A 131,079-nucleotide genomic window follows, 5' to 3' on the forward strand; every position below is an offset into this window, starting at 1 on the left:
ATCTCACACTGAGCCTTTCGCCAATCTCCAATATCTATTAGCTATCTATTATCTATTGATCTATTTATCTATTATCTATCTATTAATCTATCTATAATCTATCTACTATTTATCTATTATTTATCTATTATCTATCTATCTATCCTTCTATTTATCTATCTATCATCTATCTATTATTCATCTATCTATCTATTTATCTATATTATCTATCTATCATCTATCTATTCTTTATCTATCTATTATCTATCTATCTTTCTATCTCTCTATTATCTATCTCTCTATTATCTATCTATTATCTATCAATCCTTCTATTATCCATCTATCTATTATCTATCTATCTATTATCTATCTATCTATCTATCTATCTATCTATTCTTTATCTATTATCTATCTATTATCTATCATCTATTATCTATCTATCTATCTATTCTTCTATCTATAATCTATTATCTATCATCTATTATCTATCTATCATCTATTATCTATCTATCTATCTATCTATTCTTCTATCTATAATCTATTATCTATCTATTATCTATCTATCTATTCTTCTATCTATAATCTATTATCTATCTATTATCTATCTATCTGTTATCTATCTATCTATCTATCTATTATCTATCTTTTAATGTTCGTCCATCTTTCTTTCTCTTTCGTTCTTTCTCTCTATCTAAACATCTAGTCAGTTCTTCTGTTTTTTGAACACATCACAAGTGATTCAGATTCTTTCTTCTTCCCCCATCTTGGATCCCTTCTTTTAGTTCAGAATGGAGAACGTACTCCCACTGATCTTGATTTGGCTGCACTTTTCCAAAAGTAGCAGGGACTCCGCTTATAACCTGGACCCCAAAATCCGCATTGTGAATTATGGCCCAATTGGGGATATTCCTGTCATCCCTGGGGGTCCATGACTGACAGCTGCTGTCTACTTTTTCTATGAGGTGAAGTCTACCCATTCCACCCTGAAGACCATATGTGCTGTAGAGGCTCCCCATGATGCAGCCGGTATGAGCCGGGCCCAGGTTGGCCGTATACCTCATTACAATGGGTGGTGATCCCCTCTACCTGCCAACCCGCACCACGTCCTTCTGCCCCATAGGGTTAGGGGGGTGGTAATGGTAACCATCTCAAGGCAGGGGTCCAATTACCCATTTCCTATGGCCCCCTCCTCACCTCCATGTTGACCACAAGTCTCAAGTGACTAAGAAATGAAATCTTTGCGATTCCAAACCCCCCATGAGACCCCGAGCTGCTGTTTGTGTCTCCATAGGTGGTAGCCCCTCTTTATAATCGGCGACCCTGGCAGAGAGCGCCGGCATGGCTTCTGTGTTAGGACTGAATGTGCAAATAGTCTCCGGGCTCTGGAGCAAGATTTAATTCACTCAAGCTGTTTCCGTGTGGAGTTTGTGACTTCAGCTTTGCCCTCACTTGAAATGCGGCCTGGAATTTACTACCCACCGGCCGAGCGGAATCACGTGTGGGACATTTCTGGTGCCACAGACGAGGACCGATGGCAGCGACAATAGCCGTAAGGTTAGGTCAGGAAATATTGACAGAAATACCCAAAAATGTGACGGAAAATATTTCAATCTGTGGAAAATGTAAAGAAGATTTTTATGGAGGAGATTTCTGCTCCTAACGAGGGCTGAGTGATGATATAACAAGATGATCGCTGCTCGTCTAAAAGGCTCTTTTACATGAATGTTTATACTTTTACACAATGGTTCGGTCCCCACACAGTTACACAATTGTTCGGTCCCCATACAGTTACACAATGGTTCGGTCCCCATACATTTACACAATTGTTCAGTCCCCATACATTTACAGAATTGTTCGGTCCCCATACAGTTACACAATTGTTCGGTCCTCATACATTTACACAATTGTTCGGTCCCCATACAGTTACACAATTGTTCAGTCCCCATACATTTACACAATTGTTCAGTCTCCATACATTTACACAATTGTTCGGTCCCCATACAGTTACACAATTGTTCGGTCCCCATAGTTACCCAATTGTTCAGTCCCCATACATTTACACAATTGTTCAGTCCCCATACATTTACACAATTGTTCGGTCCCCATACATTTACACAATTGTTCAGTCCCCACACAGTTACCCAATTGTTCAGTCCCCATACATTTACACAATTGTTCGGTCCCCATACATTTACACAATTGTTCAGTCCCCATACAGTTACACAATTGTTCAGTCCCCATACAGTTACCCAATTGTTCAGTCCCCATACATTTACACAATTGTTCAGTCCCCATACATTTACACAATTGTTCGGTCCCCATACATTTACACAATTGTTCAGTCCCCATACATTTACACAATTGTTCAGTCCCCATACATTTACACAATTGTTCGGTCCTCATACATTTACACAATTGTTCAGTCCCCATACAGTTACCCAATTGTTCAGTCCCCATACATTTACACAATTGTTCGGTCCCCATATATTTACACAATTGTTCAGTCCCCATACAGTTACACAATTGTTCAGTCCCCATACAGTTACCCAATTGTTCAGTCCCCATACATTTACACAATTGTTCAGTCCCCATACATTAACACAATTGTTCGGTCCCCATACATTTACACAATTGTTCAGTCCCCATACAGTTACACAATTGTTCAGTCCCCATACAGTTACACAATTGTTCAGTCCCCATACATTTACACAATTGTTCGGTCCCCATACATTTACACAATTGTTCAGTCCCCATACAGTTACACAATTGTTCAGTCCCCATACAGTTACACAATGGTTCGGTCCCCACACAGTTACACAATTGTTCGGTTCCCATACATTTACACAATTGTTCAGAGTCCATACATTTACACAATTGTTCAGTCCCCATACATTTACCCAATTGTTCAGTCCCCATACAGTTACACAATTGTTCAGTCCCCATACAGTTACACAATTGTTCAGAGTCCATACATTTACACAATTGTTCAGTCCCCATACATTTACCCAATTGTTCAGTCCCCATACAGTTACACAATTGTTCAGTCCCCATACAGTTACACAATTGTTCAGTCCCCACACAGTTACACAATTGTTCAGTCCCCATACAGTTACACAATTGTTCAGTCCCCACACAGTTACACAATTGTTCAGTCCCCATACAGTTACACAATTGTTCAGTCCCCATACAGTTACACAATTGTTCGGTTCCCATACAGTTACACAATTGTTCAGTCCCCATACAGTTACACAATTGTTCGGTTCCCATACAGTTACACAATTGTTCAGTCCCCATACAGTTACACAATTATTCGGTTCCCATACATTTACACAATTGTTCAGTCTCCACACAGTTACACAATTGTTCAGTCCCCATACAGTTACACAATTGTTCGGTTCCCATACATTTACACAATTGTTCAGTCTCCACACAGTTACACAATTGTTCAGTCCCATACAGTTACACAATTGTTCGGTTCCCATACATTTACACAATTGTTCGGTCCCCATACAGTTACACAATTGTTCGGTCCTCATACAGTTACACAATTGTTCGGTCCCCATACAGTTACACAATTGTTCGGTCCCCATACAGTTACACAATTGTTCGGTCCCCATACAGTTACACAATTGTTCGGTCCCCATACAGTTACACAATTGTTCGGTCCCCATACAGTTACACAATTGTTCGGTCCCCATACAGTTACACAATTGTTCGGTCCCCATACTGTTACACAATTGTTCAGTCCCCATACAGTTACACAATTATCAGATCCCCATACAGTTACACAATTGTCGGTCCCCATACAGTTACACAATTGTTCGGTCCCCGTATATTTACACAATTGTTCGGTCCCCATACAGTTACACAATTGTTCGATCCCCATGCAGTTACACAATTGTTCAGTCCTCATACAGTTACACAATTGTTCAGTCCCCATATATTTACACAATTGTTCAGTCCCCATACATTTACACAATTGTTCGGTCCCCATACAGTTACACAATTGTTCAGTCCCCATAGAGTTACACAATTGTCAGATCCCCATACAGTTACACAATTGTTCAGTCCCCATACATTTACAGAATTGTTCAGTCCCCATACAGTTACACAATTGTTCGGTCCCCATACAGTTACGCAATTGTTCAGTCCCCATACAGTTACACAATTGTTCAGTCCCCATATATTTACACAATTGATCAGTCCTCATACATTTACACAATTGTTCGATCCCCATACAGTTACACAATTGTTCGGTCCTCATACATTTACAGAATTGTTCAGTCCCCATACAGTTACACAATTGTTCGGTCCCCATACAGTTACGCAATTGTTCAGTCCCCATACAGTTACACAATTGTTCAGTCCCCATACATTTACACAATTGTTCGGTCCTCATAATTTTACACAACTGTTCGGTCTCCATACATTTACACAATTGTTCAGTCCCCATACATTTACAGAATTGTTCAGTCCCCATACAGTTACACAATTGTTCGGTCCCCATACATTTACACAATTGTTCAGTCCCCATACATTTACAGAATTGTTCTGTCCCCATACAGTTACACAATTGTTCAGTCCCCATACATTTACACAATTGTTCAGTCCCCATACATTTACAGAATTGTTCTGTCCCCATACAGTTACACAATTGTTCAGTCCCCATACATTTACACACACAATTGTTCGGTCCTCATAATTTTACACAACTGTTCGGTCTCCATACATTTACACAATTGTTTGGTCCCCATACATTTACACAATTATTTGGTACCCATAATTTTACACAATTGTTCAGTCCCCATACAGTTACACAATTGATCAGTCCTCATACACTTACACAATTGTTCAGTCCTCATAGTTCCACAATTGATCGGTCCCCATACATTTACATAATTGTTCGGTCCCCAACCTTTTACGCAACTATTCTGTCTCCATACCTTTACACAAGTGTTTGGTCTCCATAGTTTTTCACAATTGTTTGGTCTTCTACATTTACACAATTGTTCAGTCCTCATACTTTAACACCATAGTTCGGTCCCCAGAATTTTACACAATTGTTTAGTACCCATACTATACCACAATTGTTCAGTCTCCATACTTTTACATGATCCTTAGGTCTCCATACTTTTACATGACCGTTCAGTCCCCGTACATTTACACAATCATTTAGTCCTCATACATTTACACAATCATTCAGTCCCCATACTATTACATGATCTTTAAGTCTCCATACTTTTAGATAAGCGTTCAGTCTCCATACTTTTACATGATCGTTCATTCCCCATACTTTTATATGATCCTTCAGTCTCCATACTTTTACATGATCATTCAGTCTCCATACTTTTACATGACCGTTCAGTCCCCATACGTTTACACAATCATTCAGTCCCCATACATTTACACAATCATTTAGTCCTCATACATTTACACAATCATTAAGTCCCCATATTATACCTGATCATTCAGTCTCCATACTTTTAGATGATCCTTCAGTCTCCATACTTTTACATGATCATTCAGTCTCCATTCTTTTACATGATCATTCAGTCTCCATACTTTTACATGATCGTTCAGTCCCCATACTTTTACTGCTCCAAGTCCTGTGTCTTCCATCAATCTCTTGTAATTGTTTATGTCATGTGAGCGCTGCAGCCTATCAGTGTCTCCTGATGGGTTGCAGCGGTTACAGTTTTCTCAGTTCAGGAGGTAAGTATGCTCTTTTTTCTCTTATATTCGGAAGCACACAGGGCCGTACACATATACTATACACTGTATGGGATACAGGACAATGCCTCACACGTAGCTGCTCAGACAAAAACCAGGCTGGAGGGATTTATTGGCTCGGTCCCAGAATGAATCAGCAGTGCTTATAGGTATGAGGGGAGTCAGAGTCATCTGCAAGCGATTAACCAACAGATTTACTCATAGTTATGCAGAAAGGATGTTAACTCTTTGCAAGCTCAGAAACAATTTTATAATACCTAGCAAAGATTCACATTAAAGGGGCTCGATCAGGAACGCAGGAGATTTTTTTTTTTACTTTCCCCAATATTGAGCAGGGAGACACCATAGTTTGGTTGACAGCTTTCAATATCGTATCATAGACACCCTTGTAAATATTCCAGGGTTGGAAGAGTGACAACCTATGTAAATCAGAAATGTGCTCACCACAGTTGTCAATCCACTGACATCCCTCCTGACAGCAGCTTCACGGTATATCAGTCAGCAGGGGGCGACAAGGAGCGCACAGGACCTGTTACTGCTCCATATGTGACTATTTGTATTTACGATTTTTGGTTCCTCCTTATGGTTTTACAGACATGAGACCTTGAGCCTCTACATGAAGTCTCTTAAGGTTTTGCTCCCGAAAAAAGTCACACTTTTATTCTAAACTAGCTGAAGAGCCCGGCGTTGCCTGGGCAAAGTAAATATCTGTGGTTAGTTATAGCACGTCACTTCTCTTATTTTCTCATCACGCCTCTCATTTTTCCCCTCACACCTCTCATTTTCTCTCTCACACCTCTCATTTTCTCCCTCACTCCTCTCATTCCCCCCTAACACTTGTCATTTCGACCTCACATCTGTCATTTTCCGATCACTCCACTATTTTCCCTCACGCCTCTCATTTTGCACTCACACCTTTTCATTTTCACCTCACACCTCTCATTTTCACCTCAGTATATACATGTTTGTCATCTCCCTTATATATAGTATACACCTGTATGTCATCTCCTGTATATAGTATATACCTGTATGTCATCTCCCCTGTATATAGTATATACCTGCTGTGTGTCATCTCCCCTGTATATAGTATATACCTGTATGTCATCTCCTCCTATATATAGTATATACCTGTATGTCATCTCCTCCTATATATAGTATATACCTGTATGTCATCTCCTCCTGTATATAGTATATACCTGTAGGTAATCTGCTCCTGTATATAGTATATACCTGTGTGTCATCTCCTCCTGCATTTAGTATATACCTGTATGTCATCTCCTCCTGTATATAGTATGTACCTGTATGTCATCTCCTCCTCTATATAGTATATACCTGTGTGTTATCTCTCCTGTATATAGTATATATCTGTGTGTCATCTCCCCTGTATATAGTATATACCTGTGTGATCTCCTGTATTAGACCTCGTTAACACGTTATTTGCTCAGTATTTTTACCTCAGTATTTGTAAGATAAATTGGCAGCCTGATATATCCCCAGCCAACAGGAAGCCATTCCCCAGGCAGTATATATTAGCTCACACATACACATAATAGACAGGTCATGTGACTGACAGCTGCCGTATTTCCTATATGGTACATTTGTTGCTCTTGTAGTTTGTCTGCTTATTAATCAGATTTTTATTTTTGAAGGCTAATACCAGACTTGTGTGTGTTTTAGGGCGCGTTTCGTTTGTCAAGTTGTGTGTGTTGAGTTGTGTGTGGCGACATGCATGTAGCGACTTTTGTGAGATGAGTTTTGTGTGGCAACATGCGTGTAGCAACTTTTTGTGTGTCGAGTTGCATGTAACAGGTTAGTGTAGCAAGTTGTGTGCAGCAAGTTTTGCGCATGGCGAGTTTTGCGCGTGGTGAGTTTTATGTCTGGTGCCTTTTGAGTATGTGCAAGTTTTGTGTGAGGCAACTTTTGCATGTGTTGCAAATTTTGTGCATATGGCAATTTTTCCGCGTGTGCAAGTCTTGCGTGTGGCGAGTTTTCCATGAGGTGAGTTTTGCACTTGTGGCGAGTTTTGCGTGAGCCTAGTTTTTGCATGTGGCGAGTTTTGCGCGTGGCGAGTTTTGAGTGGCGACTTTTGTGTTTCGACTTTTATGTGGCGAGGTTGGTGTATGTGTGGTGAAATGTGTGCTGAGGGTAATATGTGTTCAAGCACGTGGTAGTGTGTGGCGCATTTTGTGTGTGTTCATATCCCCGTGTGTGGTGAGTATCCCATGTCGAGGCCCCACCTTAGCAACTGTACGGTATATACTCTTTGGCGCCATCGCTCTCATTCTTTAAGTCCCTTGTTCACATCTGGCAGCTGTCAATTTGCCTCCTACACTTTTCCTTTCATTTTTTCCCATCATGTAGATAGGGGCAAAATTGTTTGGTGAATTGGAAAGCGCGGGGTTAAAATTTCACCTCACAACATAGCCTATGACGCTCTCAGGGTCCAGACGTGTGACTGTGCAAAATTTTGTGGCTGTAGCTGTGACGCCTCCAACACTTTTCATTTCACTTTTTCCCCATTATGTAGATAGGGGCAAAATTGTTTGGTGAATTGGAACGCGCGGGGTTAAAATTTCACCTCACAACGTAGCCTATGACGCTCTCAGGGTCCAGATGTGTGACTGTGCAAAATTTTGTGGCTGTAGCTGCGACGGTGCAGATGCCAATCCCGGACATACACACACACACACACACACACACACACACACACATTCAGCTTTATATAGTAGATTTCTGTGAAATGTGACACCGTAGGTAAAGTCTGGAGAAAACACTGGCAGCTAAGTAATACCATCTGATATATAAAATGGAGGCTTTGAAAGACCCCAACAATTGGAGATTGGTGAAGGCCAATTACAGAGATCCTCATCGATGGGTGGAAAGGAATAAGGGGGTCTTTTGTCATTTTACCAGCAACAGCGCCCCTCTCTTCCATAGGATGTGTTTGGAATTGCAGACAACGATGAGCTGTGACACCAAAAATAAGGATAAAAGTGGTGGCCCTTTATTCTTTCTTGGGATTGGTGGAGGTCCTAGTGGTTGACTCCCACCATGTACACATAGGTGGGAAATTTCCAATAGAATATGTGTGCAATCCAGTGCTTATAGTGATAACCGATCTTATGGGCTATAAATCAGAATAGTAGTCACTTCCCTTTCTACGCACTTTTTTTAGTATTTCCTACAAAGCATACTGGACAGCAGGGGCAACTATGAGCAAATAAGAAAGATCCAACCTGAATAATGGTAGGTACGATGGGAGGAACATCAACCAGGGCATTATTCAACAGCGGTCTAGCTGCAAAGACACTGATATGGATTACCGGAAGTAAGGGAGGGTCTTTATGTCTCTACAGGAAGTGGAGGAGGGTCTTTATATCTCTACAGGAAGTGGGGGAGGGTCTTTATGTCTCTACAGGAAGTGGGGGCGGGTCTTCATGTCTCTACAGGAAGTGGGGGCGGGTCTTCATGTCTCTACAGGAAGTGGGGGCGGGTCTTTATGCTTCTACAGGACGTGGGGGGCGGGCCTTTGTCTACAAGAAGTTAGGCGTGTCTTTCTCTTTCTACAGGAAGTGAGGACGGGTTTTTGTCTCTCTACAGGAAGTGGGGAAAGTCTTTATTTCTCTACAGGAAGTGAGTCTGTATCTCGCTACAGGAAGTGATGACAGGTCCTTGTCTATAAGAAGTGGGGAGGGTCTTTCTCTTTCTACAGGAAGTGAGGATGGGTTTTTGTCTCTACAAGAAGTGAGGACAGGTCTTTATCTCTCTTAAAGGAAGTGAGTACAAGACTTTATCTCACTACAGGTAGTGATGACAGGTCTTTGTCTACAGGAAGTGGGGGACGATCTTTATCTCACTACAGGAAGTGAGGACAAGTCTTTAACTCACTACAGGAAGTGATGACAGGTCTTTGTCTACAGGAAGTGGGGAGGGTCTTTCTCTTTATACAGGAAGAGGGGAAAGGTCTTTATTAGTGATGAGCAAATACAAACTCTTTGTAGATGTTGTCCTGGGTGGGATTAGAGCCCAGGACCCCAGCGCTGCAAGGCTGCTGTGCTAACCACTGCGCCACCGTGCACTGATAAAAAAAGAACAGCCCACTGATATAGCGGGAGAATCAGGACAGTGCCATAGACGTATGGTATGGGCAATAATAGTAGTTTTATCTTGTTGACAGTGGTGAGGGCAGTAAGACCAAGCTTTTCGACAGGTTCTTTTTGTGATAGGAGAGGGATGTTTTAAGTATTCCTCCTATTATTACTGTATTTGTATGATTGTGTGGAGTTGTCCTTTAACCAGTGCCAGGCTTTCTTCTAGGTGGGACAATGCACGAGTTTGCTCCCATAATCCTGGCCAAGACAAAGTGGCTTGGTTAGTGCCCTCCTGGCTATAACCCATCACATGGACACCGTTTAAGGGACAGTAAACTTGTCTTAGGATTATATGATAGTTTATGGCATATCCCCAGCAGCACGACACCCCCCAGATCAGATTCACTCTGCCTTAGGTGACACGACAGCGCTCAGAAGTGATGACTTGGCTGCCAAGTCTCTAAGTCCCACACACTGGCACTTCATAAAGCCCATACAGTACTAAACTTTATACCAGGACACTATTTACCTTGGAATTGAAGAAATGGAAAAAAATCTTTAAAATGTTGTCCATTGAAGAAAACATCGTAAATGTGGCGTATAAATTTTTCAAGTAATTATACGACTGATACTGTAAAATTTTGGCAAAATTTTTTTAAACATTTTTGTATTAGTTTAATGAAATTCTTCTTCCCTCTGCTTATACCACAGTCAACAAAATGAATGCAGGCATGAAGCTGAATACAAATATACAACGTGGGGAAATGCTAGGGTCCATGACAGCCTTCTCCGCGGTTCTCCGCATTGCACAATCTGGCAGCAGCTTGATCCGCAGATACGAGGCGGACGTCTGGTAACACTTAAATGACGAAACCAGACTGTGAGGCCACTTATTGTAAGGCAAAGGATTTCAGACTTCACGGATCTAATCTGGAGGGAATTGTGGAGATAAAATGTCTCCCCCGGGTTATATTTGTCATGTAATAAAATCCTACCAAGAAGAATCATTTCAAAACTTTAACGTCGCCCATAATCTGAACAAATCCATTGAAAGATAAGCTAAAATATTTTCAGATGGAAAAAGAAAAATAAAGAAGTAAAATTATGTGGTTGCATAAATCTGCACACTAATTCCTTTTTGGTAGGAGATCCAGTGCTGAGCTCGGGCTGGACCATTCCAAAACTTTGGTATTCTTCTGATGATTTTTTTTTTGTTGATTTGGAAGTCGTTGTCATGCTGAAAGGTGAAACTCCTCTTCATGTTCAGTTTTTCAGCAGAGGCTTTTGTTGCAAAATTGACCGATATTTGGAACTGTTCCGAATTCCCTCCACATTCACTAAAGCTCTAGTTCCAGTTGGCGAAAATCAGCTCCAAAGTATAATGCTGCTTCCACCATGCTTCACTGTGGGTATAGTGTTCTTTTGGTGATAATCGGTGTTGGCTTTACATTAAACATACTTTTTGGAATTACTGACAAAAAGTTCAACATTGTTCAAACCATACCATGTTTCTCCACATGCTTTTGGCAGAGTTGATGTAGGTTTTGGCAAAACATAGTCGAGCTTTACAAGAGTAAGCTTCCGTCTTGCCACCCTACCCTACAGGCCAGAAAAATGAGGAATATGGGAGATTGTTGTCACATGCAGTAAACAACCAAGACTTGTCAGAAATTCCAGCAGCTCCCTTAATGTTACTGTTGGCCTCTGTGCAGCCTCACAGATATTTGGGACTGTTCCGAATTCCCTCCACATTTACTAAAGCTCTAGCTCCAGCTGCCGAAAAACAGCTCCAAAGCATAATGCTGCTTCCACCATGCTTCACTGTGTGTATTGTGTTCTGTTGGTGATGCTTGTTGTAGGCTTTATGCCAAACATACCTTTTGGAATTACGGCCAAAAAGTTCAACATTGTTCAAACCATACCATGTTTCTCCACATGCTTTTCACAGAGTTGATGTAGGTTTTGGCCAAACATAGTCGAGCTTTACAAGAATAGGCTTCCATCTTGCCACCCTACCCTACAGGCCAGAAAAATGAGGAATATGGGAGATTGTTGTCACATGCAGTAAACAACCAAGACTTGTCAGAAATTCCTGCAGCTCCTTTAATGTTACTGTTGGTCTCTATGCAGCCTCACGGACCATCTTTCTTCTTGTCTTTTCACTAATTTTTGAGGGATATCCAGTTATAAGTAATATCACTCTTGTGCCAAATAGAAGACAATTCTTCATGACCATCTTCAGTGTTTCATGGTATATCTAATGCCCTGGAAATTTTTCTGTACCTTTCTCCTATTTGACAAATTGCAAGAATGAGATCCCTTTGCTGTGTTGTAAGCTGTTTACAGACCATGGCTTTTGCTGTAAAATGCAGCTAAGAAAATGTCAGGAAAATCCTCCTAGAACAGTAAATCTTTATACGAGGTTAATTAGAATCACTGTAAATGATGGCAGCTATGTACTGACTACTATGTAACATGAGGTTAAATGTGATTGGCTAATAATAAACACAACCGCATCCCCAATTATAAGAGGGTGTTCACACTTATGCAACCACAGTATTTTAGTTTTGTTACTTTTATTTTCCCATCAAAATTATTTTAATTTATCAATTGATTTGTAAAGATTATGGGTGACATTAAAGGTGGAAAAGGCTCTTAAATGATTCTTAAATGATTTTTTTTTTACATGACAAAGATGTGTAGACTTTTTATATCCACTGTAAATGTCGATATGTCATTAATTTCCCAGTGTACACCACCGACTCCAGTAATTGAGTTTATTTTTTATGGGCTTTAAGGTTGTATTGACCCACAAGCGGACTAGTAGATGGGCCAAGGGCATACTTGCCAACTCTTCAAGGATTTTTGAGAGGGTCCTAGAAAAAGAGGAGACATCCAAGACTCGGCAAATCTTTTTCTATGCTGGATCTTCTCAAAGACTCTTGGAAAGCAAAACTTTCAAAAGGATTCTCCTGCGGAGGAGGCTCAGAGAGGTTGTGGAAAAAGCTCAAATGGGGCATGGAAAAAGGTTAGAGGGCACATGGAATAGGCTCAGTGGGGGCGATGAAGAGATTCTCATGGGGTCTGGAAGTGATTCAGTGGGGATATGGAAGATCTCTGAATGGCCATAGAAAAGGATCAGAGTGTGGAAGATCTCAGAAGGAGCATGAAATAGGCTCAGCATTAGCATGGAAGAGTCTAATAAAAGGCAAGAAAATGGCCCAGAGGGGGCATGAAACAAGCTCAGAGGGGGATGTGATACAGGCTCATAGGGGGTATGTCTTACGTTTCTGTACCTGACATTACCTCATGGATCTGACCCGGCGGCCTGAATATCCTTCTTGTCAGCTTGCATCACCAACCAGTAGCTGACTCTGTGGCCCTTTCTCAGGGACCCTTGTGTAAGTCCAGATCCCTGTATAGGGGTTTAAGGGTGAAGGCCAGGGCAACCTGTGTGCTCTTGGAATCAGAGTAGTTTGCACTGAAGCCTGTTTGCGGTTGCCTTGGAGCTGCCAGGTGACTCCAAACAGTGTCCGCGTTGTCACGCCGCAGCTATGCAGGTAGATGCACGCTCCACTAGATGGCAGTAGAGTGGAGGGAAGACTGCAACCCTTGCCAGAGCAGACCTGCAGCGCTGCAGCGAGGCCACCACCAGGTGGCAACAGGGAAGTCAAACAAGCCGCGTCAAAACCTGGAGAGTAACGTCGTAAAAAGGGGGAAAATCAACTCAGAGTCAGAGAGGCGCCAGAGGGTCAATACCAGATGGAAGCAGAAGTACCAGGAGCAAAAGAAAGAGTCAGGTCAGAGTCAAAGCCGAGTCAAGTACCAGAGAGTCCAAACACGAAGGGAAAACACGGAGTCGGAATGGGGGAATGAACAGACACGGGAACAGTTAGGAATTCCTCATTCCTTAGGCTACTCATGCCGTAGGCAGAAGCTATAACTGACACCGCCTGCAGGATGCTGCGGAGATAAATAGCAAACCTGAGACCAGACTGAAGCTGAGAAAAGTTAACCCCTGACATGATCAGACCAGGAAAAGGGAAGACAAGACTCAAAACCCGGTCTTGATCATGACACGCGTGATGGGAAGAGAATAATAAGGGGCATGGAAGAGGCTCAGAGAGGGTGTGAAAGATGCTCAGAGAGGCATTGAAGATACTCAGAGAGGGTGTGGAATAGGTTCAGTGGGGGCATGGAAGATGCGAAGTGGGGGCATGGATAGGGGATTAAGCTCAATAGGGGTGTGGTATAGACTCAGTGAGAGCATGGAAGGGGCTCATAAAAGACATGACAGAGACTAAAAGGGGCATGGAAGAGGCTCAGTGAGGGCGTGGAAGAAACTCAGAAGGGGCGTGAAATAGGCTCAATGGAGGTGTGGTATAGACTCAGTGAGAGCATGGAAGAGGCTCATAAAAGGCATGACAGAAACTAAAAGGGGCATGGAAGAGGCTCAGTGGGGGAGTGAAAGGTGGTGTGCAAAGACATGGAAAAGGGTCAGAGGAGAGTGGAAGAGGTTTTTTGTCATCTCCCAGACAGTCTTGCCTCAGAGTTGGCAAGTGTGATCTAGGATTTAAATGATAGCCGGGCCCTGGCATAAAACACCCATGAGGACCTTACAGCAAACAATTCTGGATGTTAAAGGGAGTCATTTATTTAGCAAAAACGATAAGAATATAAAGACATTGCCACACCCCCACAGTGACAGATTGGATGGAGCTGTGTGCACAGTCCAATCAGTGCATCCTATAGAGACACGCCCCTTTTACAAGGAGAATGGTAACACCCAGATGTCAATTTATTCATATATTTCTAATAGGAATAACAGAGAAATTGGACAAAACTGGGGTTACTCGGCACCACGTTAAAGATGAAGATGTTCCTGTAAGCCGATGTCTTTTATTTTGTCAAATTATGTTCCCCTGCACCGGCTGTGGTGTGAAAAGAAAGTTTAGAACAGTTCATTTGTATTTGCTGATAATTTGGATCAGTCTGTGATTTTTTTTTATTCTTCGAGACCTTTCCTTGGCTCAGAACAATCCAGTCTAGCCTCTGTTTACATCCTTCATGAGCCAAGGACTAATCAGATGGAAGAGTCACTTCCAGAAATTGTGTAATCCGTAATCCCAGCTTGAAACGCTCAATGAAATGACACAACCAGAAACTATTGTATGGCAGATAAGATGTAGAAAAACACCAAAATCATTGTCAGTGGTTTCAATGAGAACAGCCTTATACAAGCTTTCTATATACATTCAGTACAGACCAAAAGTTTGGACACACCTTCTCATTAAAAGATTTTTCTGTATTTTCATGACTATGAAAATTGTACATTCACACTGAAGGCATCAACACTATGAATTAACACATGTGGAATTATATACTTAACAAAAAAGTGTGAAACAACTGAAATTATGTCTTATATTCTAGGTTCTTCAAAGTAGCCACCTTTTGCTTTGATGACTGCTTTGCACACTCTTGGCATTCTCTTGATGAGCTTCAGGAGGTAGTCACAGGGAATGGTCTTCCAACAATCTTGAAGGAGTTCCCAGAGATGCTTAGCGCTTGTTGGCCCTTTTGCCTTCACTCTGCGGTCCAGCTCACCCCGAACCATCTGGATTGGGTTCAGGTCTGGTGACTGTGGAGGCCAGGTCATCTGGCGTAGCCCCCCATTACTCTCCTTCTTGGTCAAATAGCCCTTACACAGCCTGGAGGTGTGTTTGGGGTCATTGTCCTGTTGAAAAATAAATGATGGTCCAACTAAACGCAAACCGGATGGAATAGCATGCCGCTGCGAGATGCTGTGGTAGCCATGCTGGTTCAGTATGCCTTCAAGTTTGAATAAATCCCCAACATTGTCACCAGCAAAGCCCCCCCACACCATCACACCTCCTCCTCCATGCTTCACGGTGGGAACCAGGCATGTAGAGTCCATCCGTTCACCTTTTCTGCGTCCCACAAAGACACAGTGGTTGGAACCAAAGACCTCAAATTTGAACTCATCAGACCAAAGCACAGATTTCCACTGGTCTAATGTCCATTCCTTGTGTTCTTTAGCCCAAACAAGTCTCTTCTGCTTGTTGCCTGTCCTTAGCAGTGGTTTCCTAGCAGCTATTTTACCATGAAGGCCTGCTGCACAAAGTCTCCTCTTAACAGTTGTTGTAGAGATGTGTCTGCTGCTAGAACTCTGTGGCATTGACATGGTCTCTAATCTGAGCTGCTGTTAACCTGCGATTTCTGAGGCTGGTGACTCGGATAAACTTATCCTCAGAAGCAGGGGTGACTCTTGGTCTTCCTTTCCTGGGGCGGTCCTCATGTGAGCCAGTTTCTTTGTAGCGCTTGATGGTTGTTGCCAATGCACTTGGGGACACTTTCAAAGTTTTCCCAATTTTTCGGACTGACTGACCTTCATTTCTTAAAGTAATGATGGCCACTCGTTTTTCTTTACTTAGCTGCTTTTTTCTTGCCATAATACAAATTCTAACAGTCTATGCATTAGGACTATCAGCTGTGTATCCACCAGACTTCTGCTCACTACAACTGATGGTCCCAACACCATTTATAAGGCAAGAAATCCCACTTATTAAACCTGACAGGGCACACCTGTTTAGTGAAAACCATTCCCGGCGACTACCTCTTGAAGCTCATCAAGAGAATGCCAAGAGTGTGCAAAGCAGTCATCAAAGCAAAAGGTGGCTACTTTGAAGAACCTAGAATAGAAGACATAATGTCAGTTGTTTCACACTTTTTTGTTAAGTATATAATTCCACATGTGTTAATTCATAGTTTTGATGCCTTCAGTGTAAATGTACAATTTTCATAGTCATGAAAATACAGAAAAATCTTTAAATGAGACGGTGTGTCCAAACTTTTGGTCTGTACTGTAGTTCCAAATCTCCTACAAAAGGCAGTTAAAGGCGTTGTCCGGCTACAAAAAATTACCCCTATAAGATTTTTCCACAAAATTAAAAGTTATCACCTAGCCAAAGGCAGCTTCACTTTTGCCTTGTGCTCATCACAGGTGAGCGTTTTCGTGTTCATTTCAGTTAAACCAAAAGAATGGTGACGAGATCAACTGACATTATTTGATTATTTAATCTATTTGCGTAGTTTTTCCTCCTCTGTTTTGCAAGTTAGCAAACTGGCTGACCTGAACAATGTGTAATCAACATATCAGCAATTATCCTGCATCTCTAGTTATCCAGGATAACAACACAATATCTTACATCAAATGTCAACTTACAAGTCAATATTACAGGCGTACACAAAGAGAGGGGCTGGCTTAGCTATTAAAATGAACCAATCAGCTAGCTTTTTCTTACAAGTCACAGAGATGGGAGGAAGCTCTCTACTGTGTTGAAAAGAAGCTGCAAGTGCTGTTGCTCAAATTTTGAGATTGGTGTTGCTTTTTTAATTATAGTATGTTAGTAAGTGTCAAGAATTTTGCATTAATCACACAAAAAATACTTTTTTTTCCATCTAGAAATCCCTTTTAATGCAGAGGGACTATATTTCTTATGCTAGAACAGATTACTGTCTCAATAGATCAGACATGTCTCTTCTCTCCTTCTCACTGTCCTGCGTATGGCTGTTAGACAACTGGCTGCAGCAGCAGCCTCCACACCTCTTCTCTAAGTGTGGAGACACAGGGGGTCAGCGGGTGCCCTAGTCTGCTTGCCGAAACCGCATGGACCAGGGATCATCCCACCGAACGCCCGCTATCCTTTTACTGTGGGCGTAATACTACTCAGACAACACAGGGTCAGGGTAAAACAGTGTGGCAATACTTTATCGAACCACAGCACAAGTAAATAAAACAGTCCCAGCAAAATACCCAAGATGGTGCAAATTACAGAGTCTCACCCTTCCTCTGACTGGCCGGGATAAGAGCAGCTGTGACTTCACACCTTCCAGGGCTGACTAACCCACCTGCTTAGGCAGCTTGGTACATTAGGAAGCTGACAGTCCATTGAGGTACAAGGCCAGTTGTCCGAAGGGTCACAATCTGGCTTCTCCGAACATGTCCATGGAGCCAGGTGACCGGTGTGTCCTATTTCTGGCTTTCACAAACGTATCTATGGAGCTCAGATACCAAGGGGTTCCAAATCCTGACTACCCCAAATGTATCTATGGTTCAACGATGGTCAATGGAGAAGATCTGTATTCTGTCGGGGCTGTGGTCCCCTAAGCTGGTATCCTGTGTCCCTCATGATGGAGCCATGATGTCTTGAACGCTGTTCTGTAGAGAGTCTCTTCTTTGGATGTCTGGGATAAATATCTGTCTGTTGTTACAGAGGCATATAACCTCTTTTGATAGTTAACAACTGTCCTTCAAGCCAGCATTCACATGTTAAGGGGAAGAATGGTGACAAGATCAACTCACATTATTTGATTTGTAATCAATTTGATAAAGTTTTTCCTCCTTTGTTTTGCATGTCAAACTGGCTGGCCTGGACAATTTGTAATCAACATATCAGCAAACATCACTGTTCAATTATTCTGCATCTCTAGTCATCCAGGATAACAGCACAATATGTTACATCAAATGTCAACTTACAAGTCAATATTACAGGCTTATAAGAACAAAAGTCTGTTTTATTGATCAACCAAAAAGAAACACATAAATTCAAAAATTAACATATAGATAACAGTCTATTTCTCCTGGCTTGCTGAAAATAGACAACTGGTTAATTAAAATAAAATGCTGTGCCATCACAGTAGGACACAAGGATTAAGGCCTGCCTCTAGATATGTCTTTTAATGCAGGGGTATATATTAGTTTGGCTAGATCAGATTAAATCTATGGCCATTGTGCATCCTTCATTAGCTTCTCTTCTGCATGCTGTCTCTAATTTTCAGTTTTCGCCAAGCTGGTGGGTGGAAACTAGCTGCTATGACCGCACACACACAGACATGAACAATTCCTATAATTCAGTCTCGAAATAGAACATGTTCAAAAGCAGCAGCAGCATGGAGGGCATTATACAGCAGCACTGAGCAGAATAGCTGTGAATCCAGCTCTGGGATGAAAGAAACAGTTTTAAAAATATCAGCAGAATGGAAGACACTATACAGTAGCACTGACTAGTAGCTGTGAATCCAGCTCTGGGATGAGGTAAACCCTTTCTAAAAAAACAGCAGCATGGAGGACATTATACAGCAGCACTGAGCAGTGTAGCTGTGAATTCAGCTCTGGGATGAGATAAAACCTTTCAGAAAAGCAGCAGCATGGAGGACAACATATTGCAGCACTCTCTAAAGTAGCTTTGAATCTAGCTCTGGAATGTGATACACCCTTTCTAAAAAGCAGCAGCATGGAGGAATGGAGGACATTATACAGCAGCCCTGGGCAGTGTAGCTGTGAATCTGGCTCTGGGATGAGATACATCCTTTCTAAAAAGCTGCAGCAGTATGGATGACATTATACAGCAGTGTAGATGTGTATCCAGCTCTTGATCGAGATACACTCTTAAAAAAAAAAAAAAGCAGCAGCAGCAGCATGGAGAGCATTACACATCAGCACTGAGAAGTGTAACTGTGAATCCAGATCTGGGAAACGATAAACCTTTTCCAAAAAAACCTGTCTATCCCATTTCCCTCCTTCACCACCTTCACTTCTCCATAGAATTTCATTGGCAGCTTTAATCTGATACCACAGTGAGATGGCAGTCTCTCTTGTTTTGAGGACAGATTTTAGTTCAGAAATAAGAAGTGGCTCATAAGTGGAGAAAGAAGATAGATTACAAAGTTTCTTAAGTTTGATTGTACTACCATTTAAGGGAAGGACTGAGAAATGATAAAATCCTGAGTACTGTCCTCCTCTGGCATGAGCAAGTTCCAAGAAGAAGGGATGTAATAAATAATCACAGACCTTCCGAACCCTCGGTGCTAGCAAGGCTGCGGAGAGCGGAGTGACTTGTCTGGGGATATAGTTTCATGGTCATTCTGTCTGGCCGTAGAACTAAGACAACAATGAATTTCACATCTACGTAGGATCCAGAAATTCGACACGGGTTAAGTCAAGAAACCAGAAGAAGTTTCTTAATTCTTAAGTGTTTTATTAATGATCTGCGGTTACATAATAAAATGACTTGTGCAATAAGACAAGATGTTGTTGAAGTTGGCAAGAGAGTAAAAAAACATGCAAGCTGAGAATTTGGAGACAGGACCGCTATGGCTGCCAGATTATAATGACCCCTAGCACGACACATCGCGGCAGGAAATGAGAGGACAACAAAGTCCCCAAGATGCCAGGTTGGAATCAGCACTAACACATTGTAGCATGTTGGGTCGAAACAGCAAAAGATTACAGAGGATCTCTCACTTGACCTAAATGTGTCACTTTCTACCTGGTGTAAATGCCGCTGTTCTCCTGAATCCGGCAATGTTTTTCTTTTCTTCCTGCGCCTCTCCGTTCCTGAGATATGGTCCTCTCTTTTCTGTATAGAAATCTTGTCTTGCTTACAAATGGGCGTGGTTCTAAAGAGCACGCCCACAAAGAACAGTTAATGGGGCAACACCCACTTGGCTAAAAAAGACCAGATTTATTTATGTAACAGAAGGGGCCATATCTCAGGAACGGAGAGGCGCAGGAAGAAAAGAAAGACATCGCCGGATTCAGGAGAACGGCGGCATTTACGCCAGGTTAAACAATTACAGTTATGACAAGTGACTGGTCCTCCTTAAAGGTAACTTTCTATTGATTTTCTAACCCGTAATCCCCCATCCCGTGCTTCTGCTTCTCTTCGTCCGCTCTCTTCCTGCACATTGTAAAGCAGATTGATAGTGAGGATCTGGCGCTTCTTGTACGTCGGTGGTGACATCCGGAAAGCTTGTAACCTCTACACTTTGCCAAGAATGAGAACACTTTTCTGGGCCGGAGACGGACCGACGTCATGGCCCCAGTTATGGTATCTCCATTTATAGGAGTAAAAATCAGCAATTTCCAAAATTTTTGAAAAAAAAAAAAAAAAAGCCAATTTTCCGACAGAGAACTTTATAGGTTTAGTTGCTTCGTTTCTATGATTTTATCTTTCCTGGAATATCGTTAACTTTTGTCCTTATGTCGTTGTCTTGGTATTTTATGAGTTGTGGGTTTTACTAGGGGGATATATGAAAATGAATGGCAGATGTCAGTGCAGCTCAGATAATACGTTCATAAAAAAAAAATACCCCACCGTTTTGTGTACACAGCTCCAACACAGACCAATGTGTCCCCATAAAATAAAAAATCTCCTACCGTTTTGGGTATACAGCTCCAATACAGACCTACAGTGGGGAAAAAAAGTATTTAGTCAGCCACCAATTGTTCTCCCACTTATAAAGATGAGAGGCCTGTAATTGACATCATAGGCAGACCACAACTATGAGAGACAAAATGAGAAAACAAATCCAGAAAAATTACCTTGTCTGATTTAGGAAGATTTATTTGGCAAATTATGGTGGAAAATAAGTATTTGGTCATTAATAAAAGTTCATCTGAATATTTTGTTCTATATCCTTTGTTGCAATGACGGAGGTCAGACGTTTTCTGTAAGTCTTCACAAGGTTGCCACACACTGTTGTTGGTATGTTGGCCCATTCCTCCATGCCGATTTCTACAGCAGTGATGTTTTGGGCCTGTCGCTGGGAAACACGGACTTTCAACTCCCTCCAAAGGTTCTCTATGGGGCTGAGATCTGGGGACTGGCTAGTCCAGGACCTTTATATCCTTCTTACGAAGCCATCCTTCGTTGCCCTAGCCGTGTGCTTGGGATCATTATCATGCTGAAAGACCAATCCACGTTTCATCTTCAATGCCGTTGCTGATGGAAGGAGGTTTGCACTCAAAATCTCATGATACATGGCCCCATTCATTCTTTCATGTACACGGATCAGTCATTCTGGTCCCTTTGCAGAGAAACAGCCCCAGAGCATGATGTTGCCACCCCCATGCTTCACAGTAGGTATGGTGTTTTTTGGATGCAGCTCAGCATTCTGTCTCATCCAAACACGACGAGTTTTGTTTCTACCAAACAGTTCTACTTTGGTTTCATCAGACCATAGGACATTCTCCCAATACTCTTCTGGATAATCCAAGTGCTCTCTAGCAAACTTCAGAAGGGCCCGGACATGTACTGGCTGAAGCAGGGGGACACGTCTGGCACTGTAGGATGAGTCCCTGGCGGCGTAGTGTGTTACTGATGGCAGCCTTTGTTACGGTGGTCCCAGCTCTATGTAGGTCATTCACTAGGTCCCCCCCCCCCCGTGTGGTTCTGGGATTTTTGCTCACTCTTCTTATGGTCATTTTGACCCCACGAGGTAGGATCTTGCGTGGAGCCCCAGATGGAGGGAGGGAGATTATCAGTGGTCTTGTATGTCTTCCATTTTCTAATTATTGCCCCCACAGTTGATTTCTTCACTCCAAGCTGGTTGGCTATTGCAGATTCAGTCTTCCCAGCCTGGTGCAGGGCTACAATTTTGTTTCTGGTGTCCTTTGACAGCTCTTTGGTCTTCACCATAGTGGAGTTTGGAGTCAGACTGTTTGAGGGTGTGCACAGGTGTCTTTTTATACTGATAACAAGTTTAAACAGGTGCCATTACTACAGGTAATGAGTGGAGGACAGAGGAGCCTCTCAAAGAAGAAGTTACAGGTCTGTGAGAGCCAGAAATCTTGCATGTTTTTAGGTGACCAAATACTTATTTTCCACCATTATTTGCAAAATAAATCTTACCAAATCAGACAAGGTGACTTTCTGGATTTGTTTTCTCATTTTGCCTCTCATAGTTGTGTTCTACCTATGATGTCAATTACAGGCCTCTCATCTTTATAAGTGGGAGAACTTGCACAATTGGTGGCTGACTAAATACTTTTTTCCCCCTCTGTATGTGTCGGTGTGTAATGAAAAATTCCCTTACCATTTTGTGCTTACAGCTCAAATGTAGACCTATGTGTTTCTGTATAATGAAAAGTCCCCTGCCGTTTTCTATACACAGCTCCCATGCAGACCAATGTGTTATCAGTTAACCCCAAAAGAGAAGGACCCTGTACATGAGTTATATGTGACTCTGGTCTATATACATTGTCTGTTGGAGTCTGTGTGAGTCAAAACTGAACTGCTGGCTAATTTTTTTCATGTTGTCAGGGTCTCAGGCTGCTGACAGTTTCCTTACGCCATGCTTTACACTGCATTTTTCAACATAGAATAGGTGATTGCTGGCTAGTCAGCACCTATCCGGATATTTTTGGTGGTGTATTTAGTAAAAAAAAAGGAAACCTGTCTGATTGAACAGGCAGACCTATTTTAAATGTATTCTTATTATGAGTCCAGTGGGCGGTCCTAATCAGAGAGAAGGACCGCCCACTGGACTCCAACAGAGCAGAGAATAAAAATGTGAAATACTGAATCTTTTCCCTTAAACCTGCGCATCATTCTTCTCACGCCGCCCACAGATCGGACTACACGTTCAAAGTGACAGGTTCCCGATAACAGGGAAAAATGAATATAATGTATCAGTGCAGGACCAGAAGGGGCGGGGCATGGAACACCAATGAGAGAAGCCCTGTGAAGAGCTCCGCCCCCAAGTGTCCCGCATTGAATAATAGGACCAAACGGTTTTATTCGGAGTGTTCACTTAATAAACCTTAGTAGAAAGAGTTAAAAGAAATCTGTTTGTCTTAACAGGATAAAAGATATTTACTTACGAGCCGAGTGACCTAGATTCCGACAGTAAAAATGTTTGTGATCTCGGTCTGCATGTAAAAGGATCAAAGCTTCCTTAGTAGAACTCCGACGTCGGCTGATGAGACCCCGCTGATATCTGGCCGCAGACCCGGAGATGACTTATAAAAAGTCAGTGGGATCCTGATCAGAAACCGCAACCCCAAGACACAAAAACAACCCGAGTCGTCTCCAAACCATAAAGTGTGGGGTTACAAAACACAGATTTTTATATTATTTATCATACAGTATATATTTTTACATATTTTATACTTTTATTAATGTATTACAGACTGGACAAAAAAAAAAAGGTTCCGATTTCCCTACAGCACTCCCGCAGGCGGCTTGAAGTATTACATGGCTATAGAAATCAGTGGCTATTACACTGACATGGAGGCATCTTCAGGGCATTAGATTCACAGTGATTGAGAGTCCTAAGAAAGAACCCATTGTCAAGGGAGGAGGATGTGCTCCTGATTGGTTGACGCAGACGTGCCGAAACGCGTGCACTCCAATGGAGGAGGACAGGGGGACTGAAGCTGGCAGGGATTGGGCACTAACAGTGCGCTTCAGCTTAAACTGTGCTTTGTGCCTAGGTGACTAGTCACTGCTGATAGACGGCAGAGGTGGTCGGTAACTAAAGCAACAAGCAGTAAACTATAGAATTAATATATATATATCCGGAGATTTGTAACGCTGCATGTTTTGCAATTTTACCCATTTAAGCTAATGAGACGACACCTTTAAGATTCTCAAAGAGAAGCCAGTAGCTCACTAGACCCCTCCACTGCAAATCAAGGTATTGTTATTTAGAATAAAATCCCCCCCCCCAAAAAAAAACTAAGGACAGTTTTTCATAATCCTAATTAAAATCTCCTATTGATCTGTGTCCACAGCTCCTATGCAGGGTAATACGTCTCCGTGGTAACAGACTACAGAACAAACCCTGCGTAGTCTGATCCTGCAGCCATATTATTTTTTTACTAATGTATGTTAGAAAACATTTTAAGAGGATGGGGGGGGGGGGTAATTTCCAAATTGCTGGGGGTCTGACTGCGCGGATCCAAGAATGGAGCCCACCTCCCGCTCTAGTCAATAAGAAAGTAGAGCGCAGAAGCGCAAATGATCGACCACAAAAAGCCCTCCTTCCCCCCATTTTCTGGGGATCGGTAAGGACCCCGGCGGCGAGACCTCTATCCTACAGGTACGGGATGGTTTCCAAACTTGTAACTTTCCCTTTAAGGAAGAAAGACAGTGAGCGTGGCTGCTAGTTGTTGTGGCATGGGAATGCACAGGAGCTGCATACACGAAACGACAGGGGATTTTTTTCATTACGATTACTTACAAAGTTGCTCAGATGCATTGGAACAATGAGAAAGAAAGGGTTAAAAGAATGTAAAGAGAGATCTGTTACGCTGCTTTCAATCTCCATTTTCATCGGCTGGTGGTGTTGAACTGATCAAAATATTCATCTGTCGGAGTGTTGGAAAAAACATCTTGGTCTATGTAGTTCTTCCTGGAAATGAGAGCGATGAGGGTCATAAGAGATCAAGATCAAAATCTAATTATTAAAGGGGTTGTCCTAGAGAAGGAGGGGTGCTAACGAAGAGCGACCCATCCATCCGATTATGTAATACCACCTTTGCCCTGTAGTGGCCGCTGCAGGAAAATCCAGAGCTTTTCTGCTGATTGCAGCTGATCACTTGGAGATTTTCAAGCTGGACCCGCAGTGATTTATGTGTCCCCCCCCCCCAAGACTAATAATCGAACCCTATGTAGTAATTCCCAGTAAAGGAAACTTCTTTCCATTTTTTACCCCCCAACGTTTTGTTAACAGCCTTCTGGTAGAGTTTGTTTGAAATGTGTCACCATGGAAACACATAGGTCTGTATAAGGGCTGTATACAGAAAATGTATTAGACATTTTTTTTTTAATCCAGCCTTTACGTCAAATTGCTTCAACCTAGGCCAAATAGGACTATGTTTGGTTATAACAGCCGGCCTGGTTTAACCCCCCCCTTTAAAATTTAAAGGGGATGTTATTAAAAAACAAAACATTTGTGCCATGTCCCTCTATAGGCTGTATCTGGTACTGCAGCTCATCTCCATTCACCTGTGACACTATTTTGGGAAAAATATGCACCTTCATTGTGTTGTGGCGCTACTCACTGGGCTTTATGTGCCTGGACCAGCTGCAGGTTGATGTGATCCTGTTCCTTGCGGAGTTCTCGCTCTTGCCGTTTTTGCTGCCGTTCCAGGAGAACCATGGCCCGGGCCTCCTGCACCCTCCTCCTGTCCCACTCCGCTTCTCTCTGCCGCTCTTCCTCCTTTAGTCTCTGTGGAGGGATTCCATTATTAGGACCCCCCCCTGATTGCCCCCAGCGTAGCCCCCCGCACACCTCCGTACCATCTTCTCCTGGATCTGCAGCTGCTGGACACCGGTCACGTCCTTCAGCTGCTCGGGGCTCATTCCCTTCCAGCGATCGGTAGCCACGCGGTGAGGGCCAAAGGCGCTGGTAGCCTGCGCGGGGTCCTCCGAGAGAAGGTCCCCACCAGTACTGTTGGAGATCTCCGCCGAGTTCTCTTCTTCTTCTAGTTGTTTCTGTAGCTTTTTTCTTTCTAAAGACTCTTCAGCCTGAATAACGTGAAAGAATCCATAAATAATGATGTATGTACTGCACGAACGTACATTGTAACATGGTATATATATATATAAGACACAAAAAGAATTTTAGACATCTCTTATATGTGAAGGCGCCTTCTCCCAACAGCAATTTTAAGATCTCTCCACAGGTGATCAATGGGATTTAGATCCAGACGCATTGTTGCCACTTGAAAACTCTCCAGAACTTTGTTTCTAGGGTCTTATTAAAGTATGTTTGGGGGTCATTCACCTGATAGAACACCCATGACCTAGGACGCAAATTCAGCTTTCTAACACTGCGCACTACATTGAGACCTACAATCCTTTGCTAATCTTCAGATTTCATCATACCTTGCACACAGTCAAGCCACCCCGTGCCAGAGGCAGCAAAATGAACCCAGAACATCTATGAACCTCCACCATATTTGACTGTAGGTACTGTGTTCTTTACTGAAAACGGAATGAGGCCTACAAAGTAAACAGTAGAATGACGCACTTTACCAAAAAGATCTTTCTTGGTCTCATATGTCCACAAGATGGACTTTGGCTTACTCACGTGCATTTTGGCAAACTGCGGTGTAGCTTTTTTATGTCTCTGTATCAGCAGCGGGGCGCTGCTGGGTCTTTTGCCATAGCGTTTCATTTCTTTCAAATGTGGACGGATAGTTCACGCTGACACTGATGCACCCTGAGACTGCAGGACAGATTGAATTTCTTTAGACCTTGAATGGGGCTGCTTATTCACCATCCGGACTATCCTGCGTTGCAACCTTTCATCAATTTTTCTCTGCCGTCCATATCCAGGGAGATTAGCTATAGTGCCATGGGTTGTAAACTTCTTGATTATATTGGGCACCGTGGATAACGGAACATCAAGATCTCTGGAGATGGACTTGTAACCTGAGACTGTTGATACTGTTCAAAAGTTTTGGTTCTCAAGTCCTCAGACAGTTCTCTTCTCCTCTTTCTGTTCTCCATGCTTAGTGTGGCACACACAGACACACAATGCAAAGATTGAGTCAACTTCTCTCCTTTTTATCTAGTTTCAGGTGTGATTTTCATATTGCCCTCACTTGTTACTTGCTATAGGCGAGTTTGAACAAGCATCACATGCTTGAAACAAAGTTGTTTACTCACAAGTTTGGAAAGGTGCTGAGTCATTTTCGGGGTTTAGTGTAAAATTATGTCCAATTTATCTTTTTTTTTTGCGCTGTTCCAATACACACAAAGAAAATAGACATGTGTATAACAAAACCTGTGAACTGCTCCCTATCTGCCGGCATCCATGGTGCCTTTTCTGATTACTAGCTTTGTTGTTGTCGCACCAGATCTACCACTCAAAATAGTTGGGAGATACCGGCAAGTAGGACGAGGCCTTCAGGGCTTATGTTCATTGGCCACGGACAACTGACCCGGCAGCTGGACAAGGGTGCTGCCATCTAATCTATCAATCTAAGGACTAGAAACATCAAACTGCTCTGTAGCTGTATACACAAAATGGTAAGAGATTTTTAATGTGACGCCCGTCACCAGGATGCCGGGGATGGAGGGAACAGGTAATGACTGATCGTCTGTAGTCTGATCATAGCTCTGCAGAGAGGCTGTGTACACAATACGGGGTGATGCATGGAATTCTGCCACTTGTGAAGTATTTTTGTACTTTAGATGAGTTAAGATATGATTCTTTCTCCGTAATCGCCGACTTCAAAGTCATCAGATGATTCGCTTGTGTCTACGAGACGTCGATTTCTTGACTCAACGATGGAGTAAACTCTCCGCAGCGGCCCTAAGTGGAAGATCTCCGATCGTTAGCGGGGAGGATGAAGGGCCGGTAATTAGCCGGGAATGTTTCCGTGGAAGTCTCGGATCTTCGGTTAGAGCTCTGCGAGTCGGTAATGAGCATGCGGAAACACTTAAGCTTTACGATGAGCTGGAGGCGCTGGATATAGAGGGAGGGTGCACTGCATGCCGGGAAACGTTAACCACTGTGGACCCAGGAGAAGACGCTTTGTGGGGGGCATGAATGTGTACCACCCCATGCATCCCTATACCAACGATAGCCCCCCAGTGTCAATCACTAGCCCCGGTATGCCCACATAGACCAATATTGGCCGCAGAGCCCCCCGCCGGCGCCTTACCTGAGCTCTGTTGAACTCTTTGGTGAAGATGCACATCTCTCGCTTCACTTGTTCTTCCATCTTCTGCAACTCCGTCGCCTTCTTGTCAAGTTCCAGTCTCGTTTTGTCGTAGAGGCTTTCTATGGGGGGAGGTGAAAATTAGGGATGCGGAATAATCCTATAAGGGGTACAGTGCAGAGGGGGGGCACCCAAACACATCCCACCCATGAGAACTGTGAATAGGCAATGTTCCCCCCCAACCCCCAGCCTGTCTTCTTCTCACCTGCAAACCTCTGGTCCTCCAAGGCTTTGGCCCACACGTGCTGCTGCTGGAGGGACCATTCTCGGAGCTGCTTTTGCTGTTCTTTTTTCCGGATCTTCTCCGTCAGATCCTCTCCCATCAGCCGCTGGACCCCGGATACACCGCAGCGGGGGTCGTCATCAGACACTCGCGGGGGCAGATCTTTCTTTAAGGCCAGTGGGTCGTACAGGTCGTATTCTCGTCGGTCTTCCTTCTTCTGGTACTGGAGTCTGAACTCGTTGATGGCCGCGTTCAGGTTCCGGATGTCGTCCTTTTGCCGCTGGTCCAGTAAGCGGAGAGTTTGGTCGTTTTGCACCATCTGTGCATCTGGAAATTAAAGGGAAAGGACGTGAATGTCGAAAGCTCCCATCGCGCACCACCGTGGGCCAACGGGTCTCGTCACTCCACCCCATAATCGAAGTCCATCCCCCCCATACTTATGGCAGTTTCCCCGACTTCCCTTGTGATAGATACGGACTCTTTTATTTTAAACCGTTTTCATTAAACCCCTCATATTGTACTTGTTGCAACATACTTTATTAACCCCTTCACCTCAGGCCATTTTCCGTTTTTAACTCCTCCTTTTCCCAGAGCCACAACTTTTTTTTAATATTTCCATTAATATGGCCATATGCGGGATTGTTTTATGCGGGACGAGTGGTACTTTTGAATGACACCATTGATTTTACCATATAATGTACTAAACAACTATAAGTGCGGTGAATTTGCAAAAAGAGTCCAATTCCACAACTGTTTTTTGGGTATTTTATTTACCATGTTCACTAAATGATAAATCTGACCTGTCATTATGATTCTCCAGGTCATTGCGAGTTCATAGACACCAAACATGTCTAGGTTATTTTTTTATTTAAGTGGTGAGAACAAAATTCCGAAATTTGTTTGAAAATTTTTTTTGTTCTTGTCGCCATTTTCCGAGTCCGGTAGCGTCTCCATCTTTCGTGATCTGGGGTTGGGTGAGGGCTTATTTTTTTGCGCACCGTGCTGACGTTTTTATTGATACCATTTTGGGGTAGATACGATGTTTTATTGTAATGTTGCAACTGCCAAAAAAAAGGTAATTCTGGAGTTTTTATTTTTTTTTTCGTTACACCCTTTACCGATCGGATTACTTTATTTTATATTTCGACAGACTGGACTTTTCTGAATGCGGCGATAACAAATATGTGTATTTTTTTTATTGTTTTATTTTCAACAGGCAAAAGGACAACGATTTGAACTTTTAATTTTTTTTTTTAATTTTTCCCACGTTTTACTTTATTTAATAGTCCCCTTAGGGGACTTGAAGCAGCGATCGTCCGCTGATGGCATCCGCAGCTCTTCTTCTGATTAGCCGTCCTGGCCATGACGTCCCACCGCAGCGATGATGATGCACCAGGCCGGCTAATCAGAAGAAGAACCACAGATGCCATCAGGTAGGAGGTGGAACCTCAGGGATCTGGTCCACCTGATGCACCAGGTCCGGCGAAACGTCAACGTGTAGATCAGGTGGTGAAACTCTTCACGTACCGAACGCCTCCTGCCGCTTATTTTCAATCTCTTTCTGGATCTTTTTGTCGTGCACTTGAGAGTCCAAGGCCTCCGAATCCACCTGGGAAAATAAAAGCAGCGATATTTCATGAATATAACACCTTACGTCAGGATTTCTCCCACGGTAACACGGACACGGGCGACTTCTAGCCCAAAAAGTTAAAAAACATGTGACATCCTGTGGATCCGCATCATACAGATTTCTGGCGCCCTCTACTGATTATGACAAAATAAAGCGGCCTGCAACTTTCAAGCTTTTAGGAAACTACAACTCTCAGCATACCCTAATAGCTGGATGGGAGTTGTAGATTCGCCAACAACTAGAGAGCCGCGGATTACTGAGCGAATGCCGCCGTCTGCATATTGTGGTCGCAGCGTCGCACACACAGAGGTATTATTAGACCTTTCGGGGGATCCCAGGGTCTCGGGTGGCAACTATGTGGTCTATGACAATATGACAATACAGCAGCAGCCGCCAACGTGTTTACCCAGAACCCCGGAAAGTGTGGGAGACTTCCAGAAAGGGCGCAGGTCTCACAGACTCCCCGAAAATCTCAAGAGCGGTGCCAGGAAGGGATCTGGGAATGAAGAGAGAGGTACACGGATGGGGAGAGGGTAGTAATAGCCGTATGCCAGGGCTGAAGTCTGTAAGTAGGGGTGGGGGAATGGCCTGGGGTCTGTATGAAGGAGGGGGCTGGTATGGGGTCTGCATGAACGAAGGAGTCTGGTATGGAGTTTATATGAAGGAGGGGGCTGGTATGGGGTCTGTATGAAGGCGGAGGCTGGTATGAGGTCTGTATGAAGGCAGAGGCTGGTATGAGGTCTGTATGAAGGAGGGGGCTAGTATGGGGTCTGTATGAAGGAGGGAGGCTTTTATGGGGTCTGTATGAAGGAAGGGGCTGGTATGGGGTCTGTATGAAGGCAGAGGCTGGTATGAGGTCTGTATGAAGGAGGGGGCTAGTATGGGGTCTGTATGAAGGAGGGAGGCTTTTATGGGGTCTGTATGAAGGAGGGGGCTGGTATGGGGTCTGTATGAAGGCGGAGGCTGGTATGGGGTCTGTATGAAGGCGGAGGCTGGTATGAGGTCTGTATGAAGGCGGAGGCTGGTATGAGGTCTGTATGAAGGCAGAGGCTGGTATGAGGTCTGTATGAAGGAGGGGGCTAGTATGGGGTCTGTATGAAGGAGGGAGGCTTTTATGGGGTCTGTATGAAGGAAGGGGCTGGTATTGGATCTGCATGAAGGAGGGGGCTGGTATGGGGTCTGCATGAAGGAAGGAGTCTGGTATGGAGTTTATATGAAGGAGGGGGCTGGTATTGGGTCTTTATGAAGGAGGGGGCTGGTATGGGGTCTGTATGAAGGAGGGGGGTTGGTATGGGTCTGTATAAAGGAGGGGGCTGGTATGGGGTCTATATGAAGGAGGTGGCTCTTATGGGTATGTATGAAGGAGGGGGCTGGTATGGGGTCTATACGAAGGAGGGGGCCCTTATAGGGTCTATATGAAGGAGGGGGCTCTTATGGGTATGTATGAAGGAAGGGGCTCTTATGGGTATGTATGAAGGAGGGGGCTCTTATAGGGTCTATATGAAGGAGGGGGCTGGTATGGGGTCTATATGAAGGAGGGGGCTCTTATAGGGTCTATATGAAGGAGGGGGCTGTTATGGGGTCTATATGAAGGAGGGGGCTGGTATGGGGTCTATATGAAGGAGGGGGCTGGTATGGGGTCTATATGAAGGAGGGGTCTGGTATGGAGTCTATATGAAGGAGGGGGCTGGTATGGGGTCTATATGAAGGAGGGGGCTGGTATGGGGTCTATATGAAGGAGGGGGCTCTTATAGGGTCTATATGAAGGAGGGGGCTGGTATGGGGTCTATATGAAGGAGGGGGCTCTTATAGGGTCTATATGAAGGAGGGGGCTGTTATGGGGTCTATATGAAGGAGGGGGCTGTTATGGGGTCTATATGAAGGAGGGGGCTGGTATGGGGTCTATATGAAGGAGGGGGCTGGTATGGGGTCTATATGAAGGAGGGGGCTGGTATGGAGTCTATATGAAGGAGGGGGCTCTTATAGGGTCTATATGAAGGAGGGGGCTGTTATGGGGTCTGTATGAAGGAGGGGGCTCTTATAGGGTCTATATGAAGGAGGGGGCTCTTATAGGGTCTATATGAAGGAGGGGGCTCTTATAGGGTCTATATGAAGGAGGGGGCTGGTATGGGGTCTGTATGAAGGAGGGGGCTCTTATAGGGTCTATATGAAGGAGGGGGCTGTTATGGGGTCTATATGAAGGAGGGGGCTGTTATGGGGTCTATATGAAGGAGGGGGCTGGTATGGGGTCTATATGAAGGAGGGGGCTGGTATGGGGTCTATATGAAGGAGGGGGCTCTTATAGGGTCTATATGAAGGAGGGGGCTCTTATAGGGTCTATATGAAGGAGGGGGCTCTTATAGGGTCTATATGAAGGAGGGGGCTGGTATGAGGTCTATATGAAGGAGGGGGCTCTTATAGGGTCTATATGAAGGAGGGGGCTCTTATAGGGTCTATATGAAGGAGGGGGCTCTTATAGGGTCTATATGAAGGAGGGGGCTGGTATGGGGTCTATATGAAGGAGGGGGCTCTCCACCCTCCTGTCAAGATCACACCTCACCACCTGCACGCTTGACCCGCTCCCATCCCACCTCATCCCTAACCTTTCCACGGTCTTCATCCCAACCCTAACGCACCTCTTCAACCTCTCACTCACAACAGGTGTCTTTCCCTCATCCTTCAAGCATGCCAAGATCACACCCATCCTCAAAAAGCCCTCCCTCGACCCATCCTCTGTGTCTAGCTATCGCCCAATATCTCTTCTCCCTTATGCCTCCAAATTGCTGGAGCAACACGTCCATCTTGAACTGTCCTCCCACTTCTCCTCCTGCTCCCTCTTTGATCGGTTACAATCAGGCTTCCGTTCCCATCACTCAACTGAAACTGCCCTAACTAAAGTCACCAATGACCTACTAACTGCCAGGAGCAAGCGACACTACTCTGTCCTCCTTCTCCTGGACTTGTCTTCTGCCTTTGACACTGTAGACCACTCCCTTTTGCTACAAATCCTCTCATCCCTTGGCATCACAGACTTGGCCCTTTCCTGGATCTCGTCATATCTGACAGACCGAACATTCAGTGTCTCCCTCCCCCACACCACCTCCTCACTTCGCCCCTTGTCAGTTGGTGTTCCTCAAGGCTCTGTTCTAGGACCCCTACTCTTCTCCATCTACACTTTCGGCCTGGGACAGCTCATAGAATCCCACGGTATGCAGTACCATCTCTACGCTGACGACACGCAGATCTACCTCTCCGGACCTGACCTCTCCTCCTTGCTTACCAAAATCCCGCACTGTCTGTCTGCCATTTCAGCCTTCTTTTCTGCTCGCTTTCTACAACTGAACATGGACAAAACAGAATTCATCATCTTTCCCCCATCTCACTCTACCCCTCCACCAGACCTATCCATCAATGTCAATGGCTGCTCACTTTCCCCAGTCCCACACGCCCGGTGCCTCGGGGTGATCCTCGACTCTGCCCTCTCTTTCAAGCCACATATCCAAGCCCTTGCCTCCTCCTGTCGTCTCAAACTCAAAAATATTTCCCGGATCCGTGCTTTCCTTGACCGCAACACTGCAAAAACGCTAGTGCATGCCCTTATCATCTCCCGCCTCGACTACTGCAACCTCCTACTCTCTGGACTCCCCTCTAGCACTCTGGCACCACTCCAATCCATCCTACACTCTGCTGCCCGACTAATCCACCTGTCCCCCCGCTATTCCCCAGCCTCTCCCCTATGTCAAGCCCTTCACTGGCTTCCTATCGCCCAGAGACTCCAGTACAAAACCCTCACACTGACATACAAAGCCATCCACAACCTGTCTCCTCCATACATCTGTGACATGGTCTCCCGGTACCTACCTACACGCGACCTCCGATCCTCCCAAGACCTCCTTCTCTACTCCCCTCTCATCTCTTCTTCCCATAACCGCATCCAAGACTTCTCCCGTGCTTCCCCCATACTCTGGAACTCTCTACCCCAACACATCAGACTTGCGCCTACCATAGAAACCTTCAAAAAGAACCTGAAGACTCATCTCTTCCGACAAGCCTACAGCCTGCAGTGATCCTCAACCTACTGAACAGCCGCACAGCCAGCTCTTCCCTCTCCTAGTGTATCCTCACCCACCCCCTGCAGACTGTGAGCCCTCGCGGGCAGGGTCCTCCCTCCTTATGTACTCGTGTGCCTTGTTATCTGCTCATGTTTAATGTATTTGTCTATATTTGCCCCGTATTCACATGTAAAGCGCCATGGAATAAATGGCGCTATAAAAATGTATAATAATAATAATAATAATAGGGTCTATATGAAGGAGGGGGCACTTATGGGTATGTATGAAGGAGGGGGCTGGTATGGGGTCTATATGAAGGAGGGGGCACTTATGGGTATGTATGAAGGAGGGGGCTGGTATGGGGTCTATATGAAGGAGGGGGCTAGTATGGGGTCTATATGAAGGAGGGGGCTCTTATAGGGTCTATATGAAGGAGGGGGCTGTTATGGGGTCTGTATGAAGGAGGGGGCTGGTATGGGGTCTATATGAAGAAGGGGGCTCTTATAGGGTCTATATGAAGGAGGGGGCTGGTATGGGGTCTATATGAAGGAGGGGGCTCTTATAGGGTCTATATGAAGGAGGGGGCACTTATGGGTATGTATGAAGGAGGGGGCTGGTATGGGGTCTATATGAAGAAGGGGGCTCTTATAGGGTCTATATGAAGGAGGGGGCTGGTATGGGGTCTATATGAAGAAGGGGGCTCTTATAGGGTCTATATGAAGGAGGGGGCTCTTATAGGGTCTATATGAAGGAGGGGGCTGGTATGGGGTCTATATGAAGGAGGGGGCTCTTATAGGGTCTATATGAAGGAGGGGGCTCTTATAGGGTCTATATGAAGGAGGGGGCTGGTATGGGGTCTATATGAAGGAGGGGGCTCTTATAGGGTCTATATGAAGGAGGGGGCACTTATGGGTATGTATGAAGGAGGGGGCTGGTATGGGGTCTATATGAAGGAGGGGGCACTTATGGGTATGTATGAAGGAGGGGGCTGGTATGGGGTCTATATGAAGGAGGGGGCACTTATGGGTATGTATGAAGGAGGGGGCTGGTATGGGGTCTGTAAACAGATGGTGTCTATCACCATGAGGGGTCTCTAAATATGGGAGTTCTGTAAACAGGAAGGGGTGGTGGTCTGGGCTCTGTATAAAGGAGGGGGTCTGGTACTTGGATCTGTAAAAAGGGAAAGTTTATAAATATGGGGGTCTGTTAATTATCGGGAGGAGGTATATATTAAAGGGAAGGGGTCTGGTCTGCAGGGGCGGTGGTCTTGGATCTGTAAACAGGAGGGGTTGGGTCTGAATACAGGAGCCTGGGGTCTGGACTGGGGTCTGCTTAAAGGGGAGGTGTAAATATGGAGGGTCTGCACACAGGAAAGGGCGGCGCTCTGGGGTCTGTACACATGGAGGGTCTGGTCCACAGCGTCTCGTCATTTGGGGGGACGTAGATATACGACCTAGGCTGCTGAAGTCTGTGGACACGTAGCCATCCAGCTTTTCCAGGATCCTGACTCATTTTGCAGCGCTGCCGTAAACAAAGCTTTGCAGATTAGAGGGGGTTCTTCCTCACCCCAATGGTCCTGGCTCTGGTGTCAAACACCCGGCTCTGCCTCTGCTGCTCGGCATGCCTCCTCCTCTGCAGCACGGCGGCCTCTGCCCGGTCCTGCTCGAACATGTCGCCTTTTTCCCTTCTCTCACTCAGCAGCATCACGTCTCCTTGGAAACCAAGAACTCGGTTGCTAGGAGTTGGGTACTTCCGGTAGCTGTGGCGACGCATGCGCGCTGTGGATGAAGAAGACGCGTGACGTCACCGTTGTCAGCGGCGCTTTGGCGGGAAGGTCTGGCAGCCATGGGCTTCCTCCACCTCCTCGTACTGGAGGACTTTAAGTCATGGCGGGGCCGGCGGATCATAGGGCCCTTCAAAAGGTTCAATTGTATAATCGGCCCTAACGGTTCAGGTAACGGTGTCCCCTCCAGCGCCCTCTGGTGGCGGCGCCTCAGCTTTTGCCTCTGGGCGCCATCTTGTATTCCAGTCAGTGACCTGTTGCCATAGTGTCATGTATGATGGAGCTCCCTGGAGTGTCTGTGACAGTTTTTACTCTTTCATGTTTTCTTCCCCTTAAACCATCATTTTTTTTTTTTTTTCATTTTTCCACCCACTGGCGTACGAGGGCGCTGGGTTATTTTTTTTAGTTAACCATTTTGAGGAACATGGTACGATTTGTATATTTTCAGTGAAGCAGCGAGCGAAAACCGACAATTCTGACATTTTACATTTTCTTATTTTCTTTACGCGTCATCCGAAGGGATTAATTAATTTTCTGCCTTGTAGATTGGACGCGGCCATAACAGATTTTTTATATTTTTTTTATTTGCTGTTATCCTGTGAAAATTCTTATATATAGAAAACAATAGAGAAAATTATATAATGAAAATAAAAAAAATAAAGAACAATTATTTTTTTATGAAAAAAAACCTAGAAATTGAAAAAAGGGTTTAAAAAATGACAAACAAATATAATAGGAAAAATGTGAAACAATAAATTCTATATATATATATATATATATATATATATATATATATTATATAAAACAAGTTTATTTTTTTCATATGTAATTTTTTTAAACTTTTATTTTTTTTCAAACTATATATATATTTATATTTTTCGGTCTGGAGACTGTGTGTATATATAATATATATCGTATTTTTTGGACTATAAGATGCATCGGACCATAAGACGCGCCTAGGTTTTAGAGGAGGAAATTAGGGGGAAAAAAATTGAAGCAAAAAATGTCAATTCTGTACTGTAATATTCCCTATCCTGGTATATATGGCCCCCTCATCCCCATCCTGATACACATGGCCCCCTCACCGCTACCCTGATATGAATAGCTCCCTCCTCCCAGTATGCATGGCCCCATCCTTATCCTGGAATGTATGCCCCCCTTATCACCATCTTGGTATGCAGGGTCCCCCATCTCGTCCTAGTATGCATGGCCCCATCCTTATCCTGGTATGCAGGACCCCTTCCCCGTCCTGGTACGCATGGTCCCATCCTTATGATTAGCAAACCATCCTGGTATACACAGCGCCATCATTATGATTGGATCCCACCCCTATCCTGGTATGCATGGCCCCATCAGAAAACCAAAAAACCCATTATACTTACCTTTCTGCGCTCCCTCGCAGCATCCTGTTCCGATGCCAGCAACTGCTTTATGCTTGTAAGCAGCGCATGGCAGGGAAGTCATGTGTTCACAAGCAGAGCACAGCTGCTGGAATACTCAATGCTTTGCACGTTGGGACTGTGTGCACGCAAAGCAGTGAGTATTCATTGCTCTCTAGTGAGCACAGTGTCAGCTGGAGACTTCCTACCGCTGCCGGGGGTCACGTGTGCCAATACTTAAGAGAAATTAATAAGTATCGAGGGAGGGAGCGAAGGAAGGTAAGTAAGAACAGGATGCTGCGAGGGAGCGCAGGAAGGTAAGTAAGAACAGGATGCTGCGAGGGAGCGCAGGAAGGTAAGTAAGAACAGGATGCTGCGAGGGAGCGCAGGAAGGTAAGTAAGAACAGGATGCTGCGAGGAAGCGCAGGAAGGTAAGTATGATGTGTTTTTTTTTTAATGTTTTCTGATGGGGCCATGCATACTAGGACGTGGGTGGTGGCTAATCATAAGGATGGGGCCATGCATATCAGGAGCGGATTTTGGGGCCAATCATACCAGGGTTAGGATGGGACCAATCATACCAGGATGCCATTAAGAAAGAAGAATATTCATTGCCCTCCACGCCCATGGGCGTGGAATGTAGTGAATATTCCTTTCTCTTTAGCAGCGGGCACAGGACTTAGCCACAGCAGCCGGCTCCTGCCTCTGTGACCCTCTGCTCCTCCGAAACCGCTCCCCCACCTCCCCTCCATAGCCAGAATCGGTACATCCGGACTATAAGACGCCCTTCCCCCTCATTTTCCTCCACATTTTTGGAGGGAAAAAAGCGCGTCTTATAGTCCAAAAAATGCAGTATTTTTTTTTTTTTTTTCAGACTTTTTTTTTTTAAATGTTTCCAACCTTTTTCTTAACTGTAGTTTTCCACTCCTCCCTAAAACCAGGCTTACACATGAGTAGGCCACTGTCCGTATACAGAGCACATTACCCGGTCTGACAGTGGGCCTCATGGCCCTAACTTACAGCCTCATTTGTGTCTGGGTCAGTGAGACCCTCTATCAGTCCAGCCTACCCACAGACGCGGCTTCATAGGAGGACCTTTATAAGGTCCCTGGCTGTCATGGTGATCCATCAGCGTCTCGGGGAGGTGTTGGAATGATTGCGCCGGGCAGTAGCACTATTTATATGCCGCTATCAGAGATGGTACGGTTTTATGGGCTGTCCACTACCTATATTTAAAGACGAGTTCATGGGTGTCTTAAATGTAAGAACAAACACCTACCGGAACCTCCGCCTCCTCGCTCTACTGGCGGTGTCCCCCATTGGTCTTCTCGCAGTTGACGGCGGAGAGGTAGTGAGGAGACCAGGGAGCCAAAGAAGCGGCAGAAGTCCAGTAGGCGGTATTTCTTTTTAGTGCCGGTTTTAGCTGAAGTAATAAACTGTTTTTTGGTCAATTCAGGAAAATCCAACTTAATGGACGCCATCAGTTTTGTGATTGGGGAAAGAACGGCCAACCTGAGGGTGAAGAGCGCCCGAGAGCTCATCCACGGAGCCAACATGGGGCAGCCTGTGTCCTCCACTGCCAGCGTGCACCTGGTGTACTGCGAGGACGACGGCAAGGAGAAGACCTTCTCCAGGATCATTGCCGGTAGGGAGGACACACATGAACAATAAGGGTGGAGGGGAAAACAACCGCTTAGGGCAAAACTATCCATCCACTGATCTAATGTTTGATACCTGTTCTGAGGACAGCGCATTTATTTTAACCCCTGACCAGGCTATTTTCTGTTTTTTCCTCGCTTCTTCCAAAAGCCATACGTTTTTTATTTTTTCTGTTAATCTGGCCGTATGGGGCTTGTTTTTTGTAGGACAAGTTGAACTTTTGATTGACACCATTTTATCATGTGATGCAGTGGAAAGCAACAAAAAAAATCCAGGTGCATTTAAATTGCAAAAAAAAGTGCATTTCCTCAATTTAAAAAAAAAAAAAAAATTTAATTTACAAAATGTCGCCATTTTTCAAGAACGATGAGGCTTTCATTTTTCGTGATATAGGGCTCATGTTTTGCACCCTGAGCTGATGTTTTTTTTACTGATAAAATTGTGGGGTAGATGCGATGTTTTGATCGCCTTTTATTGCCCCAAAAAATAATTCTGGAATTTCTGTTTTTTTTTTTGTTTTGTTTTTTTTTCCTTGTTACGCCATTTACGCCATTCCAAAGACATACTGATAGGAATTCTAGATTGTGAGCCCAATCGGGGACAGTGATGATAATGTGTGCAAACTGTAAAGCGCTGCGGAATATGTTAGCGCTATATAAAAATAAAGATTATTATTATTATATTATTATTATTTACCCACTGAGGGTATTTATTCTGTATTTTAATCAAACTTTTCTGAACTATATATATTAGTGGACTTTGAATCTGCAATCATCCGACCTCTTGTATTATACATAGCAGTGCATCAGCCCTTCGCGACATATGACGTAAGTGTACGTTATGTCGGGAAGGGGTTAAGTAGGTCAAGACTGGGCTCCTTCCACTTCTCCATCTTTTAATAATTTATTATATTATTTGTTTCTAGGGAACTCGTCAGACTATTGCCTGAATAGTCGGTCGGTGGGACGTGCCGCGTATGTCTTGGAGCTGGAAAAAATTGGGATCATTGTAAAGGCCAGAAATTGTCTAGTGTTTCAGGTAAGGATATATATGAGGAGCTGAGTGTAAAGGGTCACCTTTTAGTCTTTGCTCATAAATTATTTTAACACGATGTCAGGGAGAAGTGGAGTCTATCGCGATGAAGAAGCCTAAAGAGAGGACGCACCTCTTCGAGCAAATAAGCAATTCCTTAGAATTTGCCGATCAGTACGAGCAGAAGAAAAAGCTGATGTTACAGGCGGAAGAAGACGCACAGTTCAGCTACAACAAGAAGAAGAACGCAGCCGTGGAGAGAAAGCAAGCCAAGCTAGAAAAGGAGGAGGTGGGTCTCCGAAGACTACGACATATAGTCTGGAAAGTGATGGCCATAGATGGAAAGAAGATGATCATCCTTAGTGCCCTGTATTCGAGGTGGCTATAAATTAGTGTCTGACCCCTTTATAAAAAAAGCTTGATGAGAGCTGTAGATAGGTGTCTGGCTTCATTTATGCCCCCAGTCATGTAAAAAGGTCAGACATTGTCTTATAAGACGGTGAGAGGGTTTTTATTACTGTGCCCCCTTTTCCAGCCCCAATGCTGAACTGTTAAATTGGGCCACTGCAACTTTGGGTACGACACACATCGCATGTTCAAAGGTGTCTCTGCAGGATAATGGGTCCCGTTGCATGTTCTGGTTGCAACCATTCCAGCGAGACCCCGTGAACTTACATTACTCTGCGTGATCTTCGAACATGCGATTTGTCTCTTTTCCAAAGTCGTCGTCTGTTCCCAGCCTTATTCTTCAGGCCAAGGGTCAAAAGGGTCATATCTTGGCGATAAGGCCCCTTTCACACATCAGTTTTTTTGCCGTCAGTCACAATCTGTCGAATTTTGTAAAAAAAATGGATCCGGCGACTGATGCCGCCGGATCTGTTTTTTCTCATAGACTTGTATTAGCGACGGATTGTGACGGATGGCCTCACGTTTCATCCGTAGTTTGGTGGATCCGTCGAAAATTGTTTTTCCGGTGGCCGGAGACAACGGACAAAGTAAAATTGTTTGTGCCTGTCGAAAAAACGTACAGCGACGGATCCGTCGCCCTCCGTTGTTTACTAGAATGCAAGCCTATGGCGCCGGATCAGTCAAATGACGGAATCCGGTGATGATTTCCTTTTTTTTTAAACTGAGCATGCTCCAATTTTTTTTAGGATCCAATTAGCCGGATCAGCTAGTCGGATCCGGCGAAAAAACGGATCCATCGCATCAGTTTTTCACAATCTGCGGCAGATCTGTTTTTTTTTTTTTCAAAATTCGACATATTGTGACTGATGGCAAAAAACTGATGTGTGAAAGGGGCCTAAATTATCACCTTGTAATACCTCTTTAAGGGAAGGTCCAGTAAGGTTCACTGTTATCTGACTAAATGTGTTGCACAATATTATGGGCCTTCCGCAGGCAGACCTGTACAAGGACCTACAGCAGCAAGTCCGTGTCGGCAAAGCAAAGCTGCAGCTCTTCCAGCTTTTCTATAACGAGAATAAACTGGACTCATTATCAAGGACCTTGGAAGAAAAACAGGTTGAGACGAACATCCAGAAAGAGAAAGTCACACATTGCGAGAAGGAGCTGAAAACAGCCAAGAGGGACTCCGGGAGGATGAGCAGAGAACTGCAACTAATCGAGAAAGAAATTAAGTAAGTCTCGATGAGCCGAAATGTCACCTTGGTAATATGATGTAAGAGGCTTTAAATTACTACATACTGATCCCTTGAGTTTAAATGAGATTGGATAAAAAAAAGGTGATAGCCTTAGGTAGGCCACAACAATGAAGAATTTCTACCTGAACCCCCCATAGACTTATAAACATCCGAGTGGTCTGCATTGTACTCTGCACTGATGCCCTAAAACCTCACTGCATAGTAGAGCAGCTGCACAAGATGTGTGACAACTAGACTCTTCATAGATAGGCAGAGATGGTTTATTACCGTCTCTGCCTTCCCGATTGCTTTATACAGTATGGGATGGGCAGATAGCTTTTCCTCCATGTAATCACTGAGTATAGGAAAGGAGCTGCTGGGCCATAATAGACCTAGAATAGCTCTGCCGTGCAGCCAGGAGGCTGAATTCCCCCTGTAACTGGGACATAAAGGGAATCTGTCACCCCCAAAATCGAGGGTGAGGTAAGCCCACCGGCATCAGGGGCTTATCTACAGCATTCTTTAATGCTGTAGCTAAGCCCCCAATGTATCCTAAAAGATAAGAAAAAGAGGTTACCGTATATTATACTCACCCAGGGGCGTTCCCTCTGTTGGTTCGGCGCCTCCTATCTTCATCAGATGACGTCCTCTTGTCTTCAAGCTGCGGCTCTGGCGTACTTTGTCTGCCCTGTTGAGGGCAGTGCAAAGTACTGCAGTGTGCAGGCGCTGGGCCTCTCTGACCTTTCCCGGTACCTGCGCACTGCAGTACTTTGCTCTGCCCTCAACAGGGCAGACAAAGTACGCTGGAGCCGCAGCCTGAAGACAAGAAGAGGACGTCATCTGATGAAGATAGGAGGCGCCGAACCCGAACCAGCAGTGGAATCGCCCCTGGATAAGTATAATATAACCTCTTTTTCTTTTAGGATATATCGGGGGCTTATCTACAGCATTCCAGAATGCTGTAGATAAGCCCCTGATGCCGGTGGGCTTACCTCACCCTCGATTTTGGGGGTGACAGATTCCCTTTAATATACCAGCCCTAGTTACAGGAGAAATCTGCAAAAATAAAAAAAATATGTACATTTTGAAATGCCAACAAAGGTCTTTCATGACCTTATGGGGCGCACAAGGTGTGAAACAAAAAAAAAAGTCACTGCATATCTAATTCTCTGTTACTAGCCCTTCCCCCATTTTGGATAAAAAAAAACATCCGATACATAAATTATTTTAGTAGTGCTTTCTGTTCATAAAAAAATATATTAAAAAATTAGAAACAGACACGACTGTCCTTTATTTTCCTAATGATATCGATTAAAAAAAACCAATAGTGTGAAAATAACATTTAAATTAGATCCCACGTATAATGAAAAAAATTTGATTATCCGATTGTGAAAATATTATTTTACAGCTCTTTAGACCGTATATAAGAAAAGTCAAAAATGTGCCCAATTAGGACTAGGGGGAAATGGTCTGGTCTTGGAACTGTTTACAGAGAATCTATCAGGAGGGTAACACTGTCTGCAGAAATAGGGAAGGTGCTTGGCCGTTATACTAAAAGCATGGCTTTCGGGAGAAAATGATCTCCTGGACACCGCCGGCTTTCTGTCGCGTGAGTGGGGGCTCTAAGAAGCCCCAGCACTGTGACTTATCCAATATGTAGACAACCCACCAACTTGGGCGAGAGTGGCCGAACACGAAATGTGTATGGAGGCCTCCTGTCTGTCAGGTGATGTGAGGAGTGAGATAGATCTTTTTTGTTCGAGGTGGAGATGGAGTCTAGTAGCAGAAAACAGAATCTCTTTGAGCCTCGTGACGGTATCTTCCCAAAGTTCCTTTTGCAGAAGATAACGTTTCTGGTGGTCATAATTTTCAGCTCGCTGCTCTTTCCTTGAGGGCTCCATTCCTCGTCAATCCAACAGGACAAGATGGTCTTATGGTACACTAAACGACTTGCCAGCGATACGACCTGGCCGTGATCGTTGGTAAGTCGTTGTGTGGTCGATGGGGAGCTGTCACACAGACTGCTCTCTCCAGCGACCAACGATCCGGGGAAAGACTTCGGCATCGTTGAAACTGTCTTCAACGATGCCGAAGTCCCCCTGCAGCACCCGGGTAACCAGGGTAAACATCAGGTTACTAAGTGCAGGGCCGCGCTTAGTAACCCGATATTTACCCTGGTTACCATTGTAAAAGTTAAAAAAAAAAACCAGTACATACTCACATTCCGATGTCTGTCATGTCCCCCGCCGTCAGCTTCCCGCACTGACTGTCAGCGCCGGCCGTAAAGCAGAGCACAGCGGTGACGTCACCGCTGTGCTCTGCTTTACGGCCGGCGCTGACAGTCAGTGCAGGGAAGCTGACGGCGGGGGACGTGACAGACATCGGAATGTGAGTATGTACTGTTTTTTTTTTTTTTTTTTTAACTTTTACAATGGTAACCAGGGTAAATATCGGGTTACTAAGCGCGGCCCTGCGCTTAGTAACCCGATATTTACCCTGGTTACAAGTGAACACATCGCTGGATCGGCGTCTGACGCCGATCCAGCAATGACAGCGGGTGATCAACGACCAAAAAAAGGTCCTGATCATTCCCCAACGACCAACGATCTCCCAGCAGGGGCCTGATCGTTGGTCGCTGTCACACATAACGAGATCGTTAGCGGGATCGTTGCTACGTCACAAAAAGCGTGACGTTGCAACGATATCGTTAACAAAATCGTTATGTGTGAAGGTACCTTTAGATCCAGTGCCATCCTTTTTTGGCTCTTCACCTCAGCAATGACATTGTCATTCCATCCGTTTGCTTGTCTCCCATTCATCCCCAGAAGCGTTCTTTCCGCCTTCTTGAACTCTGTGCTATTTTCGGCAATGAATGCCTTTTTTTGTGATTTTGTTGGACCACACAATGTGCGGTCAACCTTCAAGGCAACCATTTCCAAATGGATCACACTGCTTGTTTGTGGAAGTCAATGAGACCAAGGGCAAACCTCCAACTTTGTGGGGCAGTCAGGCAGGGCCTCCTGGGGGAGCTTTGCAGAAGGTGGCGGAACCTTATAAAGCTTGATACAGGCTTCCTAGGGGTGAGCTTTGCAGAAGGTGGCAGGGCCTTACAGAGCCTGACACCAGCCTACTAGGGGGCAGCTTTGCAGAAGGTGGCAGGGCCTTACAAAATCTGACACATTTATCATGATTTACTATCAGTTGTACAAATTTATACCAAACTACAGCTTGCATTGATATTTTTGGCAAACGCACAGCAAGTGATAAACCAAATATATTAAAAGTCGTGTGACTCTAATGCATTTTATGCCAGCGTGCTTTTCTTCTTCGTTTTAGAAGTCGAGAAATATTATTAAATAACCTAAGACCCCAGTACATCAAAGCAAAAGAAAATACCGCCCACCGGCTGAAGAAATCCGAGTCCACTAAATCTGCTAAGAAGAATAACGAGAATCGCTACCACAAACTGGAGCAGGAGATTACGGAACTGGTGACAGAAATCAGCGCCATCCAGGAGGCACGGAGGGAATTCGAAAGGAAGGTGGAAGAGGATCATTCGAGACGACAGGTGGATGTGGAGCTGGAGCAGAGTCAGGTAATAGCAGACCGCAGAGTCGGTGTCAGAGCTGATGGTCGCATTGTGTTTTCGACCATATAAATGCATCGCAACCTCGTTCTACCTTTTTCTTTTATTGTGTGAGGTGATTGCTCGGTTTTATACTTTTACAGCTAGAAGAGTACAAGTCATTGAAGGACACTGCAAGGAAGAAAAGCGCCGTTTTGCAACAGCATTTGGAAAAACTGCATTGGGAACAAAAAGCGAACCAAGAGAAGCTGATGATAGGCGAAAGGAGGCAGAAGGAAATAGAAGTAAATACGTTGAAGTTGAGTCCAAGTGGTGATCTGACATTTACTGCCGTAATAAGAGGGTGATCATTCCTTCTTTTACAGGGGAATGTGAAATGTGTGGAGGATCAGGTAGAAGAATACCACAGACGCAGAGGGAAATTGTCAGATTACATTAACACGTGCATGTACGTATTACATTACTAAGCATCGTGTCATAACTTGGTCAGAGCAATAAAACAGTCAAAGCTGCAATCATTGTCCTCTCAATCTTTTTTTTCTTACTGTTATTGATCCTGGTAGTAAAACGACTGCAATATGTTTTACAGCAAATCTCTGGACGAGCACAAGAAGCAAGAGGAGAATCTCGTGCATGAAATCGAATCCGGAAAGCAGAGAATGTCTGAAGTCAACGAAGAACTGAACAGCACGGTCATCGACCTGCAGAACGCCCGAATCGATTCCCACGAAGGAAGCCGTCAGAAGAGGAAGACCGAAATCCTGGAGAGCATGAAAAGAATGTATCCTGATGCCGTGGTAAAACATGGCTGCCTACTTTCCTGAAAGCAAAATTCGCTAACCCCCATTGTGTATGGGTGTCGCAGTCTTAATTGTAACTTTTTACTTTGCAGTACGGGAAATTATTCGAACTGTGTAACCCAATCCACAAAAAATATCAGCTCGCTGTTACCAAAGTGTTCGGCAAATACATGTACGCCATCGTCGTGTCTGCCGAGAAGGTGGCAAGAGACTGCATCAAGTTTCTGAAAGAGGAGAGGGCAGAGCCAGAGACCTTCCTTTCTTTGGACTACCTGGAAGTAAGTTTTAATTTTGCATAAAATAACCCGGTAACAGGTATTATAGTATCAGCGATAGAAACAATGTCCTTTCGTCATCTATCTACAGATAAAGCCGATAAACGAAAAGCTAAGAGAAATAAAAGGTGCAAAAATGATGATTGATGTGGTGCAGTGCTCCAGCCCCTCATTAAAAAAAGTGATTCAGTTTGTATGCGGCAACGGACTGGTATGTGAGACGGTAAAAGAAGCAAAACACATTGCGTTTGATGGACCTCAAAGGCACAAAGTAAGTTATCGATTCATTGCTTAGAAAGAAATATATATATATATATATATATATATATTTAAAGGTGATATCCAGCCATCCTGTCTGACCTCATCTGGGCTTGGAGAGTCGAAAGTGCACTCCCATCATTCGCAGGGTGGTGGATGATCACCGTGCAGTCGTCTCTCCACATCAAGTGTCAAATCATATAGAGGAGATTTTGCCTAGAAAATCCATTTAATTCCAAGTATTTAACTTTTTAGTGTCAGCAGCGGAAATGTACAGCATTAATGCCGGATATGTATAACAAGTACTAGATAAGCGGAGAGAGATGTGTCCACCGCGTCTGCTAGCGGCTTGACACATCTCTCTCCGCTTATCTAGTACTTGTTATACATATCCGGCATTAACTTAAGACGCTGCTCCTTTAGTGCCCCGTGACCGTATGGTCTCATATTCTATACACTAGTACGTTTACTGATGAAGGTCCGTTATGCAGGACCGAAACGTTTGGGTACTACTACAATAAATTACGCACTAAAAGCATCCAGTTGAGTGCTAGGTTCTTTTATCATACTGTAGTGGGGTAAGAACTGGTGAAAAAGAGTAAAAGTGAGTGTATATATATATATTATATATTATTATACTAGATGGTGGCCCGATTCTAACGCATCGGGTATTCTAGAATGTGCATGTCCACGTAGTATATTGCCCAGCGACGTAGTACATTGCCCAGCGACGTAGTATACAGCACAGGGCCACGTAGTATATTGCCCAGCCACGTAGTATATTGCCCAGTGATGTAGTATATTGCACGGTCACATAGTATATTGCCCAGCGACCTAGTATACAGCACAGAGCCACGTAGTATATTGGCCAGTTACATAGTATATTGCCCAGTGACGTAGTATATTGCCCAGCCATGTAGTATACAGCACAGAGCATATTGCCCAGCCACATAGTATATTGCCCAGCTACGTAGTATATTGCCCAGTTACGTAGTATATTGCCCAGCCACGTATATCACAGGTTACAAAATAAACATACTCACCTTCCGATCCAAGGGCCCCTTGTAGTTCTGTCGGCAGCTTCCGGTCCCAGGGTGTGATGACGTCGCGGTCACATGACCATGACGTCATGGCAGGTCCTTCTCGCGCAGGCACGCAGGACCTGTGATGACGTCGCGGTCACATGCATAGGCAGCATCAATTGTAAAAACTTGGTCACACAGGGTTAATAGCGGCGGTAACGGAGTGAGTTACCCATGGCATAACGCGGTCTGTTACCGCCGGCATTAACCCTGTGTGAGCGGTGACCGGAGGGGAGTATGTGGGCGCCGACTGCGGGGGAGTAAGGAGTGGCCATTTTCTTCCAGTCTGTGCCCGTCGCTGATTGGTCGTGGCTGTTTTGCCGCGACCAATCAGCGATTTGGATTTCCTTGACAGACAGAGGCCGCGACCAATGAATATCCGTGACAGACAGACGGAAGTGACCCTTAGACAATTATATAGTAGATATGTATGACCCCCTAATCACCATCCTTGTATGCGTGGCCCCCATCCTGGTATACATTTTGTCCCCTCATCCCCATCCTGGTCTCTATCGTATAAATACTTATTTATTTGGAAAAAAACGGGGCCTAAATAGCCTTTTTTCTCTGTCACTCCCATGTTCTAAAAGATACAGATTTAATAAGAACTTTATATTAAAGGTACCCAATCAACTTCATTTGTTGAACTAGTGACCAGGGATCCCTGTTTCCTCAATTTCCTGTTTTTCCTCTTTGTCATGTATTGATATGAAATAATCCCCAAAATCACAAAAGAAGAGAAAGCTTTAACTGCAGTTTCATGTATGTGGTGTTTATCTTTCCAGACCGTTTCTCTGGATGGAACTTTATTCATGAAATCCGGGGTTATTTCCGGAGGTTCAAGCGATTTGCGATTTAAAGCAAAACGCTGGGACGATAAAGAGATAAATGAGTTAAAAGAGAAGAAAGATTGCCTGATGAGTGAGTTGAAGGTAAGTGCATTGTGGTATGAAGTTTTTCCTCCTATTGTCTCTTTATTGTTTTGATTGTTTGTTTTTTAACTTAGGAACTAATGAAGATAAAGAGGAAGGAGAGCGACCTAAAACAGCTTCAGGCCCAGTTACAGGGAACGCAGACTCGTCTTAAGTATTCCCAAAGCGAGCTCGAAGTCATCATGAAGAAACAACTCGTGAACTGCTTTGCAGTAATAAAACACTATTACAAGTTTCATCTTCTTTTGTGTATAATAACGATAAAGTATTTTTTTCTTGCTGTGTTTATTGGGGGGGGGGGGGGACAGAAGACCATGGGTGACTATTGCTACCATGCAGCTGCGGGCAAATGTTAGCTCCTTCTCTACAAGCTATAACACTCCTACAGCCACTGAACTAATAAGCGTGTTCACAAGAAAGAAGGAGAAGCCAAGTGATGGTTGTTGATGGTTGGAACTGAAAAAAAGCCATGCAGATGAAGAAATTCTGTTTCCTCTTCTGTATAGTTGGAAGACTAAGGGTTTTCCTAAAAGCAGAGTCTGGGGACAGATAAGCCAACCAGCTCTCTGCTGCGTGAGAACATTGCGACTAAGAGAAGCAACCAAAGCTCAACGTGTTCCTTGAAGAGTAGACGCCCACCCAAAGCAGCTCCTACCTGAGGAGCAGACACTTCTGTTGCATCATCCTCCATAGAAAATGTGCAAGAACTTGCTTTCGCAAAAATTGCTTTACAAATCCTGATCTGTTAAACGATTGGAGCTTTAGACGCCCTCTAGGTGACGAAAAGAGAGCCTAAGCGGTGAAGCAAGGGTGTTTCAGGCATCCAGATTAAGCAAAAGGCATTTTCTTGGATGGGAAGGAGATGGGGAAAAACATGACTTCTTCATAAGGACTGAAGGTATAGGGGGAAAGCTCTACATGGAGAGTGGCAGTGACAAAAAATGGTGACTACAAACCTGGATGTTGTAAAATAGCCACCCAAAAGAAGCCGTAAAGAGGCAAATACATGGCCATGGTAGAGTGCCTCTTCTTGGGAGAAAACTGGTTTGTTTGATAAATGTTAATAAAAGAAGACTGGGGAAGGTCATTCCTTACTCCACGTGGAAATTTAGGATACCAATGTGGAGAGATGTTTTTGTACTTGAAAATGGGCAATTCTAAATTTTGGTGGAAGACTAAGGCAATTCTAGCAATCAACATCAATTTGCAGAGCCAAAAGATCCCATATCTGGGCCTCTTACTGGGAAAGTTGGGATTGAAATGCAATCGAAACCTAAGTCTAGGTTCTCCACCAGATGCAAGACTGATAAATTAAGGAACTTCTCTCTTGAATTCTGACTGTTTCTCCTGAGGGAGTCTGATATCAATTTGTTCACTACCAAGATATGGACCCCGGGAAGAGCCCCACTATGGAAGGCGACTTATCTGGTTGACACATCGATGCTGAACTGTGGGTCCCAACTTTGATGGTTCACAACTCCTTTGGCCGAGTGGCTCCAGATATGATGTCCGTCTCATAGTGGAGACAAAGAATTCGTCCATGGATTCAGAATATTGGTTGGAAATACCTGTACAAGAGTATAAAAGACAGCAAAGCAGAACAGGATTCAGAGTCTTCATTGGAGTGCGTGATGTATAGTCAAAAGGAAGGGGGCGGGTGTGAAAAATAGAGCAAGGGACGTGCTGTGCTTGGGAAGAAGGACCTGGTCTAACGTAGCAGAGGATACCATTGCCAAGAAGGTTATTTGGGTTGATAAGAAGAAAAAGACTTAAGATGATTAGAAGGTTGAAAAGACTTTCAGAATAAGAAAGAACGATCAAGTCGACCAAGTATAATGACAGCAATGGCGCAGACTTCCCTTTGGCAATATGTCATGTCCTAGAGGACATGAGCATTCTTCAGGCTCAAGGAAAGATCCATAAAGTGATGAACTTCAAAGACACTGATGGAACTGGCTTATTGGGATGTGGCATCCTTGTTCTCCAAAGAGGAAGAAAGTTGTAATGCTTTCCAGAAGTGATCACTATACCACAAGAACTTAAAACAAGATCAATGCATATTGGTATCCTGATGGGGGAAGGTTTAATCGCAAAGGTGAAAAAGGCTGCAAAATACTGTCAAAAAGAGGTTTCAGGAAAGCCAGGATCTGTATTTGAAACTGACCCATGTCACAAGGAGTGGGCTCAGCCAGTAAAGTAAGGATATTTTCCAGGAGATCAATCGATGGAGGGAATTCGAGCACCACAACGGAGGACTCTGACCACCTGTGAGGGAGATTTGGTAAGAGAAGAGACCTTGTTGAAGGCCTCCATAGTGTTGGGAGAGTAATCATTCTCCAGATGAATTCCCAAGGAATGAAGATGGCAGAGGACCCATGGTATTGGCATGGTGCTATACTCACTATAGCTATCGTATGCAATCTTCATGTTCTTTTCTTTGGTGTCCCCGGAGTCCTAGTCTACACACCATTGGTGAGACATACTCCCCTCAGTTGATCTGACAGTAGAGATGCAAAACCTCTTTTTGTTTACAAGGCTTGTCATACCTTTTTTAGTTCCAGATTTTCTTTTTTATATATCTATATATTTTAATTTTTCCTCACATTCTAACAATCTTCCTATGCAGGAAAGATCCAGGCTAGAAAGTGAGTTCTCCAACATGGCATCTCAGGTCACAATGGAAAAGGAGGAGATCGAAAGGAGAAGAATCGAAATAGAGGAAATTCAAGAACAAATGAATAAGGTGTGCCACGTAATGTTTATATAAGTATCTGTATGAGGACATGCTTGGTTTTACCTTGTTTGCGGAGGCTCTTCAGGAAGGACAACATGGGCTCTCTCTATACAGAGGGGAGCACTGGAGGGAACATTTTGGATCAAATATGTATGTACAAGCTATATACATTTTCATAATGTGAATGTTGTACGTTCCTATTAACTTTTTTTTGTTAAGGTGGAGGATACAGTGTTCAGAACTTTCTGTGAAGAGATTGGTGTGTCTAACATTCGGGATTATGAGGAGGAATATTTAAAACAGCATCAAGAAACTGATAAGAAGAGGTATTTTTTTTTTTTAAAAATTATATATTAGCACCTTAAAGTGGTTCATGTAGGACTTGGTCATCGATCACCTGACCTTAGGACAGATCTCCACTATCAGTTCGACACCTTGTACACCCATCGATAAGCTGTTTTAGGTCTCCCCACGGGCTGGTGGATGTATATTGTGTAGGTGCCGGTCTCTAGTCTTTGATGCTTGGATCACGTACAATAGAAGCTGAGTTGCATACACAAGAGCGGCCATTATTCTGTTACAGAGCCGTGATGTCCCCGCTCTTTAACATTGTGTACTTGTTAACTGTGTGGGGTACTGAGTGTCCGACGCACACAATCTCAAGGTTAAGTGATTGATATTGTGGTCACAAATAAGTGGTCATACACATTATAAGAAAGTTGTCCTCACCCCACTGATTTTGGCGGTATTAGCTCACCATCTAATGTATTAAGGTGTCTCTGCACTTACCATTTTCTTCATAGTTGGAAAGAAGGATCGGTCATGTTGGATTTCAGTATGCCTGATCCTTCAACATACAGAGTTCATGCCCATTTGGAGTATTGGTGTCAGACGAACATTTTGCCACCAACTAAGATGCATGGCTTTCCTTAGTTGCAGTTGATGCAAGGCAAACCAAATCTCCGCCATCTGTATCATGTATTTAATTTTTCTTCTGTCAACCTCCATGACCGCACCTTAGGAGGGGGTTGAAGGATCGGAAATATGAAGAGGTTATAGTCTGCCCCCAACCTCCTCCATCTCTTTTTTCCCTGTCCCTTTGGGGCATAGAGAGGTAAGCTATCGAAGCTCAAAGCTGATGACTGAGTGTTAGTAGTGTTGTCTTATACTCACATGGCAGCTGAGGGCCATCACCCAGCCTTCTTCCTCATCAAGCTGCTCCTGTCTCCTCTGGATTCAGAACCTACCATCTTTCAATTAGTATTTAGCTTTTGGCTTCGGACCACCAAGATTGCTGAGTCAGAGCCGCCTCCTCCCCTCCCCCTGAGATATTGGTGCCGCACAACCTGGACAACGCACAACGCTGCGGTCAAGTGACTTCTTGGGCCAAAATCGCGTTTGAGCTGGGCAAGATGATGTAGTTTTCGATTGTGTGGGAGGATTGCATTTCGAGCGTTTGAGCTCTGTTGGCAGTAATAGCGCTCATGGTTTTTATTTTCTGACCTGCTTATTGCCTGGAGGTCTGGTTTGGTCAGAAGGAGACTCATAATCACTGATTGTATGAACGCACGCTAAGTCCTGGAGGCTGTCTCTTAAGCTTCCCCCGACTGAAGAAGAAACCCTTCAAAGAAAGGTAGGACTGATTGTTGAGGTATAGCTCCATCATACCTAAACTTGAGGGCACGTCATCCCACACTGATCTGCAGGCTTCAGCGCGAATTCCCGGCTCAGTAAGTGCAACTTTTCTTTATTAACCCCTTCCCGACCTGTGACGCCACGTAGGCATCATGAAAGTCGGTGCCAATCAGACCAATGACGCCTATGTGGCGTCATGGCAGGATCGCGTTCCTGCAGATCGGGTGAAAGGGTTAACTGAAATTTCACCCGACTGCAGGGACAGGGGGAGTGGTAGTTCAGCCCAGGGGGGGTGGCTTCGCCCCCTAAACCCCCCACCCCCACCCCGTGGCTACGATCGCTCTGATTGGCTGTTGAAAGTGACGTTTCACTTTCAATCAGAGCAATCGTAATATTTCACCAATGAAAATTGGTGAAATATTACAATCTAGCCATGGCCGATGCTGCAATATCATCGGCCGTGGCTAGATTGTAATAGCCACGTTCCCCCCGTGCTCCGATCCCACCCCCCATACTTATCGACCTCCGGTGTCCGTCTTCTGCATGGGCGCCGCCATCTTCCAAAATGGCGGGCGCATGCGCAGTGCGCCCACCGAATCTGCCGACCGGCAGATTAGTTCATTTTGATCACTGATAGATCATATCACAGTGATCAAAATAAAAAAAAATTGTAAATCCCCCTTTATCACCCCCATAGGCAGGGAACAATAAAATAAAGAAAATATATTTATTTTTATTTTTCCACTAGGGTTAGGGTTTGAACTAGGGTTAGAGTTAGAACTAGGGTTAGGGTTGCAATTAGGGTTACGGTTAGAATTGGGCTATGTGCATATGGTGCGGATTGGCCATTGCGGATTCGTAGCAGTTTTCCATCACGTTTACAGTACCATGTAAACCTATGGAAAACCAAATCCGCTGTTCCCATGGTGCGGAAAATACCGCTCGGTATTTTCCGCAGCATGTCAATTCTTTGTGCGGATTCCGCAGCGTTTTACATGTGTTCCTGTATAGGAATCCGCTGGTGAAATCCGCACAAAAAAACTGGAACTCCACGGTAAATCCGCAGATAAAACGCATTGTGTTTTACCTGCGGATTTTTCAAAAATGGTGCGGAAAAATCCGCACACAAATCCGCAATGTGGGCACATAGCCTTAGGGTTGGAATTAGGGTTAAGATTAGGGGTGTGTTGACGTTAGGGTTAGGCTTGTGGTTAGGGTTATGGTTGGGATTAGGGTTAGGGGTGTGTTGGGGTTAGTGTTGGAGTTAAAAATGAGGGGTTTTCACTGTTTAGGCACATCAAGGGGGTCTCTAAACGCGACATGGCGCCACCATTGATTCCAGCCAATCTTGTATTCAAAAAGTCAAATGGTGCTCCCTCCCTTCCGAGCCCCGACGTGTGCCCAAACAGTGGCTTACCCCCTCATATGGGGTACCAGCATACTCAGGACAAACTAGACAACAACTTTAGGGGTCCAATTTCTCCTGTCACCCTTGTGAAAATAAAAAAATGCGGGCTAAAAAATCATTTTTGAGGAAAGAAAAATGATTTTTTATTTTCACGGCTCTGCGTTGTAAACGTCTGTGAAGCACTTGGGGGTTCAAAGTGCTCACCACATATCTAGATAAGTTCTTTGTGTGTCTAGTTTCCAAAATGGGGTCACTTGTGGGGGGGTTACTACTGTTTAGGCACACAGGGGCTCTGCAAATGCAACGTGACGCTCGCAGACTATTCCATCAAGGTCTGCATTTCAAAACATCACTACTTCCCTTCCGAGGCCTGACGTGTGCCCAAATAGTGGTTTACCCCCACATATGGGGTATCAGTGTACTCAGGACAAACTGGAAAACACCTTTTTCAAATGTGAGGTGGTCCCTAAAAAAAAAAAGGTTTTGTAAAATTTGCTGTAAACATGAGAAATCGCTCAAATTTTAACCCTTATAACTTCCTAGCAAAAAAAAAAAATATGTTTCCAAAATTGTGCTGATGTAAAGTAGACATGTGGGAAATGTTATTTATTAACAATTTTTGTCACATAACTCTCTGGTTTAACAGAATAAAAATTCAAAAATTTTCGCAAAATTTCCATTTTTTTCCCAAATAAACGCAAAAATTATCGACCTAAATTTACCACTAACGTGAAGCCCAATATGTCACGAAAAAAACAATCTCAGAACCGCTAGGATCCGTTGAAGCGTTCTTGAGTTATTACCTCATAAAGGGACACTGGTCAGAATTGAAAAAAATTGGCCAGGTCATTAAGGTCAAAATAGGCTGGGTCATGAAGGGGTTAACATTTTATCTTTCTTGGTCATAAGGATTAGGAATAAAATAAAAATTGTGATGTGTAACAAAAAAACAAAGCAAATAAAAACTGATGTGTCAGCCATGTTTGCTGTAGTACAACCTTTGTTAATATAGGAAGTCAAAGTTTTAATACACGAGAAGATTTCATCTTCTTTAGCCTCAGACGTCCACATCGCCGTCTCCAGGTCTTCTGCCCAAAAAAAGACAAGAATTAGTTTGTGGTTTGCCGATGAGGAATAAATGAAGACAACTATTCCGTGAATAGGACAGGATTTCATTATGGCAACAAGGTGTATTGCCCCATCTGAAAATTTCTTAAGATTTGACGATAAAGAAGTCCGTCATTTTCATTTTGGATTAGAAATTCCCTCAGCTCCTGGGATATTCACAAAGATCATGACAGAGGCTGATGATAAATAAGACAGACATAAGCACCGTCCTTTATCTCCGATGATCTTGTTATGGCTATTGTCAACCAGTTCTTAAAGATCATCTAGAAGGAACCTGATTAACAGTTAAACATCCCGGTTTGATCATCAATTTTAAAAAATCTCAACCTGAAAAGTTTCCACCACTCACAAGTTCTTAATTCCCCAGGAAAGAAGAATGCACTTTTGTTTTTCCAACATATCTTCATTTCAGAAACTGTGACGGGATTCTTTGAGGACCACCGTGCCTATTCCAGGATCATTGACCGCCTCAGACAAGGCCTTTCCCAATCGCCTATTCTGTCCAAAAGAGACAAATCTCCGTTCTCTCTTGAAAAGAAAATTTCTTTCACCAGCCACATAAGAATATCCTTTCTTTGGTGGGTAAAAGCATAGAACGTAAAGAACAAAGTAAATTGCCATCAGTTTTCTGTAACAAGTCACTATCGACTGGAGCTTTGATTCAGAATATATTCGGATAACATGATGACCGCTGCCATTTTAATTAAGGTGACAGAAAAGGATTCTCGTGCTGTCAGCCATTATATTTTCTTGGGCAGAAACACATTTTCTGGCCTTATCAGCCCATCATCTATGAGGCTCAGATAACGTTCAAGTGAATTTGCTGAGGCTAAAAGATTTAGATCTAGGTGAATGCGGCTTAGACATCGAATTTCAGTTAATATCCCGGAGGTGGATCTCTTTGAAACCGAAATAAATACCTAGATTACTTTCTTATACTCCTAAATTAAAGAGACATTTCATTTGGCGGTAGACACCTTAGCTTCATAAAGGGGCTTTCAATCTGGCATATGCATTTTGTCCCATTTTCGCTTCTTCAAAATATACTACCTAGAGTAAAAGTTGGAGGGTGTCGAGGTGATTCTCATGCTTCTCTTTGGCCGAAGAGGGAATGGTTCAGCCTAAAAGTAGAGGATCCTTTTATACTTTTCATACTCCTGTCGCCTCCAGCTCAAAAATATATCCAGAATCCGCATTTTTCTCAACCTTCAATCTACTAAAATGCTTGTGCATGCCCTCATCATCTCCCGCCTCGACTACTGCAACATCCTTTTCTGTGGCCTCCCTGCTAACACCCTTGCACTTCTCCAGTCGATCCTTAACTCTGCTGCCCGACTAATTCATCTCTCACCTCGTTACTCCTCCGTTTCCCCCCTCTGCAGATCTCTTCACTGGCTCCCATTCCCTCAGCATATCCAGTTCAAATGACTAATACTGACCTACAAAGCCATCCACAACCTGTCTCCTCCATATATCTCTGTACTAATCTCCCGATATCTTACCTCACATAATCTCCGGTCCTCCCAAGACCTCCTTCTCTCCTCCACACTTATTCGCTCCTCACCCAACCGCCTCCAAGACTTCTCCCGAATATCCCCCATCCCTCTGGAATTCTCTGCCCCAACACATCAGACTATCAACCATATTCGGATCCTTCAGACGTAACCTGAAAACCCATCTCTTCAGGAAAGCCTACAGCCTGCACTGACACCGCTGCCTCCTCACCACTGCAGGAGCTACCGCCTCACCAACACCAGCGCTCCTGCAACCCTCGACCCACCATCCATTACTGCTGCGAACATGACACTACCATCATTTTACATACAATCATCTTGGCTATCTCATACATAAATTTGACTTGCAACTATTTATCATATGATTAATTATCCAGATTCTTATGCCCCTGCATTGCTAACGTTTTGCTCCTAAAAATTAAAATTTTCATTTTAGTATTTTATAAATCCACCTTTTGGCTTTCAACACTGCCTGAATCCTCCTGGGCATGCTTTCAATCAGATTCTAACATGTCTCCACCTAAATCTGATCATAGGTTTCTTCTACACATTGCCAAAGTCTGTACATACTAGTTGACTCACTTGGGAATGAATAGTTTTTTTCTTCAATTCTATCCCCAAGTGGTTGAGGTCTGGGGATTTGCGGGGGCCAATCCAGCACCTCAACTTTATTGTCATTGAACTATTTCCTCACCAATTTTGACGTATGTTTTGGGTCTTTGTCCTTCTGGAACACTGTCCTTTTCATACCCATAGTATTCGAGTGTAAAAAGTAACTCATCTTTATGGATACTTGTCTATAGTTCAGCATTGAGACCACCATCGATCCTGGTCAAGTATTTTGGCTGTGAAACAACCCTATATCATCAGGCTTCCTCCACTAAAATTTAATTTCAATTTCTCAATCCGTTTGCTTTTTTTTTTTACCCTTGTTTTTTCCAGACCCATTTGCACCCATCAGAGTCTAGTCTATTGACTTTTTTTTTCATCGCTCCAAATCACCAGATTCCAATTTTCTACTGTCCACTTTTTGTACTTTTTTTTTTTTTTTTTACAAACGCGAACCAACGTTTCTTATGACGATATTGAAGCTGAGGCTTCGTCAGCCTTTTTGAGCCTTTTTTCGGGCCACCATGCCTGACTTATGTAACGAGCATCGCTCGGTTCTTACATGGACGTCTGTGATCTCACTATTACGGAGCTTATGAGCCTCCTCCTCTGCCGTGTTTGTCGCACCAGAAATGATAGACCTTGTGATGAGCGGACTAGTTGACTCCGATATTTTGCCTGGACGTCCACCTCTTCGCTTTAGAATGGATGGACGGACTTAATTTCATTTTCTTCAATTTTTCATGGCGCCTCACATGATGCGGTTTGGTAATTTTCTTGGCCGAGAAACGACTATTGATGAGCTGGATGATGCTGTTTCTCATTTCTTGGGAAATCTTCGTCATGGCTGTTCCTCGATTAGTGACCTTTCGCTTGGGAATTAACCTAACCACACGGAGCTATTAGCAAATATGAGAACAGGTTGTAATTTTTAGTGAACAGGAAGAAAAAGATTTTTCCACCACCAGGACCAAAACAGTGACATGACAAGAATCTGCATAACTAATCATACGCTAAATAGTTACAAGTCAAATTTATGTATGAGAAATCCAAGATGATTGTCTATAAAATGATGGTGGTCTCACGTTAGAAGCAGTAGTGGATGGTGCGCTATGGAGGCTGAAAGTCAACAGTTTAAAACCTTGTTACCCTATTGCTCATCGGTATAACGAGATTTGGAAGACCTCCGATTTGTGGGGAGCACACTTCTGGACCCCTTTCATCCTAATTTCTCAAAGGTCTTGTATTTCTTTAAAAAATGCCTTGAAAAAGGATTTTAGCCTCATGAAAAGTTCAGGTTTCAGCCTTGTGTTCATACTTCGATCAAGATCTGGCCATCCTTTGCCAATAGTTTGTGCCTTTAAAATTTTCCCTCTAAACGTTGGGATGTAAGGATAGATCTTCCATCAGTTTTGAATCTCTTTCCACTACTAACCTTGATTGTTCTAGAAAGCTGCTTATAGCCATAACCCCTAGAAGAGTGGGAGAAAACCAGGCGATCTCATCCGGAGAACATCACTTACAAGTTCAAGACTAGAGTTAAGCAAATTTTTCAAAATTCTGTTCCGATTACGATCGACGCCGAATATTGCATTTGCAATATTCGCCGAACGTCAAATAGTCAGTGGGAGTAGAAATTATCTAAAATGTTCGGAATCCATTGTCAAACATAAATTCTGCACAAATAAGGTATCAATATGGCAAATTCAGATTCGGTGACCAATTCCAGACATATTTGCTAAATTCTATTCAAGACGAGCAAATCATCTTAGGCATAGATCTTACTTTACTATCCAAAATCATTTCAGAAGTCCACATGTTACCAGAAATCATTTTACCTTTTTGGCCGAATCAATCCAACAAGAAAGAAGAGGAATTTAATTTGTTTTGATGTCCACAAAACAATTCTCCAATATTTTAGAAGACCAATATCTCTTCATCCAGTTTTGCGCTTCTAAAAAAAACAAAAAAGGGGAAAAGAGTTCAAGTCTTTCGAGACACTTGGGTCGAAAAGGCCATGTGTGAAGCATTTCGGAAACAAAGACTATGTGCTTCGGAGAAACTCAAGACTCATCCCCAACATAACTGTGTCTTTCTCTGGAACAGAGAAGATGAATTCTTCCATCAAGGAAAGCTGCCACATGGTCTTCAGTTCACAACTTCTAAAGAGCTGTCGTTTTGGGAGGAAAGTCCTCCAAGGTATTGTCCCTCTTGATGTTTGTCATTATTTGACTTTTCTCCTGTGGTGCGGTCATAGAGGTTGAGTGAAAAAAATAGCATTTGTTTTATCGGTAATTCATTTTCTAGAAACAGCACGCCTTTTCCTTCTTTTCTATCCTTGATGTTGATAACATATATATATATTTTTTTAGGCATCCGTGCCGGTCTGGATATTTTGGGTTTGAGGGTGGGAGAGGATATTTAACTTCTTAGTTTTTCCTGCCACTAGGAAGACGTGGAGCCAACTTCATGTGAAGGATTCCTAAAAGCAAAAAATTACCGGTAGGACTAAATATACTTTCTAATAATCCACATTTGATTTTTAAGGCTGGAATTTGATAATCAAAAAACACGATTAGAGGTTCAACTGGGATACGCTCGGGGACAAATGAGGAAAGAGGGGGAGAAGGTGGCAAAGCTGAGTGAAACTTTACATCAGGAAGAAGAAGAAATAAAGAACATGAAGAAGGTACAACAAGTGTCAGTATGTGGAAACCTCTTACAATACATGACATCTTGGGCTACACGGGCGACAGCAATTCTCCGAAAAGTCTAGTTTGGAGTAAATAAAAGAGCCAAGTTGCAGATAAGTTGCGTATCGCGCGCGTCTTCCATTGAAATCAATGGCAGGTGTGTTGCGTGCGGTTTATCACAAACAAGCCAACGAGTTCGTAAACATTTGCGACTGTCACAGGTCACAAGACCATAGGAAATCATTACATCCAACGTGTTACTGCGATTTCAGTGTCGCCATTAAGCCCCAGCCTTAAAGGTGCCGTCTGGTTCATCCACTTCCATTTTGGGAAGGGGTTGAAGCACTGAAAACCAATGACGAAAGTCAATTTTTACATCTGAGTAATAAAAAAAAATAAAAATTGTGGACCTTACCCCGCCTCCCCCCTCCGCCTTCAAGCTATTTTAATCGCTTTTGGCACATTTATAGCATCTAACTTGCTATTCTTCCTTTGGAAATCACATAAACGGCACCGAAAAAGGGAACGGAAATATAAATTCCCGTTTCCGTCAGAGCCTTGACGTAGTAGGCGCCTTTGTCAATATATTTAAGAAAAAAAAAAAGATGTCTGAAAGAAACCTCTGTTCACGGACGCATAAGACATCTGATCGACAAATACTGAACTGTAAGGGAACGTGCAGTTAAAGGGATATTTCCATCTTCATTATTAGAGTCGGTATGGGGTCTACACAGATTATACACGCTTTTCTAACAGTGATCACAACTGTTTAACCACTAAAATGCTGCTGTCAGTCTCTGACATAAATTTTCCCCATCAATCCCTAACCCAAGACCCAATTTTGGGGTACCATTGGCAGCTGGGATCTATTAAAGGTCCCCTCCACCACCATCTTGGTGCAATATTTATTACAATTGATCATACGGTCACAGGTTCAAGTCAATTAGGGGAAATAAAAACAAAACTTTTTTTTAAGAGGAATCTTCGCAATATAATATAGGGGCTGAGAGCCTGGTTCCAAGGATGTGTCCCTTGCTCAGCTGTTTGCTGTAGTTTTGGTACAATCAGGGTTTTATCAGCAGGACATTCTCTGTAGGACTAGGCGTCTTGTGCCAGACAGTCCAGTTTATCTGAGTAACTCCACCCACATCAACAAGGAAGCAGCCAATCGGATGTGTGGGAGGGGTTATACAGGGCTCAGCATTCTGAGCACTGCTACAGAGAAAACAAGGATTTTATCAGTACTGCACCCCAGTAAGTGATTTATCACTGGAATCAGGATCTCTTCCCCTATGTCATGCTGCTCTCAAGATTCCTTAACGAAAACCTTCGTACAGATTCCCCTTTAAAAAAAGATAATAGAAATAAAAAAAACAAAACAACAAAGTCACGAGTCTCTGAAAATTGCGACAAAACAATTTTAATATATATTAATTAATATATATAATAATTTACTACAAAGTACTGTGTTACAACAATCGTAGTGACCTGGAGAATCCTGACACCAGGTCATTATTTCTGGACAATAAATGTAAAAATAATAATCTCTTCCTCCCCACCATAAGGAATAATGGAGGAACTGATTTTTTTTTTCTTTCTTTACCATTTCACCTCTAGATTAAATTTTTTCTTTTCATTGCAGGAGGAGCAGCGAATCCGCCTCGCAGTGGAAGACGTCTTATCTCAGCAACAGCAGCTGAAGAACCAGCTGTTACTGAAAAAGTCAGAAGTTGGGGACGCCCAGAAGTTGGCTGAAGAAGTACGAGTGAAGCTTCTGAAGGAGAACAGGTAGCGATGATGAGGTCTGCGTTATTATTGGGGGGGTCTCGGAGCCGGCACAACTCTGACCGCGACCTTTGTCGTCCCACTGACTTGTAACTTTATAATCGGTGCTGTGTACGTGTGTTTTTACCCATAGGGAATTGGGCAAGAAACAGAAAGAAACAATGACAATAGAAAGTAAAATGGAACAGAAGAAATTAGAAAGACACAACTTGCTCCTGGATTGCAAGGTGCAGGATTTGCAGGTTAATCTCCTGGCCGGCTCCTTGGACGATATCACAGAAATGGAGGTAATAACGGATATTGAACACTTCTCCTGACTGTTTTTCACACATTTTATAAATGTGACTGTTATCGTTCGCAGCTGAGAAATTCACTTCTCTTTCTAACGTATTGTGATTTTTTTTTTTATCCTTCCCGTATTGTAATTTTTTAATCTGCTAAAATTAAATGGAAGCGTCCGTGTCTTATAGTTGGAGACGGAGAGTGGCAGCACATCGGCCACCGCGGACATCTATGAAAGAGAGCGGAATATTCACATTGATTATAGTGGCCTGTCTGATGAGTTAAAGGTATAGTCCTCTTCTTTTACTATTAGACAATGTTGCATGTTTTTTTCCCCCATTTTATTTATTTTTTTTATTTAATAACCTATATTTATTTTTATTTTTTTATAACCTGTATTTTTTCATTTTAGGCTACTTTCTCACTAGCGTTTTCTGCAATCCGTCACAATGCGTCGTTTTGCAGAAAAAACGCATCCTGCAAAAGTGCTTGCAGGATGCGTTTTTTCCCCATAGACTTGTATTGAGGACGCATTTGCGACGGATTGCCACACATCGCATCCGTCGAGCGACGGATGCGTCGTGCTTCTGCGGACCGTTGGGAGCAAAAAACGCTACATGTAACGTTTTTTGCTCCTGACGGACCGCTTTTTCCGACCGCGCATGCGCGGCCGGAACTCCGCCCCCACCTCCCCGCACCTTACAATGGGGCAGCGGATGCGCTGGAGAAATGCATCCGCTGCCTCCATTGTGCAGTACGTTAAACGCTAGCGTCGGAATCTCTCCCCGACGCATTGCGACGGGGAGATTCCGACGCTAGTGTGAAAGTAGCCTTATTTCTTTTAGTTAATAACTTTTATTAACTTTTATTTTTTTTTCCTTTGTTTTATTTTTTTTAATAACCTTCTAGTATAGTATATAATTTTTTTGACTTTATTTTGTATGTTGTTAATGAACAACTTTTTATTATTGTATATTTACCTTTTTTTCATTTATTTATTTTTAAGAAGTACCGTAAATGTTAAAATTCTGGCCACCTGCAGTCACCACTAGGGGGAGCTTAGTGCATACTGTTCATATACTGAGTTCAGTATTTAAAAAAAGAGGCTCTTTATCTCCCCCTAGTGATGGATGGAGGAAAGTGGAAATGTAACATTTATATCTGGGGAAGTGTGATCCCTATAATGATCTCCTTGAAGAAATTAATCTGCACAAAATGTTTGACTTGCTGTATGTAGACAAATATAAAGGTGAGTTTGATTTAAAGGGGTTGTCCTTAAGCAATTCAGGGCCACATAGAAAATAAAAACTATACTCCCCTCCTGTAGCCGTGTCAACGCTGCTCTTTTCAGGCATGTGACGTAACGTTGTGTCACAGGACCGCTGCAGTCAATCAGCAGCCGCTGACCGGCTGTATTTTTCACTATTTCATAAGAAAAGTCCACTCAGAGGGAATATTGATGGGCAGTAGGTGATTGGCTGCAGCAATAGGAATCACAGCTTCGGCATAGCTGGGACTGCGCCTCTGCAGAAGGCGAGTATCCGATTTTTATATTTAATAATTATGGATTGTTTGGTAGTGGATAAACCCTGTTAACGCTTCTTTACAACAAGGGGTAAGATATCTGTATGAGGGAATGCAAACAAATGACGTCTTTTTAACCCTTTTCTGTCTTTAGGCGTAATAGTACGCCCACGTCGGACTCCCCCTGACGTTTTTAATGATACCATTTTGGTGCAGATACGATCTTTTGATCGCCCATTAATGCATTTTAATGCAATGTTGCGGCGACCAAAATAACGCAATTCTGATATTGTGACTTTTTTTTTTTTAGGAACTAACAGCAGAAAATGCAATTTCTGCTGAACTAGTGAGGCTGCGTCAGGAATGTATCGACCACGAGAACAACCTCTTGAAAAAATCTGCCCCAAACTTAAAGGCCATAGAAAGACTTCAGACCATCGTCAACAAGTTTGAAGAAACCGCAGATGGTAAAAAATAAAAAAAAATTCTTGCCGTTCAGCACCGCTCCTCCAATCTCCCAGGCAATCACACAACTCTGACTCCAATCAGCGGCGGCTGCCAATCCTTCTCAATTCGGAATTAAGGAGGCTACAGCCAATCACCGGCCACTAATTGTCGGCAGTGGTCACTTGGCATTAAAATTGGGGGGGTGAACGCAGGAGCGGTGCCGATCTGAGCGCTTTTATTTTCAGTAGTAGACGGAAACCCTTTTAATGGTCAGAATTGGAGAAAACTCTGATATCGGTCATTTAAAGGGATATTATGTTCTTTATTAAAAGGTTAAGGCTAAAAAAAAAAGAATAAAAGAAGCAATACTTTGCTCCAGTTATCTTCACCTGTTTCGAAGTAATGACGTCTGGACCACCACCGAGGCCAGTGATCGGCTGCAGGTTCAGGCGAGTGGTGGTGGTCAGGACGTCATTCCTTCCGGTCGATCCAGCAAAGTATGACCTCTCCTATTTTATCAGGATGGTTTCTGATTACTAACTTTTTGGAAAACCTTTTTTTAACCATTTAAGCACCGATTGCTGCACACACAGAGAAAACGGGGGGGAAGGGGGATAACGTGATGGAGGAGATTTTGACTTCCCTGATAAAGCCCCCTTATCACAGGACTGTCAAAATATTCTCTTGTTATACCCTGTGAAAGCCACAAATGATGCACCGCTCACTAATGTAGTCTGTGGATATATGAAAAAAAAAATTAAGTCACCTTATGGGACGAAGTGAAAAAGGAATAAAAAGGCTTGTCTTACGAAAAAAACAAATATCAAATAGTTATGGTGTCTTTAAGAAAAAATTATATACAAATACGGAGGGTGAAATAAGTTTTGAACACGTCAGCAAATCATTTCTAAAGGTGCTCTTGACATGAAATTCGCACCAGATGTCGGTAACAACCTATCCAATCCACACAGGCAAAGAAATCATCCATAGATGTCCATAAAATTGAGCTATGTGTAATAATGAGAAATGACACAGGGAAAAAGTATTAAACACATGAAAAAATAGAGGTGCAAAAAGCTATAGAAAGTCATGACACCAGCTGAAGTCAGTAATTAGAAAGCAAACCTGACACTTAGTGAAATATATCGGAAGGTTCAACTGATGGGCTATAAAGAGGCGTCTCATTACCAAGGTGCCACACAAGAAACATCTTATGATGGGTAATGGGTGAGTTGTCTCAAGACCTTTGCAACCTTATTGTTGAAAAACATACTGATGGCATTGGTTACAGAAGAATTTCTAAACTACTGAAGGTTCCAGTGAGCACTGTTGGAGGCAAAATCCAGAAGTGGAAAGAACATCATTTCACTATAAACCAGCCATAACCAGATGCTCCCTGCAAGATTTCAGACAGAGGAGGGAAAAGACATATCAGAAGAGTTGTCCAAGAGCCAAGGACCATCTGCAGAGAGCTACAGAAAGACATGCAATCAGCAGGTACAATGGTTGCAAAGAAACCAATCAGTAATGGAGAGAATCTCCATGGCCGGTATGCATGCTCACTACGCAGGTCTCCATTGCTAAACAAATATCATGTTCAAGAGAGATTACAGTAAGCTCAACAACATTTAGACAAGCCTGTGAAAAACTGGGAGAATATAGTCAGGTTAGAGGAGACCAAAATTGAACTCTTTGGATGCCATAATACACACCATGTTTGGAGTCCAAAAGGCACTGCATTTCACCCCAAAAACACCATACCTACAGTGAAGTTCAGAGGTGGGAACAACTTGGTGTGGGGCTGATTTTCAGTGTACGACACTGGCAAACTGCTTATGATTGAAGGAAGGATCAATGGATAAATGTACCGAGATATTCTTGATAAAAAAATCTGCTTCCATCTACCAGAATGATGAAGACGAAACGAGGGTGGAGATTTCTTCAAGACGATGATCCCAAACACACAGACAAGGAAACTCTCGATTGGTTTAAGAGAAATAAAATAAAGTTACTAGAATGGCCGGCTCGGATCTGAATCCAATAGAAAATGTATGGAAGGAACTAAATCTCAGAGATCATAGAAGGAGCCCATGAGACCTTCAGGATATGAAGAGTCTCCGTGTGGAACAATGGGCCAATGCCACACTTGAGCAATGTCTGCAACTAGTTTCTCCATACAGGAGGCGTTTTGAAGCGGTCATCATCAACAAAGGCTTTTATACTAAGTAATAAATTTCAGTAAGCATGTTCAATACTTTTCCTTGTGTCATTACTGCACATAATTTATGGACGTGTATGGATGATTTCTTTGCTCGTGTGGATTGGATGGGTTGTTACCGACATCTGGTGAGAATTTCATGTACACTAGAACAGGGGTCCCTATTATCTCTGGGACAGATGGCGGTAGAAACGCCTGACCTGAGAAAGGAGTAACGTGGAGGTGGGAAAAGGGGCTCTTGTTCTAGTGATTGGTGGGGGTTCAGTAATTATATAATGGGAACCCCGTCCCACCCCTTTAAGCTAAGTTTAAATGAATAGCATAAAAGTGTTGCTTGTGCGATGTGGTCCTGGTGGCGGTCAGACGCTTCCGCTCTTGTGCTCTGACCGTCCGTCTTCTCTCTCCCGTAGCTTTTGAGGCCAGCAGAAGGAAAGCCATTCTGTGTAGGAAGCAGTATGAGCAGGTGAAGCAGAGGAGATATGAGCTATTTAGCCAGTGTTTTGAGCATGTTTCTGTAGCTATCGATGAGATCTACAAGAAGCTCTGCAGAAATGCCAGCGCTCAGGTTTGCGTCATTTACCGCATTCAGTTTCTCATAGAGTAATAATAACTAAGCCTAAAATCGGCCTCAGTGAGCGCTCAGATTCCCCCCCGAGGATCCTGGCATCCGGCATAGTGCTGTACCCCACAGCCAGGAAGGGAGAGCGAGGCCTCGGGGGGGATGTGAGTGCGGTCAGCAGGACGCAGGCGCAGTCAGCAGGACGCAGGTGCGACGTAGTGCAGCTGATGGCGGTGTTATAACACCCCCCTCCTGCACATATAACCGCCTGTTTCCTGCTGACAGCAAGAACTGTGACCATGTTATAATCTCAGAAAAGAATGACATCGTATTCATTGCCAAGAATCCCCCCCAAATTATGATAATTTACATGTGTTATACTGTATGTGCTTTCTATTAAAGGGGTACTTCTCTAAAGGTAATGACTGGTGGGGGTCCGACTTTTACGACCATCAGTAACGTAGTTTTGAGTACATTAATGGGGTTTAAGTATTGTTGATCTATGCTTAGGAGATCAGACTGGCGGGGGTCCGGCTCCTAGGACCACCACCACCGATCAGCTGTCTGCAGGTCCCACAGCGCCGTACCGTGTAGTGGGCGTTCCTGGTACTGCAGCTACAATTATTCACTTCAATAGGAGCTGATCTGCAGTACCGAGAGCGGCCACTACATGGTATATGGAGCTCTGTACATCTGATAACAGCTAGTCATTGGGGGGGTCCTTGAGCTGGATGTCGGACCCCCCACATATCTTTTCTAAGCAACGATCATCAATATCTAACAACCCCTTAAAAGTGAATGGGGCTGGCTGCATCTCTTAGAGGAAAACCAAAAAGGGGACCAGCACTGTGTCCCTGTGCATTTCTGGGGGTCCCATCAGTCATAAAGTGATGACATGTCCTGACCAAGGTGACCCCCCCCCCATCCATCTCCCGTGGCTCTTATACACGTGAAGCCATGTTAGCTGTTAAAGGGGCTTTCTAGGAGTTTGCCATTGAAGGTGCATCCTTAAGACAGGCCGCCAATATCAGATCAGTGGGGGACGGGCCCCTGGGGCTGTGTAATACCAGGCACGGCCACTAGTAAATGTATGGCGCTGTGACTAGTAAGATATGATTACAGCTGATCTGTAGGGGTCCCGAGAGTCGGACCCCCCACTGATCTGATATTATTACACCTTTGTATGTGACGTAGCTGTGGGTTAATAGTATATTGGCGGAGATAATTGTGACTTCTCGACAAAATGGGAATCGTACGGCACGTGGGACGGAAGCCGCCCGAGTGCTTCTGATTGCCGAGTGTTAAAGTTCTGCGTTTCATACATTTAGGCCTTTCTGAGTCCTGAAAATCCAGAAGAACCTTACCTGGACGGCATCGGGTACAACTGCGTGGCCCCAGGAAAGCGCTTCATGCCGATGGACAACTTGTCAGGAGGGGAGAAAGCTGTGGCCGCCCTCGCCCTGGTGTTCGCTATTCACAGGTAAAACTGCAAATGAACCGTCCCAGTAACGGGCAGGGAACATGAGAAACCCATCCAAAAATATCAGATTTTTTGCTCCCCTTTTTCCCAGAGCCATAACCTTTTTTTATTTTTCCATCAATATGGCCGTGTGAGGGATTGTTTTTTTGCAGGACGAGTTGTACTTTTGAAAGACATCATTGGTTTTACCAAATAATGTACTGCAAAACGGGAAAAAAATTCCAAGTGTGGTGAAATTACAAAATACAGTGCAATTCCACAATTGGTTTTTTTTTTTGGATTTTTTATTTACCAACTTCACTGTATGGTAAAACTGAGCTGGTAATATGATTCTCCTTGTAATTAGGAGTACGTAGACACCAAACATATATAGGTTCTTCTTTTATATTCAAGTAGTGAAAAAAAAATGCCAACATTTTATATGAAAAAAAGTTTTTGCTTGGGTCGCCATTTTCCGAAACCCATAACGCTTTCATTTTTCATGATCTTTATTTTTTTGAGCAGCGAGCTGAGCTTTTTATTGATACCCTTTTGGGGTAAATATGATGTTTTGATTGCTTATTATTGCATTTTATTACGATGTTGCGGTGACCAAAAAAAAACGTAATTCTGGCGTTTTGATATTTTTACTCGTTACGCCGTTTTCCGATCGGATTAATTAATTTATTTTAGATTTTGATAGATTGAATATTGCTGAATTCAGCGATACCAAATATATATTTTTTTAATTGCTTTATTTTCAGTAGGGGAAAAAGGGGGTGATTGAACTTGTTTTTAATTTTTTCATATTTTTAAAACTATTTTTTGGGGAAGCTGCGATCATCCTATTACCTGTGCTACAATATGGGCCGGCGTTCACAGGAGTATCGAAATGACAGGGATGGGGGTCTTCTGCAGACCCCCAGCCGTCATGACAACCCATCGGCTCCCCGCAATCACAAGACAGGGGTGACGATGCGCAGCCGAAATGATGCACTTTTGGCTGGTGCCTGTTAAATCCTGCTGTCAGAGATTGCTGTTATCCATTTAAATCCTGCAGTCAGAGATTGACAGCAGGATGTAAATGGTTAACGAAAGTGTCAAAGTCAGGGACACGATGTAAATATATGTCGTGAAGGGGTAACCTGAAGAAAGGTCCGAGCTAAACACCTGCAAGATGTCACCAAGATTTATCAGACCAGATCCCTAAAATTAATTGCATGACAAATCAGATCCCCCAAATTTAATCAGACTCCAAACAAGCCCCTACACTTATTTAGACCCCTATCAAACCCCTAAAAGTTTTCAGTTCCCAGCCGAGACCTTTAAAATGAATCAAATCTTAAACTAGACCCCTAAAATATTTTCAGACCCCAGATTAGGAACTCCGTTCCCTAGTGTGATGGCTCCGCCCTAGCGGTCTCACAGTGTAAAACATCTTTACGTGCAGAGGATTTGGAGCTTTGTGTAAGAAGAAAACCGCCGATCTGCTACCGATATTTTTTTTTTGGGGGGGTGAACAACAAGCGTTGATATTCTCCTTTCCGCTTTCAGCTTCCGCCCTGCACCGTTCTTCGTTTTAGACGAGGTGGATGCGGCTTTGGACAACACCAACATCAGCAAGGTGCGTGAGCGGACATCACAGCGGGTTGGTCAGGCCGGCCATGAGCTGCCACCCCCTTATTGTTTATCAGACACGGCGCCATCCCTTTAGCAGTGGCCGTGCCTGGTACTGCAGCCAAGTTAATGGTACTAATCTGCTATTCCAGGCACAGTCACAGTTCCATCAGTCTTCCCATCACGTATTGTACCTGTAACGTTACCGACTCTGCTACATCTGCCTGCAGGTTACTCATTACATCAGGGAGCAGTCCAGGGAGCAGTTCCAGATCGTGGTGATTTCCCTAAAAGAGGAGTTTTATTCTAAGGCGGATGCATTAATCGGAGTGTGCACCGTGGTAAGGAGGGAATATTTATACAGAATATTTAGCTTTTTTTATAATTTGACTTTTTTTGAGGCTTTGTCACAGCTGCTGCAGAACTTCACAATGTGACTTTGACCTTCCAACTGATCTGTATTATATATTTTTTTTTTCCTAAGCATGAAGAATTATCCAGCCAGGTGCTGACTCTGGATCTCACCAAGTTCGAAGACGATGAGGAGGAAGACTCTGAGCAGGGATCATAAGAGATGCTCCTCTCCTGGCCGGCCAGTTTTCTGCTGCACATTTCCGAGGCTTTGGGACAAATTATCCCACACTGGTTTCTTATTGTTTAGTTATAAAAAAAATATTTCTGGGGTGTTTTTTTTTTTCACTTTTTTTTATTTCTGTTGATGCAGGGAATGTTTTATTTATCTTGAGCAAGATTAATTGTATGAGCAGATCATATGTTTTCGTTTGTGAAAAAAAAAATACATGAACAGTTTGACGTTGTCAGCTCTTTTCTGTTTCGTAGAGCCTGAGATTCCTCCTCTAGTTGTTTTTCATGAAGAGAGTCAGAGCTTCTAAGGCTATGTTCACACTTTGTGGATTTTGCTGCGGATCCGCAGCGGATTTGACCGCTGCGGATCTGCAGCAGTTTCCCATGAGTTTACAGTACAATGTAAACCTATGGGAAACAAAAAACGCTGTGCACATGCTGCGGAAAAAACCGCGCGGAAACGCTGCGGATTACATTCCGCAGCGTGTCACTTTTTTTCTGCGGATTTTCACCTGCAGTTGAATTTCCGCAGAAGAAACCGCAGTAAAAACCGCGATAAATTTTGGAATTCTGCTGCGGAAAAATCCGCAGTGGAATCTGTAAAGTGTGAACATAGCCTAAATCTTTTGCTTTCCCTAATGGTAAAATGTTGTTAACCTCCGGGGGCCACTAGAGGGAGCTCTCCATGTACTGTATTGAGCTCGATAGGAGCTTCATGTGCAGTGAGCTCCCTCTAGTGACTGACTGTATAACGTTTCTGTATGAAAGGGAAGCAGCTGATTTGGCGTCCTGTCACCGACAAACGGATCTATCAAGATATATACGATGTCAGGTCAGGAACCATTCAAAGATATAAAGTACTGTAAAAAAAAATACTGGCTCTAGAGGGATGGCTACATCTCAAAGACATACCATCCAGTGTCAGTAGATGTATGTGAGATTTCATTTATTTTTTCTCTGCAGGGATGAAATGTGTTAGTGTTAAAGGGGTTTTGAAGTAAGGAAAAAAAAAAAAAAGGTTGCTTTCTTACGAAGTTGTCTGCCACAATCCCTTTTAAGACGTCCTAAAATTAAAAAAAATAAAGTTTGCATCCAGCCCTCAAAAAAAAGAGAAATGAAAGACATTGATTACCGCTGCGTCCGTAAAAGTCCGATCAAAATATAAAATCACACCTTACTGTAAATGATGTGAAAAAAAATATATATATATTTAGGAAACGGCAATATGAGCCAACATTTTAAGAAATGTTCTAGGCTACTAAAATAATAATTATGTATGCCAGATGCAAAGCATTGGCCGCATGCAGGTCTTAAAGGGGAAGTGTCCACTATTTTTGCCAAGAACCCCCGACCATCATCTGAAGCCTGTGCATCTTTATAGAAATAGTCCGGTATGGAAATGTCATAAAAAACAGTGTACAAGGAATGGACAGGAGCCTGGGGCTGTGTTTATCACCATTTCCCCCTAGAATTAACCCCTGACCAAGCGTAACTTGTCACTGGTTCTCGCTGGCCCCAATATTGTCGCTTTGCACCCACCACACATGCTGACACCCTGATATGAGAACAGATACATTGTCACATTCCAAAACAAAAGAAATGCAAGAATCTGACCCTAAAACCAGTCTGGCCGCATTCACTATGCACTATGTTTACCAAGATACCTAGGCCACAGAGACCAGAAATCCACCCCTCGGTGGGGGTCATGTGTCACACGGTGCTGAAATCATTTATTTATGGAACGGTCGGAAAGTTTATCAAGATCGAATCAATCGCTTGTCAGCAATCCCCAACATTAAATCATTTGAAGGGGAACTCCATAACGAATTATGGAGAATATCATTATGTATCTTTCTTGATTCAAGGAGGGAGTTGCAGGTCTTAGCCCCGAATATCATCTGCACGGTTGCAGGAGTAAGTAAAAACTCTACATGGGGTAAAAACATATGGTTGCAGCAGACATGACGATACATCGTCTATATAGCCACCGTGGGAAAGATATGGCACATACAGACCTGTAGGTGCGGAGGGTCTTCAATGTTTTTTCTTTAGCTCGATGGCTACATTGCCAGAGGTTTTTGAATTTTTTTCTTCATTTGGGGTCATTTTAAAAAGCAAAAAGAAGAGATACGCGCCCTCATCAATTCCCTGATGCTCCTGTTCTGACACTCACTGTCCTGCACTTAGGAAATGTCCATTCAGCCAATCACTAGTTGATGAAGAGAACAACTTCAGGGGTAGAGACAAGTGAGAATTATGGAAGCATCAAAACATGAGCAGCGTTCAAACCACTGAAGGCAATCGGTGGCAAAAAAAAAAGTGCATGTCAAAATAAATAGCTTTTACCTAGAATGTCTGCGTCTGCCTAGAGCTCCTCCCTGGAACGTGATAGAGAAATATATATATTCTTAAAAGGAGAAAATGAAGGCACTCACCAGTCTTCCAAAAGATTCCTTTATTAACACCAACTCCAGATAAAATTCATGGCCGGGGGAGAAGGAGCTGAAGCTCGTGTGAGCAGAGGGGGACGACGGCCGTTTCGCGCTGTGCCTGCGCTTCTACGGGTCAATCTGTGCTCAGGTAAGACAGCGGAAATAGTGTACCGGCCCTGACACCTCCCACTACCAAAACCCTCCCACAAATCACGAAATACACCAAATATAAAAAGCACATTTAAAAACATTAAGACAAACATCTGAGACTACTTCTAAAGCTCTAACATGAATCTATATACTATGTTCACAGTAATATCGTACCCGAAATATTGGCATAGGTTCAAACTTGCAATCTACCTGACTCCAGGGTATTGCCTCTGTCTCTATAAGAAAATGGACATGTCCACACGATCATTGAAGCCAAGTGGACCCAGCGCATTACTGCACATGATCCACCTGGCCTCACGTCTCAGGAGTAAGTTATTCCAATCTCGTCCTTGGGCCGGCAGAATAACCCTTTCTATTCCAGCAAAGGTAAGACATTGCACATTACCACCATGCTCCTCTCTCACATGCGAAATCAGACTTGGGACTCCTTTCCCTGTCACCACAGACCGGCAATGTTCGCGAAAACGTATATGTAGTGGCCGAATTGTCTTCCCAATATAATACAACCTACATGGGCAAAATATAACATACACCACATGGTCAGTTCTACAAGTGATGAAATCATTAACCGTGTGTTCCACGGCTCCCATACGTAAAACGTGGTCGGTCGTATGTTGTCGGCAGTATGAACAGTGCCCACATTTAAAATTTCCTTTGGGAGTGACCGAACTGAGCCAATTACTACCCTGCTTAGTAATGCGGTTCCTCACTATTTTATCTCTCAGTCTCACACTCCTTTTGTTGGCTATTAGCGGGCCTCTCGCTACTATCTCCGACAACTCTCTGTCACGTCCTAACAAATGCCAATTCTTCTTTATTGTTCATGTAGATTCATGTTAGAGCTTTAGAAGTAGTCTCAGATGTTTGTCTTAATGTTTTTAAATGTGCTTTTTATATTTGGTGTATTTCGTGATTTGTGGGAGGGTTTTGGTAGTGGGAGGTGTCAGGGCCAGTACACTATTTCCGCTGTCTTACCTGAGCACAGATTGACCCGTAGAAGCGCAGGCACAGCGCGAAACGGCCGTCGTCCCCCTCTGCTCACACGAGCTTCGGCTCCTCCCCCGACCATGAGTTTTATCTGGAGTTGGTGTTAATAAAGGAATCTTTTGGAAGACTGGTGAGTGCCTTCATTTTCTCCTTTTAAGAGTTTGTGGACTATAGACTGTTATTTCTGAAGAGCACCCGAAGTCCCATGTTATTACGGTTTGTGGAGAGTGACATCGAGCAAGATATTGTGTTACCACCTGAAGTCGGTCCAGTGTGGACCCGAGTTGTGGGGGCAGTGCCGCTCATTTCTTTCTAGAAATTATATATATATATATACACACACACACACACACACACACACACACACACACACACACACACACACACACGATGGTGGCCCGATTCTAATGCATCGGGTATTCTAGAATATGCATGTCCACGTAGTATATTGCCCAGTCATGACCGCGACGTCATGGCAGGTCCTTCTCCCATACCATCGTTGGCACCGGAACCTGCCGCTTGCATGGAGCGGTCACCGGAGCGTCACGAAAGGTGAGTATATAATGATTTTTTTTTTCATTTTTAACAGATGTTTTTACTATTGACGCTGCACAGGCAGCATCAATACTAAAAACTTGGTCACACAGGGTTAATAGCGGCGGTAACTGAGTGAGTTACCTGTGGCATAACGCGGTCCGTTACCGCCGCTATTAACCCTGTGTGAGCGGTGACTGCAGGGGAGAATGGAGCGGGCACCGACTGCAGGGGAGGGACTAATCGGACTGTGGCCGTTGCTGATTGGTCTCGGCAGCCATGACAGGCAGCTGGCGAGACCAATTAGTGACTTGGATACCATGACAGACAGAGGCCGCGACCAATGATTATCTGTGATAGAAAGACAGACAGAAACACGGAAGTGACCCTTAGACAATTATATAGTAGATATATACAGTTATATGAAAAAGTTTGGGCATCCCTATTAATCTTAAGCTTACGGTTTTATAAAAATTGTTTTTTTGCAACAGGTATTTCAGTTTCATATATCTAATAACTGTTGGACACAGTAATGTTTCTGCCTTGAAATGAGGTTTATTGTACTAACAGAAAATGCGCAATCTGCATTCAAACAAAATTTGACAGGTGCATAAGTATGGGCACCCTTATCATTTTCTTGTTTTAAATACTCCTACCTACTTTTTACTGACTTACTAAAGCACTTTTTCTCCTTCGCCTCATTGGGGGACACAGACCGTGGTGTATGCTGCTGCCACCAGGAGGCTGACACTAAGTAACACAAAGAACGTTCGCTCCTCCCCTGCAGTATACACCCTCCTGCTGGCCCCCAGCTAACCAGTTCTTGCTTAGTGTCTGTAGGAGGCACACGGACGGGTCTGCTAGTCAGACCCAAAGATTTTACCTTTTTTCCTTTTTACCTTTTTACCTTTTACAACGGACGAATGGGGCGACGGATTCTTTCATGGTCCGATCTCCTCGAACCAACAACAGGCGAGCACGGGAGTTTTACCTCTCCGTATCCTCTCCTGCGACGTGGGAAGCCACTGCCTGAGCTGATTTTAGGGGCGACGGGCCCCTTCAAGGGCACCGATCTCCCCCCTCCCTTATCAGACGAGCACTGGAGTTTCACCTTCAGTATCCTCCTCTGCAGCCAGGCCTATTGCCGGACATTCAGCCCTGTCCACCAGGTTTTACCCTCGGCTGTACAGAGGCACCTTCCAACGTGGCGTCCGAGCAGCCCCCACTGCATCACCACTGAAATAGCGGATGATGGAAGGAGGCAGACGGTTCCTCTCCACCCCTCTTCTGCAGGGATGGTGGATGGAGGCTCCCCAACCCTGCACCGTCCTATCTACCCGGGCACAGCTCCTACCTGTACGGGGTAAGTGCACGTTAATAATTGACTTTTTTGGCGGTCATAGGTGGGCTCCATAGCGGCAGGGTCCCCACAGAGCTTCGCGGTCCCTTTCCCTTCAGTCCGCGGGTGCGCGCCGGCCGACTCTATAAATTTAGTCCCCGGCTTCGGCCCTGTTTAGGCCGCATTCCGGGAAGCCCCGCCCCCCCGCCGGCTTTACTCTAGCGGCTCCGCCCCCCTATTCTGGCGCTTCTCGGGCAGGACGAGATCTCGGCGGCCATCTTCTCCCTGACCTCAGGAAGGGGCTGCGGAGTTTCCGGCCCCTAGTTCTTCTGGAAGGGGCTGCTGCCGGCGGTTTTCAGCGCTGAGGTCAGCGCTATTCCAGACGGGGGACTCAGAATCCCGGTAAGGTGAATCGCTCCCCTCCCCCGCAAATCCGCACGTCCGGCAGCATAAAGGGACTAACATCACGGTTTTAAATACTTGGGACCCGCATTCTCTGGGGCTCAGGTCCCCTGGTCTTTAAGTCTCATGCCCAGTAGCCGCTGGGCTTGTCTCATGCCCAGTAGTCGCTGGGCTTATAGGTGCATCCCCAGTCTTTTCCATGGTTTTTCTCATGAACCCTTCTCCAGATTCCCTGGTCTTAAGAGTTCCCTAGTGTAAAAGGGGCACATTACCAGCAGAGCCGGTCACCTTTCTCATAGTGCTTAATCAATTGAGCTCAGGAGCCTTCGCTGCGCCTATCCCAGCTCCTCCCAGAGTACCTAGTTCCCCTCCTGAGATTCCATCTCTGGCATTATCCTTTTAAAAGATGCCCCGGTCTTGTCCAGCATTCCTGGTCTTAAAGGAGCATGACCAGCATTCCCGGTCTTAAAGGCACACGACCACACATGACAAGTATGCCCTGGCCTTAAGGGCACGTGACCAGCATGCCCTGGTCTTAAAGGTACGTGACTAGTATGCCCTGGCCTTCAAAACACGTTACCAGTATTTCCTGGTCTTAATGACTCATGACCAGTATGCCCTGGTCTTAAAGGCACGTGACCAGTACTCTTCGGTCTTAAACGCTAGTGACCAGTATGCCCTGGTCTTAATCTCCCATGACCAGTACGCTCATGACCAGTATGCTCTGGTCTTAAAGGCACATGACCAGTATGCCCTGGTCTTAAGGCGTTTGTCCAGCATGCCGTGGTTTTTAAAGGTGACCAGTACACGGGGACTTCTACTCTCCTGCTTTTAAAGGTACTCGACCAGTATGCCCTGGTCTTAGAGACACGTGACCATTATACCCTGGACTTAAAGGCACATGTCCAGTATGCTCTGGTCTTATAAACACATGACCAGTATGCCCTGGTCTTAAAGGCACATGACCAGTATGCCCTGGTCTTAAGGCGTTTGTCCAGCATGCCGTGGTTTTTAAAGGTGACCAGTACACGGGGACTTCTACTCTCCTGCTTTTAAAGGTACTCGACCAGTATGCCCTGGTCTTAGAGACACGTGACCATTATACCCTGGACTTAAAGGCACATGTCCAGTATGCTCTGGTCTTATAAACACATGACCAGTATGCCCTGGTCTTAAAGGCACATGACCAGTATGCCCTGGTCTTAAAGGCACATGTCCAGTATGCCCTGGTCTTAAACGCAAATGACCAGTAGGCCCTGGTTTTAAGGGCTCATGACCAGTATGTCTTGGACTTAAAGGTGCATGTCAAGTACGTCCTGTTTCTTAAAGGCACATGACCAGCAGGCCTTGGTTCTTGATGGCACATGACGCACATGAACAGTATGTCCTCCTCTTAAAGGCACAGGACCAGTATTCCCTGGTCTTAAAGGCGCATGACCAGTATTGACTGGCCCTAAGAGCACATCAGCAATCCTAAACTGGTCTCCCTAACTGAACTCTGGAGCACTCAACATGCTCCCTCTTCTACATTAGGAGTCGCCGGCTAGCAGGGGCCGCAAGTATCCTTGAATAACGTACAGGTTCTACAAAACGGAAGTTTTCTTTTCCTGATCTCTCCCCCATGTTTGGTTGAGAACAATGCGAAATATGGATCGGATATTGCCTTGATTTGCCAGAGCTTCTGAGAAAGAGGGACTCTCTCTCTCTCTTTATATCATCAACAGTGGGACGGGCGATGCACTGGACAGAAGCCTCTAAGCTGGATGCCATACCGGGTCGGATTTTTATGGTAACGGGTCCTTTAAGGGGCTCCGATTTCCGCCCACACCTTCAACAGACGAGCATATGGATTGTCGCCTCCGTGTATCCTCTTCTGCATTTAGGCCTATTGCCAGACATCTGCCCTGTCCACTCGGGGACTTCTACTCTGAGGATGTACGGAGGCACACATTTTTGGCGTCCAAGCACCCCTCCCTTTGTATCATCACTATTTAGCGCATGATGCAAGAAAGCGGACGATTCCTCTCCACGCCCCTGTTAAGAGGACGGTGGATTGAGGGTTCCTTTTTTTCTACTCTGCACGTCGATGGCTAGAGACCTGCTGGTCGCAGTCCCGTATTCTGTCTCTTGGCAGACTATCCGGGTTGTTTTTCTTGTGGTATACCTACTGGTATTCCTGCCCGATGTATCATTTTTTAAATTACCACAGACGGTCGGATAGCAAACCTAGCTCGTTCCGTCTTGTGGTTTCGGGTTCAGCGCTTTTCCCTTCCTTAGCCACCACATGGGTGGCTTGACCAATGGTCTCCTGGTCAGAGACCTTAGCTACTTTGTTTTCAACAGTATAGCTGGCCAATCTAATTTTCTGAGCGGGAGACTAGCAGGGATCGTATCTCCTCTACAGACCCAACCAGCAGTGGAAGCATTGTCCAGGATAGTCTAGATCTAGGGATCTTGGTTCCAAAAATGGAGGGAATGTAAAGTGTCACCATTCCTGGACTTCAAACTTCTAACAACCTTTGTCAAGGTCCTCCCCTTTTTCCGATGGAGTTTCTCCGCTCAGCCATTACTTCATCAGAAAGAGGTGGACTTTCTGGCATCCTTAGTCATTCGGGAGTCTTACCCTCACATGCCTATTTCTCCCCGCTACAACAATCTCTTCAAGGTCAGCTGATGGCTGAGTGGTTAAGGTCTTTGACTATTGAGTGGGAAACAGGGGTTCTATCCCCAGTGAAAGTAAATTTCTTCCTTTCCATTTGCGAACAGCATTTTCTAGTCACGACCTTGTCCTCCGGCCTGGCTACCACACCAGTGTGGTCGCAGGGGTCATGTCGGTTGTCGTGTACTTCTTGCATCATAGAAGCATGGTCGTCCTGCTCTTTTTGGTCGACTTTGTAGCTGCTCTTCTAGGACTACGCTGAGTCGTCTATATCTCTTGCAATACCCTTTCTCTGGGCTAGCAGCTAAACTTAGACAAGTTTCTTTTCCTCTTTCCCAGTTCAGCAGATCCTTTTTTCAGGATGATCCTGCCCCGCAGGATTGTTTTTTCTCTCTCGAGTCAAGCTCGTGGTTCTTCAACAGAGAGCTTGCGCACTTCATATCTCATTCCCTCGGTTCATTCAATTCGCTAGGAGGGTTCTGAGGAAAAGGACGACAATGGAAGCAGTTTCCTTCGCTGCGCCCTTTTTTTCTGCAGATCTATCAGGCTTTCAAAGAGTATTCCCTGAGCTCCTTCCTCTCCCAGATCCTTCTCCTGGTCCAATGGTCATTGGGGAATTCCAAGGCCAGTCTTCTTCCGATCTTTTCCCTGGAGTTCTGAACGGTACGTCTAATCCTGTAGCAGGCCCACTGACTTTAGGCGGGTCTTCGGTTTACCCACAGTCAAGCGCCATGGCCCAGGCACCTCTCTCTCTCTGACGAGCCGAGATATTTCATTCAGGGATCTCACCACTACATATCCCTGGAGTAGTGCTCTGGGCAGCACACATGTTCAGCCGTCAGGGTTCCTCCTCTAGTGAGTGGGAACTTCATTCGGAAGTCTTCCATCGGATCTGCCTTCACTAGACTTCTCCAGATGTAGGTCAGATGGCGTCCAAGCTGAACGCCTATGTGCTCCGGTTCATGGTTTGGCCTTGACTTTCAAGACCATCGCAGTGCATGCTCTACTCTTCCATGGGACCAATTTCTATAACTCCTCTTCTACTTCTTCTGAGATCTTTTCGGAAGCAGGAAGGGCTCCAGGGATCCCGGGAGAACCGCACTGACCATGTCAGGGTTTTTCTCGCTTGCTGTTTTTCTAGTTTTCCGTCTTATTGCGACAAATCTGGGAAGATGGACTTTCTTGCAGGGAGCCTTAACCTGTAGTTCTTCCCTACCGCGTACCGTTAGATCCGTGGGACCCTAATGATCCTCGGCTTTTTACAGTGGACTCCTTTTTTGGACCCGGACAGCCTTCACTATCAGGGAAGGTCTCTTCCCTTCTTTCTTTGCGTTCTTGTACTCCTGATGAGTCTTCGGAACTCGACGTTCTGTTCTTTGTCTTTTTTCCTTATTACCTCAAGGCAGGGTTGCCCTCTGGACATCCCCTTCCCTCATTGCCAAGGTGGTATTGTATTCCCACTGTTGCAGGGGAATCGTTCTCTCATCTCTTTCGGCTCCGATCCACACACCTCGGAAGGGATCCTCTATAACCTGGAAGGAGTGAGTGCTTCGAGTGGGTACGTATCGAGAATGGCGTCCTGCCAAGGGTTGGACGCTTTACTTGGCTTTCTCGATGGTAAGTAGGCTTCCTGACAGTCGCAGGAAGGGTCTAGCCGTTTCTTCGGCCAGGTTAGCCTGGTGGATTGTTTTCTCCATCCAGGAGTCCTTCCGAGCTAGATGTCAGCCTATCTCCCTGTCTGAGGGCTCTAGGTTCCAGACTTCGGCAAGCACGACCGCAAGCTTGTGAACTCCTCCAGTCCGCATACATTCTTGAAGCACTTTTATTCACATACTTCCACAGATGTGAGTCGGGGCAGGCGGACCTTGCAGGCCGCGGTGGCGCACTTGTAAGTAGCGGTTACACGGCCTGATCTGATGATGTCCCCACCCAGGGACTGCTTTGGGACGTCCCATGGTCTGTGTCCCCCAATGAGGCGAAGGAGAAATAGGGATTTTTGTGTACTCACCGTAAAATCCTTTTCTCCGAGCCATTCATTGGGGGACACAGCTCCCACCCTTAGCTTATTCTTTGTTTTTATCTTTTGATATTTTTATATTCTCTTATATAATGTGACATGCTATACGTTTATATGTTGCTATTGATCTCCTACTGCTTTTGCACCGAACTGGTTAGCTGGGGGCCAGCAGGAGGGTGTATACTGCAGGGGAGGAGCTAACTTTCTCTGTGTTACTTAGTGTCAGCAGCATACACCCATGGTCTGTGTCCCCCAATGAATGGCTCGGAGAAAAGGATTTTACGGTGAGTACACAAAAATCCCTATTTTTGGTTTTCTAACCTCATTGAGCTTTGAACTTCATAGCCAGGTGTATGCAATCATGAGAAAAGCTACTTAAAGTGGCCACTTGCAAGTTGTTCCCCTGCTTGAATCTCCTCTGAAGAGTGGCATCATGGGCTCCTCAAAACAACTGTCTAATGATCTGAAAACAAAGATTATTCAACATAGTTGTTCAGGGGAAGGATACAAAAAGCTGTCTCAGAGATTTAACCTGTCAATTTCCACTGCGAGGAACATAGTAAGGAAATGGAAGAACACAGGTACAGTTCTTGTTAAGGCCAGAAGTGGCAGGCCAAGAAAAACATCAGAAAGGCAGAGAAGAAGAATGGTGAGATCAGTCAAGGACAATCCTCCGACCACCTCCAGAGAGCGGCAGCATCAACTTGCTGCAGATGGTGTCACTGTGCATCGGTCAACTATACAACGCACTTTGTACAAGGAGAAGCTGTATGGGAGAGTGATGCGAAAGAAGCCGTTTCTGCAAGCACGCCACAAACAGTCGGCTGAGGTATGCAAAAGCACATTTGGAGAAGCCAATTTATTTTTGGAAGAAGGTCCTGTGGACTGATGAAACCAAGATTGAGTTGTTTGGTCATACAAAAAGGTGTTATGCATGGCGGCCAAAAAAACACAGCATTCCAAGAAAAACACTTGCTACCCACAGTAAAATTTGGTGGAGGTTCCATCATGCTTTGGGGCTGTGTGGCCAATGCCGGCACCAGGAATCTTGTTAAAGTTTAGGGATGCATGGATTCCTCTCAGTATCAGCAGATTCTTGACAATAATGTTCATGAATCAGTGACAAAGTTGAAGTTACGCAGGAGATGGATCTTTCAGCAAGACAATGATCCAAAACACCGCTCCAAATCTACTCAGGCATTCATGCAGAGGAACAATTACACTGTTCTGGAATGGCCATCCCAGTCCCCAGACCTGAATATCATTGAACATCTGTGGGATCATTTGAAGAGGGCTGTCCATGCTCGGCGACCATCAAACTTAACTGGAATTGTTTTGTAAAGAGGAATGGTCAAAAATACCTTCATCCAGGAACTCATTAAAAGCTACAGGAAGTGACTAGAGGCTGTTATTTTTGCAAAAGGAGGATCTACTAAATATTAATGTCACTTTTCTGGTGGGGTGCCCATACTTATGCACCTGTCAAATTTTGTTTGAATGCAGATTGCACATTTTCTGTTAGTACAATAAACCTCATTTCAAGGCAGAAACATTACTGTGTCCAACAGTTATTAGATACATGAAACTGAAATAGCTGTTGCAAAAAAAACAACAAAAAGAAAACAATTTTTATAAAACATTAAGCCTAAGATTAATAGGGGTGCCCAAACTTTTTCATATAACTATATAGAAAATAAATTTCAAAATTAAAAAAAAAGCAATTTGAATTTATACTTTAATACTTAAGAACTTTTTTTTTTTTTTACATCTAGTTTGCAGTTGTCTGATCGCCTCGGCTACACACAGGCAATGATCAGATCGCCTGTGTGTAGAACTAATGCTCACTTTCTATGAGCGCCGACCACAGGGTGGCGCTCATGGCAATCCGGCAATGACAGGGGGGGCGCTTGGTCCAACGTAGGCGTACTATTACACCCAACATGGAAAAGTGGTTAAACAGTCTTTTTTTTTCTCTTACAGAATTAAGCTACACACACAGAAAAAAAAACAAACACCTGACTACACAGCGTTTGTAGTCTGTTACCATGGACACGGGCCTGCAGAGAAGATTCTGTATACCCCAAATGTCATCATTTTTCTTTACAGACCCTTTGAAAGCCAAAGAAAATAATGACAAGACCGGACATTGCTTTTTGTACATACGATGTGATACTCAGAATATCATCTATTCGTCATATCACTCATTGTGCACTATGTAGTAGGTGATATAACAGGACCTAGGTTTTTTTTTTTTTTTTTTTGAGCAGCTTGATATTCATTATTAAAAAAAAACAAAAAAAAAAAACCGAACGTCTCTGGATCTTTCCCCCCCCCCCCTCTTCTTTATAGTTACATCCAAGACTTGTCACACAAAACATTTTATTTAGAAAAAAGGAGAAAAAAAAATTTTTTTACAATTCAACAATTTCCTTAAAAACAGCTTCGGCCACAGCAGCCTCTAATACTTTTCCAACTTTACGAAGTCTTTAAAGTTTGACTATAACAACACATGGGGCAGCGGGCAAGTACAAGAAGTCAGGGATCTCAGGTCTCAAGATTTGTGGGGCGTTATGTAAAGAAAGGGGCGGCCATGACAGATAACCCATCTTGGGAGGAGGGGGGGGGGTGGCGGAGATACTTTTACAGGGCAAGTGTTACCGCCAGTACCTGAATCTATACCATAGAAAACCAATATTAGCATGAAAATGTGTTCCAACGAGGCAAGAAGGGGGGATACAAAATCTGTACTGAAAACATCAGCAGCCTCGTACTTGTAGCGAGACCTCTACTTGTGAAAAATTTAGCAGCTAAAGGGATTATTCAATACCAAAAAAGGCACATTTGGCCAGAAACAGCGCCAAACATGCCTAGAGGTAGTTTGTGGTACTGCAGCTCAGACCAAGTCATGGCACAAATACCAGGAACAAATCATGGACACATTGATGCGTCACCTCAATTGAATTGGATAACGTTGCAATACCCAGTGCCGCCACTATGAGATGTATGGAGCAGTGTAACTGTAGAGACCATAGTGCTCAACGGATTGTCGCAATCCCGTCAAATCGGTGAAGTCGGACCCCTACCCATTTAATATTGATACGCGTAGGTCATCAATACTAAAATCTCAGACAACCCCTTTACGTTTTCAGTAGACCATTAGTCATCGGATACAACGAAACCCCAGTAATCAGCGTTCTCCACCCCCCTCCCGCCAACTTGAAATCTGATGGTCGGCATTTAATTCATGACTTCATAAACACGGCTCATCCGTTATTTGCGCTGGATTTTTGCAGAGCTTCCTCAGGATTGCAGGTTGGTAGAGTAGCGTTCACCGCCCTCGGCAGTAGCAGCTCCTCCTTCCAGACTCTGCGGCACTACATGACCCATCCGGCTTTCATGTCTCGTAGGCTCCAGTTCTTTTGTCGGAGACCTGTTTAGAAGAATAGATACTTAATGAGCAAGACAAAATTTTCTTGATTGGTTCCTCCTGCATTTTTATAGAGAAATCTGATTAATAACAGGAGGAGACGGGCAAGACATGGCCAAAATTTGTAAGTTAGGAAGGAGGTCACGTAGGAAGTGGTCATGCGGCATGTCTCAGTAGAAAGGGGGAAGAAAGGACAACTACTATTGCCTTAGTAATCAAGTTTTCGAAGAAAAGTTTAGGTGAGGAACCAACTACCGTAAGTAGACCTTAATTCATCGACCTAAACCTTTGCGGTACAGATAGACGTCATATAGCGGGTGTCCATATACACAGGCTACTTTGGCCTTAGTAATCAGATTTTTGTAGTGTCTACTTTCAAATGCTGTATGACAGTCTCCTATATTTGCACCACACATGGGTCACTGGAGCTTTGATATTGAGATCTCCCAAGTTGATGCTCCACCTAAAATTTCCTTCTACAAGAATCTGATTACTACATCCGCCATATGTAGACATTATTGAAGACTGCTTGGTTAACTTCTATATACAGTGGCCATAGTAATCAGATTTTTGCCAAAACAAAGAAGTTTAGGTGGAGAACCAACTAAGGAGACCTCAAAATCGTAGGTGGCTTCAGGAGCATTTCTCAGCATATACTACATAAATCTGATTAATAAGGCCAAACTAGTCTGTGTATGATGACCTCCTATACTGGACAGATTTAGGTTACGTGAAGAAAGCTTGGACTTTGTCTTGGTTGGTTCTCCAATCTCCACCTAAACTTCTCTCTACATAAATCTGATTATTATGGTCGCAGTATGCAAATCACATTTTTTGTAGATTAGGTGGAGGCCTCAAAGTCTAAGCTCTCTCCAGTGACCTAAATCTGTGCGTAGAAGTATAGGTGGTCATCATGTAGCAGGTATCATCAGCGTTCACATAGACTTCTTTGGCCTTAGTAATCAAATTTATGTAGTCTGATACATGACGACCACCTATACTTCTACCGCACAGATTTAGGTCACTGGAGAGAGCTTTGACATCTCCACCTAATCTACAAAAACGCGATTCCACACTGCGGCCATAGTAATCAGATTTTTGTAGAAAGAAGTTTAGGTGGAGAACCAACCAAGATAAAGTCCAAGCTTTCTTCAGGTGACCCAAATCTGACCAGTACAAGTATAGGAGGTAGTCATGCAGTAGGTGTCGGCATACACAGACTACTTTGGCCTTAGAAATCAGATTAGTGTAGTATATACTGACATGTTGTATGGCAACCTCCTATATTTGTACCACAAAGAATTAGAACTCAGTTGAGTGACCCAATTCGGAGGTCTCCTTAGTTGGTTCTCCACCGAAAACGTCTTTCTACAAAAATCTGATTGCTACGCCACAGTATGACGATGTTAGACAAGTAGTCTTCAATTTAGATTAAACCTGAGACTAAGAATAAATTGTGTAAGGACGACCATAAACATGACAGCCTTTGGCTTAAGGAGCATCTCCTTTGACCTTTCTAGCCAACACTTCCGCGAATGGACACGAGACAATTGGCAAATTCAGCCGCTTTGTCTAGTTATGGAAATCGTACAAGAATCCACCCACCAATTGTTCGTCTTGGGCAACCCATGATTTCTAAACCAGCCAAATACTCACATGTAATAGGTAATTATCGCAGCCACCAGACCTGCCAAGACGAAGAAGGTCAAAACGCTAAGAATGGAGGTGATGACAATCATCCCACCGCTTCTTCTACCGGGCCAGGTGTCTATGTTGGTTGAAGATACTCCTGAAATAAAATACAAAAAAAAAAAAGGTTAACCAATACCATTTGTTGACTTTCAGAGCCCTTTCTGTAGCAGCTTTCCATGATGGCTAAAAAGGAATTCCCTCAATCTGGAGGTCGCGGCGTGTTTAGGTAAAGCTCAGTGGATTTCCATTCGAACTGTGTAATACCTCACTTGTCCTGCGGAGGCAGTGTAGGAAAATTGCTCCGATTAGAGCAGATCACAGAAGGATATAGACAATTGCCAGCTGGAAAGAGTTAACGGCAGAACCAAGGTTTATTAATTTCCTCTCAATGATTGGAGAAGGCCACAAGATTGACTCGGGATTTACCAGTATCCGATCTCGTCGACGATCAAAGATCACATTGATCATAGTGATCCGCCATTACCGCACACCCTGTGATCTTAATCCTTACCTTGCTTAGTGGCGATTGGAGCCGACCAATCTGACTCGAGCAGCAATGCATTATTTGCATCGTAAAATGCATACTTAAACCTGAGAAAAAAAAAATCATCTGTAACAGCGCCACCCTTGTAAGCAGGTTGTGTTTGGTACTGTAACTTAACCCCATTTGCTTGAATAAGTGAATACCTATAAACAGTGTTGTTGTCCAGAGGTCCATTGCAGTACGCGCTATTGAAGCAGTTCACATTACTTCCCACGCGGTACACGTATTTTTCTACGTCAGCGGTGGTGGGGTTCTCGGTGCAGTCGGGATTAGCAATAGTATCAGCTACATATGGTCCTGTACTTCCCTTATCCGTCGTGTAGTAGGTACTGGTCAACGCTAGTTGCTGGCTCACAGCAGCTTAAAGAAAAAAAACGCAACATACTAGTTATATTCTTGTACATAGGGGCAGCATTATAGTAGTTATATTGTACATAGGGGGCAGTATTATAGTAGTTATATTGTACATAGGGGGCAGTATTATAGTAGTTATATTCTTGTACATAGGGGCAGTATTATAGTAGTTATATTCTTGTACATAGGGGCAGTATTATAGTAGTTATATTCTTGTACATAGGAGCAGTATTATAGTAGTTATATTCTTGTACATAGGGGCAGTATTATAGTAGTTATATTCTTGTACATAGGAGCAGTATTATAGTAGTTATATTCTTGTACATAGGAGCAGTATTATAGTAGTTATATTCTTGTACATAGGGGCAGTATTATAGTAGTTATATTCTTGTACATAGGAGCAGTATTATAGTAGTTATATTCTTGTACATAGGGAGCAGTATTATAGTAGTTATATTCTTGTACATAGGGGGCAGTATTATAGTAGTTATATTCTTGTACATAGGGGGCAGTATTATAGTAGTTATATTCTTGTACATAGGGGCAGTATTATAGTAGTTATATTCTTGTATATAGGAGCAGTATTATAGTAGTTATATTCTTGTACATAGGAGCAGTATTATAGTAGTTATATTGTACATAGGAGCAGTATTATAGTAGTTATATTCTTGTACATAAGGGGCAGCATTATAGTAGTTATATTCTTGTACATAGGGGCAGCATTATAGTAGTTATATTCTTGTACATAGGGGCAGTATTATAGTAGTTATATTCTTGTACATAGGGGGCAGTATTATAGTAGTTATATTCTTGTACATAGGGACAGTATTATAGTAGTTATATTCTTGTACATAGGAGCAGTATTATAGTAGTTATATTCTTGTACATAGAAGCAGTATTATAGTAGTTATATTCTTGTACATAGGGACAGTATTATAGTAGTTATATTCTTGTACATAGGAGCAGTATTATAGTAGTTATATTCTTGTACATAGGGACAGTATTATAGTAGTTATATTCTTGTACATAGGAGCAGTATTATAGTAGTTATATTCTTGTACATAGGAGCAGTATTATAGTAGTTATATTCTTGTACATAAGGGGCAGCATTATAGTAGTTATATTCTTGTACATAGGGGCAGTATTATAGTAGTTATATTCTTGTACATAGTGGGCAGTATTATAGTAGTTATATTCTTGTACATAGCGGGCAGTATTATAGTAGATATATTCATTGTTGCACTTACAGTCCTTCACTACGTATAAGGCGACTTTGTTCGGCGTGGTCTTTGTATAGAAGCAGTAGGGTCTCTCTAAGGTGACGGTATTCTGGGTTGGATTGATGTTGCAGACGCTGGAGCGGCACAATAAAGGCGCCACGGCGTGTGCTAGAAATAAGAACGATCATAAATAGTTTGCCCGATCAGTTTCAGATTCCAAATCAAAACTATGAGAAAACCTAAAGAATTCTACCAAATCCGTCCTGCGGGATCGTTTCTTCTTACAATCCTCAGATCAGGGTTCCCACACCCCCAGTTATTTTATGGCTGTAAGACCAACTCCAACATCATCCACATCGACCTCCCCTCTCCAAACAGTTTTCAGAAAGAAAATAGGTGTAAACTGAAGGCTTGTCCAGACTCTTTTCCTCCAAAAAGAGCGCCACACCTGTCCACAGGTAGCATATGGCATTGCATCTCAATCTTAGTCTCCCATCTGCACATAAAACCTCCAACTCGGATCCTCAACGATAGTTTCATTTGCCATTTTTACAAAAAAAAAAAAAAAAAAAAAAAACACTAAAATTTGCAACTTTTTTTTTTAAATTTGCGCTTTTTATGATCCTCACATTTATCCTAAATTTCACCATCTACACGGATTTCTGTAAGAGCTGCGCTCCAGAAGGTGTGTAGATAGTCTAGCCGTTTTTGGAATGGAGAAAGGGGAGTAGAAATAAAACAATAAATAAGAAAATACATAAAAAAAAAAAAGGGGATATATTATATCTTTTTTTTTTTTTATTTTTTTTTTTTTAGCAACTCTTGCAGATTCCATTCACTTGCCCCATGCGACATCGAAAGTAGCCCCAATATTGATATTGATGCACAATCCCACCCTTAGTGGTCCACCTGATGATCCTCCATCTACGTGGACTTACGCACAGATGTAGCAGAGCCGATCGTGTGATTTAAAGCTACAGCTGGATCCCATAAGGTTTCCTTATGTAGGAAATCCCGAGAATTCCAACATTCCGTTCCAGAGCTCAGCTCTGCTACATCTGTATGTACATAATGATATCAGGTACTGAGGAAATCCATAAAAGTCACTTACCCCAATCATTCTGCAGCAGGGCGACCCCAAAAACGAGCAAACACCTCCAGACCCCCATAACTCATGAGCAGTCACAGGAAACCTGTATCCAGACCAGCAGCTGAAGTCCTAACTCCACCGCATGGGAAATGTCCTGCAGGTGTGCACTGGCCCGCCCACCGCTGCCGGCTCCGCCCATCACCTCCAGCCAATCACAGACCGGCTTATAAAAAAAAAAAAAAAAGGTATAGGTGCGACATATCAAAATTTGGAAAAAAAAAAGGGACATTTTTTTTTGGATGAAAGTTTTCAAAAAGTGGCAAAAGTTTTTCTTATGCTTGGTGAAAAATAGTATTTTTTCAGAATTTTTTCTTAAGATTTATTTTTTATTTTTTAGCTTTTTAATTTTTTTAGGGAATTTTCCAGGATCCACTTAAAAAAGTGACTATTTTTTCAGAATTTTTTCTTAAGAATTATTTATTTATTTATTTATTTTAGCTTTCTAATTTTTTTTTTAGAGAATTTTCCAGGATCCACTTAAAAAAAAAAAAGTGACTATATTTTCAGAATTTTTTCTTAAGATTTATTTATTTATTTATTTTAGCTTTTTAATTTTTTTAGAGAATTTTCCAGCATCCGCTTAAAAAAAAAAAGTGACGCTCACATTTTTTTTTTTTTTTTTTTATCATCGGGTGTTTTTCAAAACTTGAAGAGGATAAATAAAAGTCTGAACACAACCATTTTGGTAGAGTTTTTTTTTTGGTCAGGATTTTTTTTTTTTTAAAGCTCCTCCTAAAAACATAACTCTATAGTAATAACTCTATAGTAATTTTTTGGCAAAAAAAAAAAAAAATGCATAAAAAAAAATAATTAAAAAAAAATCACATTTTTTTTTCTACATATTGCGGTATTTTTATTTTCCAATTTTGATCAGAGCTCGAAACGCGTCACCAGCACCGATACGAAAATGTAGCATTTTTCATCTGCCCTTTAGGGGTGAAAAATTCTAAAAAAAATATATATATACAGTATATATCAAAATTGCATAAATTGAGATTTTGTATAAAACTGCGCACAAATTCTTGTTCTCGAAATACCACCGTCCTGTGACGTATATATGTGTGCTGCGCTGTACCGCATAGTGAGCATACGCACGCAGTAGTAATAGTGCACTATATGTTCACACGGTTTTCCCATGATTTTTCCCACATTTCCACTATCTTTCATATACGGCACTGAGCAGAGCACCATATGGCGGCACTACTCGCCCTATCCTTAGACATGTATTTGTCACCTGCCCTTCCCCTTCTTTTAGAGCCTGAGTTTTGGGTGACGTGTAAGCTTTATTTGATGAGGACCTTTATCATACACATGTGCAGTTTCAGGTGGGCTGGTGGAATGTGGTTAGTCCGGACGTGGCGGGTCCGTTCCATTGGTTGTTCTAAAACATCCAGTTTTTCCACATCGTTACAAAAAATGTGTCGTCTTTAGTTTACACAGCTCCAAACCTTTCTGTGCGCTTTATTGTGTTACTAACTAACGCGGAAAAAAAATCGCAAAAAATAGTTTTTCATATTTTTTTCCCTAACATGATGCTTTAAGAGCATTTTCTTTCTCCTGTTCGAAACCTTAACAGTCACTTATAACTAGGCTCATAGTAATCTAAAGAAAACTTACCACCGGGTCACCAGGGACTGGACACTGCACTACTAGACCTCTAGGGACTGGGGACTGCAAAATTAGAACACCAGAGACTGGGGACTGCACAATTAGACTTTCAGGGACTTGACCCTGCACCACTACACCACCATAGGCTGGCCACTGCACCACTAGACCACCAGAAACTGAGTAGTGCACCACCAGACCTCCAGGGACTTGGCACTGCACCACTAGACATCCAGGGACTGGATACTGCACCACTAGACCCCCAGGGACTGAACACTGCACTACTAGACCACCATGGACTGGGCACTGCACCACTAGACCACCAGGGACTGAACACTGCACCACTAGACCCCCAGGGACTGGGCACTGCACCACTAGACATCCAGGGACTGGATACTGCATCACTAGACCCCCAGGGACTGAACACTGCACTACTAGACCACCAGGGACTGGGCACTGCACCACTAGACCACCAGGGACTGAACACTGCACCACTAGACCCCCAGGGACTAGGCACTGCACCACTAGACATCAAGGGACTGGATACTGCACCACTAGACCCCCAGGGACTGAACACTGCACTACTAGACCACCAGGGACTGGGCACTGCACCACTAGACCCCCAGGGACTAGGCACTGCACCACTAGACATCAAGGGACTGGATACTGCACCACTAGACCCCCAGGGACTGAACACTGCACTACTAGACCACCAGGGACTGAACACTGCACCACTAGACCCCCAGGGTCTGGGCACTGCACCACTAGACATCCAGGGACTGGATACTGCATCACTAGACCCCCAGGGACTGAACACTGCACTACTAGACCACCAGGGACTGGGCACTGCACCACTAGACCACCAGGGACTGAACACTGCACCACTAGACCCCCAGGGACTAGGCACTGCACCACTAGACATCAAGGGACTGGATACTGCACCACTAGACCCCCAGGGACTGGGCACTGCACCACTAGACATCCAGGGACTGGATACTGCACTACTAGACCACCAGAGACTTGGCACTGCACCTCTAGACCACCAGGGACTAGGAACTGCGCTACTCTACTACCAGGGACTGGGCAGTGCACCACTTGACCACGAGGGACTGGGCAGTGCACCACTTGACCACCAGGGACTAGGCACTGCACCACTAGACCACCATGGGCTGGGCACTGCCCCAATAGATCACAAAAGACTGGGCACTGCACCACTAGACCACCAGGGACTGGGAAATGCACCACTAGACCACCAGGGACTGGGCACTGCACCTCTAGACTTCCAGGGACTGGACACTGCACTACTAGACCACCAGGGACTGGGCACTGCACCACTAGACTTCCAGGGACTGGGAAATGCACCACTAGACCACCAGGGACTGGGCACTGCACCTCTAGACTTCCAGGGACTGGACACTGCACTACTAGACCACCAGGGACTGGGCACTGCACCACTAGACTTCCAGGGACTGGGCACTGCACTACTCTACCACCAGAGACTGGGCAGTGCACCACTTAACCACGAGGGGAAACTGGGCACTGCACCACTAAACCACAAGGGACTAGGCACTACACCACTACACCACCATGGCCTGGGCACTGCACCACTAGATCATAAAAGACTGGGCACTGCACCACTAGACCACCAGAAACTTGGCAGTACACCACTAGACTTCCAGGGACTGGGCGCTGCACCACTAGACTACCAGGGACTGGGAAATGCACCACTAGATCACCAGGGACTGGCCACTGCACTAGACCACCAGGGACTGGGAATTGCACCACTAGACCACCATGGGCTTGGCACTGCACCACTAGACCACTAGGGGCTGCACTACTAGACCACCAGGGACTGGGCAGTGCACCACTAGACCACCAGGGACTGGGCACTGCACCACTAGACCACCAGGGACTGGGCACTGCACCACTAGACCACCATGGGCTTTGCACTGCACCACTAGACCACCAGGGACTGGGCACTGTACCAGGAAATGGATTTAGTTCTATGACCTTGCAAGGTAAAAGACATGGCACAAAGTACCCATGGCCTGGAACTATAGGACACTGGGTTAAGGTAAGGATAATAATCCAGTACTGGACATTACATGACTGGACCACCAGGGCTTTGTACTAAATAATCAGGGCCTCGATGCTTCACCACTGGAAAACAGTACTGGGTGTTAAATTAATGGGACAAAGTTACCTGAATTTTTCACCACTGGGCCACCAGGGGTTTAATACTATGCTACCAGGACTCTTGAGAACAGACATTAAAATACAAGTCTGATTAGATAAAAGACACTAAACTACTGGGTCACCAGGATCTTGATGCTTCACCAATGGGTCACAGAGTATTGGGGTACCAGGCTCTAAATACTGCACAACTGTGTCACAGAGAACTCGATATTATCTCCACTGGGCCACCAGGAGCTTTACATTGCATGAAGAGAGCATGTAAGGGCCGACTAGAAGTGACACTAAACCAATGGGTCACTGGGTCATGGTGGCACACCAGTGGGTCACAAAGAACTGACTCGGACACTAGGTACTATATCCTGCACCCCTGGGTCACAAGGTATTGGGCTAGTGAGACACCAGGAACCATGCCCTGTACCCCTGGATCACAAAGTTATGGGCTAGTGGGACACCAGGAACTATATTCTGCACCCCTGGACATTTCACTCCAGTGTCACGCAGAGCTGGAAATTTCACCCCTGGGTTACAGAGTACTGAGTCAACATGGTCTCCAATTCTATACCACTGGGACACAGTGTTTTCCATATAACATGACGGGGTCATTCGGGTTTTATGGGGCAATAAACCTCTAGATCTCTAGCAGATCTTTAGATCTCATACTGAACCACTAGTAAGGTGGGGCGATAAGCGACTATCAGACACTTCTGCAGCTGTATGTCTCAGGCAAAGAATTCAGTTTGCATATATGATGTGAACCTCAATATGACCTAGGATGTCTTCCCTAGTCCAATTTTGGGATCTGACCACAGACCTGAGATAAGTGACTTAATACTCCCATATCAGATTTGTGCTGACATTCCATCTCTTTACCTGCAACATTCTAACAATTGTTTCTATTCAATGAATGTAGCAGAGCCTGTTCTATACCGATATGCCGAGAATGTGACCCATAACTAACCACACTGAGAATTCAATGTATTTATCTGTTTCTTCACGGGTCGGGGGACTCTCATGTGCTGTGGTCACACGTGTAAAAACAAGTGAGGACAGTCAGGCTCCCCTCTACTCATTACACCATCTGCAAAAATCACCAAGTCCTATGTTCAAGAATATAACTACTATAATACTGCCCCTATGTACAAGAATATAACTACTATAATACTGCCCCTATGTACAAGAATATAACTACTATAATACTGCCCCCTATGTACAAGAATATAACTACTATAATACTGCCCCCTATGTACAAGAATATAACTACTATAATACTGCTCCCTATATACAAGAATATAACTACTATAATACTGCCCCCTATGTACAAGAATATAACTACTATAATACTGCCCCCTATGTACAAGAATATAACTACTATAATACTGCCCCCTATGTACAAGAATATAACTACTATAATACTGCCCCTATGTACAAGAATATAACTACTATAATACTGCCCCCTATGTACAAGAATATAACTACTATAATACTGCCCCTATATACAAGAATATAACTACTATAATACTGCCCCCAATGTACAAGAATATAACTACTATAATACTGCCCCTATGTACAAGAATATAACTACTATAATACTGCCCCTATGTACAAGAATATAACTACTATAATACTGCCCCTATGCACAAGAATATAACTACTATAATACTGCCCCTATGTACAAGAATATAACTACTATAATACTGCCCCCATGTACAAGAATATAACTACTATAATACTGCTCCTATGTACAAGAATATAACTACTATAATACTGCCCCTATGTACAAGAATATAACTACTATAATACTGCTCATATGTACAAGAATATAACTACTATAATACTGCTCCTATGTACAAGAATATAACTACTATAATACTGCCCCCTATGTACAATAATATAACTACTATAATACTGCCCCCTATGTACAAGAATATAACTACTATAATACTGCTCCTATGTACAAGAATATAACTACTATAATACTGCCCCTATGCACAAGAATATAACTACTATAATACTGCTCCTATGTACAAGAATATAACTACTATAATACTGCCCCTATGCACAAGAATATAACTACTATAATACTGCTCCTATGCACAAGAATATAACTACTATAATACTGCCCCTATGCACAAGAATATAACTACTATAATACTGCCCCCTATGTACAAGAATATAACTACTATAATACTGCCCCTATGCACAAGAATATAACTACTATAATACTGCCTCTATGTACAAGAATATAACTACTATAATACTGCTCCTATGTACAGGAATATAACTACTATAATACTGCTCCTATGTACAAGAATATAACTACTATACTACTATAATACTGCCCCTATGTACAAGAATATAACTACTATAATACTGCTCCTATGTACAAGAATATAACTACTATAATACTGCTCCTATGTACAAGAATATAACTACTATAATACTGCCCCTATGTACAAGAATATAACTACTATAATACTGCTCCTATGCACAAGAATATAACTACTATAATACTGCCCCTATGTACAAGAATATAACTACTATAATACTGCTCCTATGTGCAAGAATATAACTACTATAATACTGCCCCTATGTACAAGAATATAACTACTATAATACTGCTCCTATGTACAAGAATATAACTACTATAATACTGCCCCTATGTACAAGAATATAACTACTATAATACTGCTCCTATGTGCAAGAATATAACTACTATAATACTGCCCCTATGTACAAGAATATTACTACTATAATACTGCCCCTATGTACAAGAATATAACTACTATAATACTGCTCCTATTTACAAGAATATAACTACTATAATACTGCCCCCTATGTACAAGAATATAACTACTATAATACTGCTCCTATGTACAAGAATATAACTACTATAATACTGCCCCTATATAAAAGAATATAACTACTATAATACTGCCCCTATGTACAAGAATATAACTACTATAATACTGCCCCTATGAACAAGAATATAACTACTATAATACTGCCCCCTATGTACAAGAATATAACTACTATTATACTGCCCCTATGTACAAGAATATAACTACTATAATACTGCCCCTATGTACAAGAATATAACTACTATAATACTGCTCCTATGTGCAAGAATATAACTACTATAATACTGCCCCTATGTACAATAATATAACTACTATAATACTGCCCCTATGTACAAGAATATAACTACTATAATACTGCCCCTATGTACAAGAATATAACTACTATAATACTGCTCCTATGTACAAGAATATAACTACTATAATACTGCCCCTATGTACAAGAATATAACTACTATAATACTGCTCATATGTACAAGAATATAACTACTATAATACTGCTCCTATGTACAAGAATATAACTACTATAATACTGCCCCCTATGTACAATAATATAACTACTATAATACTGCCCCCTATGTACAAGAATATAACTACTATAATACTGCTCCTATGTACAAGAATATAACTACTATAATACTGCCCCTATGCACAAGAATATAACTACTATAATACTGCTCCTATGTACAAGAATATAACTACTATAATACTGCCCCTATGCACAAGAATATAACTACTATAATACTGCTCCTATGCACAAGAATATAACTACTATAATACTGCCCCTATGCACAAGAATATAACTACTATAATACTGCCCCCTATGTACAAGAATATAACTACTATAATACTGCCCCTATGCACAAGAATATAACTACTATAATACTGCCTCTATGTACAAGAATATAACTACTATAATACTGCTCCTATGTACAGGAATATAACTACTATAATACTGCTCCTATGTACAAGAATATAACTACTATACTACTATAATACTGCCCCTATGTACAAGAATATAACTACTATAATACTGCTCCTATGTACAAGAATATAACTACTATAATACTGCTCCTATGTACAAGAATATAACTACTATAATACTGCCCCTATGTACAAGAATATAACTACTATAATACTGCTCCTATGCACAAGAATATAACTACTATAATACTGCCCCTATGTACAAGAATATAACTACTATAATACTGCTCCTATGTGCAAGAATATAACTACTATAATACTGCCCCTATGTACAAGAATATAACTACTATAATACTGCTCCTATGTACAAGAATATAACTACTATAATACTGCCCCTATGTACAAGAATATAACTACTATAATACTGCTCCTATGTGCAAGAATATAACTACTATAATACTGCCCCTATGTACAAGAATATTACTACTATAATACTGCCCCTATGTACAAGAATATAACTACTATAATACTGCTCCTATGTACAAGAATATAACTACTATAATACTGCCCCCTATGTACAAGAATATAACTACTATAATACTGCTCCTATGTACAAGAATATAACTACTATAATACTGCCCCTATATAAAAGAATATAACTACTATAATACTGCCCCTATGTACAAGAATATAACTACTATAATACTGCCCCTATGTACAAGAATATAACTACTATAATACTGCCCCCTATGTACAAGAATATAACTACTATTATACTGCCCCTATGTACAAGAATATAACTACTATAATACTGCCCCTATGTACAAGAATATAACTACTATAATACTGCTCCTATGTGCAAGAATATAACTACTATAATACTGCCCCCTATGTACAAGAATATAACTACTATAATACTGCCCCTATGTACAAGAATATAACTACTATAATACTGCTCCTATGCACAAGAATATAACTACTATAATACTGCCCCTATGTACAAGAATATAACTACTATAATACTGCTCCTATGTGCAAGAATATAACTACTATAATACTGCCCCTATGTACAAGAATATAACTACTATAATACTGCTCCTATGTACAAGAATATAACTACTATAATACTGCCCCTATGTACAAGAATATAACTACTATAATACTGCTCCTATGTACAAGAATATTACTACTATAATACTGCCCCTATGTACAAGAATATAACTACTATAATACTGCCCCGTATGTACAAGAATATAACTACTATAATACTGCTCCTATGTACAAGAATATAACTACTATAATACTGCCCTCTATGTACAAGAATATAACTACTATAATACTGCTCCTATGTACAAGAATATAACTACTATAATACTGCCCCTGTATACAAGAATATAACTACTATAATACTGCCCCCTATGTACAAGAATATAACTACTATAATACTGCTCCTATGTACAAGAATATAACTACTATAATACTGCCCCTATGTACAAGAATATAACTACTATCATACTGCCCCCTATGTACAAGAATATAACTACTATAATACTGCTCCTATGTACAAGAATATAACTACTATAATACTGCCCCTATATAAAAGAATATAACTACTATAATACTGCCCCTATGTACAAGAATATAACTACTATAATACTGCCCCTATGTACAAGAATATAACTACTATAATACTGCCCCCTATGTACAAGAATATAACTACTATAATACTGCCCCTATGTACAAGAATATAACTACTATAATACTGCTCCTATGTGCAAGAATATAACTACTATAATACTGCCCCCTATGTACAAGAATATAACTACTATAATACTGCCCCTATGTACAAGAATATAACTACTATAATACTGCCCCTATGTACAAGAATATAACTACTATAATACTGCCCCTATGCACAAGAATATAACTACTATAATACTGCCCCTATGTACAAGAATATAACTACTATAATACTGCTCTCTATGTACAAGAATATAACTACTATATTACTGCTCCCTATATACAAGAATATAACTAATATAATACTGCCCCTATGCACAAGAATATAACTACTATAATACTGCCCCTATGTACAAGAATATAACTACTATAATACTGCCCCCTATGTACAAGAATATAACTACTATAATACTGCTCCTATGTACAAGAATATAACTACTATAATACTGCCCCTATGTACAAGAATATAACTACTATAATACTGCTCATATGTACAAGAATATAACTACTATAATACTGCCCCTATGTACAAGAATATAACTACTATAATACTGCTCCTATGTACAAGAATATAACTACTATAATACTGCCCCTATGCACAAGAATATAACTACTATAATACTGCCCCTATGCACAAGAATATAACTACTATAATACTGCCCCTATGCACAAGAATATAACTACTATAATACTGCCCCCTATGTACAAGAATATAACTACTATAATACTGCCCCTATGCACAAGAATATAACTACTATAATACTGCCTCTATGTACAAGAATATAACTACTATAATACTGCTCCTATGTACAGGAATATAACTACTATAATACTGCTCCTATGTACAAGAATATAACTACTATACTACTATAATACTGCCCCTATGTACAAGAATATAACTACTATAATACTGCTCCTATGTACAAGAATATAACTACTATAATACTGCTCCTATGTACAAGAATATAACTACTATAATACTGCCCCTATGTACAAGAATATAACTACTATAATACTGCTCCTATGCGCAAGAATATAACTACTATAATACTGCTCCTATGTGCAAGAATATAACTACTATAATACTGCCCCCTATGTACAAGAATATAACTACTATAATACTGCCCCTATGTACAAGAATATAACTACTATAATACTGCTCCTATGTACAAGAATATAACTACTATAATACTGCCCCCTATGTACAAGAATATAACTAGTATAATACTGCTCCTATGTACAAGAATATAACTACTATAATACTGCCCCTATATACAAGAATATAACTACTATAATACTGCCCCTATGTACAAGAATATAACTACTATAATACTGCCCCTATGTACAAGAATATAACTACTATAATACTGCCCCTATGTACAAGAATATAACTACTATAATACTGCCCCTATGTGCAAGAATATAACTACTATAATACTGCTCCTATGTGCAAGAATATAACTACTATAATACAGCCCCCTATGTACAAGAATATAACTACTATAATACTGCCCCTATGTACAAGAATATAACTACTATAATACTGCCCCCTATGTACAAGAATATAACTACTATAATACTGCTCCTATGTACAAGAATATAACTACTATAATACTGCCCCTATGTACAATAATATAACTACTATAATACTGCCCCTATGTACAAGAATATAACTACTATAATACTGCTCCTATGTGCAAGAATATAACTACTATAATACAGCCCCCTATGTACAAGAATATAACTACTATAATACTGCCCCTATGTACAAGAATATAACTACTATAATACTGCCCCCTATGTACAAGAATATAACTACTACAATACTGCCCCTATGTACAAGAATATAACTACTATAATACTGCTCCTATGTACAAGAATATAACTACTATAATACTGCCCCCTATGTACAAGAATATAACTACTATAATACTGCCCCTATGTACAATAATATAACTACTATAATACTGCCCCTATGTACAAGAATATAACTACTATAATACTGCCCCTATGTACAAGAATATAACTACTATAATACTGCCCCTATATACAAGAATATAACTACTATAATACTGCCCCCTATGTACAAGAATATAACTACTATAATACTGCCCCTATGTACAAGAATATAACTACTATAATACTGCTCCTATGTACAAGAATATAACTACTATAATACTGCCCCCTATGTACAAGAATATAACTACTATAATACTGCCCCTATGTACAATAATATAACTACTATAATACTGCCCCTATGTACAAGAATATAACTACTATAATACTGCCCCTATGTACAAGAATATAACTACTATAATACTGCCCCTATATACAAGAATATAACTACTATAATACTGCCCCCTATGTACAAGAATATAACTACTATAATACTGCCCCTATGTACAAGAATATAACTACTATAATACTGCTCCTATGCGCAAGAATATAACTACTATAATACTGCTCCTATGTGCAAGAATATAACTACTATAATACTGCCCCCTATGTACAAGAATATAACTACTATAATACTGCCCCTATGTACAAGAATATAACTACTATAATACTGCTCCTATGTACAAGAATATAACTACTATAATACTGCCCCCTATGTACAAGAATATAACTACTATAATACTGCTCCTATGTACAAGAATATAACTACTATAATACTGCCCCTATATACAAGAATATAACTACTATAATACTGCCCCTATGTACAAGAATATAACTACTATAATACTGCCCCTATGTACAAGAATATAACTACTATAATACTGCCCCTATGTACAAGAATATAACTACTATAATACTGCCCCTATGTGCAAGAATATAACTACTATAATACTGCTCCTATGTGCAAGAATATAACTACTATAATACAGCCCCCTATGTACAAGAATATAACTACTATAATACTGCCCCTATGTACAAGAATATAACTACTATAATACTGCCCCCTATGTACAAGAATATAACTACTATAATACTGCTCCTATGTACAAGAATATAACTACTATAATACTGCCCCTATGTACAATAATATAACTACTATAATACTGCCCCTATGTACAAGAATATAACTACTATAATACTGCTCCTATGTGCAAGAATATAACTACTATAATACAGCCCCCTATGTACAAGAATATAACTACTATAATACTGCCCCTATGTACAAGAATATAACTACTATAATACTGCCCCCTATGTACAAGAATATAACTACTACAATACTGCCCCTATGTACAAGAATATAACTACTATAATACTGCTCCTATGTACAAGAATATAACTACTATAATACTGCCCCCTATGTACAAGAATATAACTACTATAATACTGCCCCTATGTACAATAATATAACTACTATAATACTGCCCCTATGTACAAGAATATAACTACTATAATACTGCCCCTATGTACAAGAATATAACTACTATAATACTGCCCCTATATACAAGAATATAACTACTATAATACTGCCCCCTATGTACAAGAATATAACTACTATAATACTGCCCCTATGTACAAGAATATAACTACTATAATACTGCTCCTATGTACAAGAATATAACTACTATAATACTGCCCCCTATGTACAAGAATATAACTACTATAATACTGCCCCTATGTACAATAATATAACTACTATAATACTGCCCCTATGTACAAGAATATAACTACTATAATACTGCCCCTATGTACAAGAATATAACTACTATAATACTGCCCCTATATACAAGAATATAACTACTATAATACTGCCCCCTATGTACAAGAATATAACTACTATAATACTGCCCCTATGTACAATAATATAACTACTATAATACTGCCCCTATGTACAAGAATATAACTACTATAATACTGCCCCTATGTACAAGAATATAACTACTATAATACTGCCCCTATATACAAGAATATAACTACTATAATACTGCCCCCTATGTACAGGAATATAACTACTATAATACTGCCCCTATGTACAAGAATATAACTACTATAATACTGCTCCTATGTACAAGAATATAACTACTATAATACTGCCCCTATGTACAATAATATAACTACTATAATACTGCCCCTATGTACAAGAATATAACTACTATAATACTGCCCCTATGTACAAGAATATAAATACTATAATACTGCCCCTATGTACAAGAATATAACTACTATAATACTGTTCCTATGTACAAGAATATAACTACTATAATACTGCCCCTATGTACAAGAATATAACTACTATAATACTGCCCCTATGTACAGGAATATAACTACTATAATACTGCCCCTATGTACAAGAATATAACTACTATAATACTGCCCCTATGTACAAGAATATAACTACTATAATACTGCTCCTATGTACAAGAATATAACTACTATAATACTGCTCCTATTTACAAGAATATAACTACTATAATACTGCCCCTATGTACAAGAATATAACTACTATAATACTGCTCCTATGTACAAGAATATAACTACTATAATACTGCTCCCTATGTACAAGAATATAACTACTATAATACTGCCCCCTATGTACAAGAATATAACTACTATAATACTGCCCCTATGTACAAGAATATAACTACTATAATACTGCCCCTATGTACAATAATATAACTACTATAATACTGCCCCTATGTACAAGAATATAACTACTATAATACTGCCCCTATGTACAAGAATATAACTACTATAATACTGCCCCTATATACAAGAATATAACTACTATAATACTGCCCCCTATGTACAAGAATATAACTACTATAATACTGCCCCTATGTACAATAATATAACTACTATAATACTGCCCCTATGTACAAGAATATAACTACTATAATACTGCCCCTATGTACAAGAATATAACTACTATAATACTGCCCCTATATACAAGAATATAACTACTATAATACTGCCCCCTATGTACAGGAATATAACTACTATAATACTGCCCCTATGTACAAGAATATAACTACTATAATACTGCTCCTATGTACAAGAATATAACTACTATAATACTGCCCCTATGTACAATAATATAACTACTATAATACTGCCCCTATGTACAAGAATATAACTACTATAATACTGCCCCTATGTACAAGAATATAAATACTATAATACTGCCCCTATGTACAAGAATATAACTACTATAATACTGTTCCTATGTACAAGAATATAACTACTATAATACTGCCCCTATGTACAAGAATATAACTACTATAATACTGCCCCTATGTACAGGAATATAACTACTATAATACTGCCCCTATGTACAAGAATATAACTACTATAATACTGCCCCTATGTACAAGAATATAACTACTATAATACTGCTCCTATGTACAAGAATATAACTACTATAATACTGCTCCTATTTACAAGAATATAACTACTATAATACTGCCCCTATGTACAAGAATATAACTACTATAATACTGCTCCTATGTACAAGAATATAACTACTATAATACTGCTCCCTATGTACAAGAATATAACTACTATAATACTGCCCCCTATGTACAAGAATATAACTACTATAATACTGCCCCTATGTACAAGAATATAACTACTATAATACTGCCCCTATGTACAATAATATAACTACTATAATACTGCCCCTATGTACAAGAATATAACTACTATAATACTGCCCCTATATACAAGAATATAACTACTATAATACTGCCCCCTATGTACAAGAATATAACTACTATAATACTGCCCCTATGTACAAGAATATAACTACTATAATACTGCTCCTATGCGCAAGAATATAACTACTATAATACTGCTCCTATGTGCAAGAATATAACTACTATAATACTGCCCCCTATGTACAAGAATATAACTACTATAATACTGCCCCTATGTACAAGAATATAACTACTATAATACTGCTCCTATGTACAAGAATATAACTACTATAATACTGCCCCCTATGTACAAGAATATAACTACTATAATACTGCTCCTATGTACAAGAATATAACTACTATAATACTGCCCCTATATACAAGAATATAACTACTATAATACTGCCCCTATGTACAAGAATATAACTACTATAATACTGCCCCTATGTACAAGAATATAACTACTATAATACTGCCCCTATGTACAAGAATATAACTACTATAATACTGCCCCTATGTGCAAGAATATAACTACTATAATACTGCTCCTATGTGCAAGAATATAACTACTATAATACAGCCCCCTATGTACAAGAATATAACTACTATAATACTGCCCCTATGTACAAGAATATAACTACTATAATACTGCCCCCTATGTACAAGAATATAACTACTATAATACTGCTCCTATGTACAAGAATATAACTACTATAATACTGCCCCTATGTACAATAATATAACTACTATAATACTGCCCCTATGTACAAGAATATAACTACTATAATACTGCTCCTATGTGCAAGAATATAACTACTATAATACAGCCCCCTATGTACAAGAATATAACTACTATAATACTGCCCCTATGTACAAGAATATAACTACTATAATACTGCCCCCTATGTACAAGAATATAACTACTACAATACTGCCCCTATGTACAAGAATATAACTACTATAATACTGCTCCTATGTACAAGAATATAACTACTATAATACTGCCCCCTATGTACAAGAATATAACTACTATAATACTGCCCCTATGTACAATAATATAACTACTATAATACTGCCCCTATGTACAAGAATATAACTACTATAATACTGCCCCTATGTACAAGAATATAACTACTATAATACTGCCCCTATATACAAGAATATAACTACTATAATACTGCCCCCTATGTACAAGAATATAACTACTATAATACTGCCCCTATGTACAAGAATATAACTACTATAATACTGCTCCTATGTACAAGAATATAACTACTATAATACTGCCCCCTATGTACAAGAATATAACTACTATAATACTGCCCCTATGTACAATAATATAACTACTATAATACTGCCCCTATGTACAAGAATATAACTACTATAATACTGCCCCTATGTACAAGAATATAACTACTATAATACTGCCCCTATATACAAGAATATAACTACTATAATACTGCCCCCTATGTACAAGAATATAACTACTATAATACTGCCCCTATGTACAATAATATAACTACTATAATACTGCCCCTATGTACAAGAATATAACTACTATAATACTGCCCCTATGTACAAGAATATAACTACTATAATACTGCCCCTATATACAAGAATATAACTACTATAATACTGCCCCCTATGTACAGGAATATAACTACTATAATACTGCCCCTATGTACAAGAATATAACTACTATAATACTGCTCCTATGTACAAGAATATAACTACTATAATACTGCCCCTATGTACAATAATATAACTACTATAATACTGCCCCTATGTACAAGAATATAACTACTATAATACTGCCCCTATGTACAAGAATATAAATACTATAATACTGCCCCTATGTACAAGAATATAACTACTATAATACTGTTCCTATGTACAAGAATATAACTACTATAATACTGCCCCTATGTACAAGAATATAACTACTATAATACTGCCCCTATGTACAGGAATATAACTACTATAATACTGCCCCTATGTACAAGAATATAACTACTATAATACTGCCCCTATGTACAAGAATATAACTACTATAATACTGCTCCTATGTACAAGAATATAACTACTATAATACTGCTCCTATTTACAAGAATATAACTACTATAATACTGCCCCTATGTACAAGAATATAACTACTATAATACTGCTCCTATGTACAAGAATATAACTACTATAATACTGCTCCCTATGTACAAGAATATAACTACTATAATACTGCCCCCTATGTACAAGAATATAACTACTATAATACTGCCCCTATGTACAAGAATATAACTACTATAATACTGCCCCTATGTACAATAATATAACTACTATAATACTGCCCCTATGTACAAGAATATAACTACTATAATACTGCCCCTATGTACAAGAATATAACTACTATAATACTGCCCCTATATACAAGAATATAACTACTATAATACTGCCCCCTATGTACAAGAATATAACTACTATAATACTGCCCCTATGTACAATAATATAACTACTATAATACTGCCCCTATGTACAAGAATATAACTACTATAATACTGCCCCTATGTACAAGAATATAACTACTATAATACTGCCCCTATATACAAGAATATAACTACTATAATACTGCCCCCTATGTACAGGAATATAACTACTATAATACTGCCCCTATGTACAAGAATATAACTACTATAATACTGCTCCTATGTACAAGAATATAACTACTATAATACTGCCCCTATGTACAATAATATAACTACTATAATACTGCCCCTATGTACAAGAATATAACTACTATAATACTGCCCCTATGTACAAGAATATAAATACTATAATACTGCCCCTATGTACAAGAATATAACTACTATAATACTGTTCCTATGTACAAGAATATAACTACTATAATACTGCCCCTATGTACAAGAATATAACTACTATAATACTGCCCCTATGTACAGGAATATAACTACTATAATACTGCCCCTATGTACAAGAATATAACTACTATAATACTGCCCCTATGTACAAGAATATAACTACTATAATACTGCTCCTATGTACAAGAATATAACTACTATAATACTGCTCCTATTTACAAGAATATAACTACTATAATACTGCCCCTATGTACAAGAATATAACTACTATAATACTGCTCCTATGTACAAGAATATAACTACTATAATACTGCTCCCTATGTACAAGAATATAACTACTATAATACTGCCCCCTATGTACAAGAATATAACTACTATAATACTGCCCCTATGTACAAGAATATAACTACTATAATACTGCCCCTATGTACAATAATATAACTACTATAATACTGCCCCTATGTACAAGAATATAACTACTATAATACTGCCCCTATGTGCAAGAATATAACTACTATAATACTGCCCCTATGTACAAGAATATAACTACTATAATACTGCCCCTATGTACAAGAATATAACTACTATAATACTGCCCCCTATGTACAAGAATATAACTACTATAATACTGCCCCTATGTACAAGAATATAACTACTATAATACTGCTCCTATGTGCAAGAATATAACTACTATAATACTGCCCCCTATGCACAAGAATATAACTACTATAATACTGCTCCTATGTACAAGAATATAACTACTATAGTACTCGCATGTGAGCCCGCAGTGTGACATAATAAGGCAGCTGTGTGTTGTGTTGCAGTTTTGCACTACGATCTGCAGCATTGATTTCTGATAATAAACGTGTTTATTATTATTTATGAACAGGTAATGACTGATTCCCCTCCCCCGGACTTCATTTCCCCGTAGATTCCTGTCGGCACTCAGCACAGTCTGTACAATAAATCCATTATAGGTAACGAATGGTCAGTCTATGGGGATTTTAGCGGCAGATTTTAGCGGCACTTATGCATTTGTTCTCCGCTCATCCTTCTTTGGTATCTAGTAATGCAGAACATTTCTTCACGCTACAATAACTGTAACTAAAAATATAATTCTTAAATAAAACAAAGTTCAGGACACTCGCAGTCACCACTAGAGGGAGCTCACAAGGGTATGAATTGCAATACATTGAGCCCCCCCTGGTGGTGACTATAGGAATTAAAAAATGTTTTCAATGAATTTAAGGCAATGAGAAGGGGACTTTGAGCTTTTAAAGAGACGAGCATTGAGCCTTATAATGATGCGTCATGAAATGAATCATCAAAAAAAGAATTGCCGCTGTCTATGGGATGGAGGCCGCGTCCTGCCCCTGTCTATGGGATGGAGGCCGCGTCCTGCTGCTGTCTATGGGATGGAGGCCACGTCCTGCCGCTGTCTATGGGATGGAGGCCGCGTCCTGCCGCTGTCTATGGGATGAAGGCCGCGTTCTGCCGCTGTCTATGGGATGGAGGCCGCGTTCTGCCGCTGTCTATGGGATGGAGGCCGCGTCCTGCCGCTGTCTATGGGATGGAGGCCGCGTCCTGCTGCTGTCTATGGGATGGAGGCCGCGTCCTGCCGCTGTCTATGGGATGGAGGCCGCGTCCTGCTGCTGTCTATGGGATGGAGGCCGCGTCCTGCCGCTGTCTATGGGATGGAGGCCGCGTCCTGCTGCTGTCTATGGGATGGAGGCCACGTCCTGCCGCTGTCTATGGGATGAAGGCCGCGTTCTGCCACTGTCTATGGGATGGAGGCCGCGTTCTGCCGCTGTCTATGGGATGGAGGCCGCGTCCTGCCGCTGTCTATGGGATGGAGGCCGCGTCCTGCCGCTGTCTATGGGATGGAGGCCACGTCCTGCCGCTGTCTATGGGATGGAGGCCGCGTTCTGCCGCTGTGTATGGGATGGAGGCCGCGTTCTGCCGCTGTCTATGGGATGGAGGCCGCGTCCTGCCGCTGTCTATGGGATGGAGGCCGCGTCCTGCCGCTGTCTATGGGATGGAGGCCGCGTCCTGCCGCTGTCTATGGGATGGAGGCCACGTCCTGCCGCTGTCTATGGGATGGAGGCCACGTCCTGCCGCTGTGTATGGGATGGAGGCCGCGTTCTGCCACTGTCTATGGGATGGAGGCCGCGTTCTGCCGCTGTCTATAGGAGGAGGCCTGTGTGACTTCCTACAAATGGATTTGTTACACCTGACAAAATCTTACCAATGCCATAAATGAAAGGAGACAAGGGATGGCGCTGTTTGGGGAAAAGAGAAGCCATTTTTTCTATTCACGTAAGAATTTTGCTCAGCCCAGGGCGACAACCAATATGGCCACCGTTATATAACCCACCAAGGTTCATAGATTCATAGAATGTTAGAGTAGGAAGAGACCTCCTGGGTCGTCGTGTCCAACTCCCTGCTCAATGCAGGATTCATTAAATCATCCCAGACAATGTCTGTCCAGCCTCTGTTTGAAGACTTCCATTGAAGGAGAACTCACCAACTCTCCCTGTTCCACTCATTGATTCCCTTCACTGTCATTTAGTTTTTTTCTAATATCTAATCTGTGTCTCCTCCCAGTCAGTTTCAACCTATTGCTTCTCGTCTTTCCTTGTGCAAATGAGAATAATGATGATCCTTCTACAATGTGACAGCCCTTGAGATATTTGTAGACAGCTATTAAGTCTCCTCTCAGTCTTCTTTTTTGCAAGCTAAACATTCCCAAATCCTGTAACCGTTCCTCATGTGACCGGTCTGCAAACCATGTCCTCATTCTTGTCGCTCTTCTCTGAACTTGCTCCAGTTTGTTGATGTCTTTTTTTAAATGTGGTTCCCAAAACTGGTCACAGTATTCCAGGTGAGGTCTGACCAAAGAGGAGTAGAGGGCAATAATGACTTCACGTGATCTAGACTGTATGCTTCTGTTATTACATCCCAGAATTGTATTTGCCTTTTTTGCTGCTGCATCACACTGTTGACTCATGTTCAGTCTGTGATCTATTAGTATAGCCAAGTCTTTTTCACACGTGCTGTTGCTTAACCCTATTCCTCCCATTCTGTATATGCTTTTTTCATTATTATTGCCCAGATGTAGTACTTTGCATTTTCCCTGTTAATAACCATTCTGTTAGTTGTTGCCCACTGCTTCAGTTTATTTATATCTTTTTGAATCCTCTCTTTTCTCTAGTATTAGCTATCCCTCCTAGCTTTGTGTCATCAGCAAATTTAATCAGTTTACCCTCAATTCCTTCATCTAAATCATTCATAAAGATGTTGAACAATACAGGGCCCAGGACAGAGTCCTGTGGTACCCCACTTGAGAATATCTTCCAACTGGATGTGCAGCCATTTACGACCACTCTTTGGGTCCGATCACTAAGCCAGTTATGAATCCACCTAACAGTTGCCTTGTCTATTCCATACTTAGTCATTTTTTAAATAAGGATAGTATGAGATACTTTGTCAAATGCTTTGCTGAAGTTGAGATATACTATATCTACAGCATTTCCCTGATTCACCCAGTCAGTGATTCTGTCATAGAAGGAAATTAAGTTAGTCTGACATGACTTATTAGTTACAAACACATGCTGTCTCTGGTTAATCACTTCATTCTTATCCAAGTACTTGCATACATGTTGTTTAATAATTTGTTCAAAGATCTTTCCTGGTATAGACGTCAGACTCACCGGCCTACAGTTCCCTGGGTCCACCTTCTTCCCCTTTTTGAAGATAGGAACAACATTTGCTCTTCCCCAGTCTTCTGGGACTTCTCCTGTTCTCCAAGAATTTTCAAAGATTATGGAGAGTGGTTCAAAAATGTCTTCTTCTATCTCCTTCAGCACTCCGGGGTGTAATTCATCTGGACCTGGAGACTTGAATTCATTTATGTTAGCTAAGTGTTTCCTCGCTATCTTTCTGTTTATAAATATCCTGGATTATTCTATTCCTTTAATAGGACAGTGAAGATCAGTTGATGTTACATTTCCTTTCTGAGAAAAAACAGCTGCAAAATAGGAATTTAAAAGTTCGGCCTTCTCAACAACCTTTCTTACCATTTCATCATTTTCATCCTGTAAAAATCCTATAGCATCTTTGACTTTTCTTTTACTTTTGAAATATCTCTAAAATCCTTTTTTATTGCTTTTGACGTCTCTTGCAAGCCTTAATTCATTGTCAGCTTTAGCTAATCTGATTCGTGCCCTGCAGGTTCTGCAGACAGCATTATATTCTTCTTTAGATAAGCCTCCCTCTTTCCATTTGATAAACATTTCTTTCTTCCTTTCTGATTTCCTTAAATGCTTCATATTCTTCCCTGTTTTTGGAATTGTTAACGATTGTGCTTTGAGAATCTCATTTTTCAAGATTTCCCATCCTTTCTGGACATTTTTGTCCTTAAGGATATCCAGCCATTGGATCCCTCCGTTTCTCTTTCGGAGTCCCTTAAAATCTGTCTTTCTGAAATCTAACCTTGATGTCTGAGTCTTCACAGGTCTTCCTCCTCTAGTTATCCAAAATTCTAAAATAGCATGGTCGCTACCTCCTAGGGTCCCAGCTACTCTTCCCTCCTCAACCATTTCCTCTCTGTTTATGAGGATTAGATCCAAGGTAGCAGATCCTCTTGTTTTCTCTCCTACCTTTTGGAAGATAAAATTGTCAGCAAGAGAGGCTAAGAATTTGTTTGACCTGTTACTTTTGCTTGAGATTCCCAACAAATGTCTGGATAGTTGAAATCTCCCATGACAACTATGTCATATTTTTTTGGAGAACTTTTCCATTTGATGCATAAAAAGTTCATCCATATCTTCAGCTTGCACAGACGGCATATAATGGTGTCCTTTCGATTGTTCTCTCCTTGTATTCTTACCCAAACAGTTTCCACAGAACTACCAGTCTCTGAAGCTTGGATCTCTTTGCAGATATACGCCTTTCTAACATACAATGTTGTCAGGAAAGCCTGAGCAGATGAATACATATCCGGATAGGAGTGATTTAGACTGGGGGACATTTAGGATTATTGATGGTTCATTCGTAGACCCTGTTTTTCTGGGTTCTGGGCTATTAAAGGGATTTTTTTTTTAAGGGAGAGACACTTTTTGGCGTCCAAAATAGAGAATTTCGAATATTATGGCTTACCTTCCTAATTTTATGGTCCCCCATATGGGCAGCCTCCGTGTATGTGGTCGGCCCCCTGCAATCCATGCTTCACGTGCTCCCGTTACATGACCTCATTAACGTGTATGTAGGTCAATGGCGGCCGGGAACGGACAATGAATCAGAGAAGAGAAAACAGGCAGAATACTAATGATGGAGATGTGTCCCAAGAATGCCCACGGCCGTCATGTGGCACTTACGGCACCGCTGCCTCCTTAAAGGGATACTTTGGGCAGCATTTATGTAACCAGCTATGGAGGGACAGAATTAATGGGGTTGTCCAGAATGATAAAACAAGCGCCATATCCATCCACAGGTTGTGTCTGGTATTGCAGCTCAGCCTAAGATTCTCCCATTAGCCTTTATGGTCATTTTCCGCTCTGTTTTTTTTTCCAGCTTATCATCTGCAGCAGAATTAATAAAAACCTCACCCACAAGTAACGCTGGAGTGACCCGCAGAATATCCATCCTATGGAAACAGATAAGACGGCGATCACGTGGCAGAAAAAAACAAAAACTTTATCCCAAACTTTATCAGGACAAAAACAGAAAAACCTGCAGATCTTCCAAGGCCAAAATTTCATGCACGGGCTGCAGATTTAATTTTTTCCGCACTTTTTTTGTGTGCAAATGTCACACTTTTTAATTGAGATGGATGAAATCAGCAGCAAAATGTATATTTCCTGAGATACAGACGAGGGGCCACACCCAGCAGCCACGATGATGTATTCCGGTCACACACACTCGGGCCGCCGTCAGGGTGAACTTGTCTGCCGCGCACATGTCACCTAACACATTCTATGCCCCTTTAAACCACAGTGACAGCTGATTGGCTGTCGAATGCCCGTCCTAGGCCCCTCTCGGTACACTGATTGGATAGGTCTCACAATACCACGCCCGCTGTCATTCTTTCCCGGCTCCCTATTGGTTGTTTATTCCCATAGACTCGACGCTTGCTTGTAATTTCTCCTCGAGCTGATTGGCTATCTCTCGTCAGGTTCCGCCCCTGTCTAGACTAACGGGCCTCTGATTGGCTGTCTCTCCTTACTGTTGCAGGAAGCGCCCAGCTGATCCGCTATGAGGGAAGGAAGTGTCGCCTGACTGGGGGTCGGGATCGCCGGCGGGAGTCACTGAGCCGCGGGGAGATGAGAGGATCGGCGGCAGCGGTGGAGCCCGATGGATGATGGCCGCGGTTAAGAGTCACAGCCGGGTGGGGAAGAGAGAGGAGGAGAACGGGGGTCTGGACCGCTCCCTCCAGCAGATGATCTCAGCCATAGTGGACGAGAGGAACCGCCTCAGTATCCGCCAGGAGATCAGCGGCCTGGGTGAGTGGCGGCTCCGGGGGATCGGGCGGGATCCGGGGGTGTCGGGGACAGACGATGGATGGTTAGTACTGGGGCGATGTGAGCGGGCTGATCGGCCACAATATGACCCATCCCGGGCTGCCGCCGATCACCGGAAGGATAGACAGCGACCTCAGTATATGCAACGTGTTCTGTCTGTATTCACACGGTGCGGATCATTGTGGGGTGTGCGGCGGGTACAGCACCGGGGAAGAACTGTCCGATGGGGGGTCAGATGGTGGGGTGCGCAGAAACTACACGGTGGGATGGACGGGGTGTGTGTGTGTGTGGACTGTGTGTGTGTGTGTGTACGGTGTGTGTGTACGGGGTGTGTGTGTACGGGGTGGGTGTGTACGGGGTGGGTGTGTGTGTGTGTGTACGGGGTGTGTGTGTGTGTGTGTGTGTACGGGGTGTGTGTGTGTGTGTGTGTACGGGGTGGGTGTGTGTGTGTGTGTGTGTGTACGGGGTGTGTGTGTGTGTGTGTGTGTGTACGGGGTGTGTGTGTGTGTGTACGGGGTGTGTGTGTGTGTGTGTACGGGGTGTGTGTGTGTGTGTGTGTGTACGGGGTGTGTGTGTGTGTACGGGGTGTGTGTGTGTGTGTGTGTGTGTGTGTGTGTGTACGGGGTGTGTGGGTGTGTGTGTGTGTACGGGGTGTGTGGGTGTGTGTGTGTGTACGGGGTGTGGGGGTGTGTGTGTGTGTGTACGGGGTGTGTGTGTGTACGGGGTGTGTGTGTGTGTACGGGGTGTGTGTGTGTGTGTACGGGGTGTGTGTGTGTGTACGGGGTGTGTGTGTGTGTGTACGGGGTGTGTGTGTGTGTGTACGGGGTGTGTGTGTGTACGGGGGGTGTGTGTGTGTGTGTACGGGGGGTGTGTGTGTGTGTGTACGGGGTGTGTGTGTGTGTGTGTACGGTGTGTGTGTGTGTGTGTGTACGGGGTGTGTGTGCGTGTACGGGGTGTGTGTGTGTGTGTGTACGGGGTGTGTGTGCGTGTACGGGGTGTGTGTGTGTGTGTGTGTACGGGGTGTGTGTGTGTGTGTGTGTGTACGGGGTGTGTGTGTGTGTACGGGGTGTGTGTGTGTGTGTGTGTGTGTGTGTACGGGGTGTGTGTGTGTGTGTGTGTGTGTGTACGGGGTGTGTGTGTGTGTACGGTGTGTGTGTGTGTACGGGGTGTGTGTGTGTGTGTGTGTGCGTGTACGGGGTGTGTGCGTGTACGGGGTGTGTGTGTGTGTGTACGGGGTGTGCGTGCGTGTACGGGGGGTGTGTGTGTGGGTGTGTGTGTGTGTGGGTGTGTGTGTGTACGGGGTGTGTGTGTGTGTACGGGGTGTGTGTGTGTGTACGGGGTGTGTGTGTGTACGGGGTGTGTGTGTGTGTACGGTGTGTGTGTGTGTGTGTGTGTGTACGGGGTGTGTGTGTGTGTGTGTACGGTGTGTGTGTGTGTGTGTGTGTACGGGGTGTGTGCGTGTACGGGGTGTGTGTGTGCGTGTACGGGGTGTGTGTGCGTGTACGGGGTGTGCGTGCGTGTACGGGGGGTGTGTGTACGGGGTGTGTGTGTGTACGGGGTGTGTGTACGGGGTGTGTGTGTGTACGGGGGGTGTGTGTGTGTGTGTACGGGGTGTGTGTGTGTGTACGGGGTGTGTGTGTGTGTGTACGGTGTGTGTGTGTGTGTGTACGGGGTGTGTGTGTGTGTACGGGGTGTGTGTGTGTGTACGGGGTGTGTGTGTGTGTGTGTACGGGGTGTGTATGTACGGGGTGTGTGTGTGTGTGTACGGGGTGTGTGTGTACGGGGTGTGTGTGTACGGGGTGTGTGTGTACGGGGTGTGTGTGTGTGTGTGTACGGGGTGTGTGTGTGTACGGGGGGTGTGTGTGTGTGTGTACGGGGGGTGTGTGTGTGTGTGTACGGGGGGTGTGTGTGTGTGTGTACGGGGGGTGTGTGTGTGTGTACGGGGGGGGTGTGTGTGTGTGTGTGTGTGTGTACGGGGGGTGTGTGTGTGTGTACGGGGTGTGTGTGTACGGGGGGTGTGTGTGTGTGTGTGTGTGTGTACGGGTGTGTGTGTGTGTGTGTGTGTACGGGTGTGTGTGTGTGTGTGTGTACGGGGTGTGTGGGTGTGTGTGTGTACGGGGGTGTGTGTGTGTGTGTGTACGGGGTGTGTGTGTGTGTGTGTGTGTGTGTGTACGGGGGGTGTGTGTGTGTGTGTGTGTGTACGGGGGGGTGTGTGTGTGTGTGTACGGGGTGTGTGTGTGTGTACGGGGGGTGTGTGTGTGTGTACGGGGGGTGTGTGTGTGGGGGGTGTGTGTGGGGTGTGTACAGGGTGTGTGTGTGTACAGGAGGTGTGTGTGTGTACGGAGGGTGTGTGTGTGTGTGGGGTGTGTGTGTGTTTTCTCACTGTGTGGGGGGCCTGATGCTGGCGCTCAGGGGGTCTGGCCGCCATACAGGGGTCCGGTGCTGGCGCTCAGGGGGTCTGGTCGCTATACAGGGGTCCGGTGCTGGCGCTCGGGGGGTCTGGCCGCTATACAGGGGTCCGGTGCTGGCGCTCGGGGGGTCTGGCCGCTATACAGGGGTCCGGTGCTGGCGCTCGGGGGGTCTGGTCGCTATACAGGGGTCCGGTGCTGGCGCTCGGGGGGGGGTCTGGTCGCTATACAGGGGTCCGGTGCTGGCGCTCGGGGGGTCTGGTCGCTATACATGGGTCCGGTGCTGGCGCTCGGGGGGGATCTGGTCGCTATACAGGGGTCCGGTGCTGGCGCTTGGGGGGGGGGGGGGCTGGTCGCTATACAGGGGTCCGGTGCTGGCGCTCGGGGGGGGTCTGGCCGCTATACAGGGGTCTGGTGCTGGCGCTCGGGGGGGGGGGGGTCTGGCCGCTCTACAGGGGTCCGATGCTGGCGCTCGGGGGGTCTGGTCGCTATACAGGGGTCTGGTGCTGGCGCTCGGGGGGGGGGGGGGGGGGGGTCTGGTCGCTATACAGGGGTCCGGTGCTGGAGCTCGGGGGGGGTCTGGTGCCTATACAGGGGTCCGGTGCTGGCGCTCGGGGGGTCTGGTCGCTATACAGGGGTTCGGTGCTGGCGCTCGGGGGGGGATCTGGTCGCTATACAGGGGTCCGGTGCTGGCGCTCAGGGGGGTCCGGTCGCTATACAGGGGTCCGGTGCTGGCGCTCGGGGGGGGTCTGGTCGCTATACAGGGGTCCGGTGCTGGCCCTTTGGGGGGGTGGGGGGGGGGTCTGGTCGCTATACAGGGGTCCGGTGCTGGCGCTCGGGGGGTCTGGCCGCTATACAGGGGTCTGGTGCTGGCGCTCGGGGGGGGGGGTCTGGTCGCTATACAGGGGTCCGGTGCTGGTGCTCGGGGGGGGGGGTCTGGTCGCTATACAGGGGTCCGGTGCTGGCGCTCGGGGGGGGGGGGAGGTCTGGTCGCTATACAGGGGTCCGGTGCTGGTGCTCGGGGGGGTCTGGTCGCTATACAGGGGTCCGGTGCTGGCGCTCGGGGGTCCGTCTTCGTCCTCTCTCCTCTATAATGTGATTTACCCCGTTCCAATTCCTAAGCGACTTCTTCCACTGATATCACTCGGGGGTCCGGCGTTCCATTGCAGCGTCCTGATCGCACCCTTCCCCCACCTCCGCTCTTTCAAGCTTGTTGTGAAGTCTTTGAAGGACCCTAAAACCTCCGGACTTTCCTGAACCCATTTGTGCCGCAGCTGAATATACTTTTATTGTAATCTGTTATCAGCCAGTCCAGGCTAAAGATGGTGAACATAAAGGTCCAGAAATGTCTCCTATCCCCGTCTGCAGCGCTCACAACGTCTGGACTTGCAGCCATAAGATGTTATATCCCAGCTCGCTTTATGGCAGTGCTGCACTGCTATAAGGTGATACCTTTAAATGTACCATCCCTTTAAGAGAGACCCTTCCAGCTGTGGTGTCAGGTGAGATGGAGGTTTTGGGAGCGTCGGATATGTCTGAGGAGGGTCTTTTGTTCATGAGTTGAAAATAGGTGTTGTAACATGATGTTATTTAAAGGGCCAGAGGCTTCTAATTGTGCAGGTGCTAGAATTGGACTGTTCTGAAATCCTTCATCGCCTCGTCCTGTGCAGACCGTCTGCTGATCCGCAGCCCCTCCGATTGTCTCTGTATTCTCAGTGTCTTCATCGTCCATAGTACTTAAAGGGGAACTCCACCATAACATGTCACAAGACTATCCGTCACCGATGGTATGATCTAGAAAGATGCTGCCAATGTCTGACTAGGATTTGCCCCTTTAAGGGAATGTTTACAAAGTGTAATCAGAAAGTTATAAATAATGTGCAGATCTGTCCGTTCTGGTCGCTGATCCCACAAATAATCTCAGTTCCTCATTTCATGTAAAACTTCCTCCTTCCGCTATTGATTGAGGTTTATCTGGGCACAAACATTACACAAAGGATTGGGGGCAGCGCCCCCCCCCCCCCCCCCCCTCCGAATATCAGTAATGATGGGTGCTTTTATGTGTTCAGGTAATTGCAGAACTGCGATATTGTAGTCAGTGGTGTTATGTAACCGCGGATCCACTGCCAGACACCGGTCACTTCCTAAATTCATTACATTACCTCCTGTATTATACCCCAGAGCTGCACTCACTGTTCTGCTGGTGCAGTCACTGTGTACATACATTACATTACTGATCCTGAGTTACATCCTGTATTATACTCCAGAGCTGCACTCACTATTCTGCTGGTGCAGTCACTGTGTACATACATTACATTACTGATCCTGAGTTACATCCTGTATTATACCCCAGAGCTGCACTCACTATTCTGCTGGTGCAGTCACTGTGTACATACATTACATTACTGATCCTGAGTTACGTCCTGTATTATACCCCAGAGCTGCACCCACTATTCTGCTGGTGCAGTCACTGTATACATACATTACATTACCGATCCTGAGTTACATCCTGTATTATACCCCGGAGCTGCACTCACTATTCTGCTGGTGCAGTCACTGTGTATATACATTACATTACTGATCCTGAGTTACATCCTGTATTATACCCCAGAGCTGCACTCACTATTCTGCTGGTGCAGTCACTGTGTACATACATTACATTACTGATCCTGAGTTACATCCTGTATTATACCCCAGAGCTGCACCCACTATTCTGCTGGTGCAGTCACTGTGTACATACATTACATTACTGATCCTGAGTTACATCCTGTATTATACCCCAGAGCTGCACCCACTATTCTGCTGGTGCAGTCACTGTGTGCATACATTACATTACATTACTGATCCTGAGTTACCTCCTGTATTATACCCCAGAGCTGCACTCACTATTCTGCTGGTGCAGTCACTGTGTACATACATTACATTCCTGATCCTGAGTTACCTCCTGTATTATACCCCAGAGCTGCGCTCACTATTCTGCTGGTGCAGTCACTGCGTACATACATTACATTACTGATCCTGAGTTACCTCCTGTATTATACTCCAGAGCTGCGCTCACTATTCTGCTGGTGCAGTCACTGTGTACATACATTACATTACTGATCCTGAGTTACATCCTGTATTATACCCCAGAGCTGCACTCAGTATTCTGCTGGTGCAGTCACTGTGTACATACATTACATTACATTACTGATCCTGAGTTACCTCCTGTATTATACCCCAGAGCTGCACTCACTATTCTGCTGGTGCAGTCACTGTGTACATACATTACATTACTGATCCTGAGTTACATCCTGTATTATACTCCAGAGCTGCACTCACTATTCTGCTGGTGCAGTCACTGTGTACATACATTACATTACTGATCCTGAGTTACATCCTGTATTATACCCCAGAGCTGCACTCACTATTCTGCTGGTGCAGTCACTGTGTACATACATTACATTCCTGATCCTGAGTTACCTCCTGTATTATACCCCAGAGCTGCGCTCACTATTCTGCTGGTGCAGTCACTGCGTACATACATTACATTACTGATCCTGAGTTACATCCTGTATTATACTCCAGAGCTGCGCTCACTATTCTGCTGGTGCAGTCACTGTGTACATACATTACATTACTGATCCTGAGTTACATCCTGTATTATACTCCAGAGCTGCACTCACTATTCTGCTGGTGCAGTCACTGTGTACATACATTACATTACTGATCCTGAGTTACATCCTGTATTATACCCCAGAGCTGCACTCACTATTCTGCTGGTGCAGTCACTGTGTACATACATTACATTCCTGATCCTGAGTTACCTCCTGTATTATACCCCAGAGCTGCGCTCACTATTCTGCTGGTGCAGTCACTGCGTACATACATTACATTACTGATCCTGAGTTACATCCTGTATTATACTCCAGAGCTGCGCTCACTATTCTGCTGGTGCAGTCACTGTGTACATGCATTACATTACTGATCCTGAGTTACATCCTGTATTATACTCCAGAGCTGCGCTCACTATTCTGCTGGTGCAGTCACTGTGTACATGCATTACATTACTGATCCTGAGTTACATCCTGTATTATACTCCAGAGCTGCGCTCACTATTCTGCTGGTGGAGTCACTGTGTACATACATTACATTACTGATCCTGAGTTACATCCTGTATTTTCCTCCAGAGCTGCGCTCACTATTCTGCTGGTGCAGTCCCTGTGTACATACATTACATTACTGATCCTGAGTTACATCCTGTATTATACTCCAGAGCTGCGCTCACTATTCTGCTGGTGCAGTCACTGTGTACATACATTACATTACTGATCCTGAGTTACATCCTGTATTATACCCCAGAGCTGCGCTCACTATTCTGCTGGTGCAGTGCCTTCCCTGGGACGGTTGCTTGTGTCCCTCGTTGCTCAGTGTTGTCGCCTCTCGCACTGCGGTTACACAAGTCACACGGAGCCTCCAAATAGTTACAATGAGTAAATAGGAAAATATTGGTTGTGGCTCCTGTACACACCCCTGGGGGCCGATGTGGAGGCTGAGGAGGGGGCTGTCATCCTGCTACAACCGGTGGTGGTGGGGGCGATTCTGGACCCTCGTTCTCACCCTGCAGGTTGGTGAGAAGTACTGATAATGGGGGGGGGGGGGGGGGGAAACCCTTTACATTATTATCCCTTATGGGACTCCGGTAATGCCCCGTATTCAGTGTCCATATAATACCGCCATACTATGCCCAATGAACCTTACCATGCAGTTGTAATATAATGCCGCCATGCTGTGCTCGAGTGGCGCATCTGTGCTGCAGTGTCACCGCTGATGCTGTTCTGTAATTTCGCCTGCGATAGTATCCAAAACTAATCATACTGCGCTCTAATACCGTCATACCGCGCTGTAATGACACCGCCATACTGTGCCCACTAATACAGCTTAGATTCCGCCACCATACACCGCACAAATAATACCGTAATCTGATGCTCAGATAATACAAGCGTCCAGCACTCCGGTGCGCTCTGATATCGGGTTTTATTGCTGTGTGCTGGATCACATTGTGATGTGCGCAGAGGTCGGCAGACACATTGGTTCCTCTGTTGTTCCTCCTGGAATTGTCGGCTTGGTGCTCTCCATATCCTGTGTCCTCCCTGCTCTCTGATATTAGTTGGACTTTTAGAAGAGGGGAGAAAGCACAAGTCGCACATTTCCAGGAGGAATTACAGAGGGACGTCGTTTAAAAAAAAAAAAAAAAAAAATTATGAAAGCCAAAAGGTGCGGTTTATGGGACGTGTCACTATCTGGTGTTACTGCTTGTAATCAGTCCTGCCGACCAGATGGGGATATTTTTCCTTAATTTGAAACCTTTTCTGGATGGTTCTGGTGACCTGCGATCAGTGCTGCAGTGTAAAGCACGGGGAGAAATGGCGAGAAATGGCGGACGCGCTGCCCGGGTCTAGTTAGATATTTGTAATACCCAACTTGCACATCTCTTCACCCAGTGAACCGATCCATGATCCTACCCCTGCCACCCATCCCTCATCCTACCCCTGCCACCCATCCCTCATCTTACCCCTGCCACCCATCCCTCATCCTACCCCTGTCACCCGTCCCTCATCCTACCCCTGCCACCCGTCCCTCATCCTACCCCTGCCACCCATCCCTCATCTTACCCCTGCCACCCATCCCTCATCCTACCCCTGCCACCCATCCCTCATCCTACCCCTGCCACCCGTCCCTCATCCTACCCCTGCCACCCATCCCTCATCCTACCCCTGCCACCCGTCCCTCATCCTACCCCTGCCACCCATCCCTCATCCTACCCCTGCCACCCATCCCTCATCCTACCCCTGCCACCCGTCCCTCATCCTACCCCTGCCACCCATCCCTCATCTTACCCCTGCCACCCGTCCCTCATCCTACCCCTGCCACCCGTCCCTCATCCTACCCCTGCCACCCGTCCCTCATCCTACCCCTGCCACCCGTCCCTCATCCTACCCCTGCCACCCGTCCCTCATCTTACCCCTGCCACCCATCCCTCATCTTACCCCTGCCACCCATCCCTCATCTTACCCCTGCCACCCATCCCTCATCTTACCCCTGCCACCCATCCCTCATCTTACCCCTGCCACCCGTCCCTCATCTTACCCCTGCCACCCGTCCCTCATCCTACCCCTGCCACCCGTCCCTCATCTTACCCCTGCCACCCGTCCCTCATCCTACCCCTGCCACCCGTCCCTCATCCTACCCCTGCCACCCGTCCCTCATCCTACCCCTGCCACCCGTCCCTCATCCTACCCCTGCCACCCGTCCCTCATCTTACCCCTGCCACCCATCCCTCATCTTACCCCTGCCACCCATCCCTCATCTTACCCCTGCCACCCATCCCTCATCTTACCCCTGCCACCCGTCCCTCATCTTACCCCTGCCACCCGTCCCTCATGTGTCCACCCCCCGCCGGCCGCCCTGTCCTCCCATCCCTGGTCCTACACCTGACGCTCCGTTATGACTACATGGCGGTGGGTCTAATGACACACGACCATTACTCCTGTATCGGCCCTGACCTCAGATCCCCCGTGTTTCTGGGGGAAGTTCTGGGATGAGATCGCCGTCACATGACACAGATGGCAGAATTTTGTTTTTCATGAAATATTAATCAGATGCAGCGATGATATCAGCAGTGAGGAGCTGGGACATCTGGCTAAGGAAACCATTACAAAAAATGACCGTACCCTTCCGTCAGCTGTATGACCGTGACCCGCGGGAGGTCCGAACCCCCCCATAGGTCAGCAGTCCGAGAGATGTCAATCATCCAGATCCACCACTGACTGGGGGTCCCGTACATGGCTTCTTGGTGGCGGCTAGGCCCAGTACTTGTCCAGTCTTGTTACCGTGGTGACGAGGCTCTGGCACCAAGCAGGAGGCCTCAGACCATTTCCTGACGCTCGGGGGGCTCGGGCACCAAGCAGGAGGCCTCAGACCATCTCCTGACACTCGGGGGGGCTCGGGCACCAAGCAGGAGGCCTCAGACCATCTCCTGACACTCGGGGGGGGCTCGGGCACCAAGCAGGAGGCCTCAGACCATCTCCTGACACTCGGGGGGGGCTCGGGCACCAAGCAGGAGGCCTCAGACCATTTCCTGACGCTCGGGGGGCTCGGGCACCAAGCAGGAGGCCTCAGACCATCTCCTGACACTCGGGGGGGCTCGGGCACCAAGCAGGAGGCCTCAGACCATCTCCTGACACTCGGGGGGGGGCTCGGGCACCAAGCAGGAGGCCTCAGGTGGGTTGAGGTTTGGGGTGAAAGGTTCGTTGGGAATTTGGCATTGATGGGGGGGAATAATTCACGAGGCGCAAACGTTCTCCATTTGTGAGAATATTTTGCCGGATACTCAATGTCCTGGAGGTGTCATGGTCTCTGCATCTGTGGTGTCCATGGAGTCTGAAAAGTATTGTATTTTTTTTTTTTCCCCAAAAAAATGGCCCAGGTGGCTCACAAATTTTTCACAAAATCAAAACTGCTCTTTATTTTTTGTTGCAAAATTTGCAAACTTTTTTTTTTTTTTTTTTTTTTAAAAGTCACAATTAATGAATCGTCCAAAAACGGATGGAAACCCCAAATGCCGTACACAGTGACCTAAATTTGTTTATTTGTTTTTTAAAAGGCAATAATTGGATCCCGGGTTTTCAGGGGCCCAATGATTTCAGGATCCTTTTACTGGGAAAGAAAAAAACTAAATTTGTCACTGCTATGGAACATGATTATTATCTGGAATAGAGCAGTGCTGCGGTGTAAAGCAGGTGGAGTACATATAACATCCAATCCTTCCATCTGGAAGAAAGCAGCCATTTTTTATTTTTTTTTATTTTTACCAATCTCCCAACAACCCCTTTAAGTAAATCGCCCGCCTCTGGGGGATCAGCTCTCCTTACACAGACTTCCTGCTTTTTTTTTTTTTTTTTACAAAGCAGCCAATGGGAGCAGCACAGGGGGGAGGAGCCTAGACAGGAAGAGCCGGTGACCTCATCAGAAGTGGACAGGGGGCGGGTCTCAGACTACAGCCCAGTGTCCAGGAGGTGCAGAGCAGCTGCAGCCACAGATCAGGGCTGAGCCCGGATTTAGCAGAGCTAGGACGGCGCGGAGGTTGTAGGGGCGAGCTGGCAGGTATGTGGCACCCATGGGTGCTGCCGGGTGGGCGATGTGACCCCGCGCTGCACCTCGGCTTTAACTGCACATTATACGGCCTCCAGGACCTGGGGCTTCGCTCTTGCAGCAGCTGCAGCTCTTCTTAGATCTCTGCCCTTTTTTGGGGGGGGCTTTGTTCACATTGCTCTGCCACGGGCGACATCCAGGTAGCGAGAGCCTCCTCTTACTCTAACCCTCCCCCGCCAGCTTGCAGATGGCAGCCCCCCTCCCCCATGCAGCTCCCAACTTTCAGCCCTCCTCCTCCTCTTCTTCCTCCGCCCTTCCTGCTGCACACTGGCTCTGCCTCCATCCATAGTCCTGGCTGCTCGCACACAGCAGTCACATAAGCACAGGCTCATTCCAAATTGGCGAGACCCCCAATGATCGGAGGCGTATGGGGGGGGGCAGCCCCCTTACCCCATGTACGTTACTGGAAATAGCGAGGCGCTGGATTTATAACATCGCCAGAGATCAGCGGCATCGAGTGTTCGTTAGCCGCTTATCATCCAAAATCAGAATCCAGGGTTAAAGATCGGGCGCAGTCCAGCACCAAATTGAGGAAGATCTACCTGATGACTGTTTCCACTAAGCCTGTGTATGTGTGTGTGTATACAGCTTAGTTCCCTTTTTATTTTTTCTTGGATTGTTTAAATACACACAGCAGCTGCGTCCTATTATTATTTTTTTATTTATTTTTATTTTTTTTAGGAAGTTATCTTATACATGCAGTCATAAAATACCCCCCCTATTTGAGAGAGGATTGGTTTTATGTCTCTATAAATGGCGCCACCCTTGTCCACAGGTTTTTTGTGGTATTGCAGCTTATTTCCATTCCCTTTAATACTGGGTTGCAGTACCAAATATGACCTGGTGTGGCACTGTTTTTTGAAAAATGTAAAAAAAAAAAAAAAAAAGTTGCTTTACTAATTTAGTTACCCCTCCCTGCCCCTTTTAAAAAGAAATATCTGGGTGCCCCTCTGTATATTTGTACAATTCCCCCATCCCCCCACCCTTCCTACCCCAGATTTAACCACTCGTAGGAGCCCAAAGATAAGAAAAAAATTGTGACCTTCCGTCACCCTCTGCCCCTCACTTCCCAATCTTTGCCTTTAGCATTATACATAAGGTGGCACTGAATAGGCTACTACCTCACATTTTGGGCTTAAAGGGGTTGTCCTATCCTTACAATAGACCATTAATATCAGATCAGTGGACGATCCGACGGATCAGACTCTCCTGGTTCCGGAAGTGATCGTTGCAGAGCAGAACTACACAGCGCCATCAACTGTATAGTGGCCATGACCGGATACTACACATCTGCCCCTATTTGAATGAATGGGGACAGATCTGCAGTACCCCACTTTGTCCTCTATACTGTTGACGGAGCTGTGCGATTTCGATCCGCTACTGAGCACCGAAAGCAGCAGATCGGAGGAGATCCCCCCCCCCCCCCCAACTGATCAAATATTGAAATATCAGACAATCCCTTTAAAGGGGTGTACCATAAACAAACAACATATCGCGTAGCCACATTATGGGTGGTAACTGTATGATCGCCGGGGCTTCAACCTCCACCGTTAATCACATGAACAGAGGTCCCGAAATCCACTGTATGGATAGTGGTACTGAGCATGTGCGGCCAATGCTTGGGAGCGGTGGTCGCACATGCTCAGTAACTCCTCATTCACACAGGTGACTGAGACCATGGTCCCATCAGTGGAGCCCCCCCTCTCGAGTAATATAGATCTGCCCTGTCGTCTAGTTTTAACGTCTTCCTCAAATCTGGTTTTGATGTGTTCTAGGATGCCTTCTTGTATAGTACACGGTTGTACCTCCTCTTCGAAAACCAAAGACCCGGCTCCGGTTCTTCACGCCTTCCCACCAGAAATCGAAAATGTGAAGACATGGCTCCTACAGACGAAACAAGATTTCGGAAACCTGAAGGAATTCTGTAAAAAAGTTTCGACAGCGCCAAGAGGAAGTTACCGAATGTGTTCTCTTCACTTTCACAGAGAGTGCTACGAAATTAGAGGACGCTCGTATTTTCTGAAAAGGGGAGCAATCCCTACCATCTTCAACTCTCCAAAGAAAGCCCCCGAAAAAGCCCCGGTACAGGAGAAAGAAGAGGAACCAAACACATCTGTAAAAAAACTAAAAAGGAGTGCGAATGTGACCTTAACAGAAGCGGAATTGGCCGCCATGGACCACTGCTATGCCGGATCGGTACCAGATATGTCCTCCATCGACCAGACGTGTGGTAGCAGCAGTTTAGTCGAGGAATCCATAGTGGAAGTAGAAGTCATGTCCGATTCTCCAACGAACAGTCCCTTTGAAGACCTCGTTCCAAAATTTGCTAAAAGAAAAAAAATCAAGTTACCCCCACCCAAAAGAGTTGGGCCCAGAGTGACAGATTTTAACCCTCGCCTGATGCACCGCGGTACCAACACCGACCCTTATTTTGGAAAAACGCACAAAAGAAATTGCGCAAATGTACGTGCCAAACATTTTTCTGTCGGCGTTCAATGTAATTTGCCAATTTTACCCCCGATTTTACCCCCACCATCGGGCGAAGTGAAACAACACCAGGCGGTGCCCTCGATTGGCACGGGAGGTTTGTTGAGGAGAAATATACGGAAGATGGTGCTACATCGAGGAAAGGTTTATGTTATGATGTAGGCCAAGATGATAAAATTTTGGATGATTTGCAGCATTATGGAATGAGACCACCACATTCTGGTTACCACCCAACAAAGTCCTACCTCCGGGCACTGTCTCATGGTCCGTTTCATGGTGACCCGACTCCAAAAGCCAACATCAGAGATGGTCGTAGTGACGATGGCTTTTGCAAATGAGTATCATTAGGATAATTTTCCCCAAAATGTCTTTGGTACTTTATCTGGTTCACCACCCAACTTATCGTGAGGATTTGGTAACATCTCAGACTTTTGGCAAATGAGTATTAAAAAACTTAGTATAGATGGAGAACAAATGGCTTGAGAAATGGTTATAAGTAATCGGTTGGGTCAAAAAAATGTTGTCCATTGGTGAAAATCACCGGCCAGATGGGAACATCTTCGTCTTCTTTTCTTCTCCTATGTTTCTAATACTGGAAAGGTGGGATAGTCTTCTATGACCAACCATAGACCATGGTGACTTCAAAGGGTCATCTTGAAGATGTAGAAGGTAGCTACATGAACCGTCCAAAGCCCGCGATAAACCTGAAGGATACTTCTCGAAGCCATGTTGAAGAATTGGTAACCTGTCATAACAGTAGCCCAATATATTCTTCATGGCTTGAAGACCTTTATGGATGGTTCCAGTCATGGTTAGTTGGTTGGTTGTAGACCCTAACCAGGAACAGTTGCGTTTTTGTCGGTTGGTTGTAGACCCTATTCGGGAGTATTGGTAGTCTTCTGGCCCCAAGGTGGAAGTTCTTATTTCTTGTAGTACCAGATATCAGGTTTCACAAGATGAAAAGCTAACCAGATGTTGAAGAAGAAGGTTAACGTAGATGAAATCTGAACTTTTTTTTGAGGTTTAACATTTAGGAAAGAAGATGTAATTCTTAACAAATTTCAGTTTTTGTGCTTTTGTTCTTTCCATCGATCGTTGGCTTAGGTGCTGGAGAAGGATTTATGGAGTTTGTTGGTTTCTTTTTTTTTTGCTTGATTAATAAAGACTTTTTGGTTCTCATATTTGTGTTGGTCAAATTATTTTTCATATACAGACATCTTGAAAAGAGAAGAATTTTTACAAAAACATTGGGGGGGGAAATTTTTTTTTTTATTATTTCTAATGGCACCACACGATGATCTGAAGAGGGGTGAAGGGTTTGTGTGTTTTAAAAAAAAAAAAAAAAAAAAAAAAAGCAGTGGCCTCTATCCCATTTACTATAACTAGGTGTGGCGTCGGATAAAATGGCGGTCGTCTGAGCTTTGACTCAATGGTTGTTGCGTGGTCTAGGCCACCTTAGGTGTTCGGTTGCTCGTTCTGACTGTTGAAGGACCAGTGGCTTCCAGGTGGTTTTTATTTTTCTATAGGATCTATCGGGGGGTCAAATCCAACTTCCAAGATCTGTATCCCACCCATGGGTTATTGTTTTTTGGACCATCTGGTTGTTTCTGTAAAGATTTGATCATTGGTGGATCCCATTGACATTGGCAGAAATACAATATCTACGATGCTGTGGTTCTTGTTATGTATCTAGTGCCGGACCGGCTTCTAGATGACCACGTCTAAGCTGAAATATGTTTTTTTCCATAAAGAAAAATCATGGCTGGACTCCTCCTTTTCTAAGAATGCAGTGGGTGGCTCGGTGGTAACGCTGAGTGCTGGGGTCCTCAGCATGAGTGCTATCCATTAGGGATTGGGGCCGTTCATGTTTTTGCGTAGACTCGTGGAGATATGTCCAATGCTGATCGAGTGTAGGATCAAAATGGGTTATGCAAGTCTTGAGACAATGGGACTGCACTTCTGATGCCATCCAAGTGCTGTCCGTTTTTCACAGACTGATCTACGAGAGAACTAACGTTTTGTTCTGTTTATCATACAAGAAAAATTGCTGAAATTTGCACTAAATTCAGATGTCTAACGCCATGACTCTCATGGAGCATTTGGATGTCCGCTGAGCTCGGGTCGAGCATGGACTGGCCGTCGGTCTCTTGACTGGTGTTCGAAAGCCTCATAGAAGTATATATGGGTCCGGAGACCTCCGTCCAGTCCATTCTCGGACCATTTTACACGACGTCTGAATGTCTGCCTCCAGTAGGCGTTTAGGCCCGAAAATAATGCACGACACAGCACGTGTTGACTGTCGGCACCATTTTATAGTCTATGGTCCTGTCAACACATACGCCAGAATCTCATTTTTTTACGGGGTGGTCGAATGCAAGCTGCGACGAGACCAACAAATGTGGGACACAGCACAGTGTGAGAGGAGCGTTAGGGCTCATACACGTCAGTGATTTTTCCTTGTAAGAGAAAATCGGTCGGAGTGTGGTCGGAGTGTGGTCGGAGTGTGGTCGGAGTGTGGTCGGAGTGTGGTCGGAGTGTGGTCGGAGTGTGGTCGGAGTGTGGTCGGAGTGTGGTCGGAGTGTGGTCGGAGTGTGGTCGGAGTGTGGTCGGAGTGTGGTCGGAGTGTGGTCGGAGTGTGGTCGGAGTGTGGTCGGAGTGTGGTCGGAGTGTGGTCGGAGTGTGGTCGGAGTTTTTTGTTTTGTTTTTTTTTCTGATGAGGGTGAATAAAAAAAAATATATATATATAAATTTGTCCATCGTCTCCTATCTTTCAGTCCATGAAAAAAAAAAAACGAATCACAGCCCGAAGCTCTGCCCCTGGTATTTATAGACAGACTTCACCTTATTCCTTCTGCTTTGGGATGTGCAGCCCGTGATTAATTTTCGGGAACGTATCCAAGATTCCGTCACCTATAAATAGCGTGACTGCCTTTTTGAAGGAAAACTGTGGATGTTCCCCTGTAAATGCCATTGAATCGTGACGGCATCTACGGGGAACTGGGCTTGATTTAAAAAAAAAAAAACACTTGAAAATTTTTAGCAAAAAGCTTTCATTGAAAAAGTGGAATAATCTCACCTGGAAAATAAAACACAACGCTTAATTTTTTTATTTTTTTTTAATAACATGCCTCATGGACGAAGGATGTAAATATCGCCTACAAGAACCTCGTATTGGGACCTTCCAACCATCCAATGAGAAAATCCATCTTTTCCTCGATAGAGGGTCGGTCACCGATCAGACATGCTGAATTTTGGTGCCCAATCCTATTTGTTCCCACGATAGATCCTCCGCCACCAGATGCATCCGGCATTGATTTGCTTCACGCTCACAATTTAAAAAAACAAACAAAAACTGGAAATGGCAGTACATATCGATTGAATCTCAGACGCAGAGTTATTTGGTTATAGTCTTAATTCTGTGACCCCTCACAGGAAAAAAATATACAGTATATTCTAATAAAAATTTTAAAAAAAATATCCCTAAAAATCATCCGGGGGGGGGTTTGGACTGGAGTACATTTGTGCAAAAATTTTGTACTAAAAAAAAGTCAGTGGGTAAATAGCATCTGGGAAAATAATAATAATTAAAAAAAAAATAGAGCTGGCCCATTGTGGTGAACAATTTAAAAAAAAAAAAAAAAACCTTTATGAAATACAGTACTTTAAAAAAGATGCAAGTTAAAAGAAGAAATTGGCGCAAATGAAAGCCCAAAAAAAAAAGATCGCAATAAAAGGAAAATATGACTCCGGAACATGGTACCTTCTGTTCTTGTATATGGGCAGAAAAATGGAACTAAAGGGAGTGATGGAAATGTCACCTTACCAATGTTGGCGCTGC

General features: G+C 43.5%; 4 protein-coding genes across 8 annotated transcripts in view; 2 read left to right on the forward strand and 2 right to left on the reverse strand.

Moving 5' to 3' along the window:
* Positions 1-20,221: 20,221 nt before the first annotated feature.
* On the reverse strand, positions 20,222-36,037 carry RIBC2 (RIB43A domain with coiled-coils 2). Of its 2 annotated transcripts, XR_011320653.1 has the most exons (8): positions 35,810-36,037; positions 30,089-30,170; positions 28,544-28,888; positions 28,282-28,400; positions 25,907-26,134; positions 25,669-25,835; positions 24,846-25,016; positions 20,222-20,900 (listed from the first exon to the last, which is right to left on the reverse strand). XR_011320653.1 is itself a non-coding variant. In XM_069763316.1 (7 exons), the coding sequence occupies exons 1-7, from the start codon at positions 36,014-36,016 to the stop codon at positions 24,935-24,937; spliced, it is 1,230 nt and encodes a 409-aa protein (XP_069619417.1). In that variant the 5' UTR covers positions 36,017-36,021; the 3' UTR covers positions 23,708-24,934. The 2 variants fall into 2 exon arrangements, 1 of the variants encoding a protein (XP_069619417.1); XM_069763316.1 differs by lacking the exon at positions 20,222-20,900 and having other exon boundaries at positions 23,708-25,016; positions 35,810-36,021.
* A 28-nt stretch (positions 36,038-36,065) lies between these two features.
* On the forward strand, positions 36,066-71,047 carry SMC1B (structural maintenance of chromosomes 1B). 3 transcript variants are annotated; one of them, XM_069763313.1, is made up of 25 exons: positions 36,066-36,197; positions 38,862-39,050; positions 39,990-40,102; positions 40,182-40,385; positions 41,498-41,736; positions 45,076-45,334; positions 45,469-45,609; positions 45,691-45,773; positions 45,915-46,122; positions 46,218-46,403; positions 46,492-46,671; positions 48,526-48,672; positions 48,747-48,884; positions 51,299-51,415; positions 51,626-51,732; positions 60,248-60,389; positions 62,036-62,181; positions 62,312-62,465; positions 62,649-62,747; positions 64,295-64,451; positions 67,060-67,214; positions 68,537-68,688; positions 70,222-70,291; positions 70,515-70,625; positions 70,769-71,047. In XM_069763313.1, the coding sequence occupies exons 1-25, from the start codon at positions 36,089-36,091 to the stop codon at positions 70,853-70,855; spliced, it is 3,693 nt and encodes a 1,230-aa protein (XP_069619414.1). In that variant the 5' UTR covers positions 36,066-36,088; the 3' UTR covers positions 70,856-71,047. The 3 variants fall into 3 exon arrangements, with proteins under 3 accessions (XP_069619414.1, XP_069619415.1, XP_069619416.1); XM_069763314.1 differs by having other exon boundaries at positions 48,759-48,884; XM_069763315.1 differs by lacking the exons at positions 67,060-67,214; positions 70,222-70,291; positions 70,515-70,625; positions 70,769-71,047 and having other exon boundaries at positions 68,537-68,682.
* Positions 71,048-83,772: 12,725 nt separating this feature from the next.
* On the reverse strand, positions 83,773-89,892 carry UPK3A (uroplakin 3A). Its single transcript, XM_069763317.1, has 6 exons — positions 89,759-89,892; positions 88,675-88,815; positions 87,217-87,433; positions 87,041-87,120; positions 86,494-86,626; positions 83,773-84,840 (listed from the first exon to the last, which is right to left on the reverse strand). The coding sequence occupies exons 1-6, from the start codon at positions 89,814-89,816 to the stop codon at positions 84,711-84,713; spliced, it is 759 nt and encodes a 252-aa protein (XP_069619418.1). The 5' UTR covers positions 89,817-89,892; the 3' UTR covers positions 83,773-84,710.
* A 23,961-nt stretch (positions 89,893-113,853) lies between these two features.
* The window catches only part of KIAA0930 (KIAA0930 ortholog), a 36,739-nt gene continuing 19,513 nt past the window's right edge, over positions 113,854-131,079 (forward strand). The window contains exon 1 of one of the 2 annotated variants that reach the window (XM_069763319.1): positions 113,854-114,135. In XM_069763319.1, the coding sequence (XP_069619420.1) occupies positions 113,991-114,135 (145 nt within the window). In that variant the 5' untranslated portion in view covers positions 113,854-113,990. The remainder of the gene's footprint in view (positions 114,136-131,079) is intronic. The other variant, XM_069763318.1, reaches the window with a different exon arrangement.

The sequence above is a fragment of the Ranitomeya imitator genome, chromosome 4 (genome assembly GCF_032444005.1).
Source record: "Ranitomeya imitator isolate aRanImi1 chromosome 4, aRanImi1.pri, whole genome shotgun sequence".
Lineage (NCBI taxonomy): Eukaryota > Metazoa > Chordata > Amphibia > Anura > Dendrobatidae > Ranitomeya > Ranitomeya imitator.

What these genes read in the sequence shown, in the direction of transcription:
- SMC1B (XM_069763313.1), top strand. Translation starts at nt 36,089, where the DNA reads ATGGGCTTCCTCCACCTCCTCGTACTGGAGGACTTTAAGTCATGGCGG. An exon ending in GATTACATTAACACGTGCAT is followed by an intron (nt 45,774 to 45,914) that starts GTACGTATTACA and finishes TATGTTTTACAG; the next exon opens with CAAATCTCTGGACGAGCACA. An exon ending in GAATGTATCCTGATGCCGTG is followed by an intron (nt 46,123 to 46,217) that starts GTAAAACATGGC and finishes TTTACTTTGCAG; the next exon opens with TACGGGAAATTATTCGAACT.
- RIBC2 (XM_069763316.1), bottom strand. Translation starts at nt 36,016, where the DNA reads ATGCGTCGCCACAGCTACCGGAAGTACCCAACTCCTAGCAACCGAGTT. An exon ending in CCAGAGCCAGGACCATTGGG is followed by an intron (nt 30,171 to 35,809) that starts GTGAGGAAGAAC and finishes TTATTTTCCCAG; the next exon opens with GTGGATTCGGAGGCCTTGGA. An exon ending in AAGAGTTCAACAGAGCTCAG is followed by an intron (nt 26,135 to 28,281) that starts GTAAGGCGCCGG and finishes CACGTTATTCAG; the next exon opens with GCTGAAGAGTCTTTAGAAAG.
- UPK3A (XM_069763317.1), bottom strand. Translation starts at nt 89,816, where the DNA reads ATGGGGGTCTGGAGGTGTTTGCTCGTTTTTGGGGTCGCCCTGCTGCAG. An exon ending in CTTATACGTAGTGAAGGACT is followed by an intron (nt 87,434 to 88,674) that starts GTAAGTGCAACA and finishes TTTTTCTTTAAG; the next exon opens with CTGCTGTGAGCCAGCAACTA. An exon ending in TCCAATCGCCACTAAGCAAG is followed by an intron (nt 86,627 to 87,040) that starts GTAAGGATTAAG and finishes ATTTTATTTCAG; the next exon opens with GAGTATCTTCAACCAACATA.